Raw genomic sequence first — 144,179 nt, forward strand, 5'->3', positions numbered from 1 at the left:
TGCATCACACACTCGCACACAAACAAAACACAGTTTTCAGGCTGCTGAGGACACACAAAACAACGAAATGCATAGCTTGCTGTAGTTGAGGTCAAACACTTGTGGTTAAGGACTGTTACGTTAAATTCATTTGATATTTATTGACTTGCCAAGGTGACTGTAATGGTATGAAATAGTTCATTTCCATAAAGAAGTAAGATATGTGTTGTTTTTTGATTATTCACATGCCTCAGCCTTGTACTGTATTTGCGGCACCAAGCCAGGGGTCTCTATTTTATTAAGTCATGCAGTGTGTCAATGTGGCCTTGGCTTGTCTGACTGAACCAGACGGAAGTTGATGGCCCAAGGGTCTGTGACCCTGAGAGAGGCGCATACACACACACACACACACACACACACACACACACACACACACACCCCCTACACACAAAACCAACCAGATGCTAACCTACTTCATGAAATCCATCCCGAAGACAGACTTCTCCCTGTGTGTGTGTGTGTGTGTGTGTGTGTGTGTGTGTGTGTGTGTCTGTGTGTGTGTGTGTGTGTGTGTCTGTCTGTCTGTGTGTCTGTGTGTGTGAGAGACGCGCCAGCTGTGCTCCCTCAGACAAACAGGGGAAATCCTCCTTGTCTTGCCTTGTCCATCACAGGCCATCTCACTGTCCCAGCTCACGTGGGCCCCTGCGAACCCAAGAGATTTAACCAACACACATGCACACACACACACACATCCACATGCACAGGCCCCTTGGCTCCAGCCAGGTTCCCCTGACGCAGGGACACACGCAGGCAGGAAGTTTGAGGAGAAGTTTGTGTCAGTTTGCTTCTCTTAGAACACTTCAAGTCTGACCCTCTCTTGACCAGGCGGCTTCCTTCTCCTCCATCTCTCCGTAAACAACCACATCCCCACGACTGAAGGCGCGCTGGCTCGCCAAGTGTAATAACATCACTCATGTTTTGATGTGAGGCGGGACGTCTATGTGAGTTAGGGAGGCTGACTTACGTAGATATGTTTGTGTGTTATGGTAGTGTGTAGCAGAAGAAATCGTATGTGTGTTTGTGTGTTTCCTTCTGGGTTTTCTCTGATTGTGGGGATGGCAGATCTTCGTCATGGAGGAAACCATGTTAACCTGTCACCTTAGCAGTCTTCTCCTCCCACTATTTATCCGCTGTGTGTCCGTAAAACACACACCCGCCCATGCACGTGCATGCACACACGCGCAGACACGCACACACACATAAAGAGGGGTTGTCCACTGATCTCGTTGAGTGTGTGTCAACTCCATTAGCACATTCCCAGATAGGGCCAGCGCCCTCTTATCTGTGGCGACCCATTAATTACACTTTGTTCCCTTAAGTGATCTATTTCAGACCTGCCCCACCCTCAACACCCACTCTCTGCTATCTCCACCCCTGGCCTGCTCCTCCCCCACCTGACCCCTCTCTCTTCTCCTCTCCTCTCCTGTCCTCTCAACTCTATACGTGCATGGCAGGTATATGTATGCACGTCTATTTGCAAACACAAAGAACTTACAAAGCACCTAGTTGGTGGATTTAGATGTTAAATTCCCAGTGCCGTAGACTCAAACTGTGTGTAAATCCTACAGTCTAGTATACCACGTGTTCAACAACAATACTATTGCCTTGTTTGTATGTGTGCGCCCTCGGCCCCTGGGAGATGCTAAGCAGTGAGAAGTGTTCCATCAAGCAGTGGTTAAATTGGTGATGTTAACCCCATTGGAAAGCTGTTGAGTTAAAACCAAAATATTGACGTAGTCTCTGTGACGTCACCCGTAGGTTTCTGAAGAACCAAGATGAAGCTCAAAGTGGGCGACGCCTGATGGCTCTGGCCATTGCCATCTTGGCAGCGCCGGACATCGGCTAATCAAAAAATTACATTACATTACATTTAGCTGACGCTTTTATCCAAAGCGACTTACAATTGCTATATATGTCAGAGGTCGCACGCCTCTGGAGCAACTAGGGGTTAAGTGTCTTGCTCAGGGACACATTGGTTGATGTATCAACCAATGTGGACAATAAATGGACAAAGAGGTGGAGCGTGGATGGAGCTGAGGCGGGCTGAATGAAACCTACAGTCTATGCTCGCCTCCTGTGACCACCTGTCACTCAAAGAAAAACTATGCAGAACTTTAAGCCTGATTATATAATTTTAACTTTTAAAACAGTTGTCATAAAGGGTGAACTTAGTTAAAGAGACTAAACCCATTTTTTTTGTACCAGGTTGTAAACATGTTTAATTCTGCTATAAAGTTGGACATTTTAACATGGGGGCCCATGGGAATTGACTCCCTTTTGGAGCCAGCCTCAAGTGGCCACTGCAGTTTCTGGCATTTCCGGCAATGGCTTCATTGTTCAGCCTGCTTGGTTAAAACCAGGGGGCTTGATTCCACAAGGGTATGCACTGTACATGTGAGCATGCTAGTGGAGCTTTGAGCAGCTCCACAGGTTTGATCTTTGCATCGCTGTTCCTTTTCATGTCCAGGTCCAAAGGCAACTGCTTTGTGCTAACGTAGTTGTGTTTTCTCAGCTCAACAGTGTTCGAACTATACCGTGGCCTTCGGGGGGGTGGGGGGAGGTTGTGCGCTTGCGACTTACAATGACTTACAAAGATACATAAAAGTGTGTATGCACTATACAGGATTTAGCCTATTATACTTTATCAACAGGAACCACAAATAGTCTTTAACCCTTGTGTTGTCTTCCCGTCAACCTTGAAAAAAAAACACAGCCTTTTTTTCACAGTTTGTTTTTGCTTTTTCCAACGTTTTAAATGTAATAAAAAAATTGAAAATGGGTCAATTTGACCCGAAGTCAACACAAGGGATAAACAAAGTATCAGGCTGTGTTTGAGATTTCACATGAACAACGGTTAAAGTTACTCAGGCTACCGAAGTATACCATAATTCCTCCGTTCAATGAAGCGACGCACCCCAAGCTTCCATCCTTAACAAACAGCCATGTAGGCCTATATCGGCTCTTCCAGTCTCTCCACTGCTGGCTGTTACAATTTAACGGGAGAGAGGAGCAAGAGGGGTTAGGATGGTGACCGGCCTCTGACGAGCTGTTACCACCTCCATCTTCGGCCAGAGAGGACATTATTTCTTCAGCTTCTTCTTGCGTTGTCACCAGGTGTGTGCGATCGCCATGGCCTTGTGTGGATGGGGGTTCTCACACTTAAAGCTGTCTATTCTGAATTGATTCTGATTCTGAATGCGGCCTGTCTTTCTTACAGGTGCAAGGGGGCCTCTCTTACCTCTCTCCTGGTGCTAGGGAGTGTGTATATGTGTGTGTGGGTGTGTGTGTGTGCCAGACCTCATTGTGTTGAAGTGGAGCAGAGGTTGTGTGTTTATGTGAGTGAGGAGTGAGTGTAGTATAGTGAAGTGGTGTTAGCGAGTGTGCAGTTTGGCTTGGATTTGGTTATTAGCCTGTGTGTGTGTGTGTGTGTGTGTGTGTGTGTGTGTGTGTGTGTGTGTGTGTGTGTGTGTGTGTGTGTGTGTGTGTGTGTGTGTGTGTGTGTGTGTGTGTGTGTGTGTGTGTGTGTATTAGCGTGTGCATGGGTACACTCACTTATGCGCATGCTCCACCACTGTCTTTGGCAAGGTTGTCTGTCCTGACCCTTGCCCAGACGTCATGATGTGTGTGTGTGTGTGTGTGTGTGTGTGTGTGTGTGTGTGTGTGTGTGTGTTTGTGCGGGTTTCAGTGTGTGTATGTGCTTGTGCCTATGTGAGTTCACGTATACGCATGCATGCAGTGCCTCCATTAATGGACAGTCTTTGTGGGGGCCTCTCTTTTCAGCCATGCTGCTTTTGAGACACATTGTGCCAGGGCATAGAAACAGAAGCTCTCCATTACCCCTCAATAGGCCAAAAACAAAACCGTGTCAGGCAAGCTAGCAGCCCCTGAGTGTTTGCCATTTAAGTCCCGACCAATGGTGGTGCAGATGGAACAAAAGGCCTGGACAGGGAAGGAGGCCTACACTGTTTACAGTGCTAATGTCTGGGTGGCACTCCCGACAAGGCCCCTCCATACACATACATGTGTACGCACACTCAGTCACTCAATCTCTCTCTTTCTGTCTCTCTCTGTCACATGCGTACACTGCATCAACAGGTGCATGCGCAGAACTTATGCATCTTTAAAACAAAAGCTGCCAGTGAATCTTGGACATGCCGGCCTGAACATTTGTCCTTCATTGCCTAGAAGCAAGAGACAAATGGTTTATAAGGAGCAGGATTTGTGCTATGTGCGCATCTGATTGTTCTTTAAAATATGTTGTGGTTTCTTTCTATTACCATGACATTTTCACAATTGTGTGTTTCTTGGTGTAGTCAAGTAAACTTGTTTGTATGAGCAAACCATGTGCCCAGACTATAACTTCAAATTCTTTCTTTTAAGCAATTAAGCATTACATATTTTATACAGATAGCTATCTCTAAATAGTTGTATCCTAATGGCTACCTGATTAAACTGTCTTTGATATAAGGAAAAACAATTAAAGTTATACAATAATTCTGTTTTGGATTCAATTCATATAATTGACTTCCCTTGTTGCATATATACAGTGCTAACCTAAATTCACTTTGCAAATGATTCATTTTTAATCATTTTTTAATTACATTATTATTCCAATGTTAGAAGTAAATAAGAAAAGTTGCAACTGAGCTTTCTTGCTCTTCCAAAGTGTCTCATCCCATTTCAGTAGAGCAGAGTAAAACAACTGACACTGAGATGTGCTGTCAGAGGCGAGGGCATGTTTGGGCTTTCAATTTTTACTGAAGAGGAGTGGGGAGAGACTGACACTGGTACCAAATAGCTTGTGCTGTCCTTGGACCAGGGTTATCTTGTAAATACTGCGCTCCAAGTCTATAAAAGCGAGGGTCCTTTATGACGGCCAAGGCCACTCATTCACGTTAAAATAAAAAAAGCACTCAGTACAGCCTGGGTATGGAGGCGGCAAGTGGGGAAGGATAGATGAAGGGAGGGAACTGAAGGAGAAAGAAGGAGAATGTAGTGTGGCTTTTGTGTGGCAACCTTGTTGTCACAAGTTTTACTCTTCCTGGAATTATTATGTGGAATGTAAAGTAGCTTACGTTGGATGATGGTTTCAATAAGTTAATGTGATATTTTCCTCTCTGGGCTTTCACTCGATTTTGTTTCTCCGTGTCTCTCTTCTGTTTCTGTTTTATTCTAAGTCAATACAGAGTCCCCTAAGCGGCCCCTGTAGCTAGTGATTTAGGTTCCTCATCTCTGGTTGTGTAATGAGTTCTGCCTTGTTTTTGTCTAACAACAACACACAATAATAAGCAAAGTAATTAAAAGCAGTACGAAGGAGATGGAGGGATGGAGGGGGGGTGCGATCCCGCTTACTGACGAGCATTAAAAATGAATTGCATTCAAGAAGCAGCAGTGTATTACTGGTTTGATCAAATGAGCTCTGTTTAAGTATTTGTTCTGTTTATTTTTTCTTTTGGGATGCACGTGTGTCTCTCCTACCCCTGTAGACATGCAAAGGCTTAGTACCATGTTGATTTTATTAAAAATGAATACACGTAGCATAGCATAAACAAAGTCTGATAATATGTTACACTGTCTGTGTGTTTGACGTGGATGTCTTCACCCTTAGTGGAAATTGAGGGGTGGTAGAAGGGGGGGGAGGGGGTATATTTAGATTTAATTAGCTTTTTGACTGAGGACAGAGTTGAACTGGCAGTGCGGTTGACCGGCTGTCACCTGCCTGGGCTCTCTTTGACCTCGTCTCCAGTGGCAACATGTCCTACCCTCTTCGACAGACAGCCACGTGGGACAAAATGACATTCTTGACCTCTACCCATGTCGGCAAGCAAGATGACAACGTGCATAGCCGACTGCACGCGTGCGTGCATCTCTTATGGACAACCACACAACAATAGGAACTAATACACGCACATACTCTGTGCACATACTCACACACACCATGGAAGATCATCTAATATCAGAGAGCGTCAGGGGCGGAAATCCGATCGGCTGACAACCAGGATACAGATAGCGATTCGCCACCGCTGATCCATGCAACAGATAGTTTCCACAAACAGCAGCCCGGCTAAGGTTACAGCCTGCCAGGGCCCCGCACCACAACGCACTGCTCTGCCTCACATCGAGATAAAACAAAAGCTTAGGTTACAGTCGATTGAAAATCGATAAGAAAATACACTGTTATATTTTTTGATGAAAACTTTGACAAGAGGAAATGAGAAAATGTTTGCTTCAGCATGCAATATCATGTGCATCGTTCCTGTTAGTTATTCTGTTTTTGTAATTTTCGCTTCATGATTATATCATTGTTCATCTCCTTTTTTGAATTGAAGCTCCTTAAATGTTTAACCCAAATGTCAGTATATTTGATTAAGCACTCATAATTGTTTAAAGAAATTCCATTCACACAAAGTAAAGTATCATCACTTTACATTTCCCCTGCCTCAAAGTCCTCTTAATAATTTAAATATGTATTTATATTATAAATGAAGTAAAGAGATATGGCCCCCTTCACATCAATGTAATTACGAATCACAAAAAAGTTTGATTCAAATAAAATAGGCCATTTGTACACAAGCAATTAACTGGTGCAGCTTTAAATAATGTCGCCCAGATGGAACCTAATTATAGTCGGCATGCTTTGATTCTGGCTTTCTGTTGGAGTATCACTCGGGGCGTCACTTTGGCTTTTCAGTCACCTAGCGTTTGTTTTGAAATTTGTGACAATCAGAGCCGATTACCATTTGTAACAGCATGCAGCTTTTGGTGTGGAGGGAAGAAAGCATGGCCCATAGCTATGAAGGAGTTTCCTTGTTTCCTTTTTAACAGCTCAAAAGTCTCCTCCTCTGTTCCCTTACCTCACTGCACACAAATGATAACAACCGTGTGTGTGTGTGTGTGTGTTAGGGGGAACATGTTGGATTGTTTGGTGTTTTTTTGGGGAGGGTACAGTGGGCATCTGTGAGCGAATGCATGTGTGAGTGTGTGCCACCCATTAGTAGATGCTTGCATTTGACGAATATGTGTGTGTGTGTGTGTGTGTGTGTGTGTGTGTGTGTGTGTGTGTGTGTGTGTGTGTGTGTGTGTGTGTGTGTGTGTGTCTCAGCGTCTTGTACCAGTGTAGAGTCAGAGGGAGATCAAACAGTCAATTACCTTGAGAGGGCTCCAGTGGCTGGGACAGAGTGGAGGAGGCTAAATATCCAGGATCAAATACTCTCCTCTGCCTGTCACATAATGAGGCAGCCTCACCAGGCGCAGACAACACACACAGAATGTTCAAACACAGGGCACGGGTTAGGCGCTGGGCTGAAACTCTGCCATGACCCGAGCAGAGAGCACGGAAGGGGAGCTTACACTACAGACCACATATGCTTTTTCCTGCATTACAGTGAAACATCATCATGGAGGTGTGTGGGTATGTGTGTGCGTGTGTGTGGGTGTGGGTGTACGCGTGCGTGCGTGTGGGTGTGTGTGTACGCGTGCGTGTGGGTGTGTGTGTGTGTGTGTGTGTGTGCGTGTGTGTATGTGTGTGCGCGCTCTGCCTCACCTCAAGGTTAGAGCCGTCATCATTCTACTTGCAGAAATAATCTCCGCTAAGCTTGCCACTGCCTAATGCTAATTACAAACACATTGTGAAAGTAAAGAGAATTTTTTTTCTGTACTTCCCATGACAATACCCAATATTATGGAGCGCACAGTAACATCATTATTGCATTTACAACAAATGAGGATATTATTGCATTTACAATAAACTTTATTAAATGAATGCAATTACAATGATCTTGTTAAAATTAACACATGCGACTTAATTGATTCACAGTTGTTGCAAGAAAGCGCACATAAATACACAGGCACTTTATTTTCAAAGTTTGATCAATTAAATACAAGATACAAGTTGTAATTAAACTGATTAAAGTGGAGCCGTTATATCTTGTTTTAACAATACATGAAATCAGTTGCTTGTAAAAGAAAATCTGCTTAGCAGTTGAAAAACTTTATCAGTAAAGGACTTAAATTGAGGATAAAGTAGTGCTCATTGGCTGTTTATGGGTTCACTTTACTTCACAAGATACAGCCAGATGACACCTTATCGATCCCCACATCTTTTAAAGATATTACTGTGATTTGTGGCATAGCTGAGGTAATTCTCTCTCTCTCTCTCTCTCTCTCTCTCTCTCTCTCTCTCTCTCTCTCTCTCTCTCTCTCTATCTCTCTAGCTTGTGAAGCCTGGTCATTGGGGTTTCTCCTCTAAATCAGTCGTCACATCTCATCTTTGACAATATCCATTAGGTTTGGCACACTTTGGCTATTAAAGGAAGAGTGGACAGAAGCTGTTAAAGGCCTATTTAAGCCAGTGTGAGAGTGGGTTTATGTCTCTCTGTGTGTGAGTGTTGTTGGGTGGGTGGGGGCGCTCCACCATATAGATGGGTGGAGCTTAACACCAGAGTCATTGGAGGGGCACAGGCTCATCTGCATATTGGCACAGAGACGCCCCCCTGGTGACCCCGGACTGCGATGGGATAGGGTGGAGAGGCTGGCGGCGTTCCGGAGGAGTTCACCACCAGTTCAGGGTGAATGAGAGAGTGCTGCGGCATTGATCGCTTCTGCGGGAGAAGGAGAAAAAAAAAAAAGGACAAAACAGAAGTAAAAACACTAGTGAGGGAGAGACCGATGAGATGGGGAAAATGGAGGAGGAGGAGGTGGAAAAAAGATCACAGTGCCTCAAATTGGATATAAATGATAGATTAGAGGTGTGAGAGGGCTGTGTCTTTGTTTTCCAGGGATGGGTGTTGTGTTGAGCCCTACACAGGTAGCGGAGTCACTAAGAGCGCGGGGTTATTGACTCCCATGATTGCCAGGCCAGTAAATTTGACCCAAGGCACTGACTTGCAGTCTGCTTGCTATATAGAGTGCAGCACAGTCCCTTATCTCGAAATGATCGAGAGCCCCCTTACATACTCGTACACACAAATTACACGCGCACACATACACACACACACAAACTAAACACTCCCCCTGCAACTGAACCCAAATCCACACTCAGCCAAAGATTCCACACTTACCCCCAGTCTAACAATCATATATACACACACACACACACACACACACACACACACACACACACACACATGCACGCACACCATCTCCATTAATGCGTCCAGGCAGGGATCAATCTAATAAACATGGGGTCAGAGCAGTGGTCATCAGAGGCCTGTCTATGGTGAGAGAGCCTCTACGGTGCTTCCTTATTGTATCCCCGCGGCCTTCTAGTCTAGCTATTTATAGCCGATCGCATGTACACAGAGAAGAAGGGAGGATATAGGCAGGGAAGAGAGGAGCAGAGGTAAGGTGGTATTTTTGAATGTACTACTGATTTGACTCATCCACTTCAGTTGTGGTTTTCAACCCTTTTCTGCTGGGACCCGTTGTTTTCATACAACCCTAACTGATTTCAGATACCAAGCTTATCCTTTTCTTTATTCCTCCCGAGAAAATTGCAGGGACACCATTTTAATTTTCTTATCTTGAAAACAAATATAGGTTCCAAAAAAAGAAAAGAAAAGAAAACTCATTACTTCAAGGCTTGTGTTCACTCAGCCCTCTGTCTGTAAACACATGTAAATTTTTCTTAGATCCATCTATCAGGGGATAAACCTCTTAATATCATCTTGCGGCAAGGGGGCACCTCAATATGGCTTCTCCGGTCCAGTTAGAGTTGTGTTGCTAAGCAGCCGAGCTGCAAGCCAGCGGCGGCAGAAACAAGCCATTATCTGTTAGCGCTCTCGCAAAATGGTTAGCGAGTAGGAGTAGGAGACGAGTCGGGTATCAGCTGCAGCCACGTCCTGTCCTCATCATGGATGCTCCGATGCAAAGCCGAGGTGTTCTGTAGCAGGATTAGCTGGCGTAGGAGCAACACAGAAACTGCCATCGAGTTTGCAAGCTATCAGCTAAAAAGCTGGCCAGCGATACCGTAACCCCTGAGGTTGACAGGAACCTGAACGCATGTGCCAGATTTCAAGCTCCAGTGTGACCCCAACTTGGGAACTGGCTAACCTGGAGGAGGTCAGAGGGAAACCCAGCACTGCTGCCCCCCCACCACCGCCAGCCCACTTGATATGCTTACTAGTTACCTCTCTCCCGCTTCTGTATTGCCTATCCTCAATCAGCCCTTTAGAATGAAGGACTACCGCTCCACTGGTTTTGCTTAGTGCCCCCATTGTGCTTAACTGGTTTTGTTGGAAGGCCTGAGATGGAAAGAGGGACGTGCAGTGGTGTTGATTATCAGGTATCCACTTGGATAACATATTAAGGGCTGTCCCATTGGACTAATAGGTCATAGGCTGTCATGGCTCTCATGCATAATAAGGCCTTAGACATTCATGGGGCCATGCAATGCATTGTGGGAGTGGTGAGCCTTACAGGACTAAAGTTTTTATGCATTTGCTTTTTTTCACCTTTTGTGTTGCCACAGTAGGTGTACAGCATCCAGAGCTCCATGTGTAATTATGTCAGAATGTCCACCATACCCTTTTCTTTCTTTCTTTCTACAGCTTTACAGTAAGCAAGTACTTTGTGAACCCTGCTCATGCTTATGTTTGTGTGTGTGTGTCTTTTACATGTAGGCACAGAGCGGCATGAGCTGACCTCCTGGGTGAGTTTCAACACCATCTTCAGGTTCTTCACTGAGGTCCTGGAGGCGAAAGAGGATGAGGAGGCGGAGGAGACCTCCAACGCTGTCACCACACGCAGCAGCTCACTCAAAAACAAACACCAAGATTTGTAGAGGACTGACAAAAATGACTTGGAACAAGAGGTGCAAAGGGAGGCTAAGGTTCCAGATCCTCTCTGCAATTTTTTTTCCCCCCTCTCCAAACTCCCTTGGTCTTCTTCTCCTCCGTCTTCTTCCCTGAGTGTCATTTCTCCCTTCCAGCCCTCCCTGCCGGTGCACACACAGGGCCTTGTTGTTGTAAGAGACAAGAGTACAGGGTCACCATGTATACATCACAATAACGTTTTGCATTACTTCTAGATGAGCGCAACTGTCAAAGCAATATGGGCCTGAGTGTTAGCGCTTCCCGTGGGCTGTGGCCTGGCTGCGGGTACGGGCCACGGCAGCAGAGATTAAGGCTGACAGGCGCTGTGCACAATGCGCTGTGGTGCACCTCTAATTGTCCTGACATCAGCCTGAACTGAGCTAATGCCCCGCCTGCCCTCCAGTCTGCACTGCTCAGTCTCTCCCTCCTCTCCCTCTTCCCCCGGTCCTAAAGCCTGGACTGCTTATCTCAAATTCAGCTGTCTGGTATCTTTTGCTAAGGTTTAACATCATTTCAAACTCACATCTTCTTTCCACCACAAATGCTTTTTACACACTCTTAACTGGTGACCATTTGTTTTGTCTTTTTAACAAAGGGTGTTGTTTTTATGACTTCTTCATTCTCTAACTTCTCTGCACATGCAGTCAGCTTTTAAACTGGACTTTTCCTATTCAGCTTGGTGTAAAATGTGGTTAAAACTCGTGCCATATATTTCTGGGATTGCAGTGCTTATAATAAGAGATATCTTTTTTTTTTTCTTTCTTAACTTTGAGCTAAATTTGAATGCAATGTCTCATACACACATTCCTATTTGATTTCTTTTATATGAAGCCAGTACTTGAGCTGTAGGTGTTTACTTTAGAATATATGTAGGATTGATTTGCAAAAGTGTGGAGAGTCTATCTTTCTGTGTTTATTATAAATATATATCTTTTTTTTTTCTTCTCAATTTGATATTCTTGAAATTGATGTCTTCGGATGATTGAATATGATGAAACAAATAAAACAAACACAACCTGTGCTGAATATGGAAAATTCCGGGCAGTGAGCATATTTAAAATGACTTAAAGTCAAGCATCAAAATGGGTTTGAGGGATATCTCATTTTAACAGGAGCCAGAAGTCAGCTCACAACACTCATAAAGCCTCAATATATCGCCTTACACGTGTCAGGAAATCCAAGATTTCAATATTATTCTAAGCCTGAATGATATTTCCTTAGATGCTGGAGAAATGTAACATATCTATTTTTTACCCTTTTTTCCTCCCACAGAAGTTCTCTTCTTGTGTACTTAGAAGTGACAAAGTCAGCTCCCTGCTCAGCTGCACATAATCTATGTGACACAAGCATGATAAAAAAAAATTAAAAAATATTCCACGAGGCTGGTGTGCTTTATAAACCACTCAAGGCTTAATGGAATACACTTCTAATGTGTCATGACATTAGTAACAACTCAAACCGGATACTAAATCTTATGATACCTTAGACACATTCTGAAATATATACCTTTCCTTTTTTTTTTTTATTTAAATAGTTCCCATTGTTTAACTTTTACACTGTGAAATCCTGCCTCTCCTGCCACTGTGTGTATGGTTGAAGGCTTTTGTGGATTATCTTTCCGCTGTAATGAGACAACTGTGGCTGATGGTTGCAGGCCTAATTTCCTTTTAATTTGATTCAGATCTCTCCAGGTTTCAGCAAAGAAGTTAGCTTATTATTTGATTTGATGAGTTTCGTTTCAAGATATCATTGCTCATCTTTCTGCTTTACAGCTAGAGTCAGTTCTTTTTTTCACTCCATAATTTGTATATTGTTGCCTTAGGAATAAACAAGACTCTGTTCACTGTTTTTAATAATACCCAGCAAGCCATATGTGAATGAACCTAAAGATGTTAGAGCAGCCTAAATCCAAAGCACAGTCTGCAAATAAAAGGGGACTCATCTTGCCAATTGTTCTTGAAGACTATTGTTGGTTTAGGGTTTATTTGTTGTATCTGTTTAAGGAACACGACTATTTTGGTTTTATCTCATAAGCCTTTGGGTTTTATATAACTGCGAGTGTCCTGCCTGGTCATATGTTTTTCATATATTCTCAAATGTTTTTCTCATTCTCTTTTGATCCATTTTGCTTTTAAACGGCTGTCTTAAGAAACCATTTTGAAGTTGATTTCATTTTTGTAATTCACCTATTAAACCTGTCGAAAGCCAATAAAACGAACTTTTGCAACTTGCTTTTTAAACTGTACATATTTTCCTATTTTATTATAGATTTTTGTTCCGTTCTGCTTTTTATTCCCTCGTGCGTTTCTTGCGGAAGTATATCGGGGATGCCGGTGCAGAGTAGCGCACGTTGGAGGACTGTGTGGAAAAATATATCCCCAGCGCTAGAAAGTCCGTCTATGGCTGGAACCGAGGAGAAGGAGACGTGTGCCCGAACGTGTAAAGCGAGTGCAGAGGGACGAGAAAGTCGAGCACCGAGTCAAAAATGACCGGAGTCATCATCTCACATGACTTCAATGAAATCTAACCGAGAAGGAAGACCAACTCATTCATTTGTTGCCACATAATTGTTAAGTGCATTTTGTCATGTTTCTGGACAGGCTAAACCACAAATTTCCCTTTACTTCAGTGTTGTTGTTGTTTGTTTTTTCAACTTAAGCGGAAGATAAAAGTTTGACATTTTAAAACATGTCCAGTCGGGCTATAGGTCAGCTTCTGAAAGAGCGCAATATCGGTAAAGGGATTGCATCGTTAGTGAGTGAGTTAAGTAACTCACTAAGTGTTTTAAAAAGGAAAAAAAACTATAAACAGTAATTCCCCTCTTTTTGGTCATTAATTTTGGCAAAGTGAGCCCCCCTCCAACTCAGCGAGGTTTTACAGCATCATTTGTTTTCACACGGTGAAACCGATCAGGTCATTAAACGCCCCCTCAATAAATCTTTAGAAATCTTTTCCATTAACCCCTGAACAACAAGTGGAACCAGGCGAGTCCCCCTCACACCGTGTCAGGCCGCTGATTAAAGAGAGGCATTCAATCACACACACACACACACACACGATAGCCTACTCAACTTTCTGTCTTGAAAGTGTTTTCACAACTTACTAAGGAGAAGACTATCTAATTTAACAATTCTGTGATATTGAGAAAGAAAATCTCTTTTCGGAGTTTAATTAAATAACCTGCCTTCTGTCCAAAGCAATGATGTAGTGGCTCCATAAATTCTGACCTGCAGTCAGTGATCATCAAGGCAGACGACTAATACACAGCGAGCTGAATTACATATTCGGCCAGGAATTATTGTATGCCTTAAGGACATGTTCACTATCTAGTAAGTCTACTTTACCGATTAGCCTATATGACAACATTAAAAGTTGTGTAAAGTAAGTTTAGATCATTTCAATACAGGAAAAAAAAAAAGTCAAGAGTTTTTGAGTTTCTGAATTTGCTCATCTGTGATCCTGTCTCCTAGCGTTTGGCTAATAGAAACTATGTCCCATTTCTCTTTAAGTGATTCTCTGAGGGCCCTGTGCCATTCACATTGACCACTCATGCATCACTTTGTCACATGTAGCTGTCTCCCCACTTCTAAAGACAGCGATGATCTCTTCATGTCCACGGGGTGCTATAGTTTAGGCTCTTCTCGGTGGTTCCCCGGCCGGGAGGGATCCCCAAACCAAACGAGAAACACTCGTCTCTCTTTTTACTCGCTAGAAGTTAGCACAGCGTGTGAATGTACAATAGGTATGACTGATTTGATTATAGCTTTCACTCTCCTAGCTATTGTCGTCCAGACGGCTACAGACAGCTCCACACTGAATCATATCTACAACAGAAAATGGCATCAGCTGCGGAGCATTAGGATGAAATCATCACGAATGGGGGGGTAGGTCTGTGCTGTAATGGCAGATTTTGTGGGTGGGTTGGGTAGGGCCCTTGACATGAAGAAGTCGGGGGGACCCCTGTGCTGCCACAGCCTGATATTTTAATTTTAACTTTAAGAGAGTTGTTGTCACGCTTGCTTGCTCTGGCCCACTCTGATATGCACGCCGTCCCCGCAGAAGATGAACTCTTTCCAAAGGAACCAGGCGTTAGGCAAAGTTGGAATGTCACCCCTCTGACAGCCCCCCTTACACACACACACACACACACACACACACACACACACACACACACACACACACACACACACACACACACACACACACACACACACACACACACACTCTCTCTCTCTCTCTCTCTCTCTCTCTCTCCTTCAGCACTCCTCCAGCGGATCACTGTCAGATCACTATTTGCATAATTATATGCTCAGCTCAGAAGAGAAAACTAACCCCCAAATTTTACGGGTCAACTAACTGCAACAATCAATGTTTTATCGGGTATACTAAAGGCGAAATATCTTTAACAATCATGGTGGAGGAACTCTCTTTCTCTCCATCTCGCCCCTTCTCCATCAATTCAATTACTTTATTGGCATGACTGCTTATCAGAAACAATATTTCTAAAGCAGTTTAAAAAATGTAAATTCACCCCCCACCCTTGCTTCAAGAAAGTCTCTCTCTCTCTCTCTCTCTCTCTCTCTCTCTCTCTCTCTCTCTCTCTCTCTCTCTCTCTCTCTCTCTCTCTCAGTACGTGAGCAAATACTTTTTCGTCTATTGACTGAGGGAGAATGTCTGGCTTAAGCTTGGAGGTGCATTCAAGATTGTATCCCTTCTTCTCTTCCCCTATTCTGCCCCTCTTTTCTCTGCCCCGGCTCTATACTGTGTTTTTCCTCAGCAGAAGAGGTCTTTGATATAGTAGGGCCTGTGTACAAGAGCACAGAACTCACTGGCCGGTTTCGTTAGACATCATTACATATTCATTGACTTGCAGAGAAACCATTTAATCCAGTGGAAACAACTCCTCTTCAATCGCCTCTCTGCTCTCTTCTAATAAGGAGTCGTAGACTGAGACGATACTTGGGGCCGCAGACGTCCCATTTAAAGTGTGGCTCTGCTGAGAGATGCGCGTCTGGGCACAGGTGTTGCACCAAGTGGGGAGTGCTGGGCCTCTTAAGGGATGCAAGAGAAACATGCAAATATATTCTTTAATTTCTATCTGTTTAATGATGTGAATCATTTGATGTGCGACATATCACACATCATATATATATACATTTTATATTATGCACAACTGCGACAAAACCCCATTGCGGAGTGATGAACTGCCATTAAAAGTTTTTAAGCAAATCCACGCAAAAAGGGAACTTGTGAAAACTTGCGTAATGATATCCTGAGCTTCCTCTCCTCACGCGCCCACACACACACACACACACACACACACAGAGAGAGAGAGAACCATATGGGTGACCCGTTATTTCTCAGCCTTTCCTCTCACCTGTCTTGGGGCTCTTATGAAAACCATAATGTGTGGAAATATTCAACGCAAATCGACTATCCCCAGTAAAAATTGCAATTCCCTATGTTATTATAAGAAGAGCAAGGCTTGTAGAGAGGTGAAAAACGCCTTTAGAGACCTAAATCACCAAGAAGCACAGCCAGGCCGAAGTCTTATAGGAACATAATACGAATATTACCGGGATATTCGTGTGGTTATTGCTTGATATTTTCTTTTCTCGGCTTTGCTGTCTAATACTTCTAAGTGCCACTACATCAGCAGCATGGCCTATAATATGTGTGTGTGGTGCGTGCTTGAGGATCATGGCATATAAGACTCCGATTGTGGGACAGCTGTTGGCAGAGCCGTTTTACGGTGTTCAGTCCATTTGGCTTTAATGGCAGCTTTCAGGCGGACCGCTACTCTATCCCCTCACCGCCCCCTCAATTACACCTCCTCTGATACTCTGCTGGCCTAAAGACTGCTGCAGTAAAAAACACCCTCTGAAATGCAATACATTTGAAGAATGGGCTCTGACTTTTAAGATTTGGAGCTATACTCTGATGATTTCAGGGAAGCAGTGTTAGGTAAGCAGTGATGAAGGAGGCAGGAAAGGAAGTGTAACACCGCTCATTGGCCTAGTTTAACCGGCCACCGACGGCTTGCTGGGGAACATTGGTCATTTTGTCTTGATGAATGGCAGTCAGGATGAGGGGGCTCTGGGTAGGCCTGTGATCGGGGCCTTTCTCAGGCTGTAAAATGCGACTGGATATCGGAAAACATAACAACACCAATAATGTGTGTTATTTAGCACGCTGTGATTTGTCAAATTTCAAATAGCATATTGACGGATGCCAATTTGAATTACGCATGTGTCTATGCGTGTTCTCGTGACATTTTCTAAGATGTTGTGCACACTTGTCCAACAAAAAAGAAACTTTTAAAGTGATGCGTAATGCAATGTCTCCCGGTATTTCTTCATGATATAGGTTACAAGAAGACTCACTTGTAAACAATCCCAATGTGTATATAGTATATTTGCGTTACATGCACATTTTTCATTCTATCCCATCGATTAAAAAACAAATAGTGTTGATTGATCATAAATAATAATTTGCCAAGGATCTTTTTTTTCTTCTATGTGTATATACTTAAGTTGACATTTCTACTTAAAATCATAATAATACCGACCTAATACACTGTACTGAAATATTATAATAAATTATGTGGCATTATAAAATCTACATCTGACCATATATTCCTTATTTTAGAATCGAAATGTACTGTAATAAACTAATGTGCTACAACATAACAGGTAACCAAATAAATAGATTTTATTAAATCGAAATATATATATATTTTTTAATGAATTCATAACCTGGATAATCCGCTATTATAAACGAGGCTTTTGAAACAATAGTTAAATATATATAATTACAATTATACAATGAAATATCGATCGAAAAAGGAAGTGAGTGTAGTGAAGACGAAGCACAAATTCATCTTAAACGAAAACACAAAAGAATAGTCTTCATGGAATTGTATTCATAGTTTTCTCAAAGTTTACTAAGAGTTTATCTGAAAAAGAAAAGTGGCTCATAGTACATTTTGTAGAAAAAAAAAGATCAATTCTCCTTAAAAACCATTGTATTAGTACTAATCCCCCCAGAAGTGAATTGTCATCCATGAGCACACAATTAAGTGCACAGTCTTATTTAAAGCGACCATAATAAATCGAAGGAGGTCGACTGTAAATGAAACAATATTTTCTTGCAGTTAAAGCAACGAAATAATGAGGTATTTCCAGAAATCCTTAAAGTACAATCCTCCCTAAATCAATATCGCATTGGACTTGGTGAGATATCGATTAGTTGGCGGTTAGAGAAAAGGCCTTGACTTACACTGGGAAAAAAATGTAGCCCTTTAAAGAATCATCAGCCACATATTTTCTCTTTAAATATGTTTTCTTGAAAACGTGCAAACTTAGAACATCTGACAGTGTCAAATCTATATGTAATATTTCCAGTTTTATTTTATTTAAATAGTTTTGAAATCGTGTAAAAATAAGACAAATTAACTCTGACTTCAATACAGACTAAAAGATGTGTTAAAACAACTATTTTGCAGTGTAGCTCCTAAACTAAACCCCACTATAGCCCTCCGTCTTCTCTCTTTTGGGTTTAAAATCTCTGAGAAAAAAAAAAAAAAAAAAAGAGAGAGTGCAACGCGATATTAAATCACACATTATAGATGAGTTTCATCATGTGGACGCAGCCCTCCGAGGATAAACACGGCAGTGCGTGGGGTAAGAATAAGATCCAAGTTATTATTACTGTGGGTGCGGCCTTTCACTGGCAGCATCCTGCATCCTCATTACATCCAGCCCAAAAAGAGATGAAGGTCTAAATGAAATTAATGCCATCCAATGAACTCAAATTAGCCAGGCCACACCATGACAGACAGCTCGGAAGCAAGAGAGAGAGAGAGGAGGGGGGGGGTAGCGGGCTAGCAGGAATATAGGTGCTGGGATTGGCAGGTGTATGTTTTTGATGTGCATTTCATGGTTTGCAAGGCCCCTTAAGTGAAGTTGGGTTCATTTTGAATCTCCGTGGTTAAGCGAGTTAATATACTTGTGTTATTAAAGGGACTGCAGTCACCTTGCAGCCTGCTCTCTAATGCCTAACCCCTCCTTCCCATCCCGACGGCTTACACTTTGTTCCCATTTATTTCATTTCTTTATCAGCCATTCAAATATAACGTTTCTCTCTCTCTCTCTCTCTCTCTCTCTCTCTCTCTCTCTCTCTCTCTCTCTCTCTCTCTCTCGTCCACAATCTCTCCATCCGGTTGAATAGCTTTCTTTCTTGTCGCTAAGGTCCTCATTGTGTTTGCTACCTGAGTCAGCAGGGAGGATGAAAAGAGGAGAGTTTGACGGAGGAAGGGCTAGTTTGACATGCAGGGAGGAAGACAGAGGCGATGATAGGCGAGCGGGGCCCTGTGAGGAGTTGAGTGAATTTACCTTCTCCTCCGGTGGCGCGCTGTGCCCGTGTGATAGTGTGTGTGAAGTTAACGACACAGCGGCCAAGCCTACTTTATTGCTGTTTATCCCTGCAGCAAAAGCTGTCAGGCGGTGACAGCTCTAATCAGGGCCCTCTTCCCTTCTCTCTGAGATCTCCTCTCAACTCATTCTCTTCTGATCTTTCACAAATGGATTGTTACTAATGCCATTTATTCGGTGGATAACACATACAATGCATATATAAAGTACAGTTTTTTTTTTACTATTCGAACAATGTCGACATAGGTTTAATTATTTGGTATATTATATACATTATATTATATATTTAGTAAAATAAAAATAAAGAAATATATAGTTGGATTACATTGAGATACATTTTATAACTATTTTCAATGTACGGAATTTGAAGCAAAACGTATAAATTGCAGGTAAAAAAGGGACATTTTATTTTTAGGAACAGCTATTTCACTCACTGATTACAATAAAAAAAACTATCCAATTAAAATGAAAAATATTTTCTATGCTCTGCAGAATCTGTAACAAATTAAATGCAGCTAATTTCAGTCAACTGGAGTGCATAGAAAATAAGTTCATAATGACATCGTGTTTGATTATTTTTTTTGCATTTTATGGATAAAAAAGATCCATAAAACATATTCTTTGATGTTGTCAAGATGAAAAGCACATTGTTTATGCTACTGACCGTGCAACCTTTTGGCCCACAACTATATGCATTATAAATATTTATAGCATTTTAAAAGCAGTTTAAATGAACCAAAAAGGCATACTTTTACCTAAACTTTCGACCGTCCGTAACAGTATGTGCATGGATTGTATTACAAATGTAGATGTGTGTGTGTGTGTGTGTGTGTGTGTGTGTGTGTGTGAATAAGTGTGTTTGCTGGGTGGGTCTTGATATTCCTCACAAACCGATAAATGAAGACTGTAAAAAGCAAATGAATTAGCACAAGAACTTCAATTGTAGAAAAAAAAATCTTTATAAAAGCACGAAATCCAGCCTCAGCTGCCCGAGTCTGGAGCAGAGCCCGCAGAATAACAGTAGACCTAAAGCTATATTTCACTTAGAGCCTTCAATGGGATTGGTGCTTATCTCGCCAACACAGCGCTGCTGACCTGTAGGCTGCAGCATCAGTGCTGTATGTTTGTGTTGAGGTGTTGACCTGTCAGGGGGGACTTGTTAGGACTTTAACTCCGACTGCTGGCGGTCTCTAGACATCCGGGGGTGGCATCGATTTGAAACTTGTCCTGTCTAATTTGATGATAACATCCAGCCTGCCCCGCCGCAGCACCATGGACAGCGCACTGTCTTGACCTTGCCTTGCTATCAAATTACCCCCGTCTGGGCAACGGTGGGAGCCCAGCACCAAGTTTACTATAGGCTGAGAGAGAGAGAGAGAGAGAGAGAGAGAGAGAGAGAGAGAGAGAGATACTTCTTTCACCAGAGACAAATCTCATCTGAAGCCAGTGCTTACACTCTGTAATACTGTGGTAAATCAAGAGGAGGTTGGCGGTTTACATTGGCTGTTGCGCCAACCGCCTATTTAAACATTACTCAGTCACACTCACACAAATACTTTTTACACAAATACTATTTTATGTTTTTTTATCCTTAAAGAACCCGGCAGTCCTTGAATGATTTCCTTCAGTGTGATAGTCAACTTCATTTCATTCTTATAACTGGATTTCAAACTGGCCATATTTAGCCTGGAGATATAAAAACTGAGGGTCACCTTTCCGGAAATCAACCTTTTCAGGTAATGGAGAAAGTATTCAGATCCTTCAGTAAAAGTAGTAATAATGCAATACAAAAACACGCCCTTGAAAGTAGAAGTCCTGCATTGAAAATGCAATAAAAGTAAAAGTCCATGAGTATTGTTGGCAAAATGTACTCAAAGTGTCAAAAGGAAAAGTACTCACAATTCAGAAAAATTCCCCCTGTGAGTGTTACTATTATATTACTGCATCACTGTATCTGATGTATTAATGTGTAGTTGGTTGAGGTGGAGCTCAATGTAACCATTTTATACACTGTTGGGTTGTTTCATATTTAACTGTGCATCATATTTTATCAACCTATTCTAGTTGTGTATGTAAAATCTTAAGATGTTAAGTAAATGGACTAAAACATTTCCCTTACATTCCACTAATGCCATTTTCTAATGAATGTATCTCAAATTTGAGGATGCTTAAAGATCACTCAGAGCATGTTTCGCAGGTTAAAGGTGCATAATCTAACATTTGTGAAGCAGATTGAAAGATTCCATCCACTTTAACGGACTATACAAGTCATCTGTCTATCACACCAGCTTCAGAGAAAAGCAACAGTTCTTCATGCACCAGTCAGCCTTGAAGTCAAACCCAACAGAATATGTAGGCTACAGTATGTGGACGTCTGGTGAATAAACGTGTGTAGCAGTGCGAGTAAATAGATGCTAAGCAAAAAGAGAAAACAAGCAATTTATATTTTGCAAATTTTCTCAGAGTAGTTACACCCTATCAGCTGGTGCACATACTGTGGTAAATAATTGATTTGTGAACCAGAATTTCTAAAGTTTGAGAGAGAGCCCAATGCACTGACGGGAGGAGGATTTAGTGAGAGAGAGAGAGAGAGAGAGAGAGAGAGAGAGAGAGAGAGAGAGAGAGAGAGAGAGAGAGGCTGTTTGATGGAGCTCTGCAGCTTTGAGACAGCTTGTTAATTAAAACCCCAAGAGATGAGGCTCTGCAGCCACCGTCCATATCAGAGCACTGCTAACTATACTGACAGCAAGTTACTTAACAAGCGAGCGCCTCAATCCAGTACCGTTTTATCATAGGCAAGCAGTGAGATATTTTAATTCGTTAAAATCCCACTGTGGCGGTGAAATATCTTGTTTTCTACTTAAGAAATTATGACAAACCTTCCTATTCTCTGTCATTCCATGGTTGGAGCCCAAAAGGCTGCTTATGCCTCAAAATCCACACGCCAGCTTAAATGTGGCAAATTCGATTAAGGAAGGAAAGAAAGAAATGTCAAAAAAAATGAGTGAATTAGTCTAGACATAGGTTGGGTGGTATTAAATTCTTAGCTTTATATTCAGGCGTTGGAAATTATTTCCAAAATCAAAGTAAGCTTGTGATTTCAGAGAGGCAGATATGGCGTCAGTGCAGACACAAAGAGGCAACATTGAGTCAAAACAAAGAGGCTACTGTGTGTGTGTGTGTGTGTGTGTGTGTGTTTTGGTGAGTGCGTTTTCTGATCAATTTCAATCGAGGTCATCATACGCTTTGTCCCCATGCATTATTCCACCTTAATTGAACCCGCAACCCGCCCTTTGCCTGCGGGATCTCTGAGCAATTCCAATTCTATATGCATGTGTGAGATGATGGCTTGTTAAGTCGAGGGAAACAAATACCAAGAGAGCCTTACTCAAACACTCAAAATGTATGACGGGCCCTGTGCCCATTGTTCTAAAATATGATAGAAATGTTGCTTCCCTCTCTTCCCCCCTTGCTAATAATGTGTTAGAAAAGTGTAGGCCAACTCGTGTAAATAGCAGCAAGAGAAGACGTGGATTTGGAGGGAATGAGGTGAAGCCTGGGTTTGTGTTTTCTGGGGGGCTGCAGGTGGAGAAGCCCCGTATACAGTACCTGATGTGCCACCCAGGATCCAATGGGGGAGGAAATGGGACTGTGTGTGTGTGTGTGTGTGTGTTGAGGGGTGTGTAGGACAAATGGATAATACAGCTCAATCAACAATAAAACCCCTGCCTGTGATTAAAGAGATTGCTCTGTAAACTAGAAGGTCCCAGTAAGTTTTGAAGCTCCCCTCTCCTCCGCTGTAACACGCACGAGAGTTCCTGAGCACTTCATCTAATGGCATATAAAATAGACCATTCTCCCGTCATCATAAGGATCAACTATACTATTTACCGAAATGAGCTACCATACTCCAAAAAGAATCCACTTTTAATTCCCATATCATTTTTTTCAATTAGCTCTATGTTATAACAGTGGAGTTTACATTTGTATATTCAGATGTCTTCATATGAGGAATAGATGGAGCCTCAGTGAGGAAACAATCCAAAACCAACATTCACAGCCCACATGGGCTGCACTTGTACTGTGTTTATCTTCAACCACATAAGAAGAAATCCATTCTCTGGATCTGTCAAGTGATCTGTTGGCAAATTAAAAGATGGTTCGCAGTTGGTGATCACACAACATAAAGTAAATAAAATTTCAGCTTCGTAAAATGATTCATCCTTGCACTCCTGTTCCCTTAAACGACCACATCCTGAAACAATTGACATAATTTGATGTTGTTTCAATTTACATCACAAATGTCAAACCGAAAAGTTTGCTCGATTTCAAACTAAAACGTTAGCAGAGTTTACTTCTCAGTGGCTCTTTCCAAATGTGTGTAGAGTGCGTGTTTCTTTTGTCATTGACAGCCGTTTTAAGGCCCCTGCACCTGATCTGTTTGTGGCTGGTCTGGGGCCACGGCGCTTTTTAAGACAGCTGTAAAAGGCACTCGGAGTCTCCAACACATTCATCAACGTCAGACACCGACAAGCCGCGATTTAGTGAAAGTGTAACTGCAGCAGTATATCTTAGAGCACTCAGCAAACAATACAATGGACCTTTTTTCTCCTTGGTTGCTACCAATCTAAAACAGATTATAAAATTGGACAGATTATCGTTGGATTGTTATAAAAGCATAATAATTGCTAAATTACACATAGGTTATTTTTCGTTCATTTTTATAGTTTTTAACATAAACAATACGCTGTTTTTCGGTTACTACAGCCTTTCTCAGAGACACTTTAGTTAACAGTTCATTCCCAAAAAAAAAAATCTGCAAAGCCAATTTGCTGCTAAAAATGTCAGCTGTAAAGATTTTGTAGTCGAATTTAATTATCTGTTGCATCGTCAGATTAAGCATGCCTGTCTTTACTTAAATTAATAAGACATCATTTATTTGAAAATGGATAATAAAGTACTTTTATTCCTTTCAACATTATTTAAATTTGAATTAGTGTATATATTCTGCAACGTGACATCGCTTAAACAAACAATTAATTATCTAAAGCTCAAATATTGTGCGATAGTGTGTGTTATTGTCAGTTTACATTCAAATTAAATGCATTGCTGATCGCTGGTTTTAATCAATGTGATTCCTCACAGCTTAACAAAACAAACAGCAATGCCAGTCGCCATAGGATAATGCAATTATAAAACTCCCACAATATTCGCAGCGCTGGGGTTTGCATTCGAGTCGTTTGCAGCTGCTGAAAGTCCTGGTTAAAAAATGGCCCTGGAAAAGCTGCTCTGTGCTGCGCGGTGTACTGTCTGTGGGCTGAGAGCAGAGCTGAGGAGAGAGAGAGAGGGAGAGGGAGAGAGAGAGAGAGAGAAGGAGAGAGGCTGTGAGGCGGTTCTTGTGTCAGAGGGTCCCACAACGCAGAGCGCCATCTAGCAAACAAAGGTAGAAACAATAACAGCACCGAGGGTCTGAGACGGAGAGGCTGCCTTTACGCACACAGCACACAGGGGCGCAGAGGGACGCCACAACAAAGCGCCGCGGTTTAGCGCTCTCACTTTGTGTATCTTGCCGTTTGTACAAGATTAATATAATCCAGCTAAAATCGATTAATTACTGATAGTGTTATGTCTACTGCCTTTTTTCTCCTTCCACCAGATTACATTTTAATGAGCATCCGAGGGGTCAAGATGGCCAACCAGCTGATCAGTGGTCAGGTGAAAATGGGAGAACTTTTAATGTTAAAGTGGGTGAGGGAGGGGAAGAGTGGCAGGTGACTTCCACTAAAATCAACATGGCAAAAGCAATCATATATATATATATATATATATATATATATATATATATATATATATATATATATATATATATATATATATATATATATATTCAGAGGTGTTCGGGGGTGTTATGGGGGTGGGATGTGACCAAAGAAAAAAGAAGAAAAAAAAATTGGAATGATGTGTGTCAACTGGTTAGTAGTATGCCTCCAACACTTGCATCCTCACCCACGCAGTAATCTCCCTTACTAATTCTACACCGCAGCCATTATTTCATATACAAAGACAGAACTAAGTCGTCTACCCTGTAACATCATTGCTGGTAATGATGGTGCAATATCAGCAATAGCAGTATAGTCACATGCAGTATGAGCAGTAATAATGATGAGTAGCCTAATAATGATAGCAGTGGTAAAAGCCTGGGCGCGAGTATAGGGGCACAAGCACTATTAGTGCAGCAATCAATGCACTGCTATATATCTAAAATGATCGAGCTGCACTGTGCTTCACTCAACCGGCGGAATATTTATGTTATTGTTCGTCTTAGTCCACATTATAACCGAACAGGTTAAAAAAAGAAAGTGCATATTATATTAATCAATAGGTGCTGTAAACTGAAAAGATTGTATAATTCTAGATAAAATAATAATATATACAATACAAATACATAGAATAATGTGTTTGTTTTTAAAGGATGGGTTGGTAAAATAAATCTTTCAATTTTGACACATCACTTAAACATGATATCGAAGTGTAATAATACTAAAGACAACATGTGAGTGATTGGCCGGCTTCTGCAATGATATATGAACCAAGGTGTCAGGGGCAAAAATTCTCATATTCTTTATCTTGTCATTCGTCCCTCGACAACCAGCAATTTGTGACAATTTTCGCTCAGTTAAGGCGTCCAATAATCCCCCACACCCTCCATACTGAAAATAAAGTTTAGACTGCATGGGCACACTCATAACTAGGCCACTAATTTAGTTTTAGAAATAATTATGATTAAATTGTGACTCCTTCCATTGCAATGTACCTCTTCTAATTTTATTATATATACATAATGATGAAGTGATAAGTGTGTGTGTGTGTGTGTGTGTGTGTGTGTGTGTGTGTGTGTGTGTGTGTGTGTGTGTGTGTGTGTGTGTGTTAACGCGCACGATAGATGGTGACTGTGCCCTCGAAGTAAATTGGGGTATATGCAGGAGAGTACATTAATAGATTTATTAATTAATGGAAAATACATTTGCAGTTTTATAACGTGGTCTGCTATTATGTGATATTGTTTATATGGTCTTCTATGCAGTGTTGAGGACTTCATTAGTGCTTTATTACACACAAAAAACAAAAATCTTAGATTTATTTCAATTAAGATTCTCCTTATATAAATATATAACAATTCAAATATTACTATACTACTATACTGTCTGTGTTTTCTCTTCATTCTAAGACCGCTGCATGGCGTTCAGTGTCAGTTGCAATGTACAGCATACATAACATTATAGTCATACTTTTCCCGTTTTTTCTATTTCTTTTCTCATGGTAAAGCACTATTATGGTGCTATAAAGAGTTTTTTCATAAGGTATCCTATCTCCTTAGCATTATAGTGCTGTACCCAACCCCGCGAGATTACACGAAATGCTCCACTTTAGCAGCACTAAAGGAACTTTCTGACAACCACACTTGCCTTGAATTAATCCAGTATTTTATTTGCACAAATTAAAAGGAAACCACTAAAGGAGAACATTGGACACTTGTGCACCTAAACCTCTATGATCCACCTTGTCGTCCACATGTTTTATTTCCGTGTTCTGCAGGCCATGCCATAGTACTGAGACCCCACCTTCCTTAAATACCCGCCACCTGAAAGCAAAGAGTGAAGATGTGACGGGGCGTATTTGAAGTATGACGAGCTTTGTGGTCCACTCCTTTTCATTCCCTTGCCTCAAATATACGCCCGCTTTCAAATAAGCCTCTTTGGCAATCCCATGCCTAGCCCCCCAACACACACACACCCCCTGCCACCTTGACATGAATGGGCGACTGACCTTTAGGGCCGTGTCCACTCTGCGGTCCAGTTTTATCCAAACAAGCCTTCTTCCCCCACCCTGCCTCATACGGTGCCAGCAATTCTTTACTGATATCATCAGCGGATGCAAATGAATTTGGACGGGGTGTGGGGTGCAGGAGTGGAGGGGGTGGTGTTGATGGTGTAGTCATGGACAGAATACCACACTGGCCGCAGAATGCTGCATGTGGAGAGATGAGAATATTGAATAGCCCACCACCAGAACCATCCCCGCATTCAATACTGCAGAAAAAAAAATACACATTCCTATTCCAGAAATATTGGCTGTGAAATACCACCAAGAAACATCGCCATTCAAATGAGATGCGTTTATTTCTGCATGGCCTTTGAAGAGAAGAGAGGGGTCGTGTCACTCAAAGAAGGAAAGGGCCACTCCGTTATAACCCCCCCTCCTTTTTGCTCTCCCTCTCTCCTACCCTTACCCTCTTCTCTCGCTCCGAGCGACCCCCACTCACTCTTCTCCACACACGCGCTCGCGCACACGCACGCTCATTTCCACTATAGCACGCTGGCTTTGGGGGCGACACAGAGGCTAGATTAGAGCTTTGCTCCTTTAACAAGGGAGAGGAGGCACTTCTATAATCACAGCGGCGGTATGTGGGGCCACAAAGAGTTTGCAACCACAGGGCGACTGGTCTTCTGTAGTGTGGTCCAAGCCGTGGGCAAGCCAGAGAAATGCTCTATCCGACGTATTACTAGGAACAAAACACAGTAGTGATAGTGCGTGAAGAGGTTATTAACCCACAGAGCACAGCAAAAGACTACTTCTAAATCTCCAAACAGCATAACCCTGGCACCGCCTGACTCAAGACAATTCAGTAACGTTAACATGACCAAAACACAGCTCGAATGACCAAGTAATTATTTAGTATGTAGAGAGAGAGAGCAATGAATCCCTTGTTGACGATTTAGAGTGCGTTTCTGCGCGACTGCTGGCACCCCCTCCCTCCCTTAAGCACAGCAGTGTAACATGGACATACAAATTTGATGGATGGTGCTGAGTAAGATGGAAAAAAGACATGTATTTATCAACATGTCCTCTGAGGTGGCTGAGAGAGAGAGAGAGAGAGAGAGAGAGAGAGAGAGAGAGAGAGAGAGAGAGAGAGAGAGAGAGCACCAACCATGGAGGCTACAGGGAGTCAATGGGAAACCACTGTAAGGAGCGGGTCCCCGTGGCATAGATGAAAAATACCCTTCAATGCATCGTTTCAGTCCATCATAATACACCTACAGCAGCCTCTCTGAGCAATCCAGGTAAACACAGATAGCAACAATATGAGCTGCAACTTTGACAGTAAAACAGCCCATAACACAGCAGTGACTAGATATAGATAGATAGATAGATAGATAGATAGATAGATAGATAGATAGATAGATAGATACATAGATACATAGATACATAGATAACAATGTTAAATGCCTTGTGTTACAGATACATATTTGTCACACTTTAGTTCATGCAGATGTAAACTAATCACATTTGTTTATAAGATTTTTTCTTTTTTTTGCACAAATGCATTAAGGAAAAACACACACTCCATTTATTCTACCGCAGACACACAGGCTTTTATCATGTCATAGTAAAACCTAACATAGTAATAAAATATAAACGGAATGGGTCTACTACCCAAATACTTGGCTAATGGCATTCACATGTGTTTAGTGGGGAGGCTGGATACCTGCTAAAAAGCTTGCCAATTCATTGTCAGTGGATAATATAGCAAAGGCCTACAGAGGGTATGGGCTCAGTGGATTATATCTTTACAAGCATTATTCTGCCTGAGTGACTGGCGGAACGCACAGGCTACAACAAAGATTGGTCAGGCATGAATGCGGCCTGTGTGTTTTGTCTTCATAACATATTAATCCATCAAACCATGAAGTGGGGACTGTTAGAGCCCTTTACTGTATTTATTTTTTTAATTTTTTTTAACTTAAAAGTAAACTTCAGAGCAGTTTAAAAAGACGTCGCCTACACATAAATCAGAGCTCACTAGTGGGCAAAACTTTTTTCTATCTTCCCTTTCTTTTTTTCTTTTTAATAAAAGATTTTATAAAGATTTATTTTATTTTATTTTAACAAAATGCTGCTGAGTAAAAATTGAGGAGCTCGCTGACTGCGGTGGCACAGTCACACACACCATCTGGAGTGTATTAGAAAGAGAAGCCGTAAATATCACTGAAAAGCCCAGGCGTTATCAGGTATGTAAGCCCGGGCCTTGCTGCATGGCCTCCCATATGTTGACATAATCAGACTATTGGGATGTCTATTAAAACGTATCTGAATGTAATACATGAACACAGTAATTAAATTCAGTTTGCTTGTGCAGCTCTCCCAAAGACTCCCAGTGTTGTTCTGTTTACATTTTTGGAGAGGGTGGATTATTATGGGATGATGTGCTGCAGGGGCTCATGTGATGTTATCACAGTATTGAGGTTGCTGTTATGTTTGGACCATGAGCAACAGGTTAACTGGTTTCAACTCCACCTTTCCCTTAAAATTCATTAACGTAAAAGCTAATTATTAGCATGAGTTGGTTTTAAGACCCTTTGTCTTTTACGATGGCATCACTTGGCCGCTGAGAAACATGCACACATCCTCTCAAACTTGACAGAATGAATTAGGAGTTCCTCTTGAGCTGCAAACGCTCTGTTACATCCGATTCACACTTTTCCCCTTTAAAACCAAGCATTTCCTTTCCGACCATCCGGGTCCTTTTTCCTTTTTTTCCATAGTAGCCTACTTAGTGTGAGCTGTTCCGCACGGCATGTATATGTGCACACAAGCGCGCGCAAACAAGTAAACACTATTCGTGTAAACATGTGTCCATATATAAACATATATATATATATATATATATATATATATATATATATATATATATATATATGTGTGTGTGTGTGTGTGTGTCTGTGTGTTGATTATTTCGTTAGTGATGATAAGCGCGCGCGCACACAAGCACACAAGCACACACACACACACACACACACACACACACACACACACACACACACACACACACCCTCCCTCTTTCACTTTTTACGTATATATCCCTCCTCCCCTTTCTCTCACACTTCTTTCTCTCTCTTTCTCACTCACTCCCCCTGGCTTTATCCGTTTCAGTCCGAGGAACACACAAGAACACTGTGCAAAACACACACACACACACACACACACATTGAGGAAATAGAGAGAGAGAAAGAGTGAAGGAGGAGAGACAGAGCGTCAAAATGAGCCTTACTTTTTTTTCCTGTCGTGAATCTTCATCCATCCGTCGTTGACAGAGCTTGACTTGATCTAGCCACTTCTTCCCCAGTGCTGAAAAGTCTGTAGGAGTGCGCTTTAATTAATATATTTCTGGGCTGTGTCCCGAACCCAGAAGCTTTAGCGAGGGAAGAGGAGTGCAGATTGAGACATATTGAGCCCGCTTTAAAAGGATCATTTCATCATGTGGGAGGTTGGGACACACAAAGTTTGGACCCGTGACTGGCATTCCGGAGAGACATGCATATTTTAAAACAACAAAGCAAGACAGAGACCGGGGGCCCCGGGGTGGGAGGGGAGAAAACTTGGAAAGAAGTTACTATCAGATGAACAGCTGTCATTGTTGGGCAAGACTTGAATGCATATTAAGATATAGTCATCTGAAAAAAGGAGCTTGTCTAACAATGTCATAGTCCCTGTATCACTCACTCAAATCTTTAAAATTTGAATTCAAACATATATTTTACTTTCTTAAAAATAGTACAACTGCAAGTCATTTATGTATTAATGTAAAAAACACAACTTGAACTTTTCAAGGTTCAGAGAATTTGAATTTAGTGTATTTGTACCGACAGCGTTATTAATCTGTGTGTTTATTTTTTCCTACAGATTATGTTGACAGCTTTAAGAGAAAACTATTGGACACACTTTTCAAAGGTGAAACTTTTTGCACCAAATGGAACCAAACGTCCTAAACAAAGTGGAAGAATATTGACCTACTATTGAAATTATCATTTACCTTCTTATAATAAATGCTATAGATTTTTCTTAAATCCTGAAATATCTAAATAATAGCAATTAAGGTTGCAATTGAAAACGTCTCCCACGTCTATTTTGTCAAGTCACACACAATTGTATGTCTTTCAAGCGAGTGTGCTTAGCGCTGTCACTTCTGCAGAGCTTTTACAACATCACTCTCCCCTCTTTTTTTCCTTTGCTTTACTGGAAGGTTTTCTCTCTTGTGCGCGGGGTCCATTCGTGCAAAAAGAGTGGAGAAGGCATACATAAAAATGTGTTGGCTGTGACGAGAGATCTGTCCGCTGGAAATGAAGGGCCAGGGGAAGAAGACAAAGGGGGGAAAATGCATGCAGTGGTGTAGAGCTGGATATCTCTGTTAGTTGTCAGCGTTTAGTCCATGGCTGTGGAATGCTAATGAGTGAGGTCTCTCTCCCTTTCTCTCTCCTTTTCTCTCCCTCTCTTTCTCCATCCCCCTCCTCCTGTCCACACCCTCCCTCCCTCTCCCCCGCTTTCCCCCCCTCTCTCTCTCTCTCAGGGAGAAAAAGCGGATCGATAGCTGACCCGATGGTTTTGGCCAATGCTTTATTTATCTGGCCAGGCAATGATATTATCAGCCTTGAACGTTATATACAGCAAACGTCTTCCTAAATCAACACAAAGGGATCCGCTTACACAGCGATCCGGGCTTTCTCACAACCACCTCTCTTTCTCTTTCTCTTTCTCTCTCTCTCTCTCTCTCTCGCTCTCTCTCGGCCAGTAGCGCGCACACACACGCGTACGCACGCTGGTAGATACACGCTTTTACGCACGAGCATGCTAAAGAACGCGCCCGCACACATCCATATAGAAAACCTCTCACAGACATAACACTCCTTCCATTGCCTACACACACTTCTGACAATCATGACAAACTTGCGCGCGCGCGCACACACACACACACACACACAAACACGCGCGCACGCACACACACACACACATGCGCAGGGAGGCGTCCCCGGGAGGCGTCCCCTTATGTTACATTCACAACTAAGGATATTTTATACCCCGTAGGGCTGGATTTGATCCATGGCTTAAAGGTTGCCTATGAGGTCCGGAGAGATCTCGCGACAGCACATTGTAATAATAAGATATGTCTCTATTCATTATATGTACAGTCAATACAACACGTTTGTCACGTCTGTTTGCTGAGATTTAGTGCAAACATCTCACGGGAATCCATTTAATTTTGGACATTTGTCCTCACTGTAAGCCGTTCCCAGCCATTGTGCAAGCTCGTGCGGGTAAGGTGCGTGGAAGACACGGCGAAGCACTTGTTGTCCGGTGTTGTCATCATTTTTACGCACGAGACAATATGAGAAATAAGCCGTGTCATACTTCACAGGGCTCCCCCATTCATACACAGAGCCGCTATTTGGAAATTGTTATTGTCTCAAACAACAGTATTTGTCAAATGTGACCGGGGAAACTAGGCTCCTATAAGTGAAATGAAGTGACGTGTGACGCCAATAGGACGTTTCCACTGCTGCATAAAACCATTGGCTTGCATTGAGGGTTTTGAAGAAATAGGTTCGCTGACAACTTAGGATAATAAATGTTTCGCTTTCAGACAGATATCTCAAACGTGAAATCGCACCCAGCTGCTTGTGTAAAGCAAACAAATAGCCCCCCGTGTTAGGAGTCCTCCACTTGTGGTTTGATGAATGAAACCAGACAAAGGTAAATGGTTATTTAACTCATTTTGTAGTAACACTTTGGTAGAGTTTCCGAAATTACAGAGACACAAATGGGGCCCATAGTGTGCCACATATCCATCTCTCTTACCCACCGCAGCTTCAGTCCAATCTGACAGTGCATTTACTTCTCCCTTAGTGCACTTTGTACTTTGCTTTTATTTAATTAAATATAAGTACTAATAACGTTGTCGTCACTGCAGAGTATAAGGAACTTGATGATAAATGTCTGTAATAAATATAGCTGCTATTTGAAGCTTATTATTTCAATATTTGAAGTGTTGCATAATATACTAATTTGAGCTTCTGTCCAAGAGTCAAAAATAGTCCATAGCCTAAAGACAAAATATCACTTTTCCTAGAGTTCTCATGTGTTTTACTTGTATTGCCTTTACAGAAACGTTAATTAGCAACACATGCCACCATTTCATCTGTTTTTGAACTATTGCTTTATATAGCCTGTAGTGTAACAATTGTATAACCGAATGCTCTCAGCAAGAGGATAAAAGATAGTTACTCTAGAGGGATTTAGAATACATTATGTGGAGCCAACCAGCTGAAAGCTGCGTTTAATAACCACAAACTATTTAGTCCAGAGCTACATAAAACAAAAAACAAAAAGCGACTTGGGCTGTTGTGATGGCCACGGTGAAGCCATATTCATTCTCTTTGAAGAACAAACATTTATTCTCACATGCAGCCTTCCTAAGCATCCAGGAAACGATCCTCTGGATTATATTCCAAAAACACACCGGTTGAAGACAAACACGCTAAATAATTCCAGTGCTTCACCTGCTTTCAAGGCTGCGTTTTAGAGGTTGTGTAAAAATGTGTCTATTTTTGTTTATTTTTGTTTAAATTCAGCATATTTTGCCTCCAGAAAAAAAGCAGAAAGGAAAGGCCCCATCAGCTGATTATTCTGCAACTTCCCCCTGACCTAAAGCTGCATGATAATCATATCCACAATAAGGAAACAACGATCCAACCTGAAGACATATCACATTTATGTTTGTACAGTAGCTTAGGCAACATCAAGGCGTCTGACAACTGACCCAGACAGGTCGATTGGGAGCTAATAGGTACAATATGCCTGAACAGACATTAATCATGAGAATGAAAACTGTATCCCTTTGAGAGAGCATTTAAGGACAGCCTAAAGCACAACCTATAGCATCATTCCAGCATGAACGCGAGCTAATTAATACCTTAATATTGTAGCCTTTGAACGACACAGGCAATACAAACAAATAACCCACTGGCAGGAATACCCCTCCCCCAATCCTATAAGGCAGATAACAAATATGGCGATATCAAATTCAGACATTGCAACGTGCTACATGCAGTTCAGCTCCTGTCCTTCTGTCCCTCAGCATATGAAGATGTGGGCAATATGGCACGCAAGCAACACGTCTGATGATGAAGGAGGGGGGTAGACTAACAGGCAAATGTAATAATTGTCACAACGAAACCCCATTTTCTTCTTCTTAACGCTTTCCAATATCACATTTTACCACTCTGTGTGCGAGTGGGTTGATCCAGGTCCATAACTGGCCTTCCTGTGTCATTTGTGGAGCATATGGAGACAAAACGCACATACAGAGACAGACCAATGTAAGGACAGAAACTCTATGTAACCCATCTAACACATTGAGGACTTATCGATGTACTCATTACACTCTGAATGTATCAGGCAAACCAAGGCCACATCTCTTTCTGTCTCTCTCTTCCTTTCTCTCTCTCTCTCTCTCTCTCTCTCTCTCTCTCTCTCACACACACACACACACACACACACACACACACACACACAGCTTGCTTTCCTTCTCACACGTTTCCCCTCTCATTTGTCTCTGCACTGGTTCCACAGTCTCTCCACCCCTCTCTCTCTTTCTTTCTTTCTTTCTTTCTATCTTTCTTTCTTTCTTTCTTTCTTTCTTTCTTTCTTTCTTTCTTTCTTTCTTTCTTTCTTTCTTTCTTTCTTTCTCTCCCTCCCTCCTCTCTTTTCCCACAAAATGCATCACATTCGGTGTTCCTATCGACTGGCTTACATGCTGTAAAATACATTTTCCAGATTGATCACGCATATCACAGAAGCTTTGCAGCGGGGCCTAACCCTTTTGCCACGCCCACATCAATATTGAGGCATTCACTATCAAGGCAGAGTTTTTTTTTTTAAGAACGGGGGAGAGGGGAATATTGTTTGGTTTGTGAAGAATCACCTTGATTAAGCCACATGAGGCAGGATAGAGGTGGCTCTGTGTGGTGCGCAGGCTTCCCTTGCTGTCTGGGAAAAATATGAAACATTAATGCGCTCACAGGCTGGCAGAGAGCTCAGTGCTGTAGTTCCTCATGTAGCTATAGCCTCTCCTCCTTTGTGTTAGCATTGCCAGTTATGTCACTGGGTCAGTTCAAATGTAGGATGTTGTGTAATTACCACACTTAATCCCGTGTATCACCTCGTTTTTTAGTGGTATAGGTGTAATAGAGGCAAGCAGTGTATTCAGAATTATATGTTTCGGTACAAGGCAATGATTCAGTAACTGTAAGCTGCACTTGCGCTTTACTTATTGGAACCAAGAGCGCACAGAGACAACAAATCCCATCAGATGATATAAAATAAGACCGAGAATGTTGACATTTGCTTCCAGGAAAATGCTTGAGAATGAGACATTGTTGCCTATTTCTTTTTTTAATAGTACAGTCACCATCACACAACTTCATCAACCGACCCTTCTGCAAAAAGCTGCATCATGGAGTAAGCAAATTGAAGGCAACAACCAATAAAATTCAAGAAACAATGAAAATTTTCAAGACGAAACAAACAAAATGTATTTGAAATGATATATTAAAAGTGCTTTTGATTTTCATGTCTCTCCTCTTTGACTGATGATCGACTCCACACGCACTCATGGCCCGGGGAAAGGCGCCCCAGACGTCCTCTCAGTAAAAATGTCCTGGAGGTCAGTTTGCTGCTGTTGCAGGTCCATCGTTATCAATTGGGGAAAAAGTTCAACCATCAGTGGTGATATTGTCATAGCGATTAGACTGTTTCTTATTTGTCTAAATTTCTTTATTTTTCTGTTTTTAAATTCTCACTTCAATTTTAATTCTTGGAGAACATAGCTTCGACAACATATATCGCACTCATTATAAGAAGCAAAAGGTTATATCAAAAAATTATTAGTATAGAATCACAGAAACCCTGGTTTAGAACCAGAAAAAATACAAAACAGAGAGGTACATAGACACAGGACAATTCTTATAATTGCTTGGAAACATTATTTTCCCGCTAAGTCTTGATTCTTTTTTTCTTACTGCGCATATGATGTTTTTCATTTTATTTGTATTTTTTACAAAAAAAGGAAAATAAAGACTAGTATTTTACAAAATGAAAAGTATTGTTCTTGACGATGAGGGTGGATTTACACAGGTGTAAAGTCCAGTTCCAATATTTTTCTGTACATAATGTATTCCATCTCAGTCCCAGAAGACAGAAAAAAAGTAATGTCTTCCAAGTTTCTCAGAAAAGGTCCTATATATAGTCTTCTTGGAGGAGGATGGGGTGAGGGGTGCAGAATTTTGGTCCTTTTTTCCTCTTTTTTTTCCACTTTCATATTAGGATCATTGGATGGACATGTAAGGCCAGTTGAAGCTGCTCCCGGATAATAGCATATCCCTGATGAGGGTTTCAATAGGAGTTTTACCTACCAAGCGGACGAAGAACAGCTGCTCGATTACCGACGATGAGACGGTGCGCAGAGAGGGCAGCCGCAGCAGGAGCTTCCCAAAGCGGCTGGGCTGGTTCGGGTACTGGCTCCTCACGTACTCCTCCAGAGCGCACTGGGATTTCTCCTGTAGGCTCTCGATGTGAGCAGCATCCGACAGGCCGCAAGCGTCTGAGAAACACACACCAAAAACCCTGTGGTTAGGCTCGTCACGTCTCAAATACCTCAAGGTACAACATATTGTGTCCCTTTGCTCTTAAACGTTAACATGTCGCAGTGAAACAATATGTTTTGGCTACAATATATATTATTAAAATATTATATAATTAAATCAGACTCTCAGGTCACCAAGCTTGCAGAAAATAAACAGTTGTATTTAAATACACATATCACTTTTCCATTATATATATATATATATATTTTTTAAATGTATACAACTCAAATTACACTGCTGACAATTTCGCTTAATATTTTCTGTGCAAATTATGAACACAAAAGCACATGGACAATTTTAGCCTCATGTGGGCTTAGCTTTGGCAAGTGCACACCTTGCCATACCCAATTTATGTCCTGCAGACGCACTCTGGTTATCATTCAACATCAGCCTTTTACGTGTTATTGACAAAGTGGAATGAACAAACACCTTGGCCAAACATGCTACATCACACTGAGCGAGTGGGACTGTCATACAGAATAAACAAGGGGCTTGCTGCTGGAGTAGGGGATGCACAAGTCAGTGGAGGATAGCTCTGCCTGCTCTTACAACAAACAACAAGAATATAGAGTTAAATGTCATGAAAGCAGTGTTGTTAGCGGGTTGAGGAAGAACTGATGGGGCAACGGAGCAAAGGCGAAAGGTAGGGTATAAAGGTCACTGCTCTTGATGTCTGGACTCTGGGGATTCAAGTATAAGGAAACATAAACGGCACTGATGAATCTGAAATTACACTGGATGTAATGTGACCTAATTACTCTGCAGTAAGCTGTTAAGTCATTTCGACGCTCTTCTCTCCATAGACCACTCTTGGCCTGTTTTTCGATGGAGCCTATAGGACAGGCCGCTGGAAGCAATCAAATTTATTAGAGGAGGTGAAGTCAATAGTCACGCAGAAGCGACATAAAATGTCACAAAATGAGCCTGTGCAACAACGCAGGCGAGACGCGTGTTTTGGTGCTCACTGCTGGGTTATGCAGCCCTGTGCAGCCATGCTTCAGTATAGACAAAATCATATAAGGCTTGTTAGTGTCGTACGACGTTTAAGCCCGTTATAAAGAGCAGTGTTTTTTTCCCACACAACCCAAGCAGACGTGTTCTATCAACTGCTGTAAAAGCAAGCAGCATAACCGCTGGCATATATGGTCCCACATGGAGTCTAGGCTGTCCTCAAAAGATTCTGTATTGAGCTGTGCTTTTGTAGAAACTACACAAGAAAGACAGCTTTAGTTTTCAAGCACTAATACATAAAACACAGGACAGAGGCTTTTAAGCCTAGTCGTGATTCCGCGGTGCTATAACTCACTATGGCCAGACACAATAACCTTATGAACCCGGGGGCAACGCTGAGATCTCGGGGTGATTTACTGTGACCTTAGTCCGGCCGGTCAAAGCTCCATGTATGCAAATCCCTTTGGATTAACGCTGAGTGTCCCTTTTAAAATGTACTGCAATCAATAAGGTTGAAATTAATTACATTTGGACATTTCTGGTAAAATATAATACTTGAATGTTGCAATGCAGAGATATAGGGAGTTCGAGGTATTACAGGGAATAGGCTGCATTTGAATTTACGCATCAAGAGAAAGCTGGTCAAAGACACCCCATAGTTCTCCATTAGGCCTGCCTGCAACCCTGCACCCCACTGCCTCAATAGACTGAGACATGGGAGCAGATAGCTTCCAGATTCGCAAACGACTATTTCTGTGGTAGATTGGCAAAGGCACACACTGCATCGTGCACACGTGGATATACGGACTTCATGTAAGACAATGATCCTGATCTGTCTGTGGTGAAATGGTTTAGCCTGGCCACCATTATTTATGCATCAAATACTGACAAGTCTGGTGTTATTAAAGGCAAACAATCCACGCCGGTCTTGGCAAAGTGCCACATGACTTGTTATAGCCAACATCAGTTGTAGCCTATCAGACTAACTAAATGATTTGTTGGAAAACATGGAGGATGTTAATGTGTGTATGAAGTTTCTCTGGGTAATCTGGGGTGAATTACTGAAACGCCGTGCAATAGGAAAATATAGCCAAATGTCAGTGCACACGGAAAATTGGATCTAACAGGATGTCACAACACAGGCAAAGTACGTATTTATTTGTGTTTAAACATATATTTATCTCTCAGTGTGCCTTCAAATTTTAGCGTGTCAAATTAAACTAGTTGCAAACCCCCAAAACTCAAAAGTAATTATTATGGCTCCTGAAACTAAAAATATAGAAACATAGAAAGTTCTCTAACTGAAAGAAAACATTTATGGTAATATTCGCCAAAAAAGGGAAATGTAATGTTGAAGGTGGTTTAGTAGCATGGAATACAATCTCTAAGTTCCTTTTTACAAGTTTGGTGAGCATTAAAATTTTGGATAATTTAGATCCTAATTATACGTTGGTATTATTGCTTTATGCACACTACATAACATGTTAATATTGTGTTAGATAATATATCAACAATAGAATACAATATAATTAAATATAATATAATATAATGCGATATAAAAAACAGTAAAAGCAATGTGTATACGCAGTTGCACATCCCTGTGACGTTAAGTAAATAATAAACACTAATTATTGAAATATGCTCGAAGATAAGTGTAACCACTTAATATAAAATGGAGTTGTGACGCTTTCTAGGCATATTGAAAGGGGGAATAATTTCAATACATCTCCAAATCTGAAAACTACAGTAAAACTGAATATTTTATGACGAACGTGTCCAATTATAGGATAAGTACAACTGTGTTACATAATTTTGAAATGGGCCAAATATGAGACAATGAGGTCAAAACTTTGAGGTAAGTTCTAAAGTAGTTTGGGGCCTGTAAGTGAGTTTAGACTTTCCCTTTCCTTCCAATCATCACCGGACTCCCTTGACATAACAGGCCTAATGGCACCACGCGTACACAACCAACTCCAAAATAGCATCTAAATTACGCACCGAGAGTAAATGAGGACCTTTTAGGACCTTGCCCCAGTCAGCCATCAATTAAGCTATCAACAATGTAGGTTACTTTTGGAAATAGCTGCTGATGACTTTTCAAAGTGTGTCCGACAAGAGAAACTATCCTCAATAACTTTAGGTAAATTAATAGGTCAGCTAAGATTAATCTACAAACAATCTATACAGCAGTGCTGCTCTGAGTCCTACAGAAGCGATGCACTGACATATGAGTCAACTTCCATCAGCTTTTTTTGATCTCAGTCTGCTAAGGATTATTTCTTGCCCCCAAGACATGTGTTTGTGCACGCAAAACAAGGATAAAAGCATGCACCAACACTTATAAATGCATCAGCTGTCATATATCACACAGTGATAGACTATTTCATCTTTACGCTCGATTATTTGACACCTGTTCCAAAATGTATGGACAAGAACCTACAAGGTCGCTCTCGGCTCAGACGTGTTCAAAAAAGTTTAAACTCAACAATTATAAAATATTTACATATATGACATTTTCAACTATATCCGACTTACAGCGCACTGAACTGAGTGTTACACTACAATAACTTGATGCGCTCACTCAATCTGGATTTGTTTACACGTCTTATGCTGCGGCTACAACTGACATGGGAATGTATGTAAGTGGATATGTAGCAAGCTGTTGACAAAATAGCTATTCCATCGGCAACACAAACATCTCGTAAACTCAGATTTGTGACCAGCCCATACTTGACAGCCATATTCTCGGTGCCACAGTGTTTGGAGCCTCGCTCCCAGTAACGTTACTGCAACTAGGCCCCATTTGATTATAGTGTGTATAGTGTTGCTATGTGACATGTCGGACACCCACCTGATGTAAAAAGCACGATGGCCTTGAGGCAGCTGTACTCTGCCGAGTCTACGTGCAGGGTCTTAAGCTTCTCCACTTGCTCCTGGAAGATCCGGATGTGATCCATGAAAGCCACGACGCGGTCCGCGGACATCGGGGAGGCGTGGAGGCCCGCCGCGGCGAGCAGAGGGGCCACATGCAGAGGCATGGAGCACTGGGCCGCGTTAAGCACAAACAACTCGCTCCACGTCAGCCTGAGAAGGGACACCTGGTCGGTGATCTGCAGGTCGGGAAAGAAAGGGATGTTTCTTGCCCACTCCACGGCGCTGAAGAGCAAGCGAGCCGCCAGCTCGCAGATGTTCTCGATGCCCATGATATTGTTGGGCTGCATGCACTGGCTGCCGTACCGGGACGTCGGGTAAGGCTCGGCCCGCAGCAATAACGAGATGTATCCGGACAGATAGCAATGGCCATTCAGAGGGTCCCCGTTCGTCAGCGCGTACTGGCCTGGGTTGGGCTGAGTTGGAGGCATTCGTCCTCGCTGAACCGCTAACAAAAAGAGAGAGAAAAAGAGGAAATGTGCATCCCGGACTGATAAACATTGTTCGTGAGCAGTACAACCGCAAAGCAAGCTACAGCTTGTGTGTTTCTCCTCAGTAAAACGGCATGTACTGAAATCTAATTTCAGAACGCTTTTTCAAAACATATTGACTAGTCTATGCCGTTTGTAAGAGCAAATTAATACGTTAACAGCATAAACATCTCATCAAAACAGATGTGCTGTGTCCCCTAACCTTCACACTGCTTGCATTTGTATTTAGCACTGCACGCTACATGGACTGTATGCAAAATGAAAATACAATCTCTTTTATACAGTAAACACACATATTTTTCTATAAATTAAAGTACATTTAACACATGTAGTATTGTAAGTATTTTAAGGCGTATTTGCATTTTGCATGCAGCAGCCTCCACTGATTACTTTACCATTATATTTACGTGGGGTTTTGTTTATATTAATAATTATTCATCGTGGCCAAACATATTACGTATATGATTGATAATTACCGTTTAATGCAATCACATTCACACATTTTACCCACATCAAAAGGTCAACTGGGAATAAAATGAATTCAGCTGTTGTTTAATATTTAAAAAATAAAATATTAATGTAAATCAGGGCTTGTAGTTTGTACTGCAAATAGTAAATTTTAAATATGGGATGTTTGCGTGAATTGGAATTAAACACTTGACATACAGAGGAAAGTTATACGGCCTGTAATGCACCAGGCAAAACAATGAGCCATGAACAACTTTAGCGGCATTATTCAGTGTGGCTCAGCTGTCTAGTCAGTATGAGGAGCTAGAGAGAGACGTGGGTTTGTAGTGTGTTCATTCTACATTCACACACAGATTACAAACCCTACTGTACGATTATAAATTAGTAAACTGCACATACTTGTGGAAGGGACTATTAGCCTTGCACACTGTACACACACACACACACACACACACACACACACACACACACACACACACACACACACACACACACACACACACACACACACAGGCACACAGACAGACACACACACATACACACGACCCCTCTTCTGCTCTAAAACCTATACGTAAAAAATGGCCTGTTAGACCGAATGCCTTTGCTTGATAATAGTACAATTTAGACTGCATGAGAAACATAATAAAAGGGTCAGCTAGACGAGCCGCTTTGTTCAGGCGACCTGCATTCACAAACATAGCTGCACTGGCCTTTTACCTCTCTTACATAGGCAGAAAGACTAATTATTCATGCAAACATCCCTAAAAAACATGGATGGAGACTGCAGTATGCCCAGCCATATGCCTGTGACCTTAATGCAACATGGCAGCCCTGTTCGTCTGCTACTAGGATGCGTAATCATGAGTGGCTTTAAAAAAGCATATTCACCTTCCCGCCGCATTCCCACTTTTAAACATTTCTTCAGCCGGCAGTATTGGCACTGATTTCGGTGGTGCTGGTCAATGGGACAGTTCCTATTGGCACGACATGAGTATGTTAAGTTCCTCCGTACACTCCTCTTGAAGAAACTTTTGCATCCCTCGCAGGTGAACTGGCCATAGTGTTTGCCGCTCGATTTGTCTCCGCAAACCACACATTCAATATGCTGCTGACTCTGTCCAGAATTTTGACTCCCCTTTTCCCCAGCGGTCCCCGGTGTGGACGGGGGTCCCGGCTGGCTGGGGGTCTGCGGAGTGTGCGGCGCCGCCGACGCCGCCTGCTGCTGCTCCCTCGCCGGCTGCGCTGCTGGGTTGGGGCCGCTCGGAGGTCCTCCGGCCACGTCTTCCTGCGGATCTCTCCAGACGCTAACTACCATTGCCATATCTCGGCCCCTGAAAGTGCTATAAAGCGAAATGATCGCCGGTGTTTATGTAGCGTACAGGAGAAAAAAAATGAGATCTGAAAAGACGGGGCAGTGCAAAGTCAAATCGGAACACGCAATCTCATATGGGGTAAGAAGGAGAGTACAACGCGATCAATACATTCAAAATACAGGGGGGCGATTGAATAGGCACCCGATCAGGATATGCAAGTGTCGGGAGGCCAGTTCCAGGGTAAATTGCAGCCAGCCATTCAGGAATCCCTATCTTGAAGGAAAACAAGAGTCCAGTCGTAACAAATTGCAGTTTGATATAAAATAGCCACAAAGGAAAGGCAGGAGCGAATCAGATGGACGCAGGAACGAGTAAAAAAACCTTTTGCTGGAAAGACACGCGATCCAAAGTGCTGCGGAGATAAATTCCTTTCTCTTTTCTTCCCCTTGCTCCTTTGCACTCCCGTCTTCGCCGTATAGGAGGGGAGGAAAAACTGAAGAGCCGGATTTTTACATCTATATACTAAATAAAGCTCATCATCTCGCCCAGCAGCGAAAGAAAACCGCGTCGCCGAATGAAGTGCCCATGTATAGTTTCACCTCGCTCCAGCAGGAGGAATGGAGATACGAAGAGAAAAGATAAAAAAAGAAGACCAACACCAACAACTAATAGAATATGCAAGAAGAAGGAGAGACCCAAAAATGAATGCGCTTAAACGGGAGGACCAGCAGAGCAATGTTTCCGAAACGGGGGATCTGCGCGAATGTCTGTATATAGTGAACTTTGACACTACTATTGAAACTGACACGTTTCTATGGAGATCGCTGCGCCTTATATGGTGCTCATGTCAAGGAGCCAAGAGAGGGGCTGCTGGAGACTGATAATCAAAGGCGACTGACTGGCCAGAGCCCTGCATAGAGGAGGAGGAGAGGAGGAGAGGGGGGAGATAGGGAGAGAGAGAAAATGGGAGGCTAAGGTTATAGCCAAGCCCTCTCTTTCTCTCCATTGGTTAGAGTCCCCCTCCGTTCATTCACTGCAAAAAATGTCCATCTCGATAAGTCATTGGGTCTCGTGTTCGAATCTTGAAATGTTATATTTTTTTCTGAAAACACAGTAGAAAAAAATGCAATTGCAGTTTATAGAATTCCGCTTGTTTCAAATCGCAGTCCAAGTTGTTTGTAGCATATTTAGGAGTCAATATCATGAAATAAAGCAGAGTATGCAGGGGGATTCCTTTAGAAATGAACAATGGATGTAATAACATTTACAGTGATAGGTCGATTAGCATTGGAAACTAGTGGAAGCATCTTGCCCCGATGGAAGATTCGGTCTCCTGTTTTGGTAAATCCAAGATTTCCAGACTCAATACGGAACTGACTAATGTCAGGGGATGGATATTTTTTGCAGTGTTGCAATCTACGGCTGGAGGAACTGGGGGGCTCTGACAGGCACAATTTACATTGAGCTCGCCCCGCGCTGCTATTTACTTTGAAACCTGATTAGTATGGGCCGTCTATTGTCACCAAAAAGAGGAAGAAACCCTGAATAGAATAGCAGAAAAAGCGGGGTAAAGGCAAGGGGGGGACAAAGCTTTTACGCACGACAAATAAACCCAAAACTGTGCGCAGCGGCGAAAAGGGGCACTCTGGTTCAGAAATTCCCCAAAGTTTCAAAATGGTTTGTCTTGGACTCGTATCTTTATTATAAAATTAACGGATGCCATGTTTGGTTTGAAGCGGATTTATATTTCCACACGTTGTTTTGTCTTTGGCATGCGCATTGCGGTACATCCTCGTCTGTAATCGGCACAGTCTCGCTGATTAAAACTTACAATTTAGTCAAAACGAGCTTATAAACGGGAGGAAAATGTCAACTGGGGGGGGAATGATGCATAAAAGACAGTGTGTTATACAAACGGGATGTCGTGCCAGCGGCCGAAAATCTCTAAAATTAGACGGAGCAATAAGCAATATTCAATAATTACCGAGGTCCTGTAGTCTCCACAATCACTAAGCTGGTGTCACATTATGTCTTAATAATGACAGTAATTCTAAATCATGTGAAGTTGATGGGAATCTGCATGGGGATTCCGGCTTTTTTGTATCAGGGTTTCTGCAGGCTTACTACCTCTCAACTCAAAAATGTCTGGATCGCGCTGCCATCTAGCGTACATTGTACAATTACAACCTCATATTAATGCATGCACAAGTCCCCAAACGTGATTTTTTTAAACTTAAAAGTTGATTTAAAAAATAAAATAAGCCCCAATTTTGCGTAGCTTTTCCTCTGGTCTTTTTCTCTTTTTTTTTTACTTTCTTTGGAGAAAGTACAGCCTTTTGATGTTAAGGTTGTATAACGGAGAAAAAAAACTTTCAAAAAACAATAATAAATATAAATTATATTACAACACAATAATAATAGTCCCAAAAGTGCGCTAGTTTTTTGATTGCATATGATTTAGATGAAACATAAAGTCCAAATGATGTGCGTAAATCATCTCAAAAACATGGTAATACACCATGTTGGAAAAGAATAAGCATTCGTAATACATCAAATTATGATTTAATACAAATAAGTTGTTGTATGAAGATCTTTAACCACACAAAGATATTAGCAGATATATCGGAGCGTAAATATGCAAGTGCCACCTTTGGAAACGCACAGGAGGGATGGGTTGTTTGTTAAGTATTCAACAAGAGCTCTCTCTCCCGTCCCTGTCTCGGACACTCCACTGAAACTCCCCGGCCATATCTCCAGCTCTTTGAAAAGGTGAAACCAATAAGATTAAATCGGACAAAGAATTTTTTTTTCTGTAAGTGTATCATTAAGATTTAACTCCACAGATTGGAAAGGGGCTCCGCAGGAGAAGAGGAGAGGAGAGTGAGAGGGGCAGCGAATGGGAGCAGGGTAGGGGCTCTAATAGAAAGCTGGGAAACGGCGAGAGAAAAAGCAGAAAGTGGACAGCAGGACATTAAAAGAAGAAGCACCAGCCACGGCGGTTACCCGTAGAGGAGCAGCTTTCTACCTGGATAAAACCAGCTACCGATAAGGCAAGTACAATATTTATTTCTCACTTCTCCTACGTTACACACGCATGGCTCCGAATGCGAGACCGCATTAGGCTATCTGTGTCACTCCACAGGACCGTTAACTTCAAACCATGTAGCCGACCCGGGCAGTGTCAGAGTCCCAACTTTTTAAATACCGGACAGTTGCATCTTCTCTTCACATCATCACCGATTATGAGACTCGTCGCCCCCCCGTTTTCCTGCTGCCCTCACTGATTTGTACATCAGATAGTTATTACAGGCTGCTTGTAGTACCGCTGGACATAGGAGCGTTTTTTTTGCACGTCCCGTCCCTCACCTGCAAGGCTATTTGTTGTTTGAGCACATAATGAAAAGATCGATAGCAGGCTGTTTGTCTCAGCGATAGTGTCACCGGATTAAAAGGCTGATCAAGGAGACCAACCGTTGCCCATCTTTTAGGCTGTTTTCCAATAGCCAGTTTAGCCACAATACTGTCAGATGCAAATATTACAGATTAGCGCAAAATCTCATGCACCGGCAAGAACACGTTGTATGTGAGAAAAGACTGCAGCGAGGAAATGTGAGATGACATACAATGGGATTTATCAAAGCAGCATTATCGATGTAAAGGGATTGCAAAGAAAACTGATTTCAAATAAATGATGTAGTACGGTAGGCCAGGTTCGCTTATTCTAGGTCGATCAGTTTGTACAATAACCTTACATAACAACATTTAACTTCTTATCTTCTCATGGGTGCATAAAGTTCATGCTAATCAATCATTTCACGTGAGCCAAGAAACATTTATTTTTCATTTCCAATTCTCTAAGTATTCTACCTATTCTTATTTGGACAGCAAAATATGACTAATCTGTTAAATGATTGAAAACGTGTAAAGACTTACATAATCACATTATTATTAAACATGTCTTTCAGGTAATGGATGCATTTGCGCATTAGCAGCCGCCTTACTGTAATCTCATGCTTTGCTCTGCAACAGATAATTAGGGATCTTGGAATATTTAAATTCTATCTGACTTTTTCTATTTTTAATCAAAATTGAATAATCCACAGATTATCTATGGCTGTTTAAATTTCCCCCTGTATTATAGCTTTGTCAAAGGAACTTATTTGTTAACATGTATAGGGATACAGAGCACATAACAGTTTTGCCATATCTGTGATAATCAATAACTGATGCTCTTTTGACACAGATACAGTAGGACGTTGTTAAACTCAAAAATGCAGCTTCAAAACGGCTGAAACCAACAAGCAGAACAATCGGTTGGCAAGACCCTGAGGTCATAAGTGCAAGGCCCCCAATTAAACAACACAAGACTGTAAGGACGCGTTTAGAGCATTTAAAACGATGCAAATGGATGTAGGGATTTAGAAATGAACGAGGGTCTGTTATTATTGACTGTGTGTGAGCACACCAGGGTTACAAGCACAGTATATAGCCACATAGACATTGTATGGGTTTAGAGGTTGATTCGCTTTTCCAGGGGGCCTCTGCTGAAAGACGCCTCCTGTGTGCACACTACTGTTATGTTTCTGGACGCCGGGCTAAAGGGCCACATCCATGATGCTGATCCCCGCGACTTTTAACGTCTGCCTGCAAAAATAAAATGATTAAACAACCAAAACCAATAAAGTGATGGACACCTCGAGCGTCGTTACACAACTCAATGTTGGGTCCTGTCCGTTTGTTGGAATAATAGACACTGATTAATAGTCAAATCGAGCATGTGTGAAAATAAGATGCAGCTCCAAACCTTTAAAATGACAGTTACAGTGGTTGGACTGTGCTTCTGTGTATTAAGGAGAAGTTTGTCTCCAAGTTTTTTTTTCATTAATAATTAAGTGGTTTAAGATTTAGTGAGTAAACACTTAGGCGCCGCTGACGTTACACGGTTCCCCCTGTTATTCTGTGGAGATTAATTTGTAGTATTGTATTATATATTGTTACATTTTCCGACCATATGAGCTCACTGACATTAGGGCAATGTGTTTTTTGTTTAAAAAACAAGATGTAGATGTTCACTATCTTATACAACATATGCCACATGGATAATACAGTAAGATAACACATAAATGTAGTCTCTTATCTATCTTTCAACGATACGTTTTGAGTATAATTTGCTTTTGCATCCGGATTATTTGCTTTATGGAAGCAGTAACCCTGCAGTGGCATACTGCTTTATGATGGGGCGAATTTCTTTTTTAATCACGCTAACATCGTCAAATATAAAATAACATGAATGCCTTCGACCAGTTTGAAACAACAGTGATTTCACACGGTTTTATAAGTGATAACCTAGTTGCTACAGTGAAGTTAGTGTAACTTTTCTCAACACCTCTAAAGCCTCAGCCTTTAAGTATAAAATGGAACGGGGTGGGGGGGGGGGGGAAAAAAAAAAAAAGGTTTCACGGTGCGCACTGCGCTTGACATAGAACAAACACTAACATTCATTTTTGCAAGTCCTAATTTAAAAAAAAAAAAAAAAAAAAACTCATTCTAATGTTTAAATGTAGGTTTTGTTGCTTTGAGTGGTTGTGTGTTGAAAAGGGAGGAGGGGTGTGTGTGTGTGTGTGTGTGTGGGGGGGGTGGGGGGGGCTTCTTTTTGTCCAAATCTGATCCCCAAATTATTCTGGGGGCTCAGATTGGTGTGAAAGGGACGAGAAGGTCACTTCAAATCGCCTTTTATCCGCTGGATTTTTTTTTCTATGGATCAGCAACTTTCAATAGACATAATCTAATCGCTCTTAATGGAAAGGCCATTCGTGAGAAATAGTGGAAATATCGTTGAGCCTATAGGCTACAGCCATTTAAGACCGACGCATTTAACAGGCAGCGTGGCGATTAATTATTACTGGAAACTGAAAAGGATCTCCCCCAAAACATGGCAAGTTTACATATCAGTTTAAAACCGACAGATGCAAACATCAGTCTATATTCAGAGTAGCTATAACTTCAACTTCATTTGTGTTACAATTGCCCTGTTCATTTATGTTATTTCATCATAATTGTTTTTTTTTTAAGTTATCTTATTGCCCTGAAATGACTTTAGCTGTAAAAATGCATTACCCCACGATTTGTATCATCCTACTTTGTATTTAGACATTATTGTCTATTTCCTCATTATTTTGAATCTCTCCAGAGATTTAAGATCCTTCAGATTCAGACGTGATGAATAGAAGTCTCTTTCCAGGGTTTTTGCATCCCAGACTATAATTGAGGACAATAACTGCAATGACTTTCCCAATTAGGCTTGAGGTTGGAGTTAAGTTGAGTGAGTTTGAGCTTTATTGCTCACTAACCATCATTTCTTTAGAGCCCATGTGCTAATTACTTTGGATGGTCCCAGAGACGGAGATTATAAATCCATTAGCACCCAAACCCTCGTGGTTCCACAGTGCAAACACTGTAATTTTGTAGTACACCAAAAAAACAAACTTTAAGTACCAGAAGCTAGATGAAGAGAAACAGATTTTCAACAGCGTGTGTACTTCTTAGAGATCCACTGTGAAGGAAAGCCCAGCGCATATCAATCAGCAGCTAAGCCGAAACACACAGAGTAAACTAAGCAGAACAGAAAATGAACTGACACGGTCTTATCACTGGCCGGTAGTTAGGTTTAAACACGGCCTGTTTATATTACTGTGTCAACTTAATGCAGCATTGTAATCATAAACGATCAACACAACACTGTGCCTTCTATTTTTAATGCAAGTTTGGGAAATCATTTATTCTTACTCCCCAAGTGCATGTGACATATCCAGGGAGCGCCGCAGCCTAAAGGGATAAAGTGAATTAAAATAAGATATAATACCTTTTTGACTGCGTTTAAAGAAGGCAAAAAAACAAAAAAAAACGGGACTCAAACGGGGGAGCGTGAAGGCATCTCGACCTTAAAGTAATTTATTTCAGGGAAACCGGAGGGCAAAGGTGGAATTCTTGAGAAATTCAACAAGGATAAGGGAGCTTTAGGAATTCTGCACGCAGATTACCTTTCATCCCATCCTCACATTATCCGACAACACACAGTAGAAATGTAGCTCAGCGACAAAAGAGCGAGATTACCCTCCGACACAGGAGAGTGCAAAACAATTTTAAGAAGTATTGCGATTATTAGGGGAGTGAACAATGAGAGAGAGAGAGAGAGAGAGAGAGAGAGAGAGAGAGAGAGAGAGAGAGAGAGGAAGGAGGGAAGAGGAGGGGGGGTCAACACAGTAGAGGAGCGATTCCGTGTGTGCTTTCGAAGGGGGAGACAAAAAAAAAATATATCTTGCCGTTCAATAAGTGTCCTGTCACTAAAAAGAGTTTACCCATTAATATTTATGCTGAGTAAATTAACATCAATATGAAAGTGAGCGAAGATGAGCGAGGATAACAAATGAGTTCTCTTTTGGTGACAGAATAATGTTTACACTGTTGGTTGAGATGCCTTGCAAGGATCACTAACACTGGGTCAGTTTGCCCCCACTTGGTTGAACTTGTTTTATTATTTAACTTTTGGTTTGTAACTAGAGTGGCGTCATGTCAGCATCTGCATTATTTTTTCTCGAATGTCCCCCCCTCAAAACCAACACACAGCAGGGGCTTAATTAGAAATGTAGTGTAGCTGAACCATCAGCATGCTGGAGCTGAGAATGACTGAGCACACTGGTGCAGTCTCCTTTACATCACAGAAAACAACAACAATATGATTTCCTCACAAATTCCCAGAGGCAGTTTGAGTGAAACACATCTTTATTTATTTACATTTGGAAAATATGATTTGCCATAAATGAATATATATAGGGATACGAAGCTGCAATCAAAGTTGTACTTTAATTCCAACCCTCCTAAACATCTGTGACATATTATTTATTATGCTAAAATATAACACAGCAATTGTGTTTTAATCACACATTTCTAATTGAAAACACTGACTAGTGCATACACACACACACACACACACACACACACACACACACACACACACACACACACACACACACACACACACACACACACACAATAATATTTAAAACAAAAAATATAGCCCTTTTATCTCACACACCCACACACATGGACAAAACGCTCTTAACTTTTTTTGTTTGTTTGAGAGTGTGTGTCTGGTGTTGGCACATGTGTGTAAAAAGACAGTGAAGTGAAGGTGGCCTGTGTTTAGTGTCCAGACCTGGCAGATTGTGACCTTATCAATGTGAAACTCTTAAGATAAATTATTCATAGCACCTGTTTGATGTCTCCGGCCAAAGAATGACAAAGGTGTAAGATTTAAGATCCTTCTTAAAAGCCATGGATATCAGCTGCTGTGCTACCTGTCTCCCTTTAGAGTAGAAAAAGAGAGAGATAGAGAGCTGCATTTTAAAGCGCAAAAATGAACAATTTGTTTCCTAACAGGGGGTGTAGAAGAGAGCGACCACAGTCGAGCCATACAGTACTGTTTAGTATGCCAATCATCATTTGCACATTAATAAAACTCAACAGGACCTTAAGCTACCATTTACAGTGTGCAAGGTGTGGCTTCTGTCTTACTGTTACTGTATGTGACTCACAGGTGTCCAGTGATCATTGAAGCACACACACACACTGTCACTGCCAGCTTCTCCTCACTTCACTGTGAAACGTGAAGCAGAGTCTGAGTGATTCGGTGGAGCTAACCTTGCCCTTTTGTAACTGAGTTTGTGTTGTGTCTCCTCGCAGGCAGAGAGCGACACGGCGGCCAGGCGTTCGGAAACACAGCGGGATGGTCGGTGTGGTGCAAGCGACAGATCGGTTGAGATGTAATTTAGGGCGAGTGCTGTTTGATTATAGGATGGTGACGATGATACCACTGCTTAGTATGAGTGTTGGGCTCACTTGACATGACATCCCTGCACTGACTGGCTCATTGTAATGATTCATACATGTGGTAAATATTACATTAACTGTAAATATATAGTCACTCTCGGAATAGATTTTAAGAGGCTGCTCTTGTACATTACTTACTAGTGTGTGTTTATCAAGTACTATCCAAAGCTGTTCTACTCAGAAATGAATCCAAGCATCCTGGAACTCAAATTCCTTCTCAATGATTTGTTTTGGAAAAAGACCATAGTATGCTTTTTGGGAAACTGGCAGCTGCTCTTTTAATAGCTAGAGGTCACCATAACACTCAGTATTAATAAAACAAATAAGACTAGGATGGATATTAATGATGATATATACAGATGTACTGTGCATGAGCTTGAATTATGTGTGAGGGTGCTAAAGGAGAGACACTCACAGATGTTTGTGTGTTTACTTGACTGTGTGTGTGTGTGTGTGTGTGATAGCCAGTCAGTTTCCCTCAGATGTTCCCTTTGACCTTTGACCCCACAGTTGGGGTCAAGCCCTGACAAATGAGATGGTCGAGTTCTGGCCAGAACGGCAAACATTCCACAACAATCTTCTGTCCTCCTCCTCCCCTCTCCTCATATCCGTCATTCCTCACCCCTTAACTCCTCTCAGTATGTCTCCCCCACGACTAAGAGAGAGCCAGAGAGAGTTCTCATTACAAACAGACATGTTTTATTGAATTTGCGGTGGGAATCTTAAAGCACACACCCTTCAAATTAAGAATTACGGCATCGGTTATATTTAATATCCCCGACATCTGCTTTGTTAACAGAAGGGGAGAAAACAAAAAAAAAAAAAAAAATAGTACAATCTTAGATGAGAAGCTGTGTTAAAGATTTGGATATTACAACCCTGCACTTTGAAAGCACACTGTGTGTGTTTGGAAAGCTTGTCAGTAATGTCAAGGATGAGAAATGTTGCAGTGTGTTTTTTTTTTTTTTACACACGCTGCTGGCTCCAGCATTTCCGGCAACATTTCTCACTCTGCCTCCCTCACACCATCCGCTCTGCTGCAATATCCCCACATTTTTCCATCCTTTCACATCTTCCCCTACCCCTCCCTCCCTCCCTGTTTGCCTTCTCTCTGCTCTCTGACCACTCTTGCTCCCTTTACCCATTCCTCTCAGCTGCACCACCCTGCCCAATTTCAGCCTCTCCCTCCCCCTCCCTTTTTCCTCCACTCACTATTTTCTCTGATTTTCTAACATGTCGTTCCACAGAATGCTACCACCTGTGTCTTTAGGGGAAAAAGGGGGGCTATTGGTATTCCTCTTCGGGAAGCTGGTTAAGGTAAGTGGCACCCTCTATTACAATGACACCGCAAATAATGGTTCTGCCTGTTGTGTTTCTAGATTAACTTTTTTTCATGGAATGACCCTGGCTTCCTAAGCATCACCACCCTCCATCAGAGCTCTAGCTACAAGTCACTGCTGTAAAAACACACACACACACACACACACACACACACACACACACACACACACACACACACACACATACACACACAGTCACCATCAATGAACGTCAGCAGAGCAACCACAGCGCCACAGAGGAGCCTGGAGACCAACAAAGCTGGTTGATACCGTAACACTGAGTGGATCATGCTCTTGAACTTGCTTTCAAAATGATGTAATATTACAAAAAGGCAATGCAACACAGCAAAGATCTTAATAAAAACACATCAATCTCGATATTTGTGCGTATGTGTTTTTTTTCTTCTTCTCTTTACTCCCCGTTGAACTGTGATATCATTTGATGTTGGATGTTATGTGATTCATCGGAGGGTACAGCTGCTTCACATGGATCTTGGCCTGGACAGGACTGTTTCCTCACAGGGGCAGCTGATCACATGACTCAATCACACGGATAGATCTGAGCTCTAATTGGCCGTGCACTGGTGCTTCACGGTAGCGAATCTGGGTGCATGTATACGGCTCTCTGCTTTGAATAGTAAAATGGTGGGTTGTGTGTTTTGTCTTCCTAGGCAAGAGGGCAAGGAGTTTTGTGTACATTTCTGGATGGGGATTAGACCCAGGGCTGTTGCTATGATGTTGTACAATTCTAAATAATATGTCATCATCAGTTTTAATATATATATGTACATTACTGCTTCCTGATTTCACTCTTTCTCCCTCCATTCTTTCACATCCAGGGTATGTCCAGGCATTTGGCTGCCTGTATACCCAGTGTAAATTAATAATAAAGCTCTCCTATCATTCTCATCACCATCAGCCATCAGCTTGGTGGGGTTTAAGTAGACAGCAAGCGACAGGCAACAGGGAAAATATGTGTAGGCGTATGTGTGTAATCATGGCCATGTCCATGGTGCATTTCAGCTGATTGTGTTTACGTCCCTTTCCTCCTCCTCCTGCTCTGTATGTCCACAGGCAGCTCAAAGATGTAAAGGAAGGGCTCAGAGCCACTTGATTCCCTGCCACCACCCACCGTTGCCCCAGTGTTACCGGAGCGTGGATGTCTGCCCCTGTCCCCCAGAGCCTCAGTCTCGCTCCCCCCAACCCAACCCCTCCTCACCCAACACGCACCCACCAACCCCCAATCCCTCCACCTCCCTGCCTCGCTCCCTGATTCAGTGTGTAAAAGCGCCCCCTGAATGATGGATTACTGTGTCACCGCAGCCTGCGAAGGATTAATTTGTTTCATTGATTTCTCTTTAGGCAGAATGCCAGCGTCTGCCGCTTCCCACCTTTTCCCCAAGACGCGCAGCTGTAATAGACGGTAATGGCCTAAGACAAATCAACCCGTTTCTTGTAAAAATAGCACCAAATAACCCTCCCCGCCCTCTAGCCTGCACTCCACTCACAAGCACACCGGGGAGTGGTGGTGGTGGGGTATCAAGGAGTGTTCAATTCATCCTCATCCTCCATCTCTATCACTCTATCTGGCTATACTTCCATACCACCGTCCCTCCTTATCCTGTGCTGAGACAGAGGAGACCATCCAGTCCCTCTAACAAAGCCATAAGTCTGCCGTACTTACAGCTCCCTCTCAGGCCTCACAATGGATGGGTAATGACAGTGCTGTCTGGAGGGGGCTGTGGGAGTTGGGCCATTCTCTCCAGTAATGGAAGCAGTTACTGCCATTCCCTACACACCTGCAGAAACAGCTAAGTGTTAACCACTGTGATCTATGGCAAGGCCTTACCGCACTACTCTAAAGTTGAAGGGTTGTACTGACATCCCTGAATTAGGGCATGTCTGCACAACACATCTTATTTTCTGTGTGATGCATGAAGTTCTTCTACTGTACGTTGAGAGATATGGAAAAGCATTGCAGTTATTTAGAAACAAATCTGTAAAAATGAATTAGTGTGGTACAGCTCTCAGCATTGCAGACTGACAATCCAGCATTCCTGACATTCACTGATTTAACGCTGACATAAGATGCTGCCAGATCTTTACTACCCTGTCACTGCTTTGAACGATGGGAAACCCAAACTGCCTTTAACATTAAGCACACCACTACAGGCTGACTGTCCTCGAACGCTTTCCAATCCCACAGAGATTTACGAGCAGAACCAGATCCATTAATCCATTGTTGATTTGCTGTGGCTGCCCTGCAGTGTTTTGGGGATCAGATATCATACAGTGCTGAAACTCACCCTGTTGCGCAGCAGGGTAGACTATAACACCCTGACCAGTGCTTACAAATGCTACACCAAGCATTATGGAATTAAATACAAGCCACTGTTTTCAATTGATAACATTAAATTCATGGCATAATTGAAATTCCTGCCACCATACTTATCACACACAACCTGACGGACATATGAATGTTTGACAGAAAACACTGTCACTTACATTAAAAATGACAACATAAACCAGAGTGACAATCCATAGAGGGCTCTGTAGGAGTGAGTTAGAGCTGGTGCACAATGTGATAATGACCCAGGCTGCAGGGAAATCTCATCAGCTCCCTGCAATCAATTTAACCGTGTTTACAAAGCCATGGGCTGAGGTTTGTGCTTGGGGACAGAGCACTGGTCACCTGGTGTTGAACTAGATCCCCCAGCTGAGCTGGCCTCTCCTGGGTAAACCTCCACAAAGCCCCTGCATGTCTGACACCACCAGGTCCTTCAAATACTGCTCTCAGACAGAGGATTAGGTAATCTCACCATGATACTGTCCATTTCTCTATTTCTATCCTTTTTTTTCCCTCCCTTATTGTCACCCTTTCTCTACCCCTGCATTCTCATACCTCACATCCTCCCTCCCTTCCTCCCTCCCTGGCTTGTTGAAGTGCTTGTTCTACTCAGGGTACATCTATCCTCAGGGGTCCTTACATTCTTAAGTGGCTCCAGAAAAGGTTAGTTGGCAGGTAATTGTCCAGCTGTGGTTGGGCTTATCTTAATTGTGGGTGCTTCAATGCAAGCTACACTTCCTTTGATAAAGAAACTTACAGTATGTGGAATAAAGGGAGAAGATAGGAGGATGGTACGAGAAAAGAATTTACCATTTGTATGACTTTTAAAGACTCTCATTTTTTGTTAATATTCCTTTATACATGTTTTTTGGGGGGTTTACTGTCCATAAATCCAATATGTCTTTTATGTGCATCACTGGATAGGTTAGATTATAACAAACTCAGTATTTGTTTTGCCATGTGATCCTACACATGTATAGTGGAAAATGTTGACCTCATGATGTTGAAATCCAAATGACTAGGTCTTCAGCCACTCTAAATCTATACTTCTATTAGCCATCTGATCATATATATATCCATGTCGATAGGAAGCTTTAGGGGGGTTAGTGTTTGCATTGCCCCAGTCAAAGGTCATGACTGACCAATAAAATATTTCCAGAGTGCCATCAATAACTCCGACATGCAGACTAATACAGTATGGGATTGTGGGTAGGGGGATGAAGCCTGCTGTGCTTGCTTCGAGCAGAATGGATGAACAAGAGGCCAAAAGGTTACTGGACAGACTTCGGCCCCCTGCCCCTGCACCCTCTTATATGTGCATTTGATAGCGACAGAGGCAATTATAAAGGTATACTTCAGACAGGTCAAATGGGAGAGGGCAAAGTGCAGAACCTTTAAAGCACTGGCAGAAGTCAAAGGTTAGGATGGACAAAGCCCATCATAGTGTGCCACTGGGAAACGGGTAATGGAATCAGAGCTATAAAGACACAGTCTGATGAGAAAGACAAAAAAGATCATATCTTCTCTTTATTCATGCAATATTTTAATAGACAGAGAAAGTTATGGCATGACATGTTGTTTGGCTTTACTACAGTAACTTCTTGTTCGGTGTGCTTAAGTGCTGTGTGTGTGTGTGTGTGTGTGTGTGTGTGTGTGTGTGTGTGTGTGTGTTCATATACTGTATGTTGTGTGATGAACCATCACGCTTCATAGCTATTAAATATGAATAGCCCAAAGTCAGGAAAGGTTGTGGCATGCATTTAGTACCAGTGACCAATGCCAAATGCAAAGGTCAAAGTGGAATTGCCTGAGTCGGGACAATACAACGTTTGCTCATCCACATTTATGCATCCCATTGGCAGTGATTTATGGAAGGAGATAAGCGTACGGATGGGAAGAAAACACTCTCTTTCTCCTATCCCGTCAGACTCGGTAAATACACTACTCACTCATATCAATCACCATGTCACAGTGAATCGCCACTGTATGCTTCTTGCTCAGATTAAAAACTGCCTTTGTCTTGCTCTGCTTTCTCCCTCCAGCTCTGGGGAACACACTTGCGGTATTGTTGCTATTTTACACGCTCTATGTTAGCATTTCAAACAGCTGTGGTACAAACGTAGTGAGTATGTTCAAAGTCAGCGGTATGCTATGGATAGATTCCATACTGTATCAATCATACACTACAGAAGGAAGTTCCTGAATTGATTGCAAAATACTGAGAAGAATATGGTATTTTTTTTTTTATCTGTTATGTGACAAAATGGGCTATAAAAAAATATTATCCTCCCACTGCTATATATTTCTAGGCCTTGTAGAGGCTGTTGTACTATTTTATTCTCTTTTAATGGGCTGCATTTGGTTTGCATGAGTTTTAAAAAAAATCTTTACGCTGTTACTTTCATCAGAATTCCAGGGCATTTAAAGGAGTTCAAAATGGAGCATGTTTTATGCTTATAAAGTACGTCACTGCTTATTAAAGTCAATTCTCCCTACTCTGTCCTCTGCAGGACAACATTCCTGTGCTGCAGCCAGACGGGCTGTCCAGCATTTTGCAGGAGCAGCCGCTCAGGGGGGGTCTTGACTGGGACAGCGATTAACTCTGTATCCTGGCTTTTAGGTTTTTGTAGGCCTCTTGAACATGGACATGTTCCCCATGTCCCCTTGGTTCCTTAAATGTGAAAAGCAGCCTGTCACTGGTGCACCACAGCCTTTGCAAACTACCCCCAAGTGGTTCAGAAACTAGCCAGAGAAAAGTCCAAAAAGAAAACATGCTTTTGAACTGCCGGCCAAAGCGGAAACATGGTCTAGTAAGCTGCTTTTCAACGTGAACCGAAAAGACCAATTTTCCTTTCCTCCAATAGCAATAAATTTGCTCTTTTCCTTTATTACACATACTATGTTTTTTCCATGGTAGGATCAAAGGGTGATAATGCGTGACACCATAGGTACCAGTGTATATTACCTGACACTTTCTGTTTGGTTCTGCATTAGTCTGTATTTCAGCTTCAATATGATAAAAACCTATTTAACACCACAAAACCTGCGGTAGCCAAAGTATAGAATGTTTCTCTTCTGGAATTCATATCAATTTCATTGCGTCTACTGCAGAGGTCAGCTTTGAGGATCAGATTTTTACCATTTTAATACCAGCGTTGACATTTCCCTACACGCCAGCCGTTCTACCATCTATCCTTCCCTCCCTCCTTGTGAGAGAACAACAGTTCTGAAGGCCGTTTATATACGGGACAAGTTCTGTATCATCCGTCACATTCATCTCTATTTCCCATTCACCACGGGACATTTGAACCACATCAGAATCTATTACCACCATGCAGATTCAGCCCCTGCTGACAATACAAATCATGATAAGATGGAGCAGTGACTCCATAAACACTCTCGCTTATATATCACATCATATGAGCTGGGCTGGATAGCAGATCCCACTTGTCTTCTCTATGTGATCGTATATTTATATAGATGGACTAAAGATATGGATATCATTACATCTCTGTCTGTCTTTAACCTGTGTCTGTTACTAGCCCATTCAAACAATGGATATACACAGTTGTGTGTGTACGTGTGTGTGTTTATCTGCAGTAGCATCCATCACTCAGCAGTAGGAGTTCCAAATCAGCTGCTTTTGAGAAGAGATTTATGCTGTAATGCATCAAATCAACAAACCTTTACAGTAAAATATGATTTTATCAATAGGCCTGATCAATAGTGCATGCAAGACCCTGTGTAATTATTACAGAGGTCCGTATCAATAAAACTGTCACGCATGACCTCCTGCCAAAGGCTATGGAGCTGGGAGTCCCAGACAGTCGAAGAAAGGTTTGTGTTGTGGCCCTGCAATGTTTGATATCCTGTACATAAGGTCACATCTGTGATGTACCATAACTCATCAGGACATCTCGGCTGAGATGATTCAGGCAGGGAAAGTTTTAACAGCAGGAATAAACTACTGCATAGCAACACATTTAAACCCAAATGTACGTATATGATGCGTTTTACTGGCCAATTAATACGACCGGGTCTGTTTAAAAACTTTCATTGTGGGCGAGCTGTGTTTCCCTGCACCTCTGCCGACATTAGAGATTATAAATGACAGAGACGCGGATGACTGTCTTTACTGGAGTGAGGATCATTTGTCCTGAGGCAAGGCAATCCGAGAGTGGAAGAAAGAGTGTCAAAAAGAGCTTTGTATTACACTGTAGTGGGAGCACTCTGCATTTAAACACACGCACATGCACACACACACACACACACACACACACACACACACACACACACAGTCGCATACACAGTCACATACACACACATACAGTACACCAGAGAGAGAGAGAGCGTGAGGCAGGGACCAATGAGGCAGTTTATATCGGGATTTTGTTTCACAGTCACGGCCTCCTGGGAGAGAGGGGTCTGCCAATAACACTTAAGAGACAGAGCAGGAAAAGTAAGTGCTTTTATTACAGCTCATCACTCATGTAATTTCTGGCAGCATTTGTGATTACAGATCAAGTGATTGACTAACTACACATTCGGCGGCTGAGTTATGAACAGGGTGCCTACCATTCCAGCCCCGGCAGATTCTCCGTGTCAGCTGTAACTCATCCTCTCCCAGGGTGCTAAATCAAAGAGCACACTGCGGCTGGAAGAGTTAAATAATAACTTGAGCTTTATTGTAAATCTGTCAGAAATTAAACCTGCACGGACGTCGTCTTGGCCCTGATGTTGCACTGCATGGGGTGAAGAGGATGGATGGAGGGGATCAATACAGGTCCAGATGGAGATATTGATGGATGACAGGTGAGGTGGGTTTGTATGCGTGCGGCTGTGTGCATGTGTGTGTTAGGGGTGGGATTGAATCGCCCTGGGGTTAGGTAGAGAGCACGGCTCAGGGTGTTTAATCGACAGGTCTCACCTTGAATCGATTGGCAGGAGTCTTGCAGGGCAAAGACGTAATGCACACAACCAACACTTACTCACACACACCAAAACAAACCATAGGGAGTGTAGGAGGCGATGGGGTGGGATGAGGGCGGATGTTAGTATTAGTATTGCATGCCTGTGTGTAGTCAGTGTTGGGTTTGGTAATCAACAAGCACTTTTTTTGTTTTTTTATCTCATCACTTTCCTGGAGCCGAAATTCAATACCCTTTTTAATACCTTTGCTAAAGTTTGCGATATCAACATTAGTAACCTTTTTTCCCTTTAAACACTGGGACCAAGGTAGTGAATAGTCTTGGGGCCCTATTTTAATGATCTAAGCGTATGGCGTGAAGCGCATGGCGCAGGTGTGTTTAGGGTGTGTCCAAATCCACTTCTGCTAGTTTGACAGCGGAAAAAAGGGACCGTGCACCGGGCGCATGGTTCAAAAGGGTTGTACTTAGTGTCTCCATTAATTCATAGATATATATATATATATATATATATATATATATATATATATTTGGGGTGTTATCTTGTGTCTCTGGTGCTTCCACACACATACAAATTTGGAACTTGTTTTGAGTGAGATACAGGTTTCTTTTTTTTTAAGATTATTTTTTTGGGGCTTTTCCCTTTATTATACAGTAACAGTGGATAGACGTGAAAGGGGGGGAGAGATGGGGGACGACACGCAGCAAAGGGCAGCAGGTCAGATTTGAACCCGCGCCGCTGCAAGACTCAGCCAACATGGGGCGAACACTCTTACTGGGTGAGCCAGAGGCCGCCCCAAGATATGGGTTTCTGAATGTCTTCTGCCTTCAGTCTCCGGGTGAGCTGTTCAAAATCTGTAGGGGTTTTCTATGTCAGTAGTGAGACAAGGTGGCTAACCCTAGCATGCTAGTTCGTTCTCAATGGCAAAACACTGCTACAACACACACTAGTTCACCATAATCTACAAAAGAACTACTTACATGTCCCTGTTCTGCAGGTATTCCACGCAAAGTTGGAAGTGTGCTCTCGTTTAGAAGAAGTCTCCCGGCTAATCCTGTCTTGTACTGACTGAAGTTGTAGAAACAAACAGCTAGCTGATGTGATCCTTACCTAGCTACTGCACATGTGCGCCTCCCAACAAAGATGGGATAGAAGTGCGATTCCTCACTCTGTAGCTAAAACAGAGACCTGAACACACAGAGCGAAAAGAGAATCTATATGGTGTTTTTTGAAAATTAAACCATGTAAACCTATTCTGGTACAACATCAAAATACAATTATGAACCTGAAATGAGCATAATATGGGTACTTTAAAAGCCAGGCGCGTTTGTACCTTGGCGCATTGTTATTATGATGGCGGATTTGCACGTAATATTTTTATTTGTAATCTTTTGCATGTTTGTGTGCTGCTGCGCTTCGCTGTGTGTGTGTAACAAGCATAGCGTGCGCGCGCTGTGCACGAGCCCAGGCACATTTTACTAATTTGCTGTTAAAATAACAATGAAATGCTGTGTTATTGTCTTTAGAACAGGTTTTTTATGGTCAATGGCGCAATCACTTCCAGCTGCCTCAAGATAGCAATACGCCAAGAATTCACCTGAACACACCTCCCTGTAGACCGGCACGCCCATGGGCGCAAAGATGGGCGCAGGTGCATTTGCTATTTAAACGACGTGAACGCTGGACGGGAAATTGACAACTGCGTCGGTCCTAAACTAGCAAAGACACTTGCATCGGGCTTTGCTCTGCACTGCGCTGCACCATGTGCAAGATAGGGCCCTTGATGTCCATATTCATTCTTTAAATCCAAGTGAACTGACGACTGTGATGAAAGCAAACAGAAATAACAGCATATCCATTCAATATTTAAACATGACTCATAACTTATACACACTGATTGAGAATGTTCTACCATGATTCGTATTGTAAAATCCGTGCTTAAAGTGATTAAATATTAAGTATTACTGCATTACTTGGTATTCAAAAGTAATATTACTGAGAAATCATTTTACTTTCACTCGGCACGTGGAGTGTTGTCTCTAACCAAACACCAACGCCAATGTGTTACACAGTGCCAAGTAATTGACAAAAGGTCCTTTTTGTTGAACGCACTGTAGATAATCAAAATATAAAATCACATGCTCCACTTACATGGAAATCATGACAATAGGAATGACCATGTAGTTGTGGTCTGCATTGTGGCACAGGACCTGTTTGCTACCTGTGTGCAAGGAGGACATCTCTCTAAAAAACATTTAAAAAAAACAGAGCAGACTCAAAAGAAGCTGTAATAATCCTACTTCTTTGAGAAGCCTCATCATATAGTATTATCTCTGCAACAACGCAATTTCCACTCAAACTCAAAAGAGCCATAGTAGCATGCACATGTGACTCATACTGCAGAGGCAGCCATGAAAACACTCCACCGTGAAATATCTTACAAGAGGCCAAGATCTGAGAGGGCGTTTTGTCTTTAATAAACAACATATTGTAAGTATTAAAAAGAAATGTGTCTCAGTAGTACGCAGTAGTACATAGGGTAAAAAACCCTCTCAAGTTCTGTTGTAATGTGCTGATTCAAGGACTCTGCAGCTCCTACACACAGCTTTGACTGCAAGACCAAAGTCTAATGCCTTCAGATGAGGTCAAGGTTCAGGAGTGGTTGTTGACTGAGACGGTTTGTAAGAGGAGTATATGTATTTGCCAAATCACAGTGTGGGGTAAAGTGGAGCCCATTAATGCTGATCTGGAGTCTGTTTTAGGGAGCTCTTACAAAGTAAAAGAGGCTGTTTGTCAGTCACCTTGGAGCCAAAAGTGTTTAACTGTGTATGTGGTGTACAGCAAAGCATTATCAAGTAGAGAATAGAGTGCACATTTTCTTTCCATAGCCAGTCATTTCTCAAGGCTATTGGGTAAAAATGCTTTGGACGCTGATGGCTTTATGGATGAGCTGTGTATTATCTGGGTGGCTAAATGATGAACATATTTTGCTTTTCAATTAATTCACATAACCTGACAGAAAAGGGAAAATATACATCTTTCAAACATTACAACATCAGATAAATTCTACTGTTGGAGAGAACTGGATCTGTAAATTCTTATAGATTCTTCCGCGAAGTGCCAAGGGAAGATAGAGCTCTTCTGTGTTTAGGACAGTACCTGAATAGTTCAGAAGAGGAAGGAGTTGGTGATAGAGAGGTTACAGTCCTGGGTGGAAGGAAGGGGGGGACATCTGAGCTTGTTGCCCAAGGCTCAGACTGGGTGAAGAATTGTCAATGGGACACTTGAGGCCAGTGTGTGGTCTAATTCTTGAACGGTGAAAAGAGCCACCACGACCTGTACATCTCCCAGGAGGGGTGGGTTTGGGTCTGAGCCTGGGACTCTGCAAAATGCTGCTGTCACTTTCAGATCTCTGGACCAATTCAGTTAGATGTGTAGATCTCACCTGAGGAGACAAAGATATATATATATATATATATATATATATATATATATATATATATATATATATATATATATGTGTGAAAACAGCCTACTTAGTCCTGAGAATCTGCTTTCAAGTTGCTGGGTAAATTACCTGATGCTATAATAGCAAATGCTTGCAGTAAAAAGGAAAAGTACATATACAGTACATATCTAGATGTGGAAATACATAAAGAGAAGGACCTCATCTTCATTATTACACAATATATCAATGTTCTTTTGGAAGACAATTCCTTTTTCTTCATTTAATCAGTCTCTGTAATATAAACACTTTTAAACTTCATTGTTAACTGCTTACTGTTTATTAAATGAGTTCTTGCAGCAGTCCATTACTAAAATCACACCTCAAGCCTGCCAGCCAGCTAATGTATACTTGCTTCTTTAATCTCAGCCAAAGTGATGTAATACTGCCTCTCAAAGTACAAAACCACTTAGCTCTCTCAGGCATGTTGTAGAAGGACAATTCATAGTAAGTATAACAAATAAAGGGTTAAGGGCCAGCAGCCCAGTGACATCACTGGGTCATCCAGATGTTTCCTTTCACTCTCTACTGTCTAACTATCTAACAAAAGCAAGAGAGTGTACTTAAAGAGACAAATGAGAAAAAGAAAAAGAAATAAGATTAAATGTATGCAAACCCAGATGTTTGTTGTCTTTTGAAAACATACGTGAAACATACTAGCGACAAGCTGGATCATTTGGATTTGTTCTTTGGGATAACCACATACTGTTACACTCACCATCCGAACCTCATCTAAAATCCTGCTATGAGCTTGATGTCCTGTGAGTAGCCGGGGCAAGCTGCTGGCAGTGGGGCTGCATTGCTCTCCTTCTGACCTGGGTAACAGATGCAAAGTGGTGAATACAACATCTCTGCTTTCTCTGCTTCTGCATGGTTCTTTCCTTAGCTCCCACGATGCAGCTGTCCTGCAACTCTCCCTCTCATCCCCTTGGTCAGATTTGATTGATGAGTGGCCATTTCCTCTCCTGTCCATCCCCGTTGCAGACCTGGCAATGGCAAACGTTGATTTGTGTAACGCTCCATCTCCCTCCTCTTTGTTTAGTCTTTCGTCTTCCTCTGCACTCTCACTTTCTTCATCCTTCTCGTACTCATCAGAGCCCTCTGGTCTCTCCAGACCGTGAAGCAGCTTGTGTTGAACCTGCCTGGAGCCCTGTCAGGGCGATATACAATATTTATTTAGGTTGTTCCTATTGTGACACAGGTAGCTCAAATGCACAGTCAAAGTGAATAGATAGGACAACAGAAACATTTCAAAGTAGGTATTTAGCTATATCAAAGGATATCATTTGTAATAAACTAATTTCTGAACTCCTAACTGATTCACATCAAATGAGAATATGAGATTCTTTGCTTTGTTGGCAAACCTCTACTTTGCCAACAAAGCTAAACTAAAATTGAATTGTCTGGGCAGGTGCAATATACTTGGTGTTGGGCAATAATGTATGCATTACTGTAAGAATTGCGCCTTCTGGTAACTCCAAAAGTTTTCCAATTTATGTATTGGATTGTGTTTAGAGTTTGAGAGTATGTGAACACCACGGCTTGACTGTGAGGATGGGACTTCTGCTGTGTGCTGTCACAGGGGCTACAGTAAGCTAGTTGATGATGGTCAGTAAATCCCTACAAAGGATGTATACGAATGACAGTATGTTAAGACACGTCGTCTCCTTCTTTACTTCCACATACAAATACAGCATATGTTTAAAAGGGATCATTGACAGAGCTGTGCTGAGAAACAAAATAAATACAATGAGTAATGTAACAATTTACTTTTTCTCTTGAGTAATTAGTAAAGTAATGCAATTACTTTTCCATAAGTAATATTGAATGAGTAATTGATTAAACTGGACTTACTGTATCCAAAGTCTAAAATAAGGAAAATGCATTTGGCAATGTAACAAGAAATCCACTCCAGTCTCCAGTGATACAGTAGTTAGAATGCATGTATGTGTGTACATGCATATTGCATCCCTGCATGTGTATGTGTGGAGGTGAGAAACATGCCCTGGTAAAGTTGCCTTCATAAGAGCAAAGTGTAATTCTAATTGGCTTTATTAGGGGGCTTAAATCTAATACCAGCTCTGTGCGCTGCCTTAGGTGCGCTGCCTTAGGCTGTGTGTGTGTGTGTGTGCACATCTGTTTGATGTTTACAACTCACCAGATCTCTCCTAGAATGTTTTCTATGGAATAGACATAAGTAGATGGACTAACACGGTAATAAAACTACATTCCCTCCTCTGCTCCAGCCCATTTGTCTGGTCTGACAGCAGAGCCCCAATCAAACTGTAGCACCAGATGTAATGATACAGACTTAAGGCAAGAGAAACGCTGCATGAAACGGCACCGCAACATTTGACCCCATTTAAAAACTTGATACCAATTAGAGAGTTCTGGGGGTAAATAATTTAAGAGACCTCTCTCACTGAACACACACAAATCATTTTACGGTCTTGCACAAATGTATGCATGAATGTGCATGTGCATCGACACAATCTCCCCCATTAACCTGTGAACATACACGCACACTCCTGTGCATGCACATGCATGTGCGCACACATAGATTCCACCATGCTCTGGAAAAAGACTTCTTAATGAAGCCTTCCCCAAGTGAAAGTAGAGCAGAAATACATCCTGGCCCATTTTTGCCTTCAGTTCACCCTCCTCTCGTCTCTCTCTCTCCCTCACCTTCTCCACATCATTTGTTTTATTCATGTTTCGTTGTATTTCTCTGTTGTCTCAATGAGTTAAATCACAACCCCTAATTTATGGCTGCAGGCAAAGACACTTCTACAAACAAACTGGCTGATGAGAGGGGATGACTGAAAACATACGCGCCAAGCGGTGTGTGTAAATCTAAAAATGTCTGTTACTGTCTTTTTATCTATGGTTATTTACATAAGAAATGACATGTGTAAAAGAATGGCTGTAATGCAAAATGGAAAAGGCTGTGCACTGGAGGAGAGGGGAAGTGAGGGGGGGGTGTAAATCCAGTGACACTGAGTGGGGAGCACTCAGGTGTGGTGAGAGGATTATACAAAAACCCTCAGTATGAATGACAGTAAACACCTGAATGACAGAGAGACGGGGAGGGGCGGGAGCTTGTGTGTGTGTGTGTGTGTGTGTGTGTGTGTGTGTGTGTGTGTGTGTGTGTGTGTGTGCGGCTCTGGGTGACAGTTTAGTGGTCCTCCCTGATATTCACAGAGGTGAGTAAATATATTCGACACCTAATGCTTTAAGGGCTGTGCTGTTTACTCAAGCGCAACTTTGTTATGTTGTATCATTCATTACAGATATGTTGATTTACAGCATGTATAAGGAAACTGAAACAATGAATGAAAGAGGATTTGAGAGGCAAACAATGAATGCGTGGGAGTGAGGATGTCAACAAGGCAGACAGGGAGCATGGAAGAGGAAGATATCAATCAGGAGCGATCCAATGCAAGAGTTAGGGAGCTGTTGAGTTAGCAAGTGAGTTACAGATTGAGCTATACAGTATGCAAGTAAGTCAATAAAAGGGCTGTAGAGCAAGAAAGAGGAGGTATGTTTTTCTTACTTGCACTGTGTTTTCTTTCTCGGTGTGCTCCGTCGGCAGGGGATCACTGACAAGGTCTCTGAAGCGAGCTTCAGTTTCTGAGTGAGCACATTCACTGTTCTTCTCTTGGCTTGCTGAAACACAAACACACATCTCAGCACCTCCAATCAACACTTTGATGGCCTTTTGTTGTCTCCTTCAATCCAATCTTTTGCTCATACTTCTTTATCTCATTACTTACTTCAGTTGCCATGTCACTATTTACACATCGTTTAGAGAGAGAATGTGTTGGTTTCTATTGCTGCGCAACTGAGTAGGCTAAGCTGAAGGCTTGTCAAACTATCTGCTGATTGTTCTTTACTTGCATGGTTAAGTTGAATAAAAAGCTGCTATTTTTTGCAAGCCATTAGAAGGACTGCCAACACATTCGCTCCCCTCTTGTGGAATGTTCAAATGCATTTTTAACCTTTGGCTTAAGGTTAAATTCAGAAGAGAGCAATGCATGTCGTTTCCCAGATCTGCTCTTAGTGAAATCCCTCACCTCTAGAGCTATATCACTGTACAGCGCTGACTCTACATGAAGCGTGACCCCGTTTCCCCCACGGCGACCCCCTCCTTCCCTTCACAGCCTTGGAAGATAGAGGAGCACAGGGGAAAGGCATGCCAAGGCAGTAGACACTTTTAAGCAAAGATTAAAGGTTTTTCTTTTTAATCAGTCATTTGGCAGCGATGTTAGCATTTCACCCTGGTGCAGCTAAGGATCAATTTTTAATGCTGCTGTGCAGAGAGCAGACAGGGTGATTGGCAAGAGAGAAGCTATTTACAAAGGATCTATTTACAAATGTTCCATAGAAATATGCAGAGGGCACAATTGACATCTCTTACAGAATTTTAAATAAGCTCTCTCCCTTTTTTCACTTTGTCACAAGGCACGACCTCTGTGAGCCACTGATGATCACTGCTCTGTGTGTGTGTGTGTGTGTGTGTGTGTGTGTATGTGTTCACTCACATGTGTCTCACATGTAAGAATAATAAAGAAGGCTACACCTCTCCCTTGTGTTGCATTGTGTTACATTTCTCCATGTTGTGCTGCTAAGGGCTGGGTAACTAGGTCAATCAACCCTGGTGTAAACACATCACAAGAATCTACGAACATACTAATGACAATGATTCTTTTTTATAATTTATATATACACTTTACTCACTCTTCTATGCCACAAAATATATATATATTTACAGTTTACTCCTTGAGCAATGTCAATTTAAGCTTGACTATATCTATAGAAACCATTAGGTATAACAACATTACGTAGTAGTAGGCTTCCATACATACTGGATGTAACTAAGAGCTGTATGCCCTCCTCAGTAACAACTACAGCATAAGTCTAAAAAGTTATGACCAAGTAATACAAAGTTTGTTCATTGTTGAATTAAATGACTTCACATAAAGAGATGTTTCTTTGAGAAGATCAAATTAACTTACAGTAAGTCTCAGTGTGTGCTGAATGGCAGCGATGTTTGAGAGCTATACGAGACAGATTGGACACAATCCTACACAAAAGACCGCTAATAACTGAAATCTTCAGACCCATACAACTTTATGTTTGGCACTTCTGTCTCCTCCTTCTGTGTCCTTCCATGAATACATCCATGTATACGTCCATCCTCTATCCAACCGTCCATTTATCCGTCATCCGACCATCCATTCATTCATTCATGCAGTCAACCAGCCTTCCAGCCGACCAACCCACACACGATTGATCTAATGATTGACCCTGCACTGGGTGAATCAATACTCTCTTAAATGGCATCATTGTAAGCGCTTAGGCACAATGGCCGGGCATTGTTTGTGCAGTTCATTTCCAAGGTAGCAGGGCCATGCAGGGCTCTAACCAGAGTCAACTCTCCTTTCTCCTCCACTTATGTGATCACAGCAAAACAAAATAGAGCATCCTTTACACATGCAACAAAAGGGGCAGTGGTCCATGCAAAACTACTTGCAATGATTCCAACTATTAGAAGCCTCAGATAAAACATGCTTGTAGATGCAGCACGTTTACAGACACTTAACTGTACTGTTACACAGGCAAGTAGACAGACGAGAGTAATAGCATACATTCAAACATTTATGGATGAAAGAAGTCATGTGTAAGGGTGCAGATCAACATAATGAGGGTGAAGTTAAACTGAACCATGTCCCATCAGACACACACTTCATCTCCACCTCCACCTCAGATAACTCCAATATTACTCCATGCAAGTAATGTAGTATTTTATAGAAAGAATTGCAGTAAATGACTGCAGTAACGGTTTGACTTAAACAATGTGAACCTGGAGGAGCAGTAGTATTCAGTAGACTCATGTTCAGTATATCACTGTGTAGCCTATTGTGGCTTGGTGTGCATACAGAAACCCTATTGGGTTAGAGCTGGGGCCGGGTCTTGGCATTAAATGACTGGGATTCTGACAACTCTCGGAGTTCTGTCACTGCGGTTCACAGGTCTTGTTAGCCAAGGTGTCGGCAGGGGTGGAAATTACTGTGTGTGTGTGTGTGTGTGTGTGTGTGTGTGTGTGTGTGTGTGAGAGTGTGTGTGTCTGTGTGTGTGTGTGTGTGTGTGTGTGTGTGTAAGGTGAACATAGACAGCACTCCCACCTCCACCTCCTCACCTGACACCAGCAATAAAACTAAACAGGCCAAGGTGCTATGCTGTGTGTGTGTGTGTGTGTGTGTGTGTGTGTGTGTGTGTGTGTGTGTGTGTGGTCGTGCACATGGGAAAAAAGGGGCATGTGTGCTGCAGGGTTGTTGCTGCTGTCACCAATTTGCCGGGGCCTTCAGACGGGAGTAGGAGCAAGGTGACGGAGCTGTGGCTTGATAAACACAGAAGCCCTGCTTCGATTTCCCATCCAGTCCACTTTAGAAACACATGGCTCTTCTTGGGAGCTCTTGGCCCGAGGGAGAAGAAGGAGGGTGCAAAAGGGGAGGAAGAAGGAGAGCCACAAGAGAGATATAGTGATAGGTGTGCAGTGAGGGAGAATAGCAGCCAGGAGGAAGGTTGGGAGAAGGAAGTGATAGGAGGGAGTGCGTGGTAAAAATAGGAAGAGGGTGAAAGAGGTGACAGGCTCTGGTGTATTGACTTCCAAAGAGATGATAGACCTGCCGTGCTTCCATAGATGGAAATGAAGAACGGAAAATGAAGAAGAGAGGGATGTGAGAGAGAATTTTAGTGATCCTCTAAACAACAAAGCCCTCAAAAATAGTCTTTAAAATGTAAAAAGACAACATACACCCTCAAACTCAAATTCTTAGTCCCACTCTCTCAATCTTTCATTCTTCCATTCCCTCCATTTTTATTCCCTTTTGCTTGGAAACATCTTCAGTGTTCCGCCTTTCAACTGACATCAGAAGTTTAAAGACCAGCTCCAGTTGGGGGAGCGGAGGAGTGTCAGTGAGGGAGGTGAGGCGCCAAACTCCCCTCTGCCCCCCTAGAGAGTTAAGGAGATCACACTTTAACCCCCCACCCCACCCACCACCACCACCACCTCCTCTCCTCCATGCCTTAATACCAACATACAGTAAGAGGACAAGTGTGGGCTCTAAGCACCAGTGATCAAACACGAGCGGCTGCTGGTTGCGCTAGGCTCAGGACGGTTGGCCTAATAGGATTGGAAGCCCCCAGGTGAGCCAAAGGACACCTCCAATCAGCGTGATTAGCCAAAGGCTAAGCAGCATTTCTAGCAACAGCACTGAGTGATGTACAGTGCTATAAAGGATCACATGGGTTGTGGAGAATGCAAGCAAGTCATGAAGTGCAGTGCCATGGTTGACGGTGCATGTCAAAGTTTTGTGTGGGATTGAGTTGCATGGAGGTTTAACGTGTCAGAATGATCTTGAGATTTTGGTAATCATTATTAAGTTCACAGAGGCGTGTGATGTGTGCAGCGGTGGAATAATCTTGTCTTCCTGGCTACTTATAAAAACAGTGTATGTTGTATACACACAGCTTTAATGCAAGACTACACATGCATAAGCAACACATAAATGTGAGGATCTGCATGCTCTCACCATCCACAAGTTCACACACACATACATCCACGGACAAACACACACATACGTTGCGCGCCCAGATGCACGCCCAGACACACACACACACACACACACACACACACACACACACACACACACACACACACACACACACACACACACACACACACACACACAGGCTTTTATAAACTCATCACAACCAAAAAACAATTACCAGAGTCTGAGCTCATCACTGACTAAGCAAAAGTCATCCAGCGTGTAAAACACACAATATAATTAGCACACATCAAGCTGCTGTGTCCTACTGTGCATTAATGATGCTTCCCTCTGAAGTGAATTATGGTTTGATGAGTGAGAAAGTGAGTAAGGAGGGGCTTTGAGGAGGCGGGAAGAGAAGCGAGTGTGGAGGGAAAAGGGGCGAGTAATACAATGCAAAATCTGAATTTGACTGTTTTGCCTTAGGTGAAGCACTCTCATTGCCCTAAAACAATTAGCCATAGAGATATGAACATTTAGGGTCGGGATAGACGACAGATTACTCACTTGTGGTGAGGGCCATCATATGCCAGGTACCACAGGCCACATCACACACCTGCATAAAATGAAAATAGTTTTTAGACTTCAAAGCAGTGCAAGATTTCAAAGCACATATGTGGTATCTGGTGACAATTTTCCCCAAAATTGCCCTGCAACAGGATTTTTGGATTATGCTGAATTGAATGGGAGGTAATTAGAGAATGAATAAGATGTTTCTTTGTTTTGTTGTGCAAGATGAGGTTACCATTAAAGATTCACTGCATTCCAGTCTGCAAGACGTTTTAAGACTCTATTTTATGAGATTTTCTTTATTTATTTCTGGTATATTGCACTTCTGGCTACACCATCAGCTGTGATATTCTGCTGTGACATCATTGATTGGGCTGTGTTCAGGAGTGCTACATACTTTGAACTTTAAACACACAAAAGCACTGCCGAATCAGCTTTCAGTAATATGTGATTCAGTGTGGACCCTTTAAGAATGTATGCATATCCAGCTAAAACTTATACACCCAGAAAATCCTGGGGCTTTCTTCTACTTGATAAAACATAATATGTCCAGTCTTTCTCATACACACCTTTCTGCCTGCCAGTGGAACAGGCTGTGGGGTCCAGAGCTTTTTGAGGCCTGGATGATCACTGACCCGGGACACACAGGGGATCTGACCCCAGAGAAGCAGCTCTCCACCTGCTGGAGATATGAACAAAAGGGCCAAATGTTCAGACAGATACATCAGAAATACATACAATGTCAACTTGCCACATATTTTAGGGCAAAACTTTTATCTCAACCCTGGGAAGTAAATATGAGCCATGCGAGGATGTGTTGGTATGCTCTTCACATGTTTCTGACCCTCTCCAATGTATTGCCAGATTGTGATTGTAGGTTCCTGAGCATATTTACATTGGACTGTTGACACACATTTTGTTGTAGCTGTTTTATACGCTGGAATAACACAGAAGTGGTTCTGCTCATTCAGTAGCTAGGAGGACAGAGTCTACCACAGATCAGCTTGATGCTGAACCTTACAAGTCTGATTTCCTCCGAATTCAAAAAGAACCACTGACCCCCAATTAGAAACTGTTAAAGGGAACTCAAATTTACATACTGTCAGTTTGGTTTAGTTTGGAATGGGGAGTTGATGTACATCACTTTATTGAGACAGTAACCCCACCCAAACCACACACCTACACCCACTCATCTGTCTTTGTGGCTTGCAGAGCAAAGGGAGCACATTCTCAGTTGGCACTTATCAAAGACACATGCACATGCACACACACACACACACACACACACACACACACACACACACACACACACACACACACACACACACACACACACACCAAACACTCAAGCATCCACTCACTCATGCTACCTCAGTCTGCCTATTTAAACCTGCCACTAATAAATTTATATTTACTGCCTGCAATGAGGACTTTTAAATTATGGCGTACAATAAACCTGGCACACACATCTCAAAAGCTCTTTCAGGGGATGTTAAAGCAATATAGTAAGCAATTTTCCAAAGTGGATTACAAATTTCACATCCAGGTTTTATTGCACATTACGATAACTTAACCACATCTAAATGTTCCGCATAAATGGGAAATATGTGCTGCTTAATATGCTATTTTTCATTTTTTAAGAAGCGCTTTGCAGACCCTGCCAAGCGAGGGAGCATGCTGGTTTGTGTGGTGGGGGAGTCAATAATCTTTATGAGGTGGATTTTAATTACAAGGAGATAACTGAGTATCCTCCTCACGGCAAGCCTCCATCAATCTCTATTCTGCATCAAGCCATGGCACACACACACACACACACACAAACACACACACACACACACACACACACACACACACACACACACACACACACACACACACACACACACATACACACACAGATACCCTTTCAGAAATGATAGATCAATCAATCAATCAGTAATGTATTATTTTCATTTCAGCGACGCAAACCTTATAAAAGCATTCTAGGCAGGCGTTGCTAGATAACGTTTTACAACAAGCACACAGACAAACACACACACACACACACACACACAAACTGACAAGCACACAAACACACACACAAACAGAGACGCTGGCAGGGTAATCCAGCTAAAAAAGGTTAAGGCTGATGTTTTCCCAAAGAACGACGGTCTGTGAAAGGTCAGATCAATCATGTGCTAAGCATGCCTCGTAAGCAATCCATAAAGAGCTTGTTTTAAATAATAACATTTTATAGATCACCTAAAAAACATAACTGTAACACCGGCAGGTAGGGCCTCCGAATAGTCTTCAATGCGCCAAGAATTCAAATGGGAACAAACTTAATATGTTGACTGCAGTTAATTTAATGAACCGGTGGCATTTCCAGTGAAACCATGCACACAGAGCCAGCAGACGTCTCTGTTCAACGATAGGCAATTCTTTTAACGGAATATTGCAGTACAGCAGGAGGCTGTAAATGTGCCCTGGTCTTGAAACAAGCACAATGCCTTTTCTCTTTAAGTGGCTGATTCTTTAATTCCAGCTGTCTGGCAGAAGGCAAGCAGCAATTTAAGGAGAAGTAGTTGCCTGACACTTTGTAGTGGTGTAAATGTATTAGAACTAGTTTTGTGGCAGTTCAGTGACTCTCTATGGAGCAGAGGGGAGATGAATGAGATTGCTGAAAATCATAAGTTAGAGGATAAAGAGAGAAAAAGGTAAAGTTAGCAAAGAGCTCTGAGTTTGACTTTTTAGAAATTACAGGAAAGACAGCCACGCTAGTGGAAAAGCTGTTGTAGAGGAATGGTGGGCCTCCTTATCTCTCAGTCTTATTAATAACAAAGTAGCTACAGGGATAGTCTGAGATCTTAGCAGGGTAGTTTAGGGGATAGCTGGCTGAACAACAAATCAATTTATTATGTACGTCATCTATCATATAACACTAAAACCGGGTGCAGTATTGCACAATGTTGCTTGGTTTAAGAGATATTGAGAGCTAATGAGGTTGAATTTGTGCTCCGAGTGATGCCATTTGAGGACACTGAATCCTTGTAGTGTTAATTAAAACTCAATGAAATGATGTAGATGAAAAATGTGCATGGCTGAAAGCCAGAGTGATACTGCTGGGAAAATAAGGTTTTCAAGTTATTAAGTTAAATTATATTATGTAGAGTGAATACAACTTTTAAGGACTTATTTTAAAAAGATCACAATGAGATCTCAACAATTTGCTGTTTGGAGGTTTGAGTTAAGCTGTTTTATTTAATTGTACCTAACACTTTTAGGCTAAAATGATACAGTTGAGGGAAAGATAAAACCTCTATGGATGCCCTCTTTTCGGCTGGATGTCCGTTACCTTCTCTTTTTTTGTGTTGGAATTTTAAACTCCGGTGGATTTATGAGGACTATGGTTAACTGCTCCTCAGATCTCTGCAGGGTAAATCCAGACAGCTAGCTAGACTATCTGTCCAATCGGAGTTTTCTCTTGCACTACTAAAACAACTTTTGAACGTACACATGTTCCACCGAAACAAGTTCCTTCCCGAGGCGATTTTGCAGCGGCACCAGGGCTCCGTCCAGCGCTTAGACGATTGTGATTGGTTTAAAGAATTGCCAATAGACATTTTGTTTTTTTCAAACATTCGCATAAACAAAGTGTTGTACAGATAAGCGATAACAAAAGGAGCTTCACACCCATTTACTTGACCTTCCACACACCTGTCTTCAGGTCCCTTTAGCCCACCCACAAAAAAGAAAACAAGAACCCAGCGGTCATACTCGCATGCACATGCACAGACACACACACACACACACACACACACACGCACCAGGACAGAAGAGACAGAATAGATTTAGAAATCCAAAAAATAAAAAAATAAAGAAAAATAAAAAAACAAACATAGAATGGAGGGAGGGGATTAGCTCAGGGCTCAGTTTCAGTGGTCAGTTTGATGACATGGGCTGAAAAGGGTTGCCAGATTTTGTGGAAAGTCTTAAGGGAGCCTCTTAAAGAATACCTGGTCTTTTCAACCCTTACACATTGCAGTACCTCAACAATCCATTTGTTATGTGTGGGAGGGAGGAGTGAGTCCATTTAAGAACAAAGAGTCTCCTAGCGAGAAGTCTGGTAAATGCAATCACCTGCTTTGCGGTTTTGGACGTGATGAGTGTGGTTAGAGATTCCGAAGAGGGCAGAGAGGGGGTCAAGATGTACAGGGTTGTCTAGGACTGTGCTAATTGTACCAAATACTGCAGACCAGAAAGCTGAGAGCACGTGTTTTTCTCCAATCCCGGAATGCTGTGTGGACTAGCCAGACCCCCCTACGCAGTGCTGTGGAGGAAGGTCTGACAAAGCGAGACTAGGCTCACCTGTGATGGCTGCACTGTAGCTGTCCCCTGCTTGTATCTGTGTGACCTCAGCGAGCTGAGAATAGCTGAGAAGACAAGGAGTGGAGATATGAATCCCGTCCTCTCCAAGTCCAAGCTGTCCCTGCAAGCGAAACAATGATACAGTGTCAGTCACAGGATTAAATAAAAGTTTAATCCCGATGATTTCATTGCTTATAGATATCACAGTTAAATAAAGACACATGCCTCGGTGGTATTTCAATTTTGGGGAAAGAACAATTTTCCCGTTTTGTGTGGCTTCGGCAAGTGACTCAGATCTATCATCTCATCCTAGTTCATGCTGCCCTGCCATTCCTGAATGTAAACATGGTTGTTACATTTGTCTAAGAGGACTTGAACACCACATCCGGAGTATCATAATTTAAGTGCACCTCTGTAAAGCTCTGTTATAATATCTGCTGTGTAAGGATATATATGACACCGATAACTGGCAATTCATCTTGGCTAAAATGGCTGTCACTCAGGAGGAAATACTGTTTAACCAAAAAAAAAAAAGCACACTGCATATTTCTTTCACCGGCCCAAAATCTACTGTGTTTCATGTTTCATTTACCATCATGTACAACTGCCTGGCAATACAATCCCTCATCGCAGAGCTGGTCTGTTTAAAAACTCTATTCCGAAACAAAGGCTTAATAATTATAGTGTCTCGCGTAGTACAATAGAATGTGTTGTCCTCAATTTAAATCTCTTTCTCTGTTACAAATGGTGAGGCTGCTCAATTTGACTTCTCTCAGCTGTCCTGCTCCTCTCTTTCCTGTTTGCTTCTGCAGAGATGAAGGGCTTTCTGCACTGTGCTCATGTGCACACGGGCATGCCCTGGCATATGTTTGAAAGTGAGCACAATATGTGTGGGTTTACATTTGAGTGTGTATGTGTGCGCCACACAGTAATCGGGGTCTTTAATTGCTTATTCGTATGTGCGCTACTGTGAGGATTTGTAGATGCGTGGCAGCATATGTTCCTGCTGTGAGTGTGTGTGTGTTTATGTGTTTATAAGTGTGAGTGTATGTGCTTCCATCAGTGTGTGCGCATGTGTGTGTGTGTGTGTGTGTGTGTGTGTGTGTGTGTGTGTGTGTGTGTGTGTGATTTTACTTGCATTTAGGTACAGTAAGTGAGCAGATGTGTCCATAACGGAGTTTGTGCACGTGTTTGTGTGTCTGCATGTGTTTATACTTGTATGTGTGTATTTGTGTATGTGTGTCTGAGTGAATGAGCACTGTCAGGTGCTGCTCCATGCTGTGCCAGCTGCATCTGGAGCCATCTGTGTTGGTGCTCAGTGGGAGGGGAGCGGATGACTTTAATGTACTTGAACCCCAGACAGACCTTTCCCAGACAGTCGTCAGTATGAAACCAAGACAACTGGGCCCAGTCAAGCTGAACCGGCTGATCTGGGTGGTGAGCAGGAGACAGACGCTTTGGTTACACTGTAACCCCCGGTCAGACTCACTAGGGAACCTCTGGCAGTCAGATACGTGTACACAAACACTGGAATCTGTTTGTTTCAATGATGAGAAGAGTAGTGTTTTATGTCACTCTCTGCTGCCTATTTTCTACAATGTAATCCAGGTGAACTTTTTTCTCCATGTGTCTGGATTTTATTTCATTTCAAAATCCAGCTAATGTTTTGACTATTTGGTTATGAATTCCTAACTTCAGTGGCACTTGCTTTCAAAGCAATTTTTTGAATATATACTACTAACTATTGTTGTGGTGTTTACATTTGGAAACGGCATTCATTTTGATAAAGAATGCATTATGACTACTTGAGGACTTGAAACCTAAAGCTTAGACTTGGGCCTTGATTGTCAGGACTTACTTGTGACTTTCCCCTTTTGTCTTATTCCCAATACGCTATCACATAATACAAATAGAAAGGTACTGTATGTACAATGACAAACTGCACTCAACACTTCACCCACAAAACTAAGAACAGCACAGTATATCAACACACAATCCTCCAACACAACAAGAGCACAGAGGCCTAGTAATGATCTTGCAGCAACAATATGATTAGTGAAGCACAAAATCAATTAATGCAGCAGTAGAATCAATAGATGTCTATCAGCATATATGTCCTGCAGTTAATTAATAAACAAAAAGGACATTAAGCAGCAGAGCATCAGACTGTGGCAACGACTGTCATCAGTCACGACGTGTACTGATGGCATCAGCAGGAAGGGAAAGGGAAAGCATAGACAGATATAAATGTGAGCATGACAAAATACCCAACACACCCACAGGCAACGATGCTTACACTACGCACACATACATTTGAGAACCCATACAAACGCACTCATGCACGTGCCCTTACACACATGCACAAACATGTTTTTTTAATTTCCTCATTCTCAAGTTCATTTTCCTCTTTGTTCACACAGAGGAAGAATTGTAGATCTGTGGTATCAATAACACTCGTTTTACTCTACTGTAGCAGCCTAGACCATATTAGCATCAATTTGGAACAGGCCCAGTTCGATGAGGCCTGAACAGTGTTGGAACCAGGCCCGGGGGTTTCCAGCAACAACTTGCCGGCTCACTTATTATTTACCATGCCTGATGAGTCTCCCCCATTATTACATTACACACAGGATTGCAATCGACAGACTGAATAGCCACACTGATCTGAAGTCATACCTCAGACATTCATAAACACATTGTAGACACTATCACTACCAAGTTTAACAATGCATTTCATAAGTGTGAAAAGCATAGGACAAAATATGGAGGTGTTGGTGCTTTAGTTCTACGTCAGGCATGCATGCTCGGTTTTATGTTTTACTATTATTTGTTGTTTCAGTCACATATTTTTGGGTCACTCATTAAAAAACAATCAGATACTACACTCTCCATTTTACTGCCGTAGTCCTACATTTTTTTCCAGGAAGAGTTTTGTTTTGTAGTTTTGCACTTCATTGGTAATGCAGATATACTGTAATCTGTAGCTCATCTCTGTACTGCCTGCTTTGTATGAGAGGGCAGTTTCCTTTCCTTGTTGTCTACCTCATTATTTAGGCTGCTTAGAGCTCGCATTAGAAGTCTATTGGATGTTATGTTCAATTCCCGTCTCTGGTCGGTTGAACTCCCTGACACAACTTTAGCAGACAGTTGACCCTGTTATCACACAGCTGACATTAGGAATCGAGACATGACTCTAGACTGCGAATGTATTTGTCTGTAATTGGGATGATGGCATCAGTTAAACTGGCTTACTGGTTAATTCAATAGCCCATAATGGTAGTGATAACTATTTAGATATGACCATTTGACATAATATTGTTTTATGTTTAGAGTAAACATAAAGGAAATTGTTTACTCCACAAAAAGTTCTGACATACCACTTTTTGTTCTCGTGATTCCTTTGACACTTATTTGCTACCCCTGTTATGGTATTACCATGTTGATTCTGGCTGTGGCACGCACTCTCTGACTTCATTCAAATTCTTTCTCACCTCAATCATGTGATACCGCGCATGCCGTCCGTCTTTTAGTCTCAATAGGAGGAAAACAATGAGATTTCTATCTGTAACCCTATTACCAGCCGTAATAGGGTTAGAGCTGCCTGGGTTTACCTTGGTAAGGCAGCGGAAAACTTTATTAGGTTTAAGACCTTTTGCTTTTCTACTTTTTCTGCTGCTACTGATACATACAAGCCTTTAAGCCCTAGAGAAAGGTATCAGCTTAGTAAAAAAAAAGAAGTTCAAGATGGCCCCTCATCTCACTTCTTCTCCAGCGACAAACAAAGTGTTATCTTTCTGGAGGTGGAACCTTTCTTATTTTTTTTTACGTGTTGACGGGAGTAGTTTCGGTGTGGCACTGTGCGGCTGATTACAGGAGGAGTCTTAATCAGGTGGTGCAGTCTGCTCGGGGCCCCTGGGGCCGAGAGTGTGCTACATCCTGTCAGACTGCACAGAGAAACAATCAATCATCAGAACGGCTCCAAGACAGAGGAGAGAGAGAGGGCAGGGAGATAGGAGCGATGGAGGAAGAGGAGAAAGAGAGAACATGATGAGGGGAGGGAGAGAAAGAGACGGTGCCCTTGCAGAGACTAACATAGAGTTATATAGATGCGAGAGCGCCTATGAAAATCCAACGAGTCTAGTTAGACTACAGCCAGCCTGTAAGAGCGCAGTGTGGAAGCCAAGGCCACGTCAAAGCTCATAACAACTGATGTCTAACATTTTCATTGCCCCCCCTGTCTCTCTAACCTTCACCTACTTGTTTGTTTCACTGTCCTGGCAAAGCGTCATCCTCACTGTCGCGTTGTAAAAGTGATCACATTTTGGCCGTGGTTTCAAACGACCTCGCAGATAAACACCAAAGCCGGAAGGAAAAAGAATCAGGGAGAGAGAGAGGGGAACAGAGGGACTGAGGTGGGCCTAGGTTTTACACTCTCTGGGCTCTGTCTGAGGGCTGTGTAATGATGCGGCTCTTTAAAGAACGTCTAAAATGAAAGGCCAGAACAATCCTCGGTGACAGGTGGGATTCTTTATCAAACAGAGGAGGAGAGACAGGACACAGCACACACACACACACACACACACACACACACACACACACACACACACACACACACACACACACACACACACACACACACACACACACACTCACTCACACACTTCTGGCTATGCACATTCAAAGAGGCATGCACATACGTACATAAACAACAGTAGAGGATTTCCTGCTCTCTCCATGTAAAGCAGAGGAGTTAAAATGGACAACCAGCAGATCCCATAAAGGTGATTTACAGAATTTAAAAAGATGTGTGTTCTTGGCACACCATCAAGGATATTAAATGCTCGAAAGGAGGCCTCGGACACAGATCTCACCCCAGAAATCTTTTAATCTCCACTCTGGAAAAAAAAAATATCTTTTCAAAATTTTCTTAAGAATGGAAGCCATTTGAGTGTGTGTGTGAAAGAGAGCGAACACTTGTGTGATATAGAAAAGCCTGGAGTCCAGTGTTGTTCTAAGTCTGCCTCTCCTGGCAGGGCCAAAAGTGGAAAAATGTTTGGCTCACCTCTTGCCCCATCCCCCAGGAGAAGACATTCCCACCATCTGAAAAAAAAAGAAAGAGGGAGAAGGACAGAGAGAACACAGTAAAACCAACAGTCAAAACAATTCAAGAGAGGCAACAAATAGAAGCCTGGGGTTAAAATAGAAAAGAAATAGAAAAAAAAAAAAGCAGAGGGACAGAAGGGAAATGCGCAGCTGACAAAAGTGGCTCAAGCATCATACATCAAGCACTTGTTACCTCTCCCGGTGCCTGTGATTGCACATGACTGCAAACAAGTCAGTGATAAAAATCTGAAGAAAGATGAGACCGATCGGGCTGGCTTTAAAGATCATCAATCACGGCCCTGTAAGCTCAGATATTATTAGTTCAAGTAAAGCTGCACTCTTCCATTTTATGGACATCATAAAAGACTTTGGGGGGGGGGGAGGGGTGGAGCTGGAGAGGAGGAGATCCCCCAGTGTTTTAACTAGGACTGGGATGGATGTGTTTGGAAAAGCAGACCGGATGGATGGACAGCTCTAATGTAGTAGCACTAACTGAATCACTCACACAGCACCGGGCTCCCCAGGGGAAGGAATGTGGGATGGGAGCGTAAGGCCCCACTTACAATTTGTAAGAGTAAGTAAAAGTGTATGGTGAAAAGGGCTGTGCATGTGGTGTCATACCGTATGTGTGTAAGCGTGCGTGGGTACGACCTCTTAGACGTTTGGCAATGCCATGTACGGACTTTTGGACTCATTAAAAGTGGCCAAGTGGCAATAGATTTCTTTAAAGTGCAACAAGATATCAACAGGTTTTTGCTCCAAAAAAAAAGTATTAGATTTATAAACCTAACAGAGTTCCCAAATGCAGATGAATGAGGATTTTTGTCAATTTTTTCTTATTGCTCGGATATTAGTACATCAGATGTGTAGTTTTTTGGGTAATGCACCATAGAAAAGTATTACTTGTTTTTGTAAATGCTTTAAAGTGTGTGTACCCCAACACCTGTTGACTAATAGTTTTTTCTAAATTATGTGTGTCATATTATCTGCCGAAGAGCCACTATCTGCTCCCTAATGTTACTTTTTTCAACCGTTTGAAAATACAAAACAATGGGAGCATGTCTAGGAATACCTGCGGTCACATCAATCAACTTAGTTACTACTTTCTACTCTGAAATGTTTATAAGTCCATACAACTACTTCCTGAGCAATGTCTCTGTTTTATACTTATTCCTCACAACTTTTTTCCTTTCTCTCTCTCTCTCTCTCTCTCTCTCTCTCTCTCTCTCTCTCTCCCTCTGCCTGCCAGTGAGGACATAAAGGCTAGTGTGAAGTCCATCACTGCCTGATGAATAGCTGCCCTTTGTGCCTCAGAACTTAATTCACAGGCTGAAAAGGACCCCAGCCCTGCCATAGCACCTCTGTGTTCCGCCTGTTTTAAAAGAGCTTGCATGTCCGCTGAGGTCTGCCTGAAAGCCTTCTGTTAAAGGTTAAACACACCAAGTTTAATCAAGTTTTGAGGATAAAAAAATAAATACAAATAATCAGCATTTCAGATTGTACATTTAGTTTCCTTTTTTATACTAAGTTGAATATAAACAATTCTGGTGCTAACACTGGTCTCGCAGTCACTAACGTCTGCACTGTTGTCAAGGAAACCTGACCTTTCCTTTATGTTTACGTTCACGTTCACGTTGCCATGACCTTATTCAATATATAGACACCCCCCTCACCCCTCCATACGTTACCATCTTAACATACCCAAAGCAACATCATTTGGTGTTACAGCCAGCTCGTGGTAACATTTGGGGGTTGTTCAGTATAAAAAGTACCTGTGTTACCATTTTGAAAAACTTTCAAACTTTTCTTTTCTCCTACTTTGGCATTTGTGAAAACGGACGGTTGCAGAGGGCATCCATAATACACCACCCTCTCTCCCTGTCTTCCCCTCGCCGGGCTTGTTAGGCCTGACACTGGCACCCTAGTGAACAAAAGGACTGCACGGCTTAGGGCTGCCCTGGAATGTCAGCGGGTTCACATTTCACATGCAGATGCGTGACCCCAGAGCCCTTTAGTTGGAAGGTGCGCTTTAACCTCACAGAGAAGCAAGAGGAGAGGGGCGGAGGGTAAGGGGCACCTTAAGGGAATCTGGGATAGGGGGAGGGGTAAAAATAAGAACATCTGAGTTTGCACTGCTTGCATCTGCTCTTACAATGCTATACGTCTCTCTCAGTGTCTATCTTTTTTCTCTCTTTCTCAAAACACTGCTGCACACAGTTAAACTCCGCTGATATACCTTATAGAATATTATAATTGTCGATATTCTGAAAACTTGTCAGAGTTGTCTCCTTTATGTGTGATCTGTGATGCGCCCCCTCTCTTCCCCCTACTTCGGAACACATGAAAGCATTAACTTTTAAAGTGCATACTTAAGATTTCTCCCCAAATAATTGAAAAAGCACAATGGGAGGGGTTATGTAAGGCAAAAGTACTGTGAGCTCCGCAAAAGAAACCAAAGCTACTGTCATCTGCTCTCTGTAGGCCCAGGCAGGCACAGTTTCAACTCAAGGGCTTCACTCTTCTATAACTTGTTCTCCTTCCCTCGCTGCTCTCCCTATCCTGACTTTCTCTATACCCGTTTGTCTTTCCCTCTCCTTTGCTCTCAATAGTGAAAACTTCAAAGACAGCAAAATCTTCTGGCAAAAATATTCTGCAAAAGCATGAAACTCCAAGCACGTTTGTTTGTTTTGACCCTGAAGCCCCTTGCTACAACCCTCCAACTCCAACTTGCAAGTCCTGCAAAATACATGAGGAAGAGAGACCAAATCCAGAGCTACTGTTTTTCCCGCCCGCCTGCAACCCTTATTATAATTATAATATTATCAAAGTTTCTTGTGAACAGGAGTACAAACTTTTCAAATGCATTTAAAATATTCCACTAAGCAAACAAATCAACACACACACACACACACACACACACACACACACACACACACACACACACACACACACACACACACACACACACACATTTATTTTTGGGTCCAAGTCCAAAAGAGCTTAATCTATCAGCAGGTTGCTGCCTCCAGCCATCACAGATCTGTCATAACAGGGAAATAAAGACGATAAAGCCCTGTAAAAGACACAGCGCAATTAAACAAACTATGATGCTAACAGTTACCTACCACGCCAATAAAGGAAAATTCAAACGGGACCACTCAGATATATAGTATTCTCTTATCACCTTGCAGAACAATTATGCTTGTGTCAGTTCAATGCGCTTGACCTGGGAAGACGCATCGAGGTGTAAAACATGACCTGCTATTAACGAACATGATTTCTTCCACTGTGTCTGATTACTACATTATGAATCAAATCACTTATTATACCTTGAACTTCTAACTGAGAGGATTATTCTGGTCCAACGCAATGATGGTGTTTCAAAAAACCCAACATAAAAACAGTTTTTTTAACCTGTCATCATCGCTATGACCTTCGCGATTATGTCAATTTCAGTGCTTATCCGAGTCAGAGATTCTATTCTGCAAAGAGATTAATCTATATTCCTACCGGAGTGCTTAATTGTTTATCTGCACGGTTCATACAGAGAGTGTGTGTGTGTGTGTGTGTGTGTGTGAGAGAGAGGTTGTGTGTGCTCTGTGTTTAGCAGTTCTGCCCTCTAATAGTTGATACACCTATAGCATCCACAGCCAGGCCAGGGGAGCAAGAGAGCAATCCATAGGCCTGCGTAGCCATGGCAACTAAACTAGGAATAGGCTAGATGTCAGACGAGCATGGCTAAATTACCCATTAGAGAAAGCAGGAATGGGAGAGAGGGAATACTGGTCAGGGCACAAGAGGCTAATGGGGAGATAAGATGGCCAACATATATACTACACACACACACACACACACACACACACACATTAATGCACACACACAAAACGATAGGAAAACAGATAGGGGTTGTCACATAAAAGTGCCAGTGAAAACACATGCTGAAATAGGAAAGTACCATTAAATGTGTATAAACTCTCCCAAATTAACACATGCAAACACAATGTGTACATGTCTCAACACGCTCATAAACATATCTGTATGAGTATGTGCACAAACACAAATAAGCAAAAACACACATGTGCACACACACAAATAAGCAAAAACACATGAGCAGACAGGTGTGCGCGCACGCACACACACACACACACACACACACACACACACACACACACACAAAGGGAAGACAAAATGGTTTTAATAAAGACGCCCTCTTGGAGAGGTTGCTTGTGAATGTGAGGGAGATGTATTTATAGGAATCCTCCTGTGAGATTCTCTGTGCTCAACCTCACATTTGTGTAAGAGAGAGAGAGAGAGAGAGAGAGAGAGAGAGAGAGAGAGAAGGAGGTTGTGTTATTGCCTGTTTCTTCATCCTAATCCTTAATGCATCGCCTGCTCCTTGAGTCTATACTAATGAATAAAAGAATAAAGAATGAATCAGTGTAAGTATCTAAACCATTGCGGGAGTGAAAAGGTAAAAGGGGATTGGCCTGGTGGTTTGTTCCTGCTGTGCACACACTCACACACACTTTTGAGTATCCAAACAAGCTCACACACACACACACACACACACACACACACACACACACACACACACACACACACACACACACACACACACACACACACAAATCCCCTCCACACAGAGTCAGGCAGTCCTCCTGACTTTAATGCTGCACATTCATTTGCATGCGCCATAATTAGCGTCAGGCACACAGAGGCTGGTCCTGGGGGAGCTCTGTGATAACCGCTTCCCCTTCTATTAGGGCTCTCATTCCAAGAGTGTCAGACATTGCACATCTTCATTGTGGGGCCTGCAGCACATCGGCACAGTGGAACCTCTGCTGCTGTAGCTGCTGCTGGAGCATGCAGGAGCAGTGTAAAGACAATGGGGGAAAGGGACTGGAGTAAAGGTGGAGGATGCTAGACTCGGCGGAGGGTGGTTAGAGGGAGGAAGAGACAAAAGGAGGACTGAAAAATGTAAAGAAAGAGAAGGAATGAGGTGATAAGTTTGGAACACAAAGAGATAGGGGAAAGAGAGACAAAGAGAGGTAGCGCATGGCAAAGGCAGTTGCACATTGTGCAGCAGACAGACAGAGAGACAGGCTGGACATAAGTAATGAATGCAGTTATTAAATTGTTTCAGCTGCAAAGAGGTCTATTCTTATGCCATTATAAAGGGAACAATTTATCCCCACTGATCGGCCCTGTCGCCTTTCTCCTCGCTCACTTTGATCTGCCAGCATATTGCCTTGATGTGTCCTATTCAATAGCGAATCTGGGGCAATTTTAATGCTTTTGTACCTCGCCACCGCTCCACTTCTCCCTCCCTGTTTAAAAATAGCTGTTAATTATAAGTGCAGTTTAAATGTCTCTAGTGACCCAGAAATGCAGGTTGGAGTGAGAAGAAGGGATTGAGCATCTCCAAGTTTAAAAAGAGCGAGACACTATTTCTCTAGCTCTTTATCATGCTTTCTTCAATCTCTCCTTTCTCCTCTAACCCCCCTCCCACGTCTTTGTCTTCTCCATTCACCTCCCCTCCGATGCTACTTCTTCATTCCTTTAGTGTTCCTCCATATTTCTTTTTCTCTCTCTTTCTCCTCTGTGGCGTTTCTTCGGCTCGGTGGGAGCGAGCAGGGCTGGAGGATAGGGGATTCAGTTCTTTCTCTCCAACACACGAGAGAACTGCAGCGAGACATCGGAGACCATGGCTGTGAAACCGCTTCAGTCTGCAGATTGTATGTGCGTCACACCAAGTCTTTGTATCTATCTCCTCAACTTCCTCCTCTTATGCAGCCGCAGGAGTGGGATGTTGAAAGGAAAGGCATGTGAAGGTGCGCTAGGTAGCGCAGTACGAGGCAGAGGCACAGAGTATACCTGTGGGGAAGAGAAGGGGCTGTGCAGGGACCTGAGGTGTGCACCTGGGGGGTGCAGTGTTATAAATAAAGCATTAGCCTCTTGAAGGGAACCCAGATGTGAGGGGCTGTCTCCGCAGCTCTCTTTTCCCCACTAACTCCTTCTAACAGTTAACCCGCAGGCATGTACATGTACTCCTTTCATCGCCGAGGAGGTACATGTAACAGCACAAAAAACCACTAAGAGGTAAACTGTGGGACTGTCTTGTGGCAAAATCTGGGCACCCTGTTTTACTTCCATCACATCGGAAGTGGCCAACATGACTGATGGCTAGACTGATTCATCTCCTTGTGGTTATGTTGTAAAACTGTGTAAAATAAAGTTGAAATAAAATATAAATAAAATCTATCACCAAAATGGGGCTGTTGTTTTGTCTTTGGTGGTAAATTACTACAGAAACCATAACGTCATTATCATAATCTTAACGTAAGCAACTTAGTGTCCTATAATACTGTACATTACTCCTACTGTAGGAGTAATGTACAGTATTATAGGACACTAAGTCACTGAGGCCTCATTTCCTCTCCATTGCATAGTGGCATTTTATAAATAAAAAGTAATTAGAGGTATAGCCTAATTCAGAATAAATATAGTGACCGCAAAACTTCCTTACTCACACAACGTCCTCTACACCCTCCTTTCTAATATTGCTGTGAAACAATATTAATGTGACATATGAAAAATTGTTTTAATGATGAATCTGCAAACTAAAGCTTTTAAATACATGTAGTGAAGTAAAGAGCACAATATTTACCTCTAAAATGTAATGGAGTAGAAGTATAAAGTAGCAGAAAATGTAAATACTCATGTAAAGTATAAGTACCTCAAAATTGTACTTGTACTTGAATAAATGTACTTAGTTACTTTCCACCACAGAGGAGCACACTGAACCCCTTTGACACCAGCTTTGTGACAGCATTTTAAGACTGATGGTCTAACACGGTGTTCCTTTCAGTAATGTCCCACACTGTACTGGCCTTATACAGGGTTCTGTTTGTTGGGCTCCAACTGAGTGAAGGGCAGGAGACCTGAGAGCACATCAACCATCACAAGGTCAAGGTCACGTTTGATATAATGAGATTGTTTAAAGTCCATCAGATTAAGTGACTTGCAAAATAAATTAGCTTGACAACATATTTTGTTCTGTTAGCAGACATGCTGGTTGCAAATAAAGAGTAACGTGGTTTTGATAATCAGACAATGCATACGGAATTCAGATCCCATTCGATCTTGTGCTCACTTTGTTGTTCACACAAATCATGGTGCAAACAATGACATGAAACTGATAAGCAACACTTTGGGAAATATTACGAGAATACTAAGGTTATTGTGAAAATTGCTCTAAGCCAATTAACTATTCTGCTCCCCCCACTAATACTCTTATCTCATTTTCTTTTATTCCCATTCATAAGCTGTACGTGTCTAAACCTGACACGAACCGTTTAAAATGCTCTGTATTCTTTGACGGAAGAAAAGTGATAAGGTGATTTTCTCTCCCAATTGTATCAGTTGCTAATACTAAGACCACAGCTAAGATCTCCTTCCCCTCATCACACTTTAATTGTGCCAAGTTTATGAATGCAGCTATTCTACATTTTCTATAGGAAAACATATGCTAACCTCAGCACACCGTAGCTCGCATTATTAACTCTAACTAAAAATTAATATAACCTCTCTATGTCTCCACTGGCTGCCCAGGCAATGATATAAAGTATGTCTCCATCAGAATCCTTGGTCCAGCCTGAAATTGGAAATATGTACAGGAGATAACCGAGCAGTGATGAAACAAGCACTCTGTGCGGGTCCACTCACTCAAGGCGGACAAGCACTTGATAGATAAATGAGAATAATGTACTGGTTTTTCCACAGGCAGGACGGCATTGACAGAACTCATAAAACAAAGTGTTAATGTTGTCCTTGGTATGTAAGGCATGATAGTAAATAAAAAGTTATCTAGTAGCATTGTGAGATCCATCTTTAAACATCAGCATAGTCTGACAAAACCACACAAGTGGTAGCTAGTGAAAGCTGGACTCTCTTCAAATGATTCAAAGTAACAAGGCTGCCACGGTGACACGAGCTGAAGGATTCTTTCATGTTGAAATGTGAAACTATTAATCTCACAGGAAGTAGTTGCTGTCTTATTTTTGCTCATGGCAAAGGACGATTAACATGTCAATAAACATGTCAAGAATGTAGCACTCATAAATAAAGAGTCATCGTGATGCATGAGTTTTTGATAGTCTAATGGTCAGCGTGTTCTTCAATAAATCTCCATGGGGATTCAATAGACAAGATTTACATGTTTTCCAAAACACAAGGGCAAGGGCATAAGTGGAATTATGGGAAAGTAAATGATTAGGGTTGTTAATGATTAACGGTTTAACCATTAACCAACAATACAAATGTTGACTGCTTAATACCATCAGTTAAGCAGTTAAAAATAATATTATTAAAACAAAAATAAAGTAATTAAAAAGTTTTTTTGCATGGTAAAAGAAAAATAGGCTATACAGTCTATTTCTGAACTACTAGTTAACTTGCTAGTGCAAACTAAAATGCAAGCAAGTTGCATTTTAAGCTCTTTTTTTCTGCTCTCTGCTGAATGGCGCTCACAGCAGAGAACTAAATGATCATGATGCATGCCACTATATTGATTAGGACTGGAGGTTTAAGTCGGCCGTCCTACACACAAAGTGTGCCAGGCAGACCCACAGCTGCCAAGGTGGATGCGTTGGAGACGAGCTCGGGCATTTGCTCTGCGGACAAATGCTTGACTTGTGTCGGTTGCACGGACGAGCAAGCGGTTTTAGGAAAGTGGCTCCATGTTAGGGCTGCACGATACTAGAAAAATATCTAATTGCGATTATTTTGACTGATATTGCAATTGCGATATGATTCATGATATTTGAGGGAATGATCATTTTTGTATCATTATTCTCAATTTCATTGAAAAATATATTAAAAAAAATGATTGAAGTGTGATTTTTTTGTGAGGATCTGTACCAAACAAAGATCATTTCTTTAGTCTGTAGGATACGATTTGTAGGCCAGATTGCCTCTGTAGCACCACAATACTTTACTTTAGAATGGTTTGACACATATTTCGCATTTAACAAATATAGTGCCCCCCTGCTATTTGGATATTGCACTAATTCATATTGTGATTTCGATAAAATTGCGATTAATTGTGCAGCCCTACTCCATGTGTCCCTGACAATGCACGCAGCATTGTGGCTACGCAACCGGTACAAGTCCACAGCTGTCCACAGATGTGGAGTGCTGAAAGTATGTCTAGGAGTATTGGATGGATGAACTGGGACTCCGTTGCCTAAATTAGTATCCCTATAAATGATATAGTCACCATTTGTTCCTACAGACCAGCTGCCACATGGAAAGATAATGAGTGAGATGTCTGACTAAATAAAGTCAGACTTTATTTTATGTCCTCATGAAAGCAATCATTTAGAATGATCTGAACTGAACTTGCTGGATTCATTTGGCAATTCAATAATCCTCTTATAATAGTCTAGATCCATCTGTAAAGCAAGCTTTTTTTTATACATCGGTAGTAATTTATTATGCAAAATCTCTTTGTATTGACCAGCCCATCCTTGAAATGTCCCACAAACACAAACTGAAGCCAATATAGTTGAAATTCCTTTGAAATTACACAGAGATACAGTATTTTTTAAGATAAAAAAAAGAAAAAAAGGGTGAGAGTGTAAAGATGGCAGCAAGACATGGAAGTTAATGACCTTGATAAGACCAGGGACACGGAGAGCCTGAGGAGAAGATGTGATGCGTTTCCGTGACAGCGGTGTAGTAGTGCTGGTGACAAGAGGAGATGAGGAGCCAGCACTTCTTGGCTGGTGTTACACATTAGTGTTGTTGTTAGCCAGGGGCATCAAGGGTGATTGTGTTTGTGTGTGTGTACTTACAGAGCGAGGTACGAAGACATCCCGGTCGAGGCCTTGCATGGTGAGAGAGGCTGATACCAATCTATTGAGATAAGAAACGTATGCAAATGAACCTAGCCACAGTTCACACTAATCAGCTTAACGCCCCGATAGATATCAGCTATCTGTCGCATCGCATGCCCGCATTCACGCATTCACGCACGCAGGCGCTCACGCACACACACACACACACACACACACACACACACACACACACACACACACACACACACACACACAGAAGTTAAAACAATCAGTGAGAGGATTTACCATGACAAATACACAGATGCACACAAATAGGCCCACTCAACATACAGGTAGGTACGTAAATATTCATACAATCTACAGCTTGAACACATATACTATAAGAGTGAGGTATGAACACACATACACGCTACATAGGTATATAAACCAAATAGGTGAATGGATGCTACTGTGTCTGGGACATTTAGTTCTTGGGGTCATGTCTTTGACAAGCTAAGGACAAGGGGCCCCTGCAAAGGAATGCAAGATCCAAAATAGCTGAACGTAATAAGCAGTCCTACAGGAGTGACCGGTAAATGACACCTTTTTGTAATTCCATGTCCTTGCAGTATTATCTCAGTGCTGTCAATCAATATGTCATTAACTAACATGGTAGATTTTATGGCTTTTTTATCACAGTATTTCTGGCAGATCAACAAAAAAAAGAGGAATTAATTTACTCCAGCCCTGTGATGCCAAATGACAATTACTGCTTTTTGTCACACATGAACTCATTTCAAATGACATGTTTAATGTTTTTAATCTTCTCAAAATGATGTCTATGCAAAACAGCAGCCTTGTGCAGAGTGCCAGGATGTCATTTTAAATGGTGTGCGGCCACCGGTCACCAGACTGAGGGGAAAAGTCATGCCCCAGCTGTACTCTTCAACACATCTCTCTACAGCTATTATTATCTGTGGGAATGCAGGGCATCCTATATGGTCTGGGGGCAAAATTGTGACTACCACCTTGACTGACTGGCCTTGGAATAACACAGCTGCCCTTCATAGAGTCTGTGCACTGACCTTTGCTAATGCACAAGCATGCACGTCAGAAATTCTTGAAAGTCTGGCTCTGTTTAAGCAAGGATCTTAATATTTTTAATTTGTCATTTAAGAGGCTTGATGTTGAAATGTCCTCATTATTCAGTATGTTATTCCCTGTAACAAGTACAGATACATATAATTCTGGCAAACTGCATCTAACGACACCTGATGGGGAAAGGACATTGGCTCTTGCATAAACTGACCGTCCAGCAATTGACAGCAGAAAGTATTCTGTGCAGCAAATAGAAATAGAAATCCAAAAATCTGTTTAAGAATAGCTGTTGACTGCAAGTGTGTACTACAAATCATATGGTTATGTCAACAGCTGCAATTTAGTCAAAAACCTTTGAATTTTTTATATTTTTGCATGCCATGTCTTTGCACCCTTTCTCTCTTTTTACGTTCCTCTCTCATGCTGTGTCTCTCTGCCTCTTGGATCTCTCTCTGACATTTACCACTAAGCTACCTATTTCAGTCGACCTATTCTTAAGCAAAGCTGGGCCAAGACATCTTTATGGAAATCACCACTGTGGGTGTGTTGATTTGCAAAGGGCAAGGAAGCTGTTCGGGCTAGCCTTACCCTCTCTCGGGTTATACAGAGAGAGATGGAGATGGAGACACAGACTGTGACTTCCACAAAGACAGACCGTGACGTAGAGGAAGTGAAATAGAGAGCACCTTGCTATAACTATATTGGTTGGCTCCAGTATGTTGGCGCCCATTTTATCTGGCTTGAGTCCCACACAGCATTCATCTAATGAAAACCTGGCTGGCTGGCCGGCTGGCCGTCTCATCAAGGCTCATTGCCAAGGGTTCCTCTCCTCTGCATCAAAGTCACTCTGCTTTAATGGAGCTTTTATCAATGGCCAAGTAAAAGCAAATAACTTCACTGAAAATTTGAAAGAAACCATAAAAAGAAATCTAAAGCAGAGATGAAGGGAGAGGACTAGTAATTCTTTAGGGCACTCAGGTGGACTTACTGTGGTAACAATCAAATCAGAGAAAGGATGTTTACTACGCGACCGCAACTGTGTATGCACACATTTAACACACACATTTAACACAAATACAAGTGCTATTTCTCACACACACCCAGGGACACACAGAAATGCGCGTGCGCACGCACGCGCACGCACACGCACACGCGCACGCACACGCACACGCGCACGCACACGCACACGCACACGCACACACACACACACGCAAAATGCATTGACTGCTGCAAATAGTATACATGGTACAAGTACGCTTCATAGCCGTCACGCTTTGAAAAACCCCCAAGTGTCGCATTACAGGAGACTGCTGAAACTGTGTTGGCTGGTGATAGCTCGGAGACCACAGCCAGACTACAGTAGCAGCCAGTCCCCCAGTGGATGACTGGCCTCTGAATATGAGCTCAGTCACTGTAACAAGCCCCACTTAGTCACTGGCTCGATCACAGGCTCTCTCTCCATAGACCCTCTATGCAAACAGGACACTTAAAAGCACCATTACCGGGAGATTGCTCAAGCCTTAGAAAGCAGTTCTGAAGTGGTGTGTGTGTGAGGGAGGATGAGAGGACAAACAGGGGGTTGACGAACTGAGAGAGGGATGAAAATCGGGGGCTATGAAAGGAGAGGATTGCTGAGCAACACCCTTTAAAGTATACTTCTGATTAACGCCAAATACTGGTAACTCGTTTAGTAAATGGGTGAAAGTTGAATGATGATGATCAATTATAACTAAATGATTATGAAGATGTGCACAGGTGGAAATAAACAATGGCCCCTGTGTTAAGTCTCTGAAGAAAACTACACTGAAACAGCACATTTGAAGGGAATTGTAACACATACACAAATTGTTACCTCTCTTTGTCTGATTGCAAGAGCTCTGTTTTTAACTCTTTAAACTTGTGTCTTTTGTTAGAGCGTGAGGTACAACAGCTTTAAGTTTAAACAATTAAGACAAAATGTCTCCCAACTCCAAATGCATTTCCATTTGAGAACATCATGTTGGGTTCATGAGAGTAAGTCCAAAGATAAGTCACATGCTGACCCATAATGTCCTATCCTCACTATATTTCTCCCTCCTTCCCTGTCTCACCCTCCACTACCACCTCCCCAACCCATCTGTCTCTGATCCCTCTCTCACCCTCTTCCCATTTCTCCCATTCCTATCTCACCCCTTCCCATCGTTCTCTCATCTCTCTCTCGTCCAGCCTCTCATCACTTGTTCATAAGTTCACAGCGGTGGTTAGGCAGAGTCACAGTTTCCATTAAAGAGACCAAGAGTGGATATTTTTAGGCAGGGGCTTGCCTCTCCAAAGAGAGAAAAAACCATGTCCAAACAGTAATGCCGTGTTACACAGAAGAGGGCATGAGGTAAGTCTCTCTCCCTCCCTCACTTTTTTTCCTCCTTCCTCATCTCTATTTCTTTCTCAAGGGTTTGTTGCACCATGACTGCACAGTAACTATATGGGTGTACCCCACGCCACCTTCACTGCCCCCTTGCTGTCCTCTGGATCTGTGTCAAGCAAGGGAGCAGATTGGGAGTGGGCATGGGTGCATGCCAAAGTATTCTGGGAAGGGCTCCAAAGAACATATTTGTTGAGTGGGGAAGAGAGCGGAAATGGCCTGTTGTCTGAAGGGAGGCATGGTTGAGACAGTTGGGTGAAGCAAGGGTGAGAAAGACAGAGTGAGGTGGGAAGTTGAGTCACTGGGTACAGCAGAGGTGATTAGGGGAATGGGAGGGTTGCTCTTGTGTGAGGACTGACTCATCACTTATGAAAGGTGATTTAACTCATCTGTGTAACTTGCTATATTGTCCTCTGGGACAACCCTAGGGTATGGGCCCCAAATATGATCAATTAATGAGAAGATGGAGTTAAGGAAGATTTCTAAAACTGATATTGATGCTTGTAACATCTTTTTAAATATATACAAACAAAAAGTTTGAAATACTGTACTCTAATATTTCTAACATTTCTACACCTTAATAATAAACAGAAATTAACACAAGAAATAATCACAATTGGTTGACCAAAAAATAGGGCCATGGGCCACAAAAATCCAATTATGTCAAATGTTAGCATGAATTATAATGCTGACACATTTGTAAATTCAGAAGCAGTAAGCTCAGAAACCTGACATAAAACCTTACCCTTTTTGGGCTCAGTTGGGTTTGGGCTGTTTTTTTTGTGGCTTCAGGCTTGGGTCAGACTCAAGTTAGATTATTTTCAAATATAACTTGGAAAATGCTCTATCTATCACTCTATTGTCTGCGTTAATGCATGCCATGCATTGCAAGTAGATATGCAATGCCTACTGAGACACTGGAAGAGGGACAGTGGCCTGGGAAGCTAGCAGTCAGCAATTGATGAAATAGCAAAGACTTGCAAAAGGGGAGCTTCTTGGAATCCCCAGTCATTCTGGGTAGGCCATTACATTGAGTAAACATTATGACCTTGTTATGACAACATATAAAAACCTCCAACCTTCCTCCATAACTTCAATTCTGAAAGAGCATTGTGCTCGTTCATCAGGCAATGCTCCAGGAAATAAGCAACATTTCTAAGCAATGTACAATTTTGGCTATTAATAAACCCTGCATTTACTACAAATATATTTACAGTTTCAATCTAAATATTGTTTGCTAAACTTTTGACTTATATTGAGGGAATGTCCAGTGTTTCAGGGCTTCTGCAATAAGTAGCAGTGTGTCTGTAAATGGGACACTCACACAACACGTGCACCATCCACAGTAGCCACCTGTTGCTTTGCGGTGTGTGTGTGTGTGTGTGTGTGTGTGTGTGTGTGTTCCATGTTATAGGGCTGGCCTGTGACATGCCATACTTCAGTGCCAGGGGTTTTGTAGGGTCAGTGCTATTTCACACACCTCCTGGAAAATAAGTGACCCTGGAACAAAACATACCGCCTGTGACAGCGTGGCCTTTGGACATATCTTTTGCTACCATAGATTAGGGCTGTTCTTTAAAAAACAAATACTGATAGTAAATGTGTATTTGTTTTCAGCGTTTGGCTTGAAATTTAGCTTCACAACTATGTTGCAATAAATGACTCTTGGCCAATTGAATTTATTCCAAATCCTGCTGGATCATGAGCTGCAGTAATTTAACTCTTAAACAGACATTAAAAAAACGTCAAATACAAATATTTCCCCTGTTTTCCTCTTACATTTTCATTTCCAAATGGATAGTATGAATATCTGAAATGTCACTCTGGCCAGTTACAAAGGGGAAGAAAGGCAGAGGTGGAGGGGGTGTCTTACACAGTCCATGCAGTGACCTCTAAAGATGACAGTGAAATGGATTACCTACTTGACAAATGCCATTATTTGAAAAGTTTCCACTCCATATTTCCTCATGCCGCAGTAGCTAAACTCTGAACAGGTTGTGTGTTCACACATCTCACAAGGTCAGAAAAGCAACATCTAACAGATTGTTGAGTCCTTACGGTATCAGGCTTTCTTTGGCTGTCTTTTGTCTTCCTTTTATCACACACACACACTCACTTGAAAAGGCACTATAAAGGGTGCTCGGATATGCAACAGATGCATAAATATAACACAGAGACACATACAGACAAACACAGAAGGAGACAGGACTCATAAACACCCTCATACACAGTTGAATGGTTAAAAAAGTGCCATAAGCACACATGTAACCCCCACTATTATACAAACGTAACCCCAGATCACACACATGCACATACCATGTGCAGTGGCTGGCATGTGGGGGTCATGCATAGCACATAAACTGGAAGCGGCACCTTCATGTAAATTCTTCCCTCTTGACAACTGAGCATTCTCATAAGCTCCAGTAGTCAGCTGTCTACTGCATTCTCCAAGGGGCAGGCATGACATTATGTTAATTTAGGGGGCCTCCTACAGTAGGTGTGTGTGTGAGTGACTTTGTGCAACTGTGTGCTGGTGCCTAGATGGATGTGTGTTTTAAAGGTAAAGTATGCCAAATGTGTGCTAAAAGAATAGCATGGGACATGTAAAATAAAATAAACACTACCTGTGTGAATTATGCAAAAGTCGACTCATAATTTGATATCCAATTACAAACATGTCAGTATTTGCACTGTGTGTTTGTCAGAGCAAATATGAGGGCATCTTCATCCATCTGTATCAATGTAGTCCCCACTGTGTTGCTACAAATAGACGTGCAAAGTGGCTCAATCCCTGTTGAATGTTTGTCCAGGGAGGTGGATTAGAGCAAAACGGACATCTCCGTGCCACAGTACTGAGCCTGCTAACCCCCATAAGCCTGGCATTTCCTGCCCTATGAGAGCCATAATTAAGAGGGTGCTGGACGGCCTCAGAGCCTGAATCCCCCAGACCTTTATGTGGCTTTTGTTCAGGCAGGAGACAAGAAGCTATAAGAGAAGATAAGAGTAACAACTCCCTGACAAAGACAAAAGCTAAAACAGACCAGCACGTAGCTCGTAAACGATAGAAATTCTTTATACAAAAGGGCATTCTAGCACGCAACAGGCTCTGAGAATATGTCGATGGAAATGTCTTCAGAGCACACACCTGCCCGTACAAACCAACACACACACAAATGCTAAGAGTTAGCAAGGGGCTAATGACACGCCTCTGGCCTTATCACTCCACTTCTTACCCTTTGCTTTGAACACAATGATTCATACAGAGAGCCATGCAGTGCCTTACAAGAAGCAGCACAGGGGAGGGTAACAATTAGACTGTTGGTAAACAAGTCCATCAGTTACGACTCCCCGTCTCCGCCTCTGTTCTTAGAGTGCCCCGCCCAACCCAGGAGGGGGTGCTTTGTAATAAAAGGTGGAGAGTGCCACTTGAGCTTCACTTCAGAGTGCAGAAAGAGAGAGTAAGAGTGGTGGGAGTCCACTCCCTGAATTACCATGAGACCTTCAGATCACATTGCAGGACCAAATCAATGTCATACAACACTTTTTATGAGTATTATACGTGGTGGACATAATGCAATATAAGTTCAGCATTCATAATGCTTTTTACCTCCACGTCAAAGTGACAACGGTGCTTCGAGTCCTGGGTTACACAGCACATTATAACTACCATCATTTTAGCAAGTTATAAACTGCTTGGATGTATTATTGATGTTTGTAAGCCATTATTAATTTCAGAAACTTAGAATTTATAATCTCTTATGATAAGTAAGAGCAGTTCTCTGTGTCTTCATAACTAGCTTAAGTTATGGTAGTTTTAATGCATTGTCTAAAAACAAAAACGTTGGTATGGAGGTAAAGAGCGTTATGAATGCTGAACTTACAATACATTATGTCCCCCACTTATAATACTTTATGAACCTCATTATTAGTCATGTATAATTATTACAATTTATAAAGAGTTTTAAAAAGCCTTATAGATGCATCATAATATCTTATGAATGTGCTTATAATGCATTATAGACATCACCTTCAGAAAGTGTTACCAACATTTCAAAAATTCTCGTGTTTAAATGAAATAATAATGAATGTAATAATGAATGTAAAAGATATATGGCAGTGAAAGAACAGGGAGTTGATGTGAAATGGCACGTTGCATAATAGAAAATAAAATTCAACCTCTTGATTAAATTAATGAGGAACTGGTCAGAGGAATGTGTGATTCCTGACAGCTCTTTATTGCCCTGGTAAAAAAGAAGTCAGTGGCAGATAGAGAGAAGAAGAGATTAAAGTAGAGCTGGGACAAAGGTCATCTGCATCACTGGACTACTGTGTTTTGTTTTTTTCCCCGTCTTTGTGTGGCTGTCAGCCCGGCATTGGACTTGTGTGTTCATTCATGTGTCTGTGGATGTGCATATGCACAGGCCTGCATCTGTGTGTAAATGTGTGTGTGAATGTGGTGCTGAAGTGAGAGCATAGGGCAGGGAGGGCAGGGGGTTCAGGGCAGTGTAAGGTAATCCTTTAAGTGGGAGGCTTTAACTCTTTCAGAAAGTAAACAGCCAAGCAGTTGAGGGAGTATTGTCGTTGGCTAGTGTTACAGAACTGCAAGAGAGCCCCAGGGCACCGTGTGTGAGTGACTTAGGGAAGCTATGTGTACGTGTGCAGCAGGGAGGGGTAGTGTGTGTGTGTGTGTGGGTGTGGGTGTGTGTGTGTGTGAGAACCTCTCAAGCCATGTCTCACGCTGGCTGTAGCCTTGAAAAGCTCTGTGGCAGGGAAAAAGAGAGCAGATGCCTCTTCACTGGGGTGCATCGGGCCACCAAATATCACTGATCATGTCCCAATTCAATTACAGGCCACCAACTGATGCATAACGGAACCTGTTTGTGTGTGCGTGATTGGGTGTGTCCTTGAGTCCGTTTGTGTGAGTCTGAAAAGTGTGTGTGTGTGTTATGTGTGTGCGGGCATGCGTAGCTGGCGTGTTAGTGTTCCGGGGTTAAGGTGGAAAGAGGATGACCCCGCACAGCTGACGGTCAGCCATGCAGGACAGAACAACACAATAACACTCTTGTTAACCAGGACATGGCATACCTCCCACCTGTTACCCCCAGAACCACACACAAGCAGACACATGCTTGCACATGAATAGACATACCTAAAAACATGCACACACAGACACACACATTTTTTTTTTTTTTTGTACACACATACACCTTGGGAAAGTGTTTCAAACCCCATACCGGTTGCTTCACTGCGATGGCTCATTTGAGGCCTCTCCTTCCTTCATTTAGCAGCCGTCCATTTATCTCTGGGGCTGTCGGGGAGGTTCTCATCGCTTAGCCCACTTCCTGTCTGTCTGTCTGCCTAAACACTGTAAACAGGCTTCTCAAACAAACATGTTTAGTCTGGACCTGGTCTGGCTGGGGAGGAGAGGGCTTTTGGAATTACTGGCATACTACCACACTATTGTACAGTATCTAGAGGGAGAAACAGACACAAACAGCAATTTGTTGCTGTCTGGCTTACATAATACTATTACACACGCACGCACTTGCACCAGTGTGCACACTATTTTGTTAACATTTCAGTCAAAGGTATGCAGTGAATATAAATTAAGTTTGGCTGTAGCTGAAGGCAGCGAATACAGATTCTTCTATATTTCAGATGTGTAAGCATACAAATACCTCCAAATGTATTTTTAACAAGAAGCCAACATGACAGAGTTGTTGTTTGAGTTTTTACAGATGTACTGAATAATGTAAGCTTAGAGAAACATGCAGTAATAATATGCTAATATTTAACAGCCTTGTACTACATTGCTTTTGGCAATTTTGTTTATAAATCTGCTTGCCAATAAAGCTTTTTCAATAAAAAAAAAGCAATTTGTTTGCAAGCAACTGAGTGAAAAAGAAACAATGTAGGAAAGGGGAAACATGTTTATGAGTGTAGAGAGTTTCTGTGTATTTGTGTCTGTTGCTGTTGTCCATTGCCTACTATAGACAACATATGTCGGCTCTCAAGCCATACCTCAGCAACTTTTGAAAAACAAAAATAAGCTTACTTTTCACAGGGGGTCATAAATGCACACACTTGTTTGTATCCTAACCGTATCACATCCATCATTCCACAATGTTATTGTGCTATTTATGTGTTCTGCGCTACAGTATATTCAATTCCTCTCTTTGTTTAGACAGCTCAGCCATAGGAAACACTGTAGACTAAATCTATACAAGACAGAGACTTAACTCTTTGCTGAGTGAGATCATGAGTGATTGAGTGGGTGAGTGAGTCCTTCAGTCTGTCAGAATGACACAGTAAGATATGGCTAGCCAGAGATGAGCGAAGATGCGATCACTATAGTCAGAGATATGCTTCCTCCTCTACAGTTAGAGTCTTTTGCTGATGAACATGAGAATAAAAGTTCATTTTCTTCACTGCATAATCAAGAAAAGTTTAGGATTGCCATTGGCGAAGGAACATCATCCCATAAAACTTAACATGCTATAGTTTCCCTGATGTTCAGGTAACACAGAATATCTGCAAACCACACATTAAACAACCCTGTTACATCAACAGGTACATTGCAGTATTTCTCTACAGCATCTGTACATGTATGCTATACTGAATATAATATTGTTACTTTAGTGTCAGAAAGTTTAATAGCATTTTATTTTTTTCACAATGAAGTATTGATGCAAATTTGTGATATTTGCCTTTCTCGTTCTTCCTTTATTTGGCAAGATTATTTCAACGGTCATGCTCATTAAAAATGAGAAAACCAAATGGAACTGAGTGAACAAGAAAGCGCTTGAGTGAAAAACAAATGATGCTGGGGAGCATGTTTGTGTGTGGCGGGGCTAAGGGGCAAAGGGGCGCGAAATGGGGAGCAAGCGAAAAACAAATTCACAATGCCTGCCCGACTTCCAAAAGTGTGAAAATCGCTATAAACCCATCAGCTCCAATAACGGGCGAGACTGAATAGATGAGAAACAGAGGAGGCGGAGAGAGAGGCAGAGCAGAGCCACAGAATGAACTGGCCTCCCCCATTCACTTTTAAATTTCCTCCTCCACAGTCCCTTGCACACTGTTAATTACTAGCCAGGCATTCCCCTGCCACCTTTTCACACATAACAAGCGCCCCATCCAGACCCACCGCTGGAATATGCCTTGCAGCCGAAGGATCAAGACCAATTATGGCCCTAAGCTGGACCTATTTCTGTTTAGCCTAAGGGGGGCACAGAGGGTGTTAAACAGGGAGAGGAGGGAGCAGAGGTGGTGGAAGTGTTATTTCTCTCACAACATAAATGTGTCTGTTTATTTCTGTGCTGCTCGCTGAGTTGACTGCTAACTGTAAAATAACCACATAGAAAAACTGACATTCCATAAAACAAAGAAATTCAAGAAAACCTTGCTGGACATCAACCACAATGGTTGTCTGTATATAAGAAGTCACGTGACATAAGGGCTTTTTTACTTTTTAAAAACTTTAAAATCATTTTTTCCATTTGTGAATAACTGATTCTGATTTATTTTTTACTGTTAAGCTTAATTACTTGAAATCTACAACCTACCCTAAAAATATGTTCTACGAGACTGAAGCTCAACTTGCACTGCATGGGTCAAAGTATGTAGACACCTTCATTTTTAACTCATATTTGATAGCTGAGCGTACAAAACAATGGGCCTTAGCAAAAGTACACAAAGTATGTGGATAGGCTAGTCTACTTACTTTTGGCAACATGCTAGCAGTCCTACTGACCCTGCTAGTTATAGGCCACCTGATGACATGAATGAGTAGCTACATCAAAATTCCTGTTAAGATCTGTAACAATGTAAAGGTTATCCCAGCTAAACTGTGTAAACATATTTCACTGACTGATTTTACTGATTTTTAAGTATCTATTCATTCTCTGTGAATCTTACTGTAAATATTACTCAATCTAATTGTGTGAGCCGCACAAAGTTGTCACTCATCTGGTGAGAGCACTGTGATTTCCTACGCTGTGATAAGAGCGTGTGGATGAAACATTAAATTGTTATATTTACCCAACTTATTGGGCGGCCGGTGGGCTGATTAGTTAGCTTGCTAGCTCGATAGAGGGCTGGCGGCTCGCTAGTGGGCTGGAGGCCCACGGGGCCTGTACAGTTACAGGGGAAACACTGAATATGAGAAGTAAGGCATTGAGAATTAACGAAATGTACAGCACCGATAGTTGCAGCTGAGTTGCTAGCACTCACTTGGTCAAACTTTGGTTTGGGTGCTGGTAATGTTAGAGGATAGCTCAGGCCAGGTGCCAGGATGAAGCGAGGCAGGCCGTGATATGTTTCTCCGTTTGTCTGTCTATCAATTTTCAGTACGAGTAAGAGCACCGCAACTAGGCCTACACACACACACCCCTGTCCCTGCACACACAAACACCGCTTTGTCTGAAATAAAAACCAATAACCTATTATAATTAATATTAATGCATACATGAATAATGTGGGATTATTAGTCCTAATTTCAAGGGCTATGTTTGTGGTAATGTATTTATAATAACAAAAAAAGAAAAGCATTGGGGTTAGAAACCGCAAAGAAACCTCCACCTGTTGCAATGTAATTTTCTGTATACGAATGATCATTGTGGCTGTAGCATTATTAGTCCGCCATCTTGTCTGCAGCCAGGTCCTTCTCAAGAAATTGGCAACATATTATGAGCAATATAAAAGCATAATAGGCTATACAATACAAACTTGTAACCACACAGGAAAACAGAGACACAGACACATAGAGGTGTTGCATAAAACTATTTAGTAGAAAGCCTCTCAAAAAAAGAAGCTGGGACTCATGTTTGGTATTTATCCAGCATATCTTGTAGTAGTGCCTTAGTGATGATGGATAATCAATGAGCAATGTAGTAATGAAAAATGGAGTCACAGACGGAGAGAAAAGGTTGGGAATAAAGGAGGGAGGGGGAAGTAGAAAGTGAAAAGCAAAGTGGAGGGTTATATAGACAAAAAAGACATGCTTTCATGAGAATGGTGATTTTCTCTCTCAAGATAGAGGACAGCACACACCCACCCACACACACAGATGCAAAGCTATGGGTGGATATACCAACATAAAATATATGGATGAATGCACACAAACAAGCGTGCACACACACACTTTCAAATTACAGCTCAGAGAAGCCATTAGTTTCCTATATAAGCAGACCCACTGATGAAAGCTCATAAAGGCTGCTATGTAAATAAAACAAATGAAAAGCCAGTGCTCAGAGGTGAGGGGGAGAAGGAAAGAAAGGGTCCCTCAGGGATTTATTGTTTTGTGAAAGGCTGCTCCATTTACTCTCACCAAGAGTTAATGGTTCCATCAGGTACCCCATTTCCACCTTGTATTAAAATCTGATCTGAGTGATCCAATCACAAGTGGACAGCTCTAGGTACAGGTGGGAATGCACCCGGGCACACTGAGGACACATTTAGGTCTGATCACTCAGACCACATTCTGAGGTGGTGTGGGCCACATATGACCACACTCTTTTAGCCCTAGGCCACATTATGGACCGCCTACTCAACTGTGAGCGGAACTACGTACTCATTCAAAAGTATTTCTCATGTCACTGAAACCTCTGTAGTGAATCGTGTGTTTTGGAAGTTTTTATCATACTGTCAAAAATTTGTCATGTTTTTGTTTCTGTGCTGTCTGCTCTTATATGCCTGGCTGTCTGGGGGTCTGTGCCCTGTTGTTGCCTGGAAAAGGCAGCCGTTGTTACACAATAACCTTATTTTTAGGTTCATAAAATGCCCTGAATTCAGGAATATGTGGATATTATGACAGACATTCCTGTTCTTTTGTCACAGCGTCTCCTTTTGCTATTCAGCAGTCTCGGATTGCCAAACCTATTTCCACAGCACTGTCAGTAATTAGTAACCGGCAAGCCTGAGTGGTCAAAGGTGCGGCTGTGAAACGGTGGACCGGTTTCATTTCCTATAAATTCTTCATAATAAAAGTCCCCTGTTATTTTGTTATTCAAAAGCTTTCATTGTGAAGCCGCAAAATCAGGAAATGTTGGGTGTTTATCGGCAGTAGCATAACACGACTCCTGTAAGTGAACATGAAATGTAAAATAAAGCAGATAAAGAAACAAAACTGTGTGGACCAACAAGACCTTCCTCTGCAGCGCTGTGGAGGAAGGTCTGGCAATGCGAGACTGACAGGATGCATTTGGAGACACATTTTACTGCCAGGTGTAAACACACATACTGTACCTAGAGGTGTCCACTTGTCATCAGATCCCTCAGGTCGGATATTAATTTAACGCCGACTGTCGCTAATTTGCATCAAACCCCTTCCATTCCGACTGCAGGCGAGATAGCGTGTGTATTCCCCCCCAATGCCGGTTTGTTTACATGCGATACATGCCTCGGAACCTTTTGCATGCACTGGTTTCTCATAGGACCGGTCGGAGTGGGAGATACATCCGGTTCACGGAAACGAAATTAACCATAACCCTACCCCTAACCCTAACCCTAACCCTAAACCTAATCCTACCCCTAAGCCTAACCCTACCCCTAACCCTAAAGAAACTACTGTCAATGTTAGGGAGTAGGAGAGTGTTTTCTTTCTTGCCGTTGTTAAGATCCATGTATTTGTCATTTACAGTTTAGAAGTTCTAACAACTTTGTGACATGAATGAAATCTACTATGTGTTTTATTAATTTTACCATTTTGTCCCTAATTTGCATCATACCTAAATTTATATCTATTCCATATGCTATAGACAAATTAACAATCTCAACTTAATTTAGCATCAGCTTTGAGCCAGAAACACACATAATATTTTGTTTTTATAATTGTGAATAAATTCAGGCGTCAAGGAGTTAAATTAAATTTAACAGGCGGAAATGCGGCCGTGGAGGCATTTTAATGGCAGAAAAACTCCTCACTCAGCAATAGCCTCACAGCTCGGTGAATCCAAAAAGGCAATGGAAAGAAGATGTAGGTGGGAACCACACATGCAGGGAGGTTGTGACCCTCTCACATGCTATGCACAAATTGGATACACAAAGACACACACATACAAGATAATGCTTCAGCTATTACATGTCTTATCAAGAAGATTTTCTGCATGAGGGCAAAGAGGTGAAAGGTCGCGGCCTGGCCAAGCTCTCCTTATAGTTTAGAGCAGCGGAGACATCACGCAGTAATGAACAGGTTCACGGCTAATGGAGGAGAATATGACCTCCTTGTACCATTGAATACACAACTCAAAGAACGGGTGTAATATTTCTTTCACCGTCGCTTTTTATTTCCTTTTGCTCACTCTAACATTTGAAAATCGCTCATCTAAACAAGCACTGAAGTATAAAGTCGACTGGTTCATATCACTACATTTGTACCAATCAATACACCAGATGCTATGTTTATCTTTTTACCTGTGGCCAAATTGACTGATGGTGATGAGAGCAAAAGGTTACAGAAAGCATAAATAAACATTTTCTGTTAACCCATACTGTTTGATATACAATCTTTTAATGATGTCCTCTTTATAAGAAATCACATATAGTCATACAAGCAATTCTTAGTAAAGATTGTTATGAATAAAATGTAACTTAAGTGGTTATTTCCTTTCATATAAAACCTCAAACATCTTTCTCTAACACAGAAATCACAATGACAGACATCTTTTCACAGTATATGCTGAGCCAGAGTTAGGCCGCGTAAAATATGAGGTGAACATGATCTAGGGTCCAACATGTAACAGTGTACATATTCTCCAAATAAAAGGGGGCAAGCAGCAAAAACATACACATCCAAAGGATAGCATATCCCAAAGCTATGACTTTCAACATACATGTGTGCATAACATGAAATAAAGAACTGGACCAATGTTTTTCTTTTGCTATAATGTTTTTAACGTCTTGTGTTACTGTGCCCTAAAATGCATCAGTCATGTCTAAGTGGGTGCTGAGAGACCCAACACCCTGGGCTTCATGACTTCATGTTAGTATAGGGGCCAAAGCGGGACTTAAACATGCTTTCATCTGAGTCATCTCATTTGGGTGTACAGGGACCCCGAGTGGCTCAAAAATCACTACCTCAGCCGTATTTGGTTTTAAATCAAATGAGAGGAAAAACAAAACAATGTCCTAACATGTAATTGAATCAAGCAAAATAAGAAACCAATGTATCAGCGAGCTAAATTATTAGGTAACAAGATCTACAAAGGTAAGTGAAAAGCAAAGCCAATAATCTGTTGACTACATCTAATACGTGAATCCCAGCAAAGGTCTGACAGGTGAAAAGAACAGATCCAGCAATCGGTGGGAGCAGCAAACAGTGAGAAAAATGGGTTTCTCTACTTCCTGTGACACCACCGCGCTTCCCATGGTGTGGCATTTAGCATAAACAGATGAGCTAATCTGAGCTGTGGATAACGCACCTGCCTCATTCCACTAAATAAATAAGCCCTGTTCCCCAATCCTCTTCCCCCTGTGCCTCTCCCTCTACACTTCCACCCCTCCATCCCCTGCTGTGTCACTGCTCTCCATTTATTTCTCCCCCTCTCCATCAGTCGGCTAGATGGAAAGAGGGAACGAGGGAGAGTAAAAGTGGAAAAAATAGAAAAGGGCTCATATCATCGGTGGGCCAAAGGTGAGTCGCCTGGGGAGGCAGCGGGAATGAAATTCTCCCAGTCCCATTTTACCAGCCATTCAAAGCACATTACTCTGGAGAAGGGGAAACTTATAAAGCCCCTGCACTTGAACACATTTCTGTGTGTTTACGGGAGACAGAGAGAGGCTGCTCTACCCATGCCTCAGTAATAGATTCCCAATTTAGGCTCGCTTCTCCTCTCCTCTCTCTCTCTCCTGCTTTTGTCTTTCCGTCTCTCTCTTTAGCTTTATCTCTCTCTCTCTCTCTCTCTCTCTCTCTCTCTCTCTCTCTCACCTCCTTCCATGTATTCCTATTCAATCTCTCTCTATCCATTTCTCTGTTTGCCTGCTGTCCTCGCCTCGAGCTGGGAGAGACCCTTGCAGCCTGACTGCTTGGGAAAGGAATATCAGGAAAACGGTTTGTTTGTGTCTGCCCCTGTAGACACTGCAAATTGTTTCACTGAGGAGGGCTGATGGAGTTGATGATATAACTGTCATCTCCATAACTCGATGGCAGTCTATGATATCTGCACTGTAACTGTGGCCAACTGCTGGTAGGATTGCTGCTGGAGCGGGAGCGCATTCTTTTCTGAAAACTGCAATAGTGTGCTGCAAAATAGGGGCAGAACCTTAGAGAGAGAGAATATAAGAAATTGGGATCAACTTCTTTAGTGAAACCTTAAAAAAAAAAAAAAAAAAGAATGCAAAGGGTTATTTGTAGAAAGATATATTCTGGTCATTTGCAGAAAGTTTTCTCACATCAGTCACATCATTAATTTAACTGAGAGATAAAGCCATTTTGTAGGTTACTGAATGTGCTTATGACAAAAAGGTATGCTAATAACTGCATCACTCTTTAAACACAGCCTCTTGGGCTATAATAATGTAACCATGTGGGACAATGCTGTCACTACAGTAATTACAGAAATACTACCAAGGTGGAAGGGCAACCAGCTTATAATGGTTGCTAAATTAGCTTATCTGTACGGCATAATAGTGATCAAACACCTTGCAGCAATGGTAGACACTCATTATTGCAATTTAATTTTACATGTTCCTGGTGCTAACCAGGTAAGCATGGAACATGAATAGTGGCTGTTATGTCTAGTGTGATATATTGGATCAGGCCAAGGCATGCATATGGCTGGCTATATTTTTTATTGACACAGATAAGTTTGAGTAAAAGTGAACTAATTATTATATTATGGTTCTATTACATGAAGCTGCTCACAGGCTATGATTAACCTATGCACCTCTCCTAGTTTAACAGCTGAGCGGTCATTGGGTATTATATCAACTGCTTTTAATTAGGTTACTATGTTACTCTTTTCTGGATTCCTATTGGCTGCTAGGGGATACAAGTATACCATAAATGCCTATTTTATGGCTATACATTTCCCATTGTGCTAATTTAATATAATTGAGTTACAGATGTTATGGCGCTTTAACCGTTATGCAGTGAAGATGAGTGGAAACACAGGTCAGCGCTAGTCTCTCTCAAGGTAAATGTTCCATTTTGAATTTAATTCTAATACCGTCATCATTGCAATAATTCTTTTGTCATCCATTTCCATGCAATGCTTATAAACATCTAAGCTAAGCTCTATGACCGACAAAGAGGAAACATGAACTTAGTAGGGAAATACACAACCCAATGTCTTGTCAGAAGCTGTTTCAGGCAGAGGTGAATAGACGTCAGCGAATGTCTTTGAAAGCCAGCCGTTTAGACTGGACGGCAGGCTGCCCATCAGTGACAGGCCCCGGGCCAGTGTACAAGTGGAGGAGCCGATAGGAGCTGGCAGGTGAGACCTGGCCTAGAGTCAGATCATACATGTCCAGCTGGGGCTAACACATCAGCAGACAGCAGCACGGTGCAGGTGGCCTGACACAGACGTAAATGTGACCTGCCACTGACGGACTCTGACTGAATTTGGCTTGATTCAATTCAGGTTTTATTTGTATTAAGAAGCATTGCAAAGAAATGCTCATGAAAGAAATGGCTGAAATCAGTATGTGTCTCAATCAAATAAAAAACAAATTGTTTTCATAGTTCATTCCTTTCTTTTGACTTAATAGGAATCATTTAATAAGTGGTCCGATTTCATAATGGAAAATTGAAATGTTGTCCCACTCTTATCTTCCGGCCTTTACAGAACACCAGCATAGGGCCTTTTCATAATTCCCTCAATCAGCCGATCTTCTATTTATTCCCTCATCTCTTCTCAATTTCCCAAAGTAGAGGGTACAAAAATGGCCTAAACCCCTTTTATCTTGAGACCATAAGGGTGTATTTTAATCAACATCGTGTGCAAATGAAATGTCACGCCCTTTAATGTGAGAGCACTGTGGGAAATGTCGATAGAAATGTCAAGTGGTTGCAGGGATGTGGGACCCGAGGGGTTGATGTCATCCGTGGTATAGTAGACTGAGGGACCACTGGGCATTCCCAACCTTAACACTGAGGACAGCAGAGTGAAGTCAGGATTGATTTGAGCTAGATTCTCAACTGCAGCGCATGTTGGATGAGATAAGAGTTAGTCTTTGGCTCTGTTTACTAATTTTGTTAAGAAATCAACACTAAATGTTGGTCTGATGACAAGCTATGTTGATGCCATACTTAGTGGGTTAAACTGAAGTTTATTGTTGATATTAGATTAAAAAAAGTCTTGGTTGGTTGGGCTTTGTTTCTGGTTTTCTGTCCGAGTACGCTTGTCATGTCACCATTTCTGTTTCAAAACTCAAGTTAGGAAGATCAAAATCTGTACGTAATGAATGAATACTGATACTGATGCATGTATGTGTATCCATGTATGCCCAGCCAGGTTCACCAAAATGGATTCTCAAAGTAACTGAAGGTAAACACCCGTGCTGTATGTTCCCTTTGAAAAAGCAATCAGCTTTCTAAATAATGTCTTTCATTAACCGATCAGAGCAGATTTAGGTAAGAGGCCTTTCTTTCCTGCTCTTCTGCAATCACCAACCAAAGGGTTGAAATTTGCCGGTCTTAAAGTAGAGAGGGATTATTTTCCCTCGCAGATATAATGGTCCACCTGTCAGAGGGAGTTAGAGATGACGCCCTATCACTGACAGGTACACTATCACCCTACCCAAAATTCAATATTTCTCAGTGGAAAAATTAACTATAGGAAAAATAAGGACATGGAGTGTGCACCTACCAGGAGAGACATGGCTGCTTATATCTTGCTTACGTCATAATTCTGCTGACAGAGAACGAGAGAAAGAGACAGAGATGGGGTTCTGGGCATGTACCTATGCAGACAGATTGTGCTGTGTATAAGTATGGTGCGCTATAGTGGAAGGGACCTGGGCTCAGGCTCAAATTAACTGTGTGGCAGACTGGACTGTCAACTGCAATTACCTGCCTCGCACTTCCTGGACCATACTGGTAATTTATTTCCTCCCCCCCTCTGTGCCTTCCTCTCCCTCTCCCCTCTCTCTCTCTCTCTCTCTCTCTCTACGGTCCCTCATTCCAAATATCACTGGCAAATGTAAACAGGCCTTGGCCACCTCCCTGTCAACTTGGAAGGCCTAATAATGGGAGCCTTGCCTTGCACATTTAGAGGCTATTTTCGGTGAGGAGATGGGCCCTGACCCTCTGCTCTCCGCCTCTCTCCCCCTTGCCCTCTCGACCACATTACAGGACAATTATGTCAGTCTAGTCAGACAGGGCAAGGGGGTTAAGTTGAATAGCCATTGGCTGTCGCTGATTGCTTTTTTAGATTTATTAAATTACAAATTAAATTGGAGGACTTGGCGTGCCATGTGTGAAAATGTATGTAGGCGAAAGAGTTTATGTGTGTATGTAAGGTTGTGTCTTTTTTGTATCAGTTGTTACACAAATGAAAAGGGGGAGGAGGGGGGTTACCTAAGTGTATGTGTGTGTAGTGCACATTCCTCTTTGCATTGTACTGAGGATGACTTGTCCTGGTTCAGCTATGTCAGACAGACTGAGATTCTCATTAGACCTTATCAGTGTGTATGTTTGAGTGTCATGAGCCGTATTGACGGTTGCTACAGGGGATAGAGTTAAATATACAGAAATACAGAGAAATACACCCTGCTGTATACACTTCATTAGAAATCTCACACAAACGGTCAAAACAAATACAAACAAAGGCCGTACAAATCACACAAACAAGAATATGTCGGTGCATCGTTGGCCTGCATATCACATAGATGCATACATCTTCATGAGCACAAAACTGCACATGCATGGCCATTTCCAATGTTTTACAATGGAACACAGCCATGTCTATGAATCCAGTAATGAAATATGTGTATGCAGGGTAGGGGCTGTATCCTCCGTGTCTATTCAAGCTTATGTGTATGTTTGCATCTGTATGCACCAGTGCACGCCTGCATCTGCATGCATGTGCATTCACTCTATTTGTTGTGTGTATAGAGGTGATTTTAAGGCCAAGACACCCCTAAAGGCTCAAATCCACCTGGGTAACGCGGCTATCGTTATGATCCCTTGACACTAATGTCCCTGGGGGGAAAACAAATATTTAGCCATGATGAAAAATCATGTCGAAAAGCCACTGCTTGGCTAAAGTGCATTTATGCGTATTCACACAGCCTCGCTCTGCTCTTTATCCAGTTGCATCATATCATCTCGTGGAGAGCGTGGCAGACAAGGCTTTACAGCCATGCGGTCACACAGTTATTCAACTATGTGATTTAGCTCTGGGCTAGTGGCCAGATGTAACAGTCAGTCTAATCATCTTCGTGTCTTTGCTACCCCTGCTACAATGTAACTTGTGGACACTTGCTGGCTCAGGGATATGGTTATTCATACAATAGTCTTAATGCAATCCACATATCCACTGTATCTCTTCCCTCAACTACATTAGGTTACATTATCAGCAGATTCACTGAAACATTATACAAGACACCACTGATTCTTTCAATATATTAACACTTGTCATCTTTAGCCCTCATTTATTTCTCACTTCAGACTTTTGTCTCTTTCGCTCTCTTTCTTTCTTAATCCGTCCTTTTCTGTCTGCATCCCTTATTTGATCTTTTTCTTGCCCTTTTAATAGATCCAAATCCTGAGAAAGAGGGGCAAAGGATTACGCCCTTTCTTCTATGCCATCCTTTAAAAAATATATATAATTTAGGGAAAGCAGGCCTACACCTCGCAGGATACTTTCTAGGTGATTTAAGAAAGTGAGGTGGGAGAGTGGATCCACGGATTGAAAAAAAAAAAAAGAAAGACATGGGGAAAATAAGAGGGAGAGAGAGAGAGAGAGGGAGAGAGAGAGAGGAGAAGAGGGAGGGAGGGAGAGGAGAAGAAGGAACAGATAGGGGCATATTGCCGGTTCCACTCTATTTCCAGCCCAGTGTCAAAATGAATTTCACATCTTAATATGGAGAAAGTGCTTACTCTCTGAAATACCAAAAAAAAAGTGTTGGTGGTAGCAGCAGTAAAGGAAAGGGAGGAGATGGGCTCAAGAAAGTGGATGGAGAGGGGGATAACAATGAGAAGGGTATAATGCTGACAGTAAAATAAAGAGAAGTGAGAACTCAATTAAAGGCAGGGAGTTGACAGGGAGGGGGCTGGCCCTTAGGTGCATAGCGGGAGGGACGGATAGTAGGGGACTCTCCTGCCTTAATGAGCTTAGCCCCAGGGCCTGACTCACTGGTTGACTGGCTAAAACTGAATGACCGAGTGGCTGCTCAGATGACTGTAACCAGCCGCCAATGTGAAGAGTGGCACAGACCTCGATGAGCTGATAATGAACTGGTGATTCCAACGTTGTCATCTGTGAATTATGTGTCTTTACTGTGTAATGTCTCTGTGTGTACGTTTGACATGCGTGTTTGTGTGGTGCATATTTGTCTGTGTCCCTCAGGCATGGAAAGACTATTCATAGGTTGTGTTTCCACCAAATTTAATGATTATGCAGCTGCCTGTAACAACCATGACATCAGCACCAAATTCCAGTGAACATGGAAAATATTTCCAGCCAGTTTACGGGGAATAATAACACTACTTGCGCAGTGTGTGTTCTTAGCTCAGTGTTATCTCTATGTTGCTTAAACTAATACCAAAACATTTTATAAACCTCCGTTTTGTATTGAGATGATTACAACCCCCACCCTCGGGTAGAAAGACTCCAATTATTTCCATGCCTGGACGGGAACCACGTTTATTCATTTTTTTCCACACAATTTGTCCTCACCGACTGGCTCTAACCCTTTTCCACTGACGTTGCTCAGATGGAAGATGAAGCACTTCATTTTACAAGCAGGAAAAAGTCCCTCCTCGTGATCCTGTATGTATTTTCTGTACTCTTTATCACCACTTTAACAGCAGGAGTAAAACGAGAGACAAGCAGAAAAAAAATCTTCCGAGACTGCCAAGTGGCAAAGTTGAGCTAAAGCTGGAGCGTGGAATCACATGAACTAAAGCCCCTCGAGGGAGAGAGTGAGAGTAAAAGAGAAAGAGAAAGGAGAGAAAAGGAGATAGAGGCGGTGTGATGGGCTGCTGCTGTTCAGTGTTGGGGATGATAAAACAGTGGGGGTGAAGAAGGGCCTTGAGCTATGATAAACACATGTGCACACAAACACACACATACATATGCCCCCACGCACACCACTGTGGCTCACCACTAACGCACCTGCCTCTCCATGGATGGGGTTGATTGCACAGCCCTGACTCATCCTAGGCTACATGTCGAACCCCGGGGAGCCTCAGATTGGCATGGAGATACTAATGGAGTGGAGCAGGAGGGCTGCTGGGAATGGCAAATCTCCGGCTGTGGGGATGCAGCGGAAGTCTATGTGGGATCAGGCTCTTGCCCGTCAGCCCTGAGTTTTGATCTACACTGAGGCACAGCTTTTGATGTCTTAATCATCGTCCTCAATCGAGCTCAGGGAGGTTGGGGAAAGGAGAGCAGAGGGGAGGGGAGAGGCGAGAGGGTGGAGGCATGGGGGCAACCCCAAGGATGTGAACCCTGTGTGGGTAGAGGATCCAAGGGGCAGCCTGTTTGTCTCAGTTGGCTCTGTAGACCCTGAACCTGAGGTAAACTCTGGATATGTTGTAAACACATTCATATTCCCGATTTTGTGTTCAGGACTGCCTATACTGTAACCCACTTCTGGTCTGTGTAACAGAAAACTTTATAAATAATTGATAACCTCATCTACACAGTGTACCTGGAAAAACCTGGAGTCGAGATACTTTTCTGACTGATAGCAAAGTTCATACAATGCTACAAAGAAGAACTTCACAGGAAGTCTGAGTCAAAGAGTCTCCGAGATGATCATAAGAGATGCAACAGAGAGCCAGAGTTCAGCACAATCCAATTAAATCAGCAACCACTGTCTTGGGCGAGGAGCAGAGGCCAGAAAGAGAGGGAAAGAGGTTCAGAGAGGAAGCAAACAAAAGATAGAGAAAGAAACACAGAGAGACAGAGAGAGAGAGAGAGAGAGAGAGAGAGAGAGAGAGAGAGAGAGAGAGAGAGAGAGAGACAAGATTAAACAGTCACATAAAAGAGGAGTGAGTCAGAGATGTATTCATTCATCAAAAGTTACAGACCTCCACCCACGGCTTCTCCTCAGGGCTAAGTGTTCCACGGAGAAGCCTGATGAACTGATGAGCTGAGGGAGGAGTGCGAGGGAAGAGAGAGAGAGAGAAGTTAAGAACAACCCCTCCACCCACTACCTCCCACCGCAACCACTATCACCATCTAAAGAGAATATCCCAGCATGCCGTGTCATCTCCACACTCCTCAGTTAGAAAGACACAAGCAATTAATAAGTCAACAAAACCAGGGTTTTTCAAATACCATGTCATAGTGCCATACTCCACTGTAAGGGAACAAAAACTAGCATATGCCTTCAGATAAAGAAAAAAGAAACGCTGCAGCATTCACTCATCCTGTCAAAACACAGAGGGAGGAATGATCTAATAAGATGCTTCAAGTTTAAACTGAGGTCTCTAATACAACAAAATACTTAATTAAAGTGTAACTGCCATTGTGGGGATGGCACCCCGCAGGGTGTAATAAGCACCCGCAGGTTAGTAGTTAGTCTACTGGGTGTTACACTGGAGTGGTATGATCACTGATGTTAAAAGCGACTGGATGGCTATCAATAAAGCCTTTTTTGCCTTATACTCATTTCATCTTATTTTTTTGCTCTCTATATCTTTCTCTCATTTTCAATTTGAAAAAAGGGTCTATTTTAATAGTAACCCAATCTGACCTCGATTTGATGTACCGACTTCTTGGTTGGAAGTTGGAAATACTAAAAGTGAAGCCTCTACCGCTGCACAAAAAGGAAGTTTATACAAAGGAGAATGGCTGCAAATAGACACATCATGAAACGTCTGAGATGTGATACCTTACAGTGCAAGTTGAGCTGTCTCTGTTTCTGATACCTGATTATAGATATTTGTTCTACTTCTGTTTTTTCTGTAAGTAGGTTGTCTAAAAAAGTTCTGACATGTTTTGGATAGGTCGGTATAAAAGAGAAAAAAAGTGCATTTTTATAGCAATTGACCAACAAGTGAGTCAAAAATGACTGGTAAGGAAATAAAAGTAGCACCATAGAGAAAAGAATACATGATTCTATGCTAGTTAAGAACATTTCAGACCATGTGATTTTCCCTGCCCAACCTCTAGTGTTGACGGTTAACTCTCAAAAATCGGATTAGGTAAATAAAAAACTGAGACTGGACTTTGAGTGAAAATAAATGTTTAGCTGAGGGACATGAGCGAGTGTTGATATTGCCCCTTACAATAAAGGCATCCAAACATTCAGACACCATCAAACTGATGGTTTATGCCACTCTAGCAGACAATAGCATGTATTGATCATGACCGTGAAACATCAGTGCATCAACACTCAATGGAACAAAAATACTGCCAAAAACATTAAATAATACATATATCAGTCAATATATCTGGCTAACAAACAATCCAAGGTGTACAGTTGTGAATTGCATTCCCCAAAATACTTGAGGAGCACTCAAGAAAAGAAATCTCAACATTCAGCTACATCAGCCTTATGCCTCTGAGTCTCCAGAGTGTTTGAGGGTCGCTGGCGACCTGCTAAGTTATGTTAGTTCTGTTTCACATGAAGCATTAAAATACAAATATTTTAAACATTTGTCAATATGGACATGGTACACATTGTTAGATCGGTTAGAATCTCCACAATTCAACCATTCAGTTCAATTTACAGAAAATTAAGCATCAACGCATGATTCATATAGCTAGACTTACCAGAATGATAAACAAAAGAGCTAGAAAACATGACAATTCCCTACCTGAATCTCTTTTTTTTTTTAAATAACAATTAATCCAAGTTAGAGTGGAGAGGAGTCAATTGCTAACAGTCTTCTAATTTTGTTTGTTCAGGGTATAAGAATACTTCCTGCCCAGTGTTCTTATTATTATTATTTATGGTTTATTGGCAGTTGGCAAACCAACTTAAAGGTGCATTACCGTCACCAACTGGACTGGAGTGTGAACAAAAGATAAATGCAGGAAAAAATAACGAAAGAAACTAAATTCTCTTTACTAAATCAATTTCTCTTAGAAACTGATTTATATTATATTGCAATATACCTTGCCTACTGTTTTCCCCAAAACCCTTGACAGTGAAAAGGTGTGGTGGTCTGCCTTATGAAGTTTCTGAAAAGTCTCTGGGTATTGTATTTTTCATGCAATGAATTAGTATGTGTTCATCAGTTTCTGGCTGGTTACAGTAAGTGCCTTTTCCAGTTGAATGTTTGTCTGTTTCATGTAATGAATAATTAAGAGTTGTATGACCAATTCTGAGACGAGTAATGATATCTTCTTCCCTACGTTTAAAACCCACCTTCCTCCCATCACCAACATGTCTTTATAAATTGTAAAGATATGCCTTCCTTTTTTACTAATGTCCCAATATTCCTGCTATGTCATTTGTGCATATGTCCTGAGAAATGTTTTGACTTCAGCTTTGCTGAGCTTACCTGTAGGTCTACAAATGCAATCTTGAGTGCTTGCTTTGCCAGAATATTCACCTGCTCACTTCCCTCCATACCAAGATGGGAAGGAACCCAAATTAAACTTGCGCTAAATTTGAATTCTGTTCATTATGAGAAATATTTCATTGAAAATATCTGTTCTAAATGATGATCTGCCTGATCTAATGCTAGATAGTGCTGAAAAACTGTCAGAACTGTCAGCAATAATTGTATTGGGTATTCCCTTCTCCTCTATCCACTGTAATGCCAATAACTGTGGTGTATACTGATAAATGGTCTGATACCCTTTTCTTTATTGATGTCACTCATATAAACGTCCAGTGTTGTTGGGTATGCATGTTTTGTTATATTGCTGCCTACAAAATGAAAGTATCCCTAATCTTTTCTATTTAGTTTTCCCCCCGGGACAGCCCCTGAAGTTCAGCAAGCGCTCCCAGTGTGGAAGGCCAATGGGCTCCCTCATGTTACATGACATGCTACAAGCTACTTTTGGTATGATGAGCTGTCATTGGCTATCAACACATCATTCAAGATGATTGTAGCCAATCAAATTCCCTTCCCAACGGGTTATAGCATCGGTGGGAACAAATGAACGCGTAACAGAGCTAAGTCCCTCCTTCCACAGCCAGCCATCAATGTGTTTTGTGAGAAAAAGATGATCAACAATGTTTGAATAAAGGAAACATATGTTATAGTCATCTAAATGCTTTAGTATGTTTTTTTTTCCAATGTCACACAAGCAATTGGCACAATTTGGTCACTTGAAGAGGTTTTTGAGGTTTTCACAAACTAATAGCTCCCATAAGGTTAGGCCTAAAGGTTTGCCATTTTTTTTACATGTGGTGTTGAGAGAGGGGATGACACAGCATGACACACATCTTGAATAACTACAGGTATTACCTTAGTACATACTGTAATCCTGCTCCTACATCATATTATATGACATGCTGATATTTTGTGTTGGGACCGTAGCAGTGGATGAAGCATCAGACCAGTGACACAAAGGAGTCACATGAACCAACATATGGCCAACATGAGGCAGGCCACAGGCCTGCAGCCCTTCTCAAACAAGGATGAGACCTCCATGTAGCTGCAGAAACCTAAAATTTGCACATCCATGACAAAAGAGGTTTCAAAATGGTCAAAAGTCTAAAAACTACAGACATTGTAGTTCACACCTTCAAGAACTTTGATTCCCCCCCATTGGTTGGGGTCCCTGAATACAGCAGGGGTCAGAGTCCAGGTGACCGATGCTATAAAACTCTCTGCCACCCAGTTCTCAGCGCTTTTCGATTGCAATCCGTTGCTTAATGAAGGCACATCGTCAACGTTGTACGAGAACAAATGGTATCATTTCGCTGGTCGAATGAGCTGTTCTGTATCCTCAGTGAGACACAAACTCAGCATCTCATCAAATCTGCAGAGAGGGTAATCCACCCCGTTTTTCGAGGAAAAAGGAGGACATCGCACTTTGCTTTTTTTCCAAAGTCGACTGAACTGTTCCACTCCACTGCCCTGGAAGGAGCTGTTTCGTTAATCGCTGGCGAGTGATTAATAATAATAATAATAATAATAATTTCTGTTCATCGCTGAGAATCCGCCGGACAAACTAATGGACTGCTACACAAAGGAGGCTTAATAGTTCTGGGCAGATGTAGAACTGTATGTTTTATTAATGAGTAAATGCTATTGCTGCAACTGTTTTTCCATTATATGTTATGTACTGTATATGTTGAAGTTTTGTGTTGAAACTGTAATTTCTACCTTAGTCACTGCACAAGCGAGACGGCGCTGCGTCATAACGAGACATTATATCGTAAACCTGTGTTAGACAAACTGTTTGATTATTATTACCGCGGAGAGTCAGCTGTTAGCTCACAAAAGAGGCAGAAAAATAATTATAATTATCACTGCCACGAGGATCAATGTTTCACCATTGTTTGACCATCAATATTTTTGAAGTTAAATAAATGCTATTAGACTTTAACAGATTTTAAAGATACAAGATAGATTAATCAAATTAATGAAGATCTGTATTCTAACGCGAACACCAACTTTGAGACTGTTTCCACAGTTCAGTTATTGGTCCCTGAGTTCAGGGTGGTGCCCAGTTTTGATTGTTTTTCAACTTGGTAAAGTTATTCATAATTTTATAAATATTGAAAAATCCTCTTTGATAAATTGTTAATAATTTAATCTGTACCTCCCCACTTCCCAACATATGTTTTGACGGACACACAGACGTCCCCTGGAAATATCCAACCAGACTTTTGAAAAAACTGAATTACAGTAGATGTCTTGTAAATCCCATTTTAGCCCATTTTCTACCCTTGAAAAATGAAAAACGTGAGGTGCAAAGATTTTGCAGACGCTATCATCAAATGTGTGTAACAGGCAACAGACAATGGTGTGTAAGCCATGTAAATTATGGTGGTAGACTCAGTGAGCACTAGGTTCAATCATGAATCTACTTCCCTAATCCTGCATTCTGATTGGATGGCTACCTGATTTATAAGGAGACTTTCTACAGCGAATGGAATGAATTTAAGTAACTCTGCTATTTGCCTGAGAGTGGGAGGAGATCAGCTCGTGGACCACAGATATAAGCAGCTAGTGCAGCTCTAGGAAACAGTTATAAAGACTTTGTCTGGTCGGGGCTCAATAAAATAATATTACACTTATACTTATGACTTCAAAGGAGCCATATGTAGAAAAAACCCAGAGCTGAAGCTCTACCCTGGCTAGCTTACACCCATCATTTAGTCCTCAAGTAATTCCACAGTCAATAAACAGATAGATAAACATCATCGATAGAGACCTCAATTGCTACCCTTGAGACACCTAATACAAGCCCTAAAATGAGGTGTTCAGACTTGACAGCGAAACGCATTTCCTTGAATACGGACCAAAAAATGTTATTGAGCTTTCTTTTTCTTAAATTATGGCGCACATTAACTCCAACCCCTTAGCCACTGAATTTAATCCATCAATTACCCAGAGAGCTGTTGCGAATTCGTCTCATCGCCTGCAAATTGTGGCTTCTCTCTCACACACACACAGTCTCACGGCAGATTTGCCGCTTGCTATATTTATCTGGTACCGATGCATATTTATTTCTAATTCTTACATGGCTGCAGGCTGTGCCGTGATTCGCCATCCTCAACCGGCATTAGTGGCCTTATAATAGGGCTTAGAATTACATGTGGAACCCTGTTGGAGTCTCATGGCTGGATTTAAGGTGGGATTTATCATGTTCAGAATTATTCACTGCTCTAGCGCCTTTCCAGACTCTATGAAGAAAAGCGACTGGGTTATGAGACCCAAAAAGGCCAATATGGAAATAGGGGAGGATGGGAAAGCGATAATAGAATGGGATGGAAAGAGGGGAGGAGTAGAGGTAAAGGGGAAAGTATGGTAGGGTGGAGGAATGGCACAAGAGTGGGGAAATAAGGATTTTAGGAAAACTTTTAGCTGAGCAGACAGAATATATCGATGGTGAAGACGAGCCGAAGAGCTGCAAAGTTACCTCAATGAAATGTGGTTCAGAATAGCCATAATACCACAATTTCACTCAATGGTAAAATTATATTCCATGCACATTTGAATGCCAAGTCAAACACCTGAACTGATGATCTGCTTTTTAAGTAGCATTCAAAACTCGTAATTATGATGGAATAACAGTTACACTAATACATAATGGTTGCCATGGTTATTCTGTAGACCTCATACATTTTCTTATTTTAACCACCTTTTTAATGCCAAACCATACATTGAAGCACACTTGCGCACACGCACAATGTGTTTAACAAAACATGATGGAAAATGAAAAGTCCTGCAGACTAGAGCATCTCTGTCTATACTGTTGACACACATCTGTCTTAAAGAGTGTTTGGTTCACATCTCAGGAGAAAGAGGGCAGGGGATGAAAAGCACAAACCTCAGGGCTAAAATAATGACATACACACAGCAGACGGAGAAACAGTTACACAAATAGTGCTGGACTATTAAACAACTTGGACAAAGTTGGAGAAAGACAACCAACTAAACATGGTCAAACCAACACTTCATTTATTTTATATAACACTGATGCTGTTCGAGGTACTCCTTGTCTGGTTTACCAAACACTAATTTGCAGTTACATTAAGTCTGTACATTTCCAAACATGGCTAAATGAAGCATATTTATTCAGCATTCAACACGGCTTGTATAAGCTACAGGTTCATAATTAATTGATAGTGATCACTTTTTGTTTCTGGCAGTTGTTAACATAAAAAACCGAGAGACAGCATCAATTTGTTAGCACTCAGAATACTTGTTACACTTACAGCCATATCTTAGCCGCCGTCAAAACAGAAGCAATCCCTTCTACAGCTGGCACCATCCTTTTCCAGCTGAATTAGGCAGCACTGAAATTTCTTCTTCTCTCATTGGGCTACTTATTACAACATCTTTTTCTGCAACTGCATCTTATGCAATGCACAAGATGCATGACTTCTTTTGCACAAACATTCCCAACAATGTTCACGACTGACCACAGAGGTTGGAATAGGACATATGGGGGTCTCATTAGCACTGTTTTGTAACATCTATGCTCTATGTTATGTTATATAATAACAGGTCTCAGTTTCCACTCACACCAAACCCCCCAAAAAGCTATTATAATAATAATAATAATAATAATAATAATAATTTTATCCTTCTAAGATTACATGAGATATGATCATTCACACTATATTATTACTATTATCATAGTCTCGCATTGCCAGACCACAGTGTGGACACCATCACTATCTCCACAGTGCCGTGGAGTAAGGTCAGGCTACACCACACATACAAAAACACTCTCGGTTGTTTGCATTTCTTTAAACCAATCACAATAGTCTTGGGCAGCGCTAAGCTTGTGACGCAGCAACGGTGGTTCTGCAAAATAGTCTCTGGAAGTAACTTGTTTTGGTGGCAGATTTGCACCCTGCAAAAGAAAAAAAACACAAAATAACAGTAACGTGAACTATTTCAATTAGCTGGATACATGGTCAAATGTAATTTGCTCTTACCATTGTATCGCCATTTGTTCTTTGTCCTTAGTAATCCTGCCAACCGTTCCCAAAACAACCCAGTTAGACAGTAAATGCCGTAAACCATATTCCTTGTAAATCTTTACGATCATTTTCCGAAAGAACCAAGTAGGCCTCCCTTATTGCATGATCCAAATTTTCTTCAAAACATGCCATTTTCAGCGTGTAGCTTGCTAGCTCAAAGTTTGATATTGTTTCCTGAAGCGAACAGAGTTTAAGAATGACAACACATACTGAGCAGAAGGTAAGGGACATCTGGCGCGTGAGTAATAATGCAATTATCCTGGAAATGTACTTCTGTTGATCCATACTATAACCATATATTATTTTATTCTATACTATATTTTAACACTACTGCACCTTTAGTCTGTCTCATTTCCCCTCACTATTTCATAATGTACCATAATCTACTATCCCATGTTAATATGTTTCATTGACCCTTGCAATATATTCTATTATATTAAGACTGCTGTTATTAATCACACCACTGACCATTTATCAGCACCACTCACCTTATCACGTCATCTGTCTCCAAATGCTCTGTATAGTTTATACTTTATATTCTATCTTTTTTAGTTTATGTACTTCTTATTATTTCTATATGTTTCTTTCTATACTTATTATTTGTATGTTTTTTCTACTGCAACAACCGAATTTCCCTGCTGGGGATCAATGAAGGTGTATCTTGTCTTATTATCCTTGATAATGAAGCTACCTTACTTGGCATATCAACATAAATATTTTACAGTTACATGACATTGAGGACTGAATTAGGTCAAGCTACTCTACACTATTGTGCTTGTGATCCATTGGGGTGAACATTTATTCTCTCTGAAGAAAGTAACTTGGGGGATCTTTTTTTTCTTTGTCTTCTTTTTCCATAAAGTTAATAATTGATGACATAGCCTAATATCTTTTTATTGCTCATTGTTTCACTTGGGACTTTCATCAAGACTAATTAGTTCCCCTAATTGTAATCAGCAAAGCCATGTTTTGCTCTTTAAGGCTGCAAACTGATAACGCTTTCATCTGAACACACCTGGCGTAACGCTCCGTGAAACAATGTTATTTCTGAATACAGATATTAAGTGGCAATTCAAACAACTTCCCACTGTGAAGAGAGTACACATAAAGTAGACTGTTGTATAAGCAAAACAAGTGTAATAAAGCAACTAAAAACAAGCTTAAAAATGGAAACAACCATCTACCAGATGCATCTCACGCCACCGCTCCCACCTGCAGTGGTAATAACGAAACATGGGATTGCAGTGGAGAACAGAATACAACAGTGACTCTGAGGAAACAACAACAAAGCACACAGAGCAGCTTGACCTTTGCCACCGTTGGCAGCAAACCAATCACTAGCACCCATATCTGAACATTTGCCCCAGGCCAAACTCACTCCTCACACAGAGCAGGAGAGGAAAGGAGAGGAGAGGAGAGGAGAGGAGAGGAGAGAGGGAATTTGGTTCAGCCACATGATGGTTGTGAGAATCAGCTCCCCTTGCTTCCCACTACTCACAGCTCTCCTACCTCTCCCAGCCAGAGGGCTTTTCCTTACACCTCCACACTCATTCTCAGCTATGCATTCCTTTCTTTCTTCATCATTTTGAAAAAAAAGTTGTTTCTTTTGCTCTCCATTGAAGGAAGAACTGCAGACTACCCAATGTGGTTTGGGTAGTTAAGGTTTTTTATTATTTTTGTTATTATTACGTATACGTACTGTAAGTGAGGAGAAATGTTTGTGTGTGTGTGTATGTGTGTGTGTGTATGTGTGTGTGTGTGTGTGTGTGTGTGTGTGTGTGTGTGTGTCTTTAGTCATTCTAAATCAGCTCTAGTCCTTGGCCTGAGCTTTGACTTGGCTGTGAAGTAGTAAGAGGGTAGTTGGTGGTCTGGATCATGTTACTGGGCCAGCTGTCTCTCTGAAGTAGGAAACTCCAAGGGACAGATCAGAATAATAACACCACAGCAAGCTTAATGCAAGACGACCCTAATCTTATCCCTAATAAAATCAACTCCATCATCACTGTGTCTGTTGATGCTCCCAAAAACACAGACATAAACACAATGTCAGGCATGCTTGTACACAGACACAAGCGGGCACATGCTCAAGCACACACACAAATATCAAATGGGCTGGTAGAAATAAAAATACTGTAAGTGAATGTATTCGGCTGGCCGATATGTAGAAATAGAAAAATATAGAAAATCCGACATCACAATATTACTGACCAAATCTCTTGATGACGATATAGCGACAATATTGTAGTGTTAACAATTGGTGCTTTAACAAAATATTTTAATAATCATTAATAATGTGGATAAACTGTAACTGTTAATTCTAAAACGATATCTAGTCTCATGTCACGTAGTCTTGTATTGCCAGACCTTCCTCCACAGCGCTGCGAAGGAGGGTCTGGCTAGTCCACAAAGCATTCCGGGACGAAAAACATGCTCTGGTTTATTGGCATTTCTTTAAACCAATCACAATCGCCTTGGGCGACACTAAGCTCCGCACGGAGCTGCTGCAAAATAGCCTCGGGAAGGAACTTGTTTGGGTGGAACGTGTACGTTCAAAGGTTGTTTTAGTCATGCAAGAGAAAACTCCGATTGGACAGATAGTCTAGCGAGCTGTTTGGATTTACCCTGCAGAAATCTGAGGAGCATAGTCCTCATAAATTGCCTGGAGTTAAAATTTACAACACAAAGAAAGGAAATATATTGCCCGGCCCTACGTGCGTGCATTGCCACCTTGCATACACACACACACACACACACACACACACACACACACACACACACACACACACACACACACACACACACACACACACACACACACACACACACACACACACACACACACACACACACACACACACACACACACACACACAGACTTTTGGCTCTTTTCCACAATTTCCTATGTGAGTGTCAACCAGATTGTCCAATTACGCTTGTGAAGAAAAGGACAAGGGTCAAAGTTAGGTTACCATGGGGAATGAAACATCATCAGCCTACTGGACCTACTCAAATCTTCTCCTACAACATGTTAGCTTTTCCTGTGTGTGTATGATCCTATGAATGTTTTTCTTAGCATTTCATTATCAGCGCTCTGGTGACAGATGGTGCGTTGGCTTTCAAGAAGGGAAATGGGATTCTCTCTTGGAGGAAATCATTCAGAAAGACAGTGTTATCATTCTCATGTTGGGTTAGTGGGGAAAAGATTGACAAGTGGCCACAGACTAATGCTATATGAAAGAGAGCCTTGGCAAAGACAGCATTCAATCTGCACACTTGTTCATCTGGTTGCAGGATTTAGCCATTGTCTATGGTCTTTAATCATTATAGTGCATGAGGTGGACCATGCATCTCTCTCTGTCTCTCTCTTACCTCTGTCATGGAAGTAATCAGTTTAGCTGTGACATTCTGTTTTTCTGTGGTTTCCCTGGATTCCTTGTCAATATTTAATTAATTTGCTAAACGCAGAGGGTAAAGATTAAAGAAATGTAAATTGGATTATCAAAGGCACAGAGGCAGGCAGACAGAGAGGTTGACTCACTGCAAAAATCCAACCAATTACAGTGGATTACTAGACTTGTTTGGCTCACACTATGATGCTACATCTCATGCTATTATCACATATATTACAGTCTTGTGGCTGTAAACACACAAATAACATTATAGAAGCTGGCATTGCCATATCTGGAAAATGTTTAATAGACTATGAGCGAAGCTAATCCAACAAAATCCAGTAAAATGTGGAACAAAACAATAAATTCATAAATAAATGACAGGGGAAAATAAGACAGTGCACGAAAATATGCATAAATATAAATCAACACATGCAGGAATTATACAGTGAGAAATATAACATTATTTTTTTAAACCCCCGCACAACATACTAAGAGTAGTTTAATAACCATCTTGCTCTTTCCCACATTTTTACACTGTCAAACTTTTTGCAGTTCACTGTAACTTTAACAGACCTTTATTGATTCAGAGCCGTTTTAGTTGCTTCACACTTTCTTTACGCCCCCTCATTCCACCAATGTTCACTTACCTCTTGTCCACCTCCCACTTCATGCTTTACTTTTCATCAGTCTCTGCATTTAGTTCCCACACATACATGTTGAACATACATACAGTACCCATGTATACACACACACACACACACACACACACACACACACACACACACACACACACACACACGCAACACAAAAGTCCTGACTTAAACAGAATGTCACAGAGCACCCCAAGGTGAACCTGGATAGGATGCTAAGGATTGTGCAGGGTTGTGCAAGCAATGTGGGGGGTTGTAGACCCAATTAATCGGACACTTTGACTCCACTTCCGTCTTATCCAATTTACCAAATCCGCCAGACAAACTATTAATGTGCACACTGCCAATGTGAAAACTTCTTTAACCCCCATTAAATTCAACCAAGGTCATAGCAAGTGTATGTTTATGCTGGCGTGGGATCAAACTAGCCCTATTAAATGTGATTTGAGGCAGGAGGGGGGCTGAGGCGGCAAGAGTGTGGCTGGTATGGCAGCGATCTTGTGTAAACAGCCTGCATAAGGGCATTATTTTCCAAAATCCTACTTACTGACGGCTTAAAGGTAACATTGAACAGCATTACAGCAAAGTAGTATTGCTGTTTTTGTGGGAGGGGTTCAAAAGTTCACAGCAAGGTCCTTCTGGCCAAAACCATATTGTACAGTGACAACAGTCAGTAAACATGCCCAATAACCTTCCTATACTAGTAATTACAGTAGAAAGGATGGTGTAGGCACGTGAGTGTATGTGTGTTGTTTGTTGAGTGGATTTGTGTGCATTTTTTAACGATGTGTGTGTTTTATTAAATGGTAAGCATGCAAGCAGCATGAAAGCAAGAAGGATTACTTCCGAGGTGAGGCAGACCTTGGCTCGGTGGAACATTCTGGGACACTATCTGTTTCCTTACCTCAAAGGTCAGGGTTTGTTCACACATTCTGAACAAGGACACACACACACACACACACACACACACACACACACACACACACACACACACACACACACACACACACACACACACACACAGGCATGTAGAACAAGACCGTAGCAACAAGGAAATTAATAGATGTGGGCAAACACACTCAACACAGAGAGACAATCTACTGACATGTGCAACACACACAAACCTCTAATTAAAGATGAGTAAGTACCACATACCAATCTGTAGCATTAGTGCAGTCTCATTTAGGGGTGACAAAATATCCAGGCAGCAGACATGCAGGATGCTTTATCACCAGCAATGCTGACTGCTCATAGAACAGTCAAGAGCAGCCACTTGTAATGTATTTTGTGCCTTATGCATATAGGATTCCTATAAAATGATGTAATGATGCAAACATGTTTCCTTTGCTTGAGCAGTATTAGAAGTGTTGTCACAAATAGGCCTCTGGTTAAGACCAGTGCATGGTGTGTAAACTGTGTGAGTGTCTGGGGATTTCCAAAAGTGTTGTGTTTGGACGGCACCTATATTAGACCCTTTTCCAGCAGCTGTGAGAAAAAGGAGGATTTATGCACCTCTCTCTTTTCCTGGCTGCTTCCACTCCCAATTCCAAGCTTTCATTGCTCCAGAGTTGGCACAGCAGGGACAAGCCAGCGAATCCAAAATTCCTTACACTCCTCCACCTTCTGCTCTACTTACCTCAACAGGATTCTCCTATTCGTTTGTTGTAAACAAGTTTGCCATCACTCACAGAACATCCAACTCTTTGTATATTGAAATATAGTTGAACAGGGATATTTAGCATTCTCATGCAGGCAAGAGGTACTTAACCCTGTAACTGTTTAGCTTCCATACAGAGCTTCAGAACTCACTTTTCAGGGTCAGGAGATGGAAAGAGTAAACAAAGCGATGTGAGGCTGAATAGAAGAAACATTAACAAATTGAGTCTCTAAAGACAAATTTAACAAGTTTACAAGAGTGAAAAAGTATAGGCAAAACATGTTTCCTTTTGTAAGGAATCCACGGAGGGCAAGTCATTTTCCTGTTCCTAGTTAAGCACCATGACTGTTTGCCAATATGAACCAACTGTTAGGACGAAGGGGTCCAGTAACCCGGCACTGCTCTGAGTAGACAAACAGCACTAATGGCTTCCCAGAGAAATCAACAACTCACAACAGCAGCATCATCATCTGTGACTGCATGCAATCCCCTCGGATGACTGAGGGACAAAAAGCAGCAGTTGAACTATGCAATATGCAATATGCATCGTGAAAGAGGCTCATGTTGTTGTTTGTGAATTAAAGAGGCTATGGTACTATAGAAACATGTTTATCAATTTAGCATTTTCTTAAACACTATGGTAGTCTTTTGCATGTCTATAGCTCATTTGAACAAACTAAGCAGCCCTGAAGGATGTAGGAATTTACAAGTGCGGATGGTATTGCGGCACAAATCAGGCTGACTTGTATGAACGATTATTTGGTTTGTATCCAAGTGGGATCATAGCTTGCTGACTGTGTGTGGGCTTTCTTTCTGGGCCACAGTCCATAGCTGTGGATGAACAATTGTAACTGTGGTCACAAGGCTACCCCTACACACAGAAACCACACACACACACACACACGCACACACACACACACACACACACACACACACACACACACACACACACACACACACACACACAGTTAGATCATCCTAACCTAGAAGCACTGAAAACAGAAAACAACCAAAAAGCAAGCCATTAAGGGAATTATAGACTTAAAACATTTTTTGGGGAATGGTTCCAGTTGCAAGAATAGGATTAAATCTAGAACGGAGGATGAAGGTTTTAAATCGCGATGCATTTCTGCCAGTGACCATTTAAATTGGTGCAGATGGTGTTTTTTAGTTTGGTCTGGTTTCTGTGCTTAGATGTGAGGGTTACAGCCATTGTATGTTGTTGCCTCACTTCACACAGTGACATTACAGCATGAAATGACACACACACACACACACACACACACACACACACACACAAACCAGATGGGCACCTGAGGACACTCTCTCAATCGCCCTCCCTCTGTCTGTCTCGTTGTCTCTCTGTCTCACACGTGTACTCACGCGAGCAAACACAACACATTCTTTGCTATCGCCACAAACAAAAGCAAGGACCCCAAATGCACTTTACATCCTATATGAATGCATTCATTAGTTTCCAACATACTCATTAAAACATTTTGATGTTGAATATGTGTTGATATAGTGGCAGCCTCCACTCATTTTAAATCTAAAATGAAAAGAATCATAAAAAAGCTAAGTAAAATATCATGAACGTTGGGGAATGTTTGCATTATTGATTGCAACCGATTTGGTTGAATTGCAACAATTGTTCAATTACAGATTAGTCGATTGACAAAAAATTAAGCAGCAACGATTCTGATAATTGAATGATCTTTCAGTTAATTTCCTATGCAAAAGTGGCTAAATTTGACTGGCATCAGCTCCTGAAAAGTAAGAATTTGCTGGTTTCTTACTTTTCTATGATTATTGAATACCTGTTGGTTGGTCAAAACAAGACATTTGAAGATATCAACCTGGACATCAAACACCTAACATACAAGCTATAAAGAAACAAACATGGTACCATGCCGATTACCACTTTACAGTCTTTAAAAGATTACAATTAGTTTCAGTTTTTGTTTTATCTGTATCAAGTGGTTTCAGCAGTACTGTTTGACAGGGTTTTTAGACATTTCCCTCTTGTTATGCTGTCCTAGTGTGAAATGTAATGTTCTGTGGTCTATAACAGACACTGAGGCTATCATGAAGGCCCACACAGTCACTAGCAAACACATTTACATCTATGACACATGGCTCTTTGTTTGGATTGAGTGAGCAAAAGAGGGGGACCTGTATTTGTTTCCTTAGCCACTGTTAAAAGTGAAGGAAGGAAACACTCTGTTCTACATGCCATCACTTCCCATATTCGTCACACTGCTCAAACTTAGTGAAATAATCTGTACCCGATGTAACACACACACACACACACACACACACACACACACACACACACACAAACATACACAGTCTAATGTGCACAAACATAGACCCACACAGGCCGATTCACTTGAAATCAATTTCACTTGCCCCTTGTCATGCCTGTCCAGATGATGGCCCTCCTCCGTTTGTGTGAAGGGCCAATCATGTTTATTGCTGTTGCCTTGGGCATGTGGTGAGGTAGCGGGTGAAGTGAGGTAAGTGGGCTAGAAACAGAGAGAGAGAGAGAGAGATAGAGAGAGAGAGAGGGACCGAGAGACCGAGAGAGAGAGACTGAGAGAGCTGTCAGTGCTGAAAAATCCCAGCATCAGAATTCAATACGGCATCTCATATACTCATATACAGTTTTACCCCATCATTACCACAACGTATCAAGTACTTTTCGGTTCTGGAGCAGTGCCAAAAAATAGACTTGCTGTCTAACAGTGTGTGCATGTGTCTGTGTGAGTGTGTGTAGGCGCATGTGTCCTTTCTGTCCATTGGTATATCTCTTGCTCTGTATTACTGCATGACTCATAAGGTTCCAGCATTTGACACAATAAATGTAGTGGGTTGTTATTTTAATTTACATGCATAGCAAACCAAAAAAATGCCCTGCCTTATTTAGTTAACCAGAAAAAATATGGCTTTTTTTTCCAATACAGGAATGAGTCTGTTCCAGAACACCAGCAAATAAGGGAAGATTATGGAGCAGAGACAAAATAGGGGAAAAACCCTTGATAGGCACAAAAGAAAAGAGAGAGAGAGTGGGCATGATGTGAGAGTTACTCACCCGGCACAGGGAACATTCTGGTTCAAGGCTGTCAATCAACCCCCTCCCCCCAAACACACACATACACACACTCCTGTTCCTTTCTATCCGTGGCCAGATGCACCTGGAGGAACCCAAGCAACTCCGAAAAAGCACAGAATCCCAAATGTATGAGTGTATGTGTGTGTGAAAGAGAAAGAAAGAACCCAGATGTTTCCTTGCCCTTGCCTCTCTCTCTCTCTCTCTCTCTCTCTCTCTGTCTCTCTCTCCTTGCCTGGTGGGGTGTCTGAGGGACGTGGACGTGTGCACTCTGTTGTGACTAGTACCAGATGTGCTCCATTGACCCATATCACCTAGGCAGTAGACATGCCACATAGGCCAGAATCTTCTAGACCCACCGCACAATCACACACACCTGTTTCCATTCATGAGCCATGCTAAGAGAGGTGCATCCTGGGAAACACTGTCAGCTTTTTTCAACGTTTATGTCTTTTTCCCTGCTTTTCATTGTCTAGATTTCTTCTTGTTTTTGTCTTTCTCTTGTCAAGCTCATCACTGAGATGTTTGCTCTGGGGAATAGGTAGGGGCCTAAGGGAGATTTCAAGGTTTTGAGAAAACAGGCCTAATGACATGGTCTATAGATATTAATTTAATTTCTAAACACAGAGCTGGTTCTTGGTAACTAGATATTCAAGGAGGAGGCCTGTTTGATTTGGGACTTTGTTTCATGTTACTGATTCTGAATTAGCTTAAGTAAATACACCTGCACGACCTGCAACTACTCCAAGGGTCAAAGTCATTCAAACATTTAAAGAATGGTAATTAAATTACCCTTGGTGCTGAATAACTTTAATTTGGTAGCTACACAAATTGCTTCCAGCTTTTGTCTTCTACAAAGCTCCCCCTTCAGCTGTGCTTTAATATTTTATCAGGCAGGGCTTGTGGCAACAAACAGCCACTCATTTTCTAAATCTTAAGTAATCAAAGCTAATTCTGACCATTTAAAAAGTGCTTTGGTTTCTGTTGTTTTTGCTGTAGGTGAACAACGGAGGCAGGCTGACTGAGAGAAGGAACTTTCCGACTGGGGCTAAAGCTAACATAAGCTCTTCTACGCCAAATGAACTTCCTCGTCTTGCTGGCCTGATTTATGAAGTGAAATAAAAATGAGTCCCTGCGTGGTATTTGTGGGTTTTTCAGAGGGGGCAAAATGGGACTTAGGGCCTATATTTCAGCTGCCTTGTGGGAAGGTTTGGGCCCAGGTGGGGCCTCTTAATATGGTTCGACTGAGGTCCATGTAAAGTGCAGCCACAATGCTCTACAATAACTCTTCATTTTGATCCTGGCCTATTGCCAGCATATCTACTACCTGAGTCTCTTTGAAGAGCGACACATTGGCCTGGGTATTTAACCATGCTGTTTGAGGTCCTGGCGCTGGGAGCACAGAGAGAGAGAGAGAGAGAGAGAGAGAGAGAGAGAGAGAGAGAGAGAGAGAGAGAGAGAGAGATGTAAAGGGGAGGGCAGAGAGTGAAAAAGACTGCAGTGGCAGAGGCAATACAGGCTTGAACTCTGATGAAATAATCCAGTTTGTGAGCTGACAGAACAGACAGAAAGAGAGATGAGCAGCAGCAACAGAACAGCAGCCCCCTGGTGACCTCAAGTTGTTTCATAACCGACCCCATCCTCCCTACAATTCTGATTACAAAGTAAACCTCTCTAGTTGCTCCTCTTTCATCCTTTTTCAATGATACTGTATATTATGTATTGACATATTGTATTTCATAATGTTACATGCTGGTGGCTAAAACTGTTATATGACAACTCCAAATAGAACAAAAATACAGGAGCCAGATCTTGATTCTGATATGATGCTCCATACAAAAAGAAAACAATTAAACAAAAAAATTCAATATTAATCTAAATGGAAATGGATTGATATTGATATTGCTCTTGCAAAGAATCACCTCCTTTATCTAAAAAAGAATTCAATAACTCTATAAAGTCTCACGTCTGCAGCTCCGGTGTGTTTATGCCAGCCAGCTTGCTACAGAAGAGTACTGAAAGGGCTCTGCTGGATGGAGCTCTTGGCTTTGATATAGTTTTCTGGGCTGGAACTTTGGCAGCATGTTAAATATTAATAGCGATTAACCCAGTTCAAGCTCTGCAGCAGAGAGTACAGACAGAGTTCAAAGAGCCTTCTGGTCTGTGCGGGCACTCTCTGCTCTCCAGCAGTTTAGCCCTGCTATCAGGAGGCTGCTGCTGCTGCTGCTGCTGCACTGCACCACAGATCAGACTGGCCTTTCTCACTTCAGTTCAAATAGAGATAGAGAGAGAGAGAGAGAGAGAGAGAGAGAGAGAGAGAGAGAGAGAGGCATGATAGAATACATACAACATGTGTGAACAGTGTGTACAGTGAACTTCTCAGAGGCTTTAAAGACTTAATTAGCCAATAATGAAAAGGCAGCCTGGTTAAGCTCTCTGTCCCTCTCTCTCTCCTCTGCTCTATCTCTCAAACTACAACCAACCCCCCCCACTTGTTCTCACTTGCTGAACTCCTGATAAACTCAGTCTTTCAGAGCTACAACATTCCTCAGCCTGGCACATTCCCCACTAAATAGGCCTGGACACCTCAGAGATCAAACACAATCTCCATTGTGCTGCAATTACCCAGACCTCTGTCTCAGTTCCCCTGCCCTTCACCCCCACCTAAACACTTTCTTTCTCTCTCTCCGTGTGTCTAACTCTCTCCACCCACCCCTACATCTCTCCTCCATATCCCTCTTTCCCTCTGGAGATGATGGTTCTGACGCACTGGGCCTCAACAAAAGCAGGCTTTGTTTACAGAGAGAGTCTTTGGAGAGGAGTCCAGGGCAACCGAGTGCTGTCAGGGGGGAAGTGTTGGCTGGATGCTTCGCAGAGCGCTGAGAACCAAGCATGTGTACAACACATGATCCTGTGACCCTTTCTGCTCAATTGCATCAATTTAGAACATGTTAACTCTTTGCTGGTTAGGTCAAAGTGTCACGCTTGTGTGAATGTCTTTTTTTATATAATGTATTAATGGAGAATGTGCGGTCAACATGTGGAGGTTTGGAAGGCTGCATTGTTATTTATATTTGCTCAATCTCAGCTGAATTCAAAACGTGTCTCTAGATGTGGTTTTTAATTTGCAGTTGAAGACAGTGGATAGTTTTTCTCCTATTCACTTTACCACAGTATACTGGCTCATGACGTTCTTCCTTCATCCTCTTTGCTTCACAGGCTCATTAATCTTCAATGTTCAGAACAAAGTGTCCTTTAGGACCTTGGGCACTTTGACCATCAGTTACACAAACATTCTGTTTGTTGGTTTAGACAAAAGTGAAAGCATATGCTACAGGAACTATAACTCACTGAGATCCACACAAATCCCCGCTGAATACACTAATGCTGAATAATGCTTTCACTGTTCACAGTCCAGTGTGGTGACATCATTCCCAATGGCAGTCCACTTCATGGCCCATTAATTGATATACTCTGTAAAGTTAAAACTTCAAATTAACAATAAAAAAGATTAACAGAAAAAGGGAAAAAAGACAAACAGCAAACTCTGAGAATATTACAATTGATGCGACTCTGCTGTGAGTAATCCTAGGGCAAAGCAGGGGTAAAATTCCTGGTGTCTGGCTTTTTCCGCCTCATGACTCTGAAGCGGTGAGAGCTGCGGAGGGAATGCGAGGTCACGCTGTCTACGTTCCGTCCCCCATGATGCATCTGCCTGCGAGTGCGGCCCCACTGTTAGCCATTATGTACCTATTAGCCTTGATTATCTTCTGATAGCCGAGCGCCAGTTGGTTTCACTCAGCCTGACAGTTGCAGCACTTTGTTTAACCTTTCGACTGCCGGGGCAGCCACCCCTCAGCCCCGTCCAACAGAAGAAATAATGAGGGGGAATCAAGCAAAGGAATGGGATGGGCAATGGGAAAACAAAGACAACATGGAAGCGTTTAAGATCCTCAAGAGTACCACTACAACCAACACCTTCTCAGTGATGTCACTGGATGTTGTATTCGCCCTGTTGTAAAGATGCCGCAGTGTTCCTTTGCTGCACTATCTCACAACACAAGTACATTTCATTTTAATAAAATAAAAAAAAGGTGTGACAGAAACACAAACCAAAAGAAGGATAATAAACCCCGCTTATCTTTCTCTACACATCCCTTTACGTATGTTGCCTGAGTGACACAACGTGGACACTTACAGTCTGCTTTCTCTCGCTAACATCCCCCATGAGTCTTCACAGATCTGCCTGGCAGACATATTCAATTTGCAGCTCTTCCTGGTCCCCAGTCTGCAGACGCGAGGAGTTATCTGAGACAGAATGAGAAGTGAGAGTAGAGACAGAGAGTGCGGCTGGGATAACATGGAGCCACGCGGAGCTCAGTTTCTCTGTCCCTGCCTTGTGTTAATCTCTCTGGAGAGACAGAGGTGGCCATGTTGGGTCAAAGCCTCTACATCAAGAGCCGCAGGCTTGGACAGCTGACCTTGGTCTGGGAGATGGGAGGTGACAAGAGAGGTGGGAGTTGGGAGAGTGTATGTAGGGTTATGGAGGGCAAGGGAAAGGGGAAATGTGTGTGCGTGTGTGTGTGTGTTTGTGTTGCAGTGAGATAGGCAAATAATGTTTGTGTGTGTGTTTCAGTGTGTTTGTGCTTCATCTGCTTGTAAATGCACACTGTGACACACTAGGCCCCCTGTGGCAAGGTCTATGCTATAGCACTGAAGCATTATGCTAAGAAGTGTCCACCTTGTGTGTGTGTGTGTGTGTGTGTGTGTGTGGCCCTTGATGCACGTTGACCTGTGATAAGCCCAGTGGAGAGGGCAGGACCCCCGCTCAGTGACAAACAGAGAGGGCAGGGAAAGAGCAGAGGCAGCCGATTCACCGCCCCTTAATGGGCCCTGAGGTGATGGAGCTTGGAAAGAAGTGTTGGAAGTGAAGAAGAATAAATTATATTATCGTAGCGTTTTGAGGTCCAGACCATTTTTAGAAGGTCTGGACCTGTGGAACTGTAAAAAGTCACCTTTTTTTTTATCCATAACAAATTGTGACTGGATGTTCATGTGTGAGGACTGGCCAACCAGTGTGTGACTGGGAGATGTCAACTACAGTACTGCACAGATACTAAACGCTCGATTAGGGAATGTATTTGCGCTCCCCAGGGGCAGTTCAGCGAAAAGAGGAGGCATGTTCAGGAAAAACCTGGTCTAGAGTCAGTGGCGCGTTATTCAGATGCTATTTTAGGGGCGCATGCTTGGCCATAATGTAGCATGTGCACAAAGCGCATACACTTTGCCTCTCTCATCTAAACAGATGCAGCAGTTCCCATTTTTGCAAACCATACATAATTACAAGGAAAAATATTACTGAAAATGCGCTTCGGGTGTTTGGATAGATCAGGAGGCACTGTACAGTACAGTCCTCAAAAAGTTGCAGCATTCTTTGTGGCTTGTTGTGTTTTACACAACATTTCCATGAATCATGGATGTGTTGATGACGAATAAATATCAGAGGACTTGAGGAGACGTGATGTTGAACTGCGGCGGGATTGGACACTCCGGCGGAATCTGGTCCGGGAGTAATGCGCGACGCGCTCCTTGTGGAGCAGGTGGACGGAGATGGAGTGGGGGGAGGAGGAAGGGGCACAACAGGAGCAGGTGGTGCGTTTGGAGGCCCACGCTCTATGGCTGCAGCACCCGGTCAAGACGGGCATTTATTACTTTGCTGCATCCCGGACAGCTCCCGCTGGCGTGCCGCAGTTAAATCTGCCGTCAGAATAGAAATCCGCCATGGAACAAGCGCGTCTGCTCTTAAAGGGAATGTGAGATGACGCTCTGATTGGTTTATTGCACGTTACGCCCAAACCACACCTAGCTACTTCAGACCAACCCATTTAAGATTTGCGTCCCGAGATCTGCCCACAAAGCTACTTGCGTTTCACGTTTGATACTTGCGTTTCAGATCGTTGAAATAGGGCCCTTTATGTTATTGGTGCAAATCCATCAAATGGCAGTCGATTTGATTGAAAATAAAATTTATATTTTAATGAGTAAAATATAAAATGTTGCATTCAATGTTCACGAGTGTGCATTTAGTTTTCAGTTGAAGAACAGGACAGCTGACAGTGGTCACCTATACTTCAACAGAAGGAGACCAACAAAAATTGCACAAGGCCTTTATTCTTGGATCTGATTTTCACCTCTGCACCTGTTAACCTTTGTCTACCACTTTGCCCTCCTGAGTTGTACCTCCGTCCACCAACAGAGGCTGTCAGGGTTGGGGAAATAAGCACCTATTTTGAAGGAGAGTGCTGGCTGAGTACAAGTTTCTATTAATACCTCACCATACGGATAATAGGAATCTCTAAATGGCCAACCAGCTGCTAGCGCTGCCTATCTCTGTTAATCCTTCTCTCTCCCTTTTCCACTCAGTTCCTCTCTCGCCTCTCCTTAGGTTAAATGGCAGTGTGTGTGTGTCTGTACATGTGTGTGTGTGTGTGTGTGTGTGTGTGTGTGTGTGTGTGTGTGTGTGTGTGTGTGTGTGTGTGCGTGTGTGTGTATATGTGTGTGTGTGTGTGTGCGTTTGTGTGACCTGCATGGACCTTTTGCTGTGACACAGACTGGGGTCATGAACTCTGAGCTTACTCGACCCACCCAGCAACGATCACAACACCATTTATTTACAAGTTTTAGAATGTGTTGCTCTCTCTCTCAAGCACTTACACACACAGACATACACACATGCGCTCCAGACACACAAGGACATGAGCACGCACACACACTCACAAACATGCACAAACACGTACTTGCACCCACCACACAGTCTCTCCAGCCTTTAATCCTTCTCGTTTAGTCAGCGGGGGAGTTTGTGTGCAAGGTCCCTGCCCTTTGTATTGATCACATTGAACATGAGGAGGACTTCCATGCAAGGGCCTGTCCTCTGAGAGGAGACATGTATGAGGGGAATGAAAGGTCAATGGGAGCAAGAAATAGATTGGCAGAGGACACACTGGGACAAGGCGAGGCAACAACAGAAACTGAGTGGGTTGCAGAGGTACATGAAAATATGAACTCAGAGAAATGGCAGCAGCCAGAGCAAATCCAGTTTTATTGTGTGTAAATGAATCAGACATTGCAGAGGTCAGAGCACTTCCACCTCAATAGCGACCCCGCTGATCTTCTGAATCAAATGCAATTGAGGATAGCCCACGTGAAGCATCAGCATTAATCTGATAATCTATGATCACAAGGTGGCACAGGTGACAAGTGCCATGACACGGCCCGTGAACTCATCTAGCATCACATTCACCTTATCACACAGTGTCAGGTGTATTAAGAAGAATAAGATACAGAGCACAATTTCCTCAAACAGCTTTTCCTTTTCTTTTATAGCACAGACAATGCTCCCTTACATGCTTTGTTTGAACGAAATTCATTATCGTGAACAAATTTGTCTCCGTCTTTCATTAGCTGAGGTTATGTCTCTTAACCCCCATTACAAGATCAAGTCAATTATTCTATTAGTCTTCACAGTTGCAGCAAACAACAGGATTGGCCTATCTTGCCTCTTAAATGTTCTGCAGAGTGAACTTCTGCAGCCTGGTGTGATGAGCTGTTACAGTATGGATAGTTATGTGCTATCTTTCTCCCTTTTTAGGTTTTAGGGATTATTTTGTGCAAGTGTGAGGTGGTCCAGTGTACTGTAATAATGCAGACAGATGACCAAATATATCCAGATAAAAGATGAAAAAGGGGGCTCATTGGCTTATAGTGAAACACTCAGAAAGTACATATTAACTATAAGACACCCACAAGGTTTGTGTGTGTCACATCGAATCATGGGATTGCCTAATGGCAAACTGGACGGAAAACGGCGAAGGAGTCAGAAAACGGCACAGAGGTAAAGGAACTCCTTTCAGTATAGTTTGTTTTAATTAATCACAGTAAAAAACCCTCAGCAACAACCCACTTAATGCTTTCGAGTGGCAGCATCTTATGGGTCCCTGCATTCCGTTAAGCACTTTAGGCTGATCAGTGCCCCAGGAGGCCGATAAGCAGATTATGCCTGATTAAAGTCGTATCAGTGGAATTTGAGCAGGGGACCTGCCAGGACAGACACACTCAGTGGTGCACCCCTCCTTCCCCTCCCCTCGCCCCCTCACCCTTAAATTCAACCCCCTGCTTGTTTATGACTCACCCTGGCACCTATCCAGATGCCATCAGCCCAAGTTTATCACTTACTTCACCAATATACATTACATACAAACACAGCGGGATGTGTGAGACATACTTCCACACATACACTCGTTCACTACATGTGTGCACACTGAGCGTGTGCTTTGACCTCGAGGACTATTACAACTCAACTGTTGTTGCTTCTGCGTCACTAGTTTAAAACAAGGCAAAACAGGACTGTCACTGGATGTGTTCAATTTTCTCAGATGGGCGCCATGCCTCAGGGACGTATTACACCCACTCCCTATACATGCATTAATGCACATGACAGCCGCTTTCTGAAGACCTAACACACCCTGTAACACTCTCACTTTTTAGCTGGGAGATCAATACGACAGAGAGAGAGAGAGAGAGAGAGAGAGAGAGAGAGAGAGAGCGTATGGCGGGGTGGTGAGAGGGTGGGTGAAAGAGGAGGTGCAGCAGCCAGAACGAGGGCAATAAACAAATTAGTACAGGCTGATTTGTGGATTTGTGCCTTTTTGCCTCATTTAGAGTGAAAGGGTGGCCGGCTGAACGAGAGGTAACAGCAGGTTTCCATTCTCTGAATGCAGGACAGTTAATCACTATCCTCTGACTGGCTGGTTGCCTGAAAGGTTGACTAGCTGACTGACTAAGTACATGGAAAATGAAGTCTTATTAGCATGTTATACAACCACAGAGCCAGTAAGACAAAGTGAATCAAAGTTCTGACTTAACAGAAATTAAAAAAAAGCTTGAATTAACATTATTGAATCATGTTATGCAAAAGCGCATATCAGCATCTTCAACTTCCTCAGTTGGTAGGCTGCGTCCTGTTATAAAACAGGGCATGCCCAGTTGTCTTTTCTTTTACTGGGGGTGGAGACATCTCATTGTGCCAGGCCATGAGAGCTCTTGGAGGATGCTGTTCCCATATCTAAACCACATGCTCTGTGTGCTGTGACAGTCCTCCATACAGCAGAGCAGTAAAACCCTGGGGGTGAATTCTTAAGTACTGCTGGACCATCTGTGGAGGTGGGCTCAGAGCTGTAGACTGACAGAGTTTGGCCACTGGGGTTGTCACTGAAAGCCATATTAGCACAATTCCTCTTTGCTGTGTATCACTGGCTCTGTGTGGGCTGGAAATAGGTTAAGACTAGACCAAGACCAAGCCAGATCAGGCGAGAGTGGGCCAGATCTGACAGAAACCACCATAATTTCCTGGAAGTATAAATAACCCTCCTCTGTGTTTGTGTAACCTCCACAGGCCCCCTCTGACAGGCTAGTCATACACATTATACACACTGAAACATATATTCCAAATGCAGCTGAGCAGGCACCCCATGCACACACACACGGACACACATACGCCACAGTCTCCGGTCCATTTCTCATCGAGTGTGTTAGCCCTGCAGCCTGTTATCCTGACCCCAGGAGAGAACGGGTCAGGTATGGGGCCAGAGAAGGTGTTTCTGATGAACTGGGTGCTTAGATTGTACAGACACTGTGAGTGATGTTCACATGTTGGCCTCAAGAAGGACGAGGTTGGGGAAATTAGGGGGGAGGTGATAGCGCAAGGAAAAGCTCTCTATAGTTTCTCACCCACTGCTTGCGGTGGAAATCTCTCTCTGTCCTTACACCTTGATGATTGATGATTCTTAACACATGTCAGTATCTTCCATCTCTGTTCAGACCTAGATTCTCATATTCAGAAAAGAAAATCCAGACTGTGTCTAGATACTGCTGAGACAGATTGCAGTTTATACCTGACATCGATATACATCACAAAAGCATCTTGAGTGACCACACGTGATTAGATTTAGGTTCTCTGTTCACATTTGATTTTATCCATTGGAAACTGAGATCATTGCGTATCATTACTTATCAGACCAGCTACAAAAAAGGGATTACTGTGTCAATTTCAGTAGATTTCTGACTCAGTTAGGGACAATATTACTTGAGGCTTGAGTAGTCAGATCTCAGTTACTATTTTTATTCAACAGCACCTGTATCCCACTTGTGACCTGGTCATCAAAGACACATTATAGTGCTAAAAGTGTTAAGCCACAGTTAATCTTGCTCTCCTTATTCCAGCAGGTTGCCATGAGGCTGCTGCTGATTATGCCTTAGCTTGAGCCAAGTAAAAGTGATGGCTGTGTGAGGATTGTTTGACAACTGTTTAGAAGAGTCAGTGGAGCTCATTAGAAGGATAGATAGCCAGCCTGGTGGCTAAGACAGGAGAGACGAATGAATGGCAAGAAAGATAGGATGATAACAGATAAAAGAGGAGGGAGAGAGAGAGAGAGAGACAGACACATAAGCATACAGTAGGAGTAGGGACAGTGGATGTGGTACATGTAAACCCACTGTCTTCTGCTATGTGCAAAGTGGGAAACTTTGTATATATTTCTGGCAGGGAATGTGTGAATATATGTGTGTGTGTTGCAGAGGTGTGAGGTAAGAGAGCACTGTTTGCCAATGGGGAACCTGTAGGTCATTCACTCTAAGCATTAATTAGGGATCAGAGGCTACGTCCCCTGTAGCCTTCACACATACACAAGCTTTACAATCTACACCCTCTGGCACACCCTCACACACTAAGCACCCCCCCCTCCCGTTCTGCCAGTGGCCTGCAATTGACCGTTTGAACTCAAGTCTTGAGGTCAGGTGGGGTCCCACACTCCCGGGTCAGGGAGTGGTCATTGTGCACCCTCTCGACACTTTTGTTTTAATACCAATCCTCTTTATTACCCTGATTTATGTAATTAGCAAATTGAGGAAAACTGAAGTTTAAAAAGATGCTCTGATGGCAAAACACAGCCTGGCTTCTCCCTACTTTTCTCTATGGTATTGCTATCACTTCTGCCACGCCCTGAGAACACACACATACTCCCAGTATGCTGCTTGGAATAAATTCTGATAATCCAGTGGGGTCCCAGGATTCCTGTCTCCCCTGTGGTTTTAACCATGAAGTCATTTCACTTTTTAAAGTCTCTCACTCGCACATTTTCTCACTCAACCCAACACCTCTTTCGGTCTTTAGAAGAATGCAAAAAAGCCATCTGATTCATTGTGGAGCCTCCAATGTTCATTGGCAATGAATTATTTTAATGACGGGAGACTCTTAGAAAAACAAAGCTCCTAAATCACAAAGCTGCTCAAGATATTGTGAAGGGCCATTTTCATCCTGTCCAAAGCACCATTTGGCTCCCATGAACCAAACCGACACAGACAAAAGAAAATAGAAAACAGAACCATTGCAAAAGCTTTTGTTGTAGAACCAACTGATTTTGAGCGATTAGCTACTTTAAAAGCCAGCAACGGAATTAAAGGGGATTATTTTTTGGTAAACAACAGTCTTTACCAATTTAAGGTTGTATGAAAGGTTAAGAGTTAAAAAGCTTGGAGTTAAAAATAAAAAAAAAACATTAAACTCCATTCATTTGATAGAGAGGTGATTAAACTTGTTTAAATAAAGGGTGAGGCTATTTGCACCCTTGGTACAATTAGCAGTGTATGCTATTCGTACCCTGCTGCAATTATAAATGAATGCTATTTGTACCCCGCCGGTGCACACAACAATGTGTTCTATTAATACCACGTCTGGTACAAATATCAATGTATGCTATTTGCATCCCTGTGCATTTACAGTACCTTGGCATATATTTACACACAGTTATCCATACTACTCATGTATTACACCTTTTTGGAATATTATCGCCCTGACATTCTTACCCTAACCATAACCAATCCCACTCCTCTTGCCTAAACCTAACCAACCCAACCAGAGCAGGCATATTCATGAGTCTTCCCCTACCACCCTGCAAAAAAGATTTTGTGTTCGCGGGCCCTGACTTGCGCAATTGCATGCAAATTATCTAATCCAAAATGAAAAAAACAAGATCGCCTCACGGGTAATCAAACTCCCTAATGCCAGACCAAAGCTCAGTGTTCTAACCACTCACCTAGGAGTTCATACAGAATGCTGTATAACTGTTTAACACTTGGTGTCTTCAAGACTTGGTTGCTAGGTAACCATACTGTATACAAAAAATAGGTACTAACTAACAAACTAACGGTTGTATGCTTTCACTGAAGACAGAAAGCGCAACTGTAGTAACAGTATTTCCCGCCAGAAATTCAATTGTTATAAACTTTAGAGACAAAACTCTCCTAATACGGCAGTTTCTGCGGTCATGGAAGATGAACGTCCGCCATGATTTCGGTGCATGCAAGCAACGTGTTTTTGTTGTTACGTCGCAGGGTGTGAACAGCTCAGCTGTGTGGCCGAGGCTGTGACCGGGGGTGCAAATAGACATTCCATTAAATAAAAAGGAAAACACCTTCCTATATAATGCAGAACACGAAGTACAGTCTTAAAAATTCCCATAGCTAATTTCGCATTACAAGCTTAACAAAGATAGGATTTAACATTGCGCCTGTGTGAGTAAGAAGAGGCTCAAATGGAGTCTGGAGTCCCAGCCAGGTAAATGATTCCTTGTCACCATTAGGAAATCAGTCATACAGACGGTTTAAGGAGCTAATAGGTAGCAAAAACATAGGC

The 144,179-nt window shown here is 42.1% G+C and overlaps 3 protein-coding genes and 1 long non-coding RNA gene across 8 annotated transcripts in view; 1 reads left to right on the top strand and 3 right to left on the bottom strand.

Moving 5' to 3' along the window:
* Positions 1 to 13,081, top strand: part of arb2a (ARB2 cotranscriptional regulator A) — a 162,964-nt gene extending 149,883 nt beyond the window's left edge. For all 3 annotated transcript variants that reach the window (XM_028578595.1, XM_028578596.1, XM_028578597.1), the window contains exon 11: positions 10,659 to 13,081. In XM_028578595.1, the coding sequence (XP_028434396.1) occupies positions 10,659 to 10,819 (161 nt within the window). In that variant the 3' untranslated portion in view covers positions 10,820 to 13,081. The remainder of the gene's footprint in view (positions 1 to 10,658) is intronic.
* Positions 7,809 to 30,538, bottom strand: LOC114555858 (uncharacterized). Its single transcript, XR_003692598.1, has 3 exons — positions 30,393 to 30,538; positions 27,110 to 27,310; positions 7,809 to 8,639 (listed from the first exon to the last, which is right to left on the bottom strand). It is a non-coding gene; the product is annotated as an uncharacterized LOC114555858 (long non-coding RNA).
* A 5,012-nt stretch (positions 30,539 to 35,550) lies between these two features.
* nr2f1a (nuclear receptor subfamily 2, group F, member 1a) lies at positions 35,551 to 43,905 on the bottom strand. 2 transcript variants are annotated; one of them, XM_028577213.1, is made up of 3 exons: positions 42,549 to 43,905; positions 40,622 to 41,146; positions 35,551 to 36,776 (listed from the first exon to the last, which is right to left on the bottom strand). In XM_028577213.1, the coding sequence occupies exons 1-3, from the start codon at positions 42,979 to 42,981 to the stop codon at positions 36,502 to 36,504; spliced, it is 1,233 nt and encodes a 410-aa protein (XP_028433014.1). In that variant the 5' UTR covers positions 42,982 to 43,905; the 3' UTR covers positions 35,551 to 36,501. The 2 variants fall into 2 exon arrangements, with proteins under 2 accessions (XP_028433014.1, XP_028433013.1); XM_028577212.1 differs by having other exon boundaries at positions 40,622 to 41,149; positions 42,549 to 43,904.
* Positions 43,906 to 62,169: 18,264 nt separating this feature from the next.
* On the bottom strand, positions 62,170 to 115,149 carry LOC114556065 (uncharacterized). 2 transcript variants are annotated; one of them, XM_028578903.1, is made up of 8 exons: positions 115,086 to 115,149; positions 81,513 to 81,550; positions 76,451 to 76,571; positions 72,673 to 72,785; positions 72,101 to 72,149; positions 67,534 to 67,646; positions 64,699 to 65,130; positions 62,170 to 63,920 (listed from the first exon to the last, which is right to left on the bottom strand). In XM_028578903.1, exons 2-8 carry the CDS (start codon positions 81,522 to 81,524, stop codon positions 63,675 to 63,677), a joined length of 1,086 nt encoding a protein of 361 aa, XP_028434704.1. In that variant the 5' UTR covers positions 81,525 to 81,550; positions 115,086 to 115,149; the 3' UTR covers positions 62,170 to 63,674. The 2 variants fall into 2 exon arrangements, with proteins under 2 accessions (XP_028434704.1, XP_028434703.1); XM_028578902.1 differs by lacking the exon at positions 115,086 to 115,149 and adding an exon at positions 91,408 to 91,487.
* Positions 115,150 to 144,179: the final 29,030 nt, after the last annotated feature.

This window comes from Perca flavescens, chromosome 5 (genome assembly GCF_004354835.1).
Source record: "Perca flavescens isolate YP-PL-M2 chromosome 5, PFLA_1.0, whole genome shotgun sequence".
Lineage (NCBI taxonomy): Eukaryota > Metazoa > Chordata > Actinopteri > Perciformes > Percidae > Perca > Perca flavescens.

Bases quoted from the DNA above. Each gene is read 5' to 3' on its own strand.
- LOC114556065 (XM_028578903.1), bottom strand. The intron at 72,786-76,450 runs GTGAGCCTAGTC...TCATATCTCCAG, and splicing joins CTACAGTGCAGCCATCACAG to CAGGTGGAGAGCTGCTTCTC. The intron at 67,647-72,100 runs GTGAGTAATCTG...TTTGTGTTTCAG, and splicing joins TATGATGGCCCTCACCACAA to CAAGCCAAGAGAAGAACAGT.
- nr2f1a (XM_028577212.1), bottom strand. From the start codon at position 42,981: ATGGCAATGGTAGTTAGCGTCTGGAGAGATCCGCAGGAAGACGTGGCC. The intron at 41,150-42,548 runs GTGAATATGCTT...TCTTTTTGTTAG, and splicing joins AGTGGGAATGCGGCGGGAAG to CGGTTCAGCGAGGACGAATG. The intron at 36,777-40,621 runs GTGGGTGTCCGA...TGTGTTTCTCAG, and splicing joins CATCGTGCTTTTTACATCAG to ACGCTTGCGGCCTGTCGGAT.